General features: G+C 37.3%; 15 protein-coding genes across 32 annotated transcripts; 8 read left to right on the top strand and 7 right to left on the bottom strand.

The window, feature by feature from the left end:
- Nucleotides 1-21,383: 21,383 nt before the first annotated feature.
- Nucleotides 21,384-24,085, bottom strand: LOC132200771 (arylsulfatase B-like). The gene is made up of 8 exons (XM_059626474.1): nucleotides 23,865-24,085; nucleotides 23,271-23,430; nucleotides 22,991-23,217; nucleotides 22,579-22,837; nucleotides 22,356-22,525; nucleotides 22,022-22,295; nucleotides 21,783-21,964; nucleotides 21,384-21,728 (listed from the first exon to the last, which is right to left on the bottom strand). The coding sequence occupies exons 1-8, from the start codon at nucleotides 24,060-24,062 to the stop codon at nucleotides 21,429-21,431; spliced, it is 1,770 nt and encodes a 589-aa protein (XP_059482457.1). The 5' UTR covers nucleotides 24,063-24,085; the 3' UTR covers nucleotides 21,384-21,428.
- A 1,425-nt stretch (nucleotides 24,086-25,510) lies between these two features.
- LOC132200772 (V-set and immunoglobulin domain-containing protein 1-like) lies at nucleotides 25,511-27,026 on the top strand. 2 transcript variants are annotated; one of them, XM_059626477.1, is made up of 6 exons: nucleotides 25,511-25,650; nucleotides 25,705-25,910; nucleotides 25,988-26,123; nucleotides 26,176-26,309; nucleotides 26,594-26,831; nucleotides 26,890-27,026. In XM_059626477.1, the coding sequence occupies exons 1-6, from the start codon at nucleotides 25,605-25,607 to the stop codon at nucleotides 26,967-26,969; spliced, it is 840 nt and encodes a 279-aa protein (XP_059482460.1). In that variant the 5' UTR covers nucleotides 25,511-25,604; the 3' UTR covers nucleotides 26,970-27,026. The 2 variants fall into 2 exon arrangements, with proteins under 2 accessions (XP_059482460.1, XP_059482459.1); XM_059626476.1 differs by having other exon boundaries at nucleotides 26,176-26,339.
- Nucleotides 27,027-27,376: 350 nt separating this feature from the next.
- On the bottom strand, nucleotides 27,377-32,544 carry LOC132200770 (uncharacterized). Its single transcript, XM_059626473.1, has 4 exons — nucleotides 32,412-32,544; nucleotides 31,448-31,834; nucleotides 30,381-30,702; nucleotides 27,377-29,119 (listed from the first exon to the last, which is right to left on the bottom strand). The coding sequence occupies exons 2-4, from the start codon at nucleotides 31,831-31,833 to the stop codon at nucleotides 28,898-28,900; spliced, it is 930 nt and encodes a 309-aa protein (XP_059482456.1). The 5' UTR covers nucleotide 31,834; nucleotides 32,412-32,544; the 3' UTR covers nucleotides 27,377-28,897.
- A 12,805-nt stretch (nucleotides 32,545-45,349) lies between these two features.
- Nucleotides 45,350-46,813, top strand: LOC132201192 (splicing factor, proline- and glutamine-rich-like). Of its 2 annotated transcripts, XM_059627163.1 has the most exons (4): nucleotides 45,350-45,595; nucleotides 45,650-45,853; nucleotides 45,951-46,167; nucleotides 46,229-46,813. In XM_059627163.1, exons 3-4 carry the CDS (start codon nucleotides 45,987-45,989, stop codon nucleotides 46,480-46,482), a joined length of 435 nt encoding a protein of 144 aa, XP_059483146.1. In that variant the 5' UTR covers nucleotides 45,350-45,595; nucleotides 45,650-45,853; nucleotides 45,951-45,986; the 3' UTR covers nucleotides 46,483-46,813. The 2 variants fall into 2 exon arrangements, with proteins under 2 accessions (XP_059483146.1, XP_059483147.1); XM_059627164.1 differs by having other exon boundaries at nucleotides 45,350-45,853.
- A 514-nt stretch (nucleotides 46,814-47,327) lies between these two features.
- On the top strand, nucleotides 47,328-61,374 carry LOC132201243 (transcription factor HIVEP3). The gene is made up of 8 exons (XM_059627245.1): nucleotides 47,328-47,536; nucleotides 53,200-53,412; nucleotides 53,981-54,084; nucleotides 54,150-54,341; nucleotides 56,024-56,211; nucleotides 56,279-56,420; nucleotides 57,056-57,928; nucleotides 58,226-61,374. The coding sequence occupies exons 2-8, from the start codon at nucleotides 53,217-53,219 to the stop codon at nucleotides 59,900-59,902; spliced, it is 3,372 nt and encodes a 1,123-aa protein (XP_059483228.1). The 5' UTR covers nucleotides 47,328-47,536; nucleotides 53,200-53,216; the 3' UTR covers nucleotides 59,903-61,374.
- Nucleotides 61,375-61,406: 32 nt separating this feature from the next.
- LOC132201242 (phosphatidylinositol 4-phosphate 3-kinase C2 domain-containing subunit beta) lies at nucleotides 61,407-74,356 on the bottom strand. 2 transcript variants are annotated; one of them, XM_059627244.1, is made up of 22 exons: nucleotides 74,057-74,356; nucleotides 73,812-73,995; nucleotides 72,405-73,162; nucleotides 72,242-72,347; nucleotides 72,049-72,192; nucleotides 71,762-71,991; nucleotides 71,608-71,707; nucleotides 70,768-71,282; nucleotides 70,181-70,713; nucleotides 69,932-70,120; nucleotides 69,653-69,878; nucleotides 69,453-69,599; nucleotides 69,149-69,400; nucleotides 68,965-69,094; nucleotides 68,754-68,909; nucleotides 68,555-68,705; nucleotides 68,347-68,503; nucleotides 68,060-68,295; nucleotides 67,800-68,000; nucleotides 62,674-62,870; nucleotides 62,384-62,622; nucleotides 61,494-62,319 (listed from the first exon to the last, which is right to left on the bottom strand). In XM_059627244.1, the coding sequence occupies exons 2-22, from the start codon at nucleotides 73,990-73,992 to the stop codon at nucleotides 62,134-62,136; spliced, it is 5,034 nt and encodes a 1,677-aa protein (XP_059483227.1). In that variant the 5' UTR covers nucleotides 73,993-73,995; nucleotides 74,057-74,356; the 3' UTR covers nucleotides 61,494-62,133. The 2 variants fall into 2 exon arrangements, with proteins under 2 accessions (XP_059483226.1, XP_059483227.1); XM_059627243.1 differs by having other exon boundaries at nucleotides 61,407-62,319; nucleotides 62,384-62,870.
- LOC132201251 (uncharacterized) lies at nucleotides 63,298-64,989 on the top strand. Of its 4 annotated transcripts, none has more exons than XR_009442254.1 (3): nucleotides 63,298-63,413; nucleotides 63,475-64,034; nucleotides 64,422-64,989. XR_009442254.1 is itself a non-coding variant. In XM_059627263.1 (2 exons), the coding sequence occupies exons 1-2, from the start codon at nucleotides 64,019-64,021 to the stop codon at nucleotides 64,751-64,753; spliced, it is 357 nt and encodes a 118-aa protein (XP_059483246.1). In that variant the 5' UTR covers nucleotides 63,416-64,018; the 3' UTR covers nucleotides 64,754-64,989. The 4 variants fall into 4 exon arrangements, 2 of the variants coding, with proteins under 2 accessions (XP_059483246.1, XP_059483247.1); XR_009442255.1 differs by having other exon boundaries at nucleotides 63,475-64,043; XM_059627263.1 differs by lacking the exon at nucleotides 63,298-63,413 and having other exon boundaries at nucleotides 63,416-64,043.
- On the top strand, nucleotides 65,244-67,751 carry LOC132201245 (hepatoma-derived growth factor-related protein 2-like). Its single transcript, XM_059627255.1, has 2 exons — nucleotides 65,244-65,301; nucleotides 65,840-67,751. The coding sequence occupies exons 1-2, from the start codon at nucleotides 65,256-65,258 to the stop codon at nucleotides 67,375-67,377; spliced, it is 1,584 nt and encodes a 527-aa protein (XP_059483238.1). The 5' UTR covers nucleotides 65,244-65,255; the 3' UTR covers nucleotides 67,378-67,751.
- Nucleotides 74,357-74,422: 66 nt separating the features above from the next.
- Nucleotides 74,423-75,596, top strand: LOC132201250 (EKC/KEOPS complex subunit TP53RK). The gene is made up of 5 exons (XM_059627261.1): nucleotides 74,423-74,582; nucleotides 74,649-74,911; nucleotides 74,979-75,146; nucleotides 75,202-75,422; nucleotides 75,478-75,596. Exons 2-5 carry the CDS (start codon nucleotides 74,653-74,655, stop codon nucleotides 75,556-75,558), a joined length of 729 nt encoding a protein of 242 aa, XP_059483244.1. The 5' UTR covers nucleotides 74,423-74,582; nucleotides 74,649-74,652; the 3' UTR covers nucleotides 75,559-75,596.
- Nucleotides 75,572-77,334, bottom strand: LOC132201246 (FMR1-interacting protein NUFIP1). The gene is made up of 6 exons (XM_059627256.1): nucleotides 76,924-77,334; nucleotides 76,597-76,835; nucleotides 76,393-76,543; nucleotides 76,099-76,331; nucleotides 75,953-76,047; nucleotides 75,572-75,886 (listed from the first exon to the last, which is right to left on the bottom strand). Exons 1-6 carry the CDS (start codon nucleotides 77,042-77,044, stop codon nucleotides 75,643-75,645), a joined length of 1,083 nt encoding a protein of 360 aa, XP_059483239.1. The 5' UTR covers nucleotides 77,045-77,334; the 3' UTR covers nucleotides 75,572-75,642.
- A 58-nt stretch (nucleotides 77,335-77,392) lies between these two features.
- LOC132201244 (pinin-like) lies at nucleotides 77,393-81,621 on the top strand. Of its 8 annotated transcripts, XM_059627254.1 has the most exons (16): nucleotides 77,393-77,611; nucleotides 77,942-78,226; nucleotides 78,624-78,827; nucleotides 78,891-79,036; nucleotides 79,087-79,154; nucleotides 79,218-79,521; nucleotides 79,576-79,713; nucleotides 79,767-79,896; nucleotides 79,966-79,998; nucleotides 80,061-80,198; nucleotides 80,262-80,398; nucleotides 80,468-80,673; nucleotides 80,734-81,013; nucleotides 81,074-81,184; nucleotides 81,260-81,364; nucleotides 81,422-81,621. In XM_059627254.1, exons 2-16 carry the CDS (start codon nucleotides 77,953-77,955, stop codon nucleotides 81,473-81,475), a joined length of 2,328 nt encoding a protein of 775 aa, XP_059483237.1. In that variant the 5' UTR covers nucleotides 77,393-77,611; nucleotides 77,942-77,952; the 3' UTR covers nucleotides 81,476-81,621. The 8 variants fall into 8 exon arrangements, with proteins under 8 accessions (XP_059483237.1, XP_059483232.1, XP_059483230.1 ...); XM_059627249.1 differs by having other exon boundaries at nucleotides 77,393-77,569; nucleotides 81,074-81,364; XM_059627247.1 differs by having other exon boundaries at nucleotides 77,393-77,597; nucleotides 81,074-81,364.
- On the bottom strand, nucleotides 80,063-84,189 carry LOC132201247 (zinc finger protein 330 homolog). 3 transcript variants are annotated; one of them, XM_059627259.1, is made up of 7 exons: nucleotides 83,903-84,189; nucleotides 83,645-83,795; nucleotides 83,386-83,592; nucleotides 83,138-83,327; nucleotides 82,946-83,074; nucleotides 82,813-82,892; nucleotides 80,063-81,001 (listed from the first exon to the last, which is right to left on the bottom strand). In XM_059627259.1, exons 1-6 carry the CDS (start codon nucleotides 84,040-84,042, stop codon nucleotides 82,822-82,824), a joined length of 888 nt encoding a protein of 295 aa, XP_059483242.1. In that variant the 5' UTR covers nucleotides 84,043-84,189; the 3' UTR covers nucleotides 80,063-81,001; nucleotides 82,813-82,821. The 3 variants fall into 3 exon arrangements, with proteins under 3 accessions (XP_059483242.1, XP_059483241.1, XP_059483240.1); XM_059627258.1 differs by lacking the exon at nucleotides 80,063-81,001 and adding an exon at nucleotides 82,153-82,706; XM_059627257.1 differs by lacking the exon at nucleotides 80,063-81,001 and having other exon boundaries at nucleotides 82,743-82,892.
- LOC132201249 (uncharacterized) lies at nucleotides 81,720-82,800 on the top strand. Its single transcript, XM_059627260.1, has 5 exons — nucleotides 81,720-81,872; nucleotides 81,956-82,044; nucleotides 82,099-82,227; nucleotides 82,278-82,473; nucleotides 82,526-82,800. The coding sequence occupies exons 1-5, from the start codon at nucleotides 81,726-81,728 to the stop codon at nucleotides 82,766-82,768; spliced, it is 804 nt and encodes a 267-aa protein (XP_059483243.1). The 5' UTR covers nucleotides 81,720-81,725; the 3' UTR covers nucleotides 82,769-82,800.
- A 1,099-nt stretch (nucleotides 84,190-85,288) lies between the features above and the next one.
- Nucleotides 85,289-94,158, bottom strand: LOC132201204 (protein SCAR-like). Its single transcript, XM_059627185.1, has 5 exons — nucleotides 94,016-94,158; nucleotides 89,144-89,516; nucleotides 88,559-88,712; nucleotides 88,272-88,496; nucleotides 85,289-86,055 (listed from the first exon to the last, which is right to left on the bottom strand). Exons 2-5 carry the CDS (start codon nucleotides 89,426-89,428, stop codon nucleotides 86,012-86,014), a joined length of 708 nt encoding a protein of 235 aa, XP_059483168.1. The 5' UTR covers nucleotides 89,429-89,516; nucleotides 94,016-94,158; the 3' UTR covers nucleotides 85,289-86,011.
- A 920-nt stretch (nucleotides 94,159-95,078) lies between these two features.
- LOC132201205 (protein SCAR-like) lies at nucleotides 95,079-114,081 on the bottom strand. 3 transcript variants are annotated; one of them, XM_059627187.1, is made up of 8 exons: nucleotides 114,025-114,081; nucleotides 110,601-110,973; nucleotides 110,012-110,169; nucleotides 109,729-109,953; nucleotides 105,463-105,835; nucleotides 104,878-105,031; nucleotides 104,591-104,815; nucleotides 100,269-100,450 (listed from the first exon to the last, which is right to left on the bottom strand). In XM_059627187.1, the coding sequence occupies exons 5-8, from the start codon at nucleotides 105,745-105,747 to the stop codon at nucleotides 100,416-100,418; spliced, it is 699 nt and encodes a 232-aa protein (XP_059483170.1). In that variant the 5' UTR covers nucleotides 105,748-105,835; nucleotides 109,729-109,953; nucleotides 110,012-110,169; nucleotides 110,601-110,973; nucleotides 114,025-114,081; the 3' UTR covers nucleotides 100,269-100,415. The 3 variants fall into 3 exon arrangements, with proteins under 3 accessions (XP_059483169.1, XP_059483170.1, XP_059483171.1); XM_059627188.1 differs by having other exon boundaries at nucleotides 110,069-110,169; XM_059627186.1 differs by lacking the exons at nucleotides 104,878-105,031; nucleotides 105,463-105,835; nucleotides 109,729-109,953; ... (1 more) ...; nucleotides 110,601-110,973; nucleotides 114,025-114,081 and adding exons at nucleotides 95,079-95,260; nucleotides 99,206-99,430; nucleotides 99,493-99,646 and having other exon boundaries at nucleotides 100,078-100,450; nucleotides 104,591-104,733.
- Nucleotides 114,082-136,289: the final 22,208 nt, after the last annotated feature.

Raw genomic sequence — 136,289 nt, 5'->3', positions numbered from 1 at the left:
ACTTGTTCTTTTTTCTTTCGATACTTGTTAAAATTAAAACAAAAAATAAATTTGAAGGTAAATCATAGAAGTGGGGGGAAACAGACGCTGTTGCAAATTTTACTATTTTTACACAAAAATTAAAAAAATGATACTTTTTCTTATTATTATTTTTATACTTCTCAAAATAAAATTTTGGCTTTTTTAATTTTCTTGCTCATGAAATGTGATTGTGACCAGAACTAGCAGAGATGATAAGTTCTTTTTCAGTTAAAAGCAGTTTTATCCTGAGTAAAATAAATCTTCTCTGACACGAAATTTCATTAAAAAAAATCAAAATTAATTAGAGATTTTTTTTGTAATATTAAAAAAATTTCAGGAAACCCTTTAAAGAAATTATTGGAAAGAAAAATTTGAAGACAAAAACAAAATAACGTTTTATTATTGTTACAAACTTTTTAATTTTCATTTATTTTGAGAGTCCATTACTGAAAATGTGACCGAAATTTTCGCTAAAAAATATAATAAACAACGTTGCCAAAATTTCAACAGTCTAGACTCTCTTTTTCAACTCTCGATTTCTGCGGGCCGGCTTCAGAAATCGCTTGTGGCCGGGCAGGTATGTATAAAGCACCTGCCGAACGCGTAATCTCTCGCCGCGTCATTGAATTTAGGTCAAATATTTGGCCGCGGCCGGCTGCGGAGCTAAAGCAGGAAACAACTCTTTCTTTTGTGTGCCTCGGAAGGACGCAAAGGTTATAAATACAAGATTCGCCGAATTAATTTTCGCACACACGCCTCATACTCCGCCCCACGCATTGGCAATGAGGGGGCCAGCGATGGACCCTCGCGGGCGTCCGCTAGATTATTATACAATAACGTCCGCGTTACACGAGAGACCTTGTTGCGTCCATCAGTGACATAACTATTAATCAACCGGTCCAAACCCTTTCCTCATATCATAGAAGCGAACATCACTTTTGGCGCGTAAAGGTTTTTTTTTGTATAGATGCAATAAAAAAGCAAGGACAAAACATTGCTTATTTGTGCAAGGAAAAGGGTTAAAATTTTACGTGTAAGGGAAGCAATTCTGAAAGTTAAAATTTTTCTAGGAATTAAATTTTGAAAAGATAAATTTATAATTAGATAAAAAAATTCATTTTTTTCTGTAAATAAAGAAGAGATTATCACCAAATGAAGGTAGATAAAATTTTTTGATGAAAGCATCCATTACACATAAAATTGTGAATTAATTCCACATACATTTATTTATTTCCCTCTTTCAAGCATCACAAACTCTTTTAGACTTTTCTTTAAAATTTAGTCAATGCCACTTCACGTTTCTCAGCTTAGCGTGAAAAAAAAACAATAAGTCACCTGTGCTTCTTCTTCTCGCCAAATTTATCACTCTCCTGTTACTGACGATAGTTTTCATTTCTTGCATAATTATTCACCGACACTCAATTACCAAACGAAGAAGTTATTTTTTACGCACATTGTGAAGCCGGACTTGTTGGCCCCGAGTTGACAAATTTGGCCTCCCTTTGCGGATAATTTCAATTGACAGCAACCGCATAAATCGTGTTATGGTCCTTCCTGAAAGTACACACAATTACGTGAGCTCGTTAGACCGAGAGGTGTAAATTCGCCCCTCGCCATAGGAAGTAGTGCCAGCCGTCAAAATAGCATCAGCGTTTTTAGGTCAGGGATCAAAAACCCGCGTTCGACCTCTAGAAAATTAGCCGGTTCTGTCAAACTCACGTTGAAGACGAATTAGGAAAAGACGCTGAGAAGCTGCTCTTTTGGTTCCGACGTCACCGACCAAAGCTGTAAAATCGCGCAAAAAATACCCACGTCACATCTGCATTTTAACCTCCAAAAAATCGGAGTAAAAAGTTTACCGAAAACCAAAGAATCAAAACGGTGGTGGACGAGCGTGGGATAAAAAAGCCGAAATTTATTTATCCTCGGGCGAAACGAACGCGGACGCGCTAGGTGAATGTTGCGTAATTAGCTGCGAGGAAGAAAATAACACGCGGCCGCGAAAGTAAAAGTGAGTGCTTTTTTTAATTAATCGCCTTCACGGCGCGGTGATTCCGCGTGATAACGAGCGGGCCTCATTCGAGAGATGACCAAATTGGCAGAGGGAAAGATAACAGCTTCATGATAATCGCCACGACCTCCCCCCACCCTCCTAAAAACGCTCTTTTGTTATTCAAATCGGTCATGTGTGCACGCGCGCGGCGCAATAATTGGACGCAAAAGGTGCGAATTAATATCTAATGGCATTGTGACGAAAATTGAAAGGAGCTGCAGAAATTAGCGGAGACGCGTTTGCGATTTCGTGCGTGCGCTGCAATTAGGCGTCGACGTTCCTACTGGCCTACACTCGTAATTATACACATTTTGAGTGATGCCATTATTTCAACCATATCACTTTGAGGGACCTTTCATTCCGATTGCCAAATCTAATTCCTTTTTATCTACACGCACAATTTCTCTACTTGATTGTGGTGCCCGCCAAAGTAAAATTTTATGGTTATTTTTGGCATTGAAAATTGAACAAAGATTTAAGGTTGTTCTTGTTTTGAATGATGGTAATTAATTTTAATAGAGAGGAACCAGCATGTTTTGCGAATCAGGAAATGAAGTGATTTTTTAATCATTTTCAGGCAAACCATTTTTTGTTGACTATCTTGTTCAAAATGAAATTCACTCTTCCAAATTGTTTTCTTTTTAAATTGTTTCTCGGACTCTCTTTATATAATTTTTATATTTTGAAATGAAAGTAAAATTGGGGGAAAAAAATGCACCATTTCATTGTTAAATTTAAGAAGTTTTTTGAGCATGCATTGCGTCAGATTATGCTTCAATTAAAATTTTCAATTTAGGAAATTGGCACTCGAGGAGACAATCATGGAAGGGCAGAAAATAAGCTTTGCCATTGCTTTTTTTTTTTCAAATTCCAATTCTTTGCTTATTATAATTAAAATTTTATCTCTTATAAAAAATATCTTATTATCATATTTATTGAGGGTTAACTCATGGCGTGATACTGCGATACATCACTATGATCAGGCAATTAATGTAGTTTGGAAGAAAAAACAAGCAAAATCCCCCAAATGCGCAAAAAAAAACAATTATCCAACTCTTCATGGAAAAAAAGCAGGAAAAATAGATAAAAAGCACGCAGTGTAAAAAATCAAAGCACAAATTTTTCAAAATTAAATGCAATATAATCAAGATTACATGAGACAAACAAACTTTAAAACAGAATGATGCCCAACCTTAAGCATATAAAACATTGCAAAAACAATTTAAGCCACTAAAATAATGTGACACTTGTAAAGCAAATTAGCATCATCATGTCATATTTCTTACTTGCTTTTCCCAATTTCAGCGAATTTCGTTTTTAACATGAAAATTAGGAAACAAGGTTTACACGAATCGTAAATCAAATTGACGCATTGCTCATATTGCTCATATTTGACGCGCATCACAATATTTCGTCCTTGCGCGTGCCGTAACCTTTTTGCCGATAATTCTAATGGACGTGCCAATCCGGCTAAACTTGACTCGTGTCAAAACTGCCTACCGCGCGCTGCTTTGCATTTTCGAAAATTGCAAAGTCACAGGCGAGCAGAGACAATATGCGGTGTGTCGCCAGCCGGTCGAGTTACTCTATAGTTTTGCGCAAACCTTGACATTTGAATTAGCTGCAATTACGTGCTCATCGCATGCCTCAAGACGAGAGCCGCAAATTTCACTTTTTACCCGCAGAGGGAGCAGAGCACTTAACCATTGTTCTTGTTGTTTCGACAAGAAACGCCGCGATTGTGTGTTTTTTTTTAGTCGCAATTACCCTTGCATTGTGCCGAGCCCACCGAAAACCACGCGTTTTACGTCATTTTCAGCACGAAAAACTGCGGCAATTTGTCCTCACCGCGCCGACGAGACATCGTCAGCAGATTGATGGATATTCCAGATTGGGCTGCGGACGTGATTTGGATATGCATATAATCTTGCAATTAGCCTCGGATAAATAGTATGCCGCAAAATAATTTTTTTCTGACGATTCTGGTAATGAAACATGAAACATTGTTTAAAAATGTGTGAACATTGGAAACTTCATAATATTATATGAAAATTACGTGGAATAAATTAAATGTTTTTTTTCCAAATTGAGACAAAAAAATTTTTAGACACTCATGAAAAGTAAATTGAATTCTTTTTAATATAAAGATTGTTATTTTCATTTTAAGTGTCAATTTTAAATTAATTTATAACTTTGTAAATATTTAATTTTAAGAATTTATTATCAAAAGTATTTTGTAATTATATTTTAATTATTACAATCAAATATATTAAGTTTTTTAAATAAATATTTAAATCATTATTTTAAAAATTATATATTTTTGTGCATTCAACTCATTGAAAGACAATTAATTATCCAACATAAATATTAAAATATCCTAGTTGCAAGCCTCCTAAGCTAAACGAAAAACGAAAAGGACCAAATGGTAAATAAATATCCAGGATTAATCCGAATTTGTTTTTAAATTCAAAATAGCAGTTTAAATGGAATATAATATTTCTTAATATTAAAAATGACATTCAACTGGAAGTTGAAATTTTTGAATCAGCAAAATTAGCAGAAATTTAAGGCCATTGAAAATTGTCGATATCACATTTTAGTATCAACAACAAGACTTTTTGGCAGAATTGTGATTTTGAGAACTTCTACATAAAGCAAAGGAAGCAAAAATATCTGGGGTTGAGATTTGAGATTCATTTAATATTGTATATTTGTGGGAAATTTGCATCTCCCTCACATTTAAAAATATAAAAAAAAAATTGGAAAAAAATCTACCCCATAACCCAAGCAGATGTTAATGAATGGTTTGAGCGCGTTGTTGTTATGACCCAGTTCCAGGTCAAAGTTATCTGTTTTCTAGCATAAACACAAAATCCATGTGAGTCTAGAAAAATTTAGTTAATCCTTGATTTGTTTTAAGTAGAATTAAGTAAACAACTTTAATAATGACGAATAGGGTATTATTCTTAGCATTACAGTTATTTCATGTTTTTTCTGTTGATGTATTTTTTAAATTTTTATTACTTAATTGATTTTTCTCTCGTGGCTGCAGTTCCATAGCAACAACAAACCAGAGCAGTTTTGTTATTGCCCTTGTGTCAAAAACAAAATTAAATTTTATTGAGTACTCATTTCATCATTTTCTCGATAATTAAAAAATTTAACTATTTGCACTGCTTGCAACATTATTAAGAAAAATGGCAATTCATTACTTTGAATCAGCAAGCAAACTGATTAATTCATCGCATTTGCACCGATAATTAAAATTAAAAAAAAAAGAACTGCTGTTCCAAAGAAATTCATTTCAAAGCCGGTGATGAAAGGCGCTGTGAGATTTTTCTCCATTTTTTATTCCGAGCAGAAAACACAAAAGGATTCGCAAGTCACCGTGTTGGTTCTCGGCTGCGGCGGGACTTTATCGAGTGTTGATTAAACACGGCTCCATTTGTTACAAAGTCGGATCGAGACGCACCGCGGGCCAATCTGCGTCTCCGATTAAGTTTCCTCACCTCCATTATATATTTTGAGCGGCTCTCATGGGAAAACGATCCGGTCTTTTTATTCAAAAATAATCGGCATAATATGAAAAGAGATCGAGAATTACAAAACGAATGCGCGCAGAGCGCCGTGGGCGTCCGCTCGATTTTTATTAACGCGCTTAATTCGGCGGATTTTGTTTGCTGGTCCGCGCTGGCCAAGGTGCAGTGAAAGTTGGACCTTGAATGCGCGGCGAAGAAAGTTTTCGGCAGACGCTTTGCATGCAGATTGCAGCCGCGCTGGTCCAGCCGTGTCTTATTTCCTGCCTACATTATTTGCGTTGATGTCTTTTTAATTTGCAATCTGCTCGCAAACTGAGAGAACAATAATTTGAACCTGCGGTTGTACCGCTGCCGGGGATTGTGGAATTAGCAAAATTAAAATACGAGGAAGCAATTAAATGTTTGACTTGCATGCACCGTGTTATTAGTTATTATTTCAGTACCACATTATTTTTAAATAAAATAACTTGCAAAACTGATCTGAAAAAATTTGTAGATATAAATTTAAAGGTTAATTTTAATTATTTTTGTAACAATATAAAAGAATACAATATGAAGTAATAAAATTAATTTAATAAAATTTTATTTTTATATTTTTAAACCATTTATTTTGTTCTAATTTTAAGCTTCATTTATGTAATTATATGATAAAATAAAATATTATACCAACGCTTTTTTTAAATAGAAAAAAAAGTTAAATAACAATGACAATTTAATTTTTTTTTAATATTGAAATTTATATCGAAATTCATATAATATTTTATGAAATATGTATATATTATTTTAATTAAATCTATATCACATAAAAGCTTTTCCGAACATGTCAGTGATTCTTTTCTCCAATTGTTGTAGTTTTCTTTTCATTTAATGTAACTTTTAGAATATTTCTGTAATTCATCTCTATTTGGGCAGAGACAAATAAACTTCATTTGCAACTATTAAAACGTAATAATGTTTTTTATTTCATATTCCTACTCTTCAACATATTTGTACAAAAATCATTTACATCTTTGCATGGATTTTTTTCTTTTTAATAATTTACTTTCCAAGTTCGTCATCCTCCAAATAATGTATTTCTATATGTAAGTGAAGAGACACAATGAATTTAAAACTGTTAGGGCCAATAAACAGGAGCGTTTTACGATCTAACTCAAGACCAAAATCTAACAGCATCAAGCCAAGGTGAAAAGTTCGGCGCGTGTCATAAAAATAACCTTTTTAAAAGCAGCAAAGAGTAATTTTTTCCATGTAAATTCCAGACTCCTGCAGTTTGTAAATATTTATCTCTTGAAGTTCCCGTCCTAAATAAAAGCCCTAGGAAGGCCCGATTTTGACAGTCCAAGGTTCCAAAATCATAAAATAGAAACGACAATTCAATCGAAACCGCACTTTTTTTAGATTTGCGGTAATAATTTGTTAATTGTGGAACTTCATGTTGTTTGGTTAGACGCGACCTTTTCTGCTGCACAATTGGGCAATCGTTTTATTGGAGCGGTTTTCATGTGCAAATAAAATTACCGCGCTTGTCCTTCCAAATAGATCCGTGTGCAAGAATTAAATGCGGAATAGACGAAAGCGTTCGGATATAAAGAAAAACTGCCATAAACGTATAAAATCCAGGGTCTTAGATTATATTAATTAATTATTTTGTAATTCATTGAGAAGGGGAGAATGAAAGGCCTTGGGTTCCTCTTAAGAGCAGGTTTTCGGCACTTGTTTTTTTTTTCTTTATTTGACTGATGCATTTTTCTTCACAAATGCAAATTTACATGCACACGATAAGGATCTCCATTATGAGGCGCTAATGTGCCATACCATTGTTGTTAAAGAATGCTCATCACGCTCGATTAAGCACGGCCGATTGATAAAAATCAATTAGTTTCTCAATTTTCTCAAAATTGCCGCCGAAAGTGAAAGATTTTCTCCGAATGGCGCTCAATGAACTCGAAAATCAGGTGATTTATTTCACTGCGCGTGTTTTTTTTCGGCCAGATTTTTTATTGTTTTTGCGGTAAAAGGGAAACTCGGAGTAAACGAGCTTGCGGAATTTCGGGATAGAAAATCTCGAACGCTCTTGAGCGAAGGTCCCACCTCGAATAGATTTGTTTTGCTGACGCGCGCGGCGGGCCAATAATCGATCGCTAAGGTCACGGCGAATTATTATGTAAACCAAACGCACCTGATCCCTTCTTCCGACTCGGTCATCTAGAGATTGTCCATTATCGCCAGAGATCACGGCCCACGTCAAAACACACTCAAGCTCGAAGGCTGTGCCAATGTCTGAATTAATTGATACTCATGTTGCAGAAAAGTTTAATTTATTGCTTTCATCGATGGGTGAACCTTCCATTTCTAAATTTTTGCTTGCATTCTTTTCATTTCAAATTATTTGAATTAACGCGTAGTTCTTAAAATCCAATAAAAAATATAAACTTGCTCATTCGTGTCTCTGACGACCTTTTTATCTCAAATGCTTCTTTTCAAGCACCCTTGAGTCTGAAAATATATACACGCCTCATTTTTTTTTTCACAGATCACACACGTGCAAAGAAGCATATATTTCTCTATCTCTTCACCTAAGCCATAAATTATGCAAATAACCGCACATTGCCGTTTTCAAGGTGCTCTAATTTTTTTATTAGTTCGGATTTGAATTGAATGTCAGACAATTAATGTACTTGGTTCATTCTTTTATTATATTTTACTAAAATTCTCTAAAATATTACTAATTTTAATTAGCATTAGTCAAATTTTTGCTGATTTCTAAAGGTGGCAATTGATTAATTGCAGCTCCTGTTACTCATTCGCCTTCAAAACAACTTAATAAAGCGATAGGAAAGTGCGATGCTCTTTGTCGTACTGCGCCCTTTTTATATGCATCATGCTGGAGACGTTGTTGCAACACCACAATTGCATTACTCATATCTGATTGAGCAGCGAACCATGCGTGAAAATCAACAAGAGTTGCAAATTAGACGCGAATGAATATCTCTTTCAATAAATAATGATCTTCTCAAACTGACGTGCTCATCTGCAAAGCGCTCTTTGTTCGGCTCCTAAAATTTTTTATGAAATCCGAAAGTGAAGAAGAAGGTTTTGACCGCAGAGGCAAGGATTTCCAGCAGTGATCCCTGCACAATTAATTTCCTTTTAATGACGCATCTCCTGCGTTTTCATGAATAGGGATGGGAATAAAATTTCCGTTTATTCACTTCTTTTTACCCGGGAATTACATGTGTTTCAAAAAATAAATAAATAACACGAAATTCTTCCGTTTTATTTTTTATTACAGGGCTACAAATCATGACGCAGTTCAGGACCATTAGCATCTGCCGCGATTTATTATGGGAAGATGTGCGGGTGTGGCCTTGGAGCACCCAAAAGCGTCTTGGCCGACCGTTGTGAAGGGAAATAATCTGAATTTCAGAAGAAAAAAAAATCTGTAAAAACAGCTTTAATCACTCATATTCCATCAATAAAGAGAGAAACAAAAAAATTTTTTTTACTTATAATTTAATAAAATTTATTTTTAAATAATTTAATTTTACAATATATAATTTTATTTTATTTATTAATTTATTTTTTCTTTAATTTTGTTCATATTATGAATTTTGGTCTTTTGCCATTGTAAAAACTTGTCTGTCTTACAATCTAGCAATTCAATTTTGTTCAGTTTCATCAATATTTAAATATTTTATATTATATTTTCGTCAAGAGCCCCATTATATAAAAATTAATTCCCACCACAAGTGGTTTCTTCATCGGGGTCAGTCATTTTATTTTATGTTTGTTCCTCTCAAAAGTTTTAAAATGTTATAAATTATATAAACCTCAAAGCGCTTTGTTAATTAAAATGATTTTGAACACACACACAAAATGCGCACTACACATTTTCATCATGATTACGGCTACTTTTTGTTTCTCTTTGAAATTATATTCATGTAGGAAGCGAAGCAGCTCTGCAGTAATTCAATTGGGCAGAGGTGCGTCGGTTGATTGATTGCGATGCCGGCGAGAATGAAAAAAACTCGCAGAAGACCGCCTTGAGATCGAAAATCCTTCCTCGCTTGCAGGAAACGCGCGTTTCGGGCTTGATCGCTCGCTCGCGCACCCATTTCAATGTTGGACCGCGACCGCTAAGGCCATTCGCATTCTGCTCATTTTTAGCTCCGGTTATGCAACCACGTGCGGCCGGCCGTTTGCATAATTACTCAAAATATTGGAACACGCATGGCCCATTAGGCAAATAGTAGAAGTTGACATGATTTCTTTGCATCGCCGGTGCGTTTTATGTTTGCCAACTGAGAGCTCAGCACTTCTTGACACAAGGTCAGTGCGCTGACTCACTCGCCGCGTGCAACGCGCACAACTTTCTTTGCATTTTCCTGAAATAATATAATCTGCACCCACGGCGAGCGCGCCCTGCCGCCAAGGTCGCCCCTGGATTTTCCCCTGAACGGAGGAGGTCATTCATTTGCTCACCGCCGTGACCCCGGGGAAATTTCTTCGGGGTGCGGTGATGTGTTAATTTGGTTTCTGTGAGTATAGCGGATTTACTCTAGCAATTTCCCACATTAATTTCTTTTTATGCCCCGAGATTTCAAAGATTGATCGCTCTGAAAGACCATCGACGGTGGAAAACATGCAATAGACTGTATTAATAAATTATTTGAATTTTACTGTTATAATATAGCTCCAGATTCGGATTCTATTATTATTATTATTATAAATTAAGTGAAATTAAGAAAATTAATCTTTTTTTTACTAACCGAAGTACACACCTTGGATAATGAGACGGATTTAGGAATCTTTACTTAATTTACAGCAATAGGCGCAAATTACTCTTACTGACACATTCAATTTACAACCACCATAAAAGAACTATATTTATAATAGTTATATTAATTTTTTTCTCATTTCCTATTCTCAAAATCAAAATAATTTGAAATTGATACGACAAAATTTGTGCAAAAATAGAATTTATTTTAATATAGGCCTTTCAATGGATAAATAGGCGAATGTGCATGACCTAATTTTAAGAATAAAATTAAATTATAATTGGGCGAAATATTGGGCTGATCATGACTAAAGGGTCTTCAAAATAGAATAAATTTGCGAAAATTTCATATATTATTGTTATATTTCTTTGCCGACGCGAATTATTTAGAATTTAAATCAATATAGGCCTTTCAATGGCTATATAGGCAAATGTGCATGACCAAATTTTAAGATTGAAATTAAATTATTATTGGGCAAAATATTGGGCTGATCATGATTAAACGGTCTTCAAAATAGAATAAATTTGGGAAAATTTCATATATTATTGTTATATTTCTTTGCCGACGCGAATATTTAGAATTTAAATGAATATAGGCCTTACCATGGCAAAATAGGCGAATGTGCATGACCCATTTTTAAGATCGAAATTAAATTATTATTGGTCAAAATATTGGGCTGATCATGACTAAACGGTCTTCAAAATTGAATAAATTTGCGAAAATTTCATATATTATTGTTATATTTCTTTGCCGACGCGAAATATTTAGAATTTAAATGAATAAAGGCCTTTCAATGGCTATATAGGCGAATCTGCATGACGTAATTTTAAGTTTGAAATTAAATTATTATTGGGCGAAATATTGGGCTGATCATGATTAAACGGTCTTCAAAATAGAATAAATTTGGGAAAATTTCATATATTATTGTTATATTTCTTTGCCGACGCGAATATTTAGAATTTAAATGAATAAAGGCCTTTCAATGGCTATATAGGCGAATGTGCATGACCTAAATTTAAGATTGAAATCAAATTATTATTGGGCGAAATATAGGGTTGATCATGAATAAAAGGGCTTCAAAGTAGAATAAATTAGCGTAAAGTTCATATATTATTGTTAAATACCTTTGCTGACGCGAATTATTTAGAATTTATATGAATATAGGCCTTTCAATGGCTATATAGGCGAATCTGCATGACCTAATTTTAAGATTGAAATTACATTATTATTAGGCGAAATATTAGGTTGATCTTGAATAATCGGGCTTCAAAATAGAATAAAATTGCGAAAATTTCATATATTATTGTTATATTCCTTTGCCGACGCGAATTATTTAGAATTTATATGAATATAGGCCTTTCAATGGCTATATAGGCGAATCTGCATGACCTAATTTTAAGATTGAAATTACATTATTATTAGGCGAAATATTAGGTTGATCTTGAATAATCGGGCTTCAAAATAGAATAAATTTGCGAAAATTTCATATATTATTGTTAAATTTCTTTGCCGACGCGAATTGTTTAGAATTTAAATGAATAAAGGCCTTTCAATGGCTATATAGGCGAATCTGCATGACGTAATTTTAAGTTTGAAATTAAATTATTATTGGGCGAAATATTGGGCTGATCATGAATAAATGGGCTTCAAAATAGAATAAATTAGCGTAAATTTCATATATTATTGTTATATTCCTTTGCCGACGTGAATTATTTAGAATTTATATGAATATAGGCCTTTCAATGGCTATATAGGCGAATCTGCATGACCTAAATTTAAGATTGAAATTACATTATTATTAGGCGAAATATTAGGTTGATCTTGAATAATCGGGCTTCAAAATAGAATAAAATTGCGAAAATTTCATATATTATTGTTATATTCCTTTGCCGACGCGAATTATTTAGAATTTATATGAATATAGGCCTTTCAATGGCTATATAGGCGAATCTGCATGACCTAATTTTAAGATTGAAATTACATTATTATTAGGCGAAATATTAGGTTGATCTTGAATAATCGGGCTTCAAAATAGAATAAATTTGCGAAAATTTCATATATTATTGTTAAATTTCTTTGCCGACGCGAATTGTTTAGAATTTAAATGAATAAAGGCCTTTCAATGGCTATATAGGCGAATCTGCATGACGTAATTTTAAGTTTGAAATTAAATTATTATTGGGCGAAATATTGGGCTGATCATGATTAAACGGTCTTCAAAATAGAATAAATTAGCGTAAATTTCATATATTATTGTTAAATACCTTTGCTGACGCGAATTATTTAGAATTTATATGAATATAGGCCTTACAATGGCTAAATAGGCGAATGTACTTGAACCATTTTTAAGATCGAAATTAAATTATTATTGGTCAAAATATTGGGCTGATCATGAATAAATGGGCTTCAAAATAGAATAAATTAGCGTAAATTTCATATATTATTGTTATATTCCTTTGCCGACGTGAATTATTTAGAATTATATGAATATAGGCCTTACAATGGTTATATAGGCGGATGTGCATGACCTAATTTTAAGATTGAAATTAGATTATTATTGGGCGAAATGTTAGGTTGATCTTGAATAATCGGGCTTCAAAATAGAATAAATTTGCGAAAATTTCATATATTATTGTTATATTCCTTTGCCGACGCGAATTATTTAGAATTTATATGAATATAGGCCTTACAATGGCTATATAGGCGAATGTGCATGATCTAATTTTAAGATTGAAATTAAATTATTATTGGGCGAAATATTGGGTTGATCTTGAATAATCGGGCTTCAAAATAGAATAAATTTGCGAAAATTTCATATATTATTGTTATATTCCTTTGCCGACGCGAATTATTTAGAATATATATGAATATAGGCCTTACAATGGCTATATAGGCGAATGTGCATGATCTAATTTTAAGATTGAAATTAAATTATTATTAGGCGAAATATTAGGTTGATCTTGAATAATCGGGCTTCAAAATAGAATAGATTTGCGAAAATTTCATATATTATTGTTATATTTCTTTGCCGACGCGAATTATTTAGAATTTAAATGAGTAAAGGCCTTTCAATGGCTATATAGGCGAATGTGCATGACCTAATTTTAAGATTGAAATCAAATTATTATTGGGCGAAATATAGGGTTGATCATGAATAAAAGGGCTTCAAAGTAGAATAAATTAGCGTAAATTTCATATAATATTGTTAAATACCTTTGCTGACGCGAATTATTTAGAATTTATATGAATATAGGCCTTACAATGGCTAAATAGGCGAATGTACTTGAACCATTTTTAAGATCGAAATTAAATTATTATTGGTCAAAATATTGGGTTGATCTTGAATAATCGGGCTTCAAAATAGAATAGATTTGCGAAAATTTCATATATTATTGTTATATTCCTTTGCCGACGCGAATTATTTAGAATTTAAATGAATATAGGCCTTACCATGGCAAAATAGGCGAATGTGCATGACCCATTTTTAAGATCGAAATTAAATTATTATTGGTCAAAATATTGGGCTGATTATGAATAAATGGGCTTCAAAATAGAATAATTGAGCGTAAATTTCATATATTATTGTTATATTCCTTTGCCGACGCGAATTATTTAGAATTTAAATGAATATAGGCCTTACCATGGCAAAATAGGCGAATGTGCATGACCCATTTTTAAGATCGAAATTAAATTATTATTGGTCAAAATATTGGGCTGATCATGACTAAACGGTCTTCAAAATTGAATAAATTTGCGAAAATTTCATATATTATTGTTATATTTCTTTGCCGACGCGAAATATTTAGAATTTAAATGAATAAAGGCCTTTCAATGGCTATATAGGCGAATCTGCATGACGTAATTTTAAGTTTGAAATTAAATTATTATTGGGCGAAATATTGGGCTGATCATGATTAAACGGTCTTCAAAATAGAATAAATTTGGGAAAATTTCATATATTATTGTTATATTTCTTTGCCGACGCGAATATTTAGAATTTAAATGAATAAAGGCCTTTCAATGGCTATATAGGCGAATGTGCATGACCTAAATTTAAGATTGAAATCAAATTATTATTGGGCGAAATATAGGGTTGATCATGAATAAAAGGGCTTCAAAGTAGAATAAATTAGCGTAAAGTTCATATATTATTGTTAAATACCTTTGCTGACGCGAATTATTTAGAATTTATATGAATATAGGCCTTACAATGGCTAAATAGGCGAATTTACTTGAACCATTTTTAAGATCGAAATTAAATTATTATTGGTCAAAATATTGGGCTGATCATGAATAAATGGGCTTCAAAATAGAATAAATTAGCGTAAATTTCATATATTATTGTTATATTCCTTTGCCGACGTGAATTATTTAGAATTTATATGAATATAGGCCTTTCAATGGCTATATAGGCGAATCTGCATGACCTAATTTTAAGATTGAAATTACATTATTATTAGGCGAAATATTAGGTTGATCTTGAATAATCGGGCTTCAAAATAGAATAAAATTGCGAAAATTTCATATATTATTGTTATATTCCTTTGCCGACGCGAATTATTTAGAATTTATATGAATATAGGCCTTTCAATGGCTATATAGGCGAATCTGCATGACCTAATTTTAAGATTGAAATTACATTATTATTAGGCGAAATATTAGGTTGATCTTGAATAATCGGGCTTCAAAATAGAATAAATTTGCGAAAATTTCATATATTATTGTTAAATTTCTTTGCCGACGCGAATTGTTTAGAATTTAAATGAATAAAGGCCTTTCAATGAATATATAGGCGAATCTGCATGACGTAATTTTAAGTTTGAAATTAAATTATTATTGGGCGAAATATTGGGCTGATCATGATTAAACGGTCTTCAAAATAGAATAAATTTGGGAAAATTTCATATATTATTGTTATATTCCTTTGCCGATGCGAATTATTTAGAATTTATATGAATATAGGCCTCACAATGGCTATATAGGCGAATGTGCATGACCTAATTTTAAGATTGAAATTAAATTTTTATTGGGCGAAATAATGAGTTCATCTTGAATAATCGGGCTTCAAAATAGAATAAATTTGCGAAAATTTCATATATTATTGTTATATTCCTTTCCCGGGGCGAATTATTTAGAATTTATATGAATATAGGCCTTACCATGGCTAAATAGGCGAATGTGCATGACCCATTTTTAAGATCGAAATTAAATTATTATTGGTCAAAATATTGGGCTGTTCATGACTAAACGGTCTTCAAAATTGAATAAATTTGCGAAAATTTCATATATTATTGTTATATTTCTTTGCCGACGCGAAATATTTAGAATTTAAATGAATAAAGGCCTTTCAATGGCTATATAGGCGAATCTGCATGACGTAATTTTAAGTTTGAAATTAAATTATTATTGGGCGAAATATTGGGCTGATCATGATTAAACGGTCTTCAAAATAGAATAAATTTGGGAAAATTTCATATATTATTGTTATATTTCTTTGCCGACGCGAATATTTAGAATTTAAATGAATAAAGGCATTTCAATGGCTATATAGGTGAATCTGCATGACGTAATTTTAAGATTGAAATTAAATTATTATTGGGTGAAATATTAGGTTGATCTTGAATAATCGGGCTTCAAAATAGAATAAATTTGCGAAAATTTCATATATTATTGTTAAATTTCTTTGCCGACGCGAATTATTTAGAATTTAAATGAATAAAGGCCTTTCAATGGCTATATAGGCGAATCTGCATGACGTAATTTTAAGATTGAAATCAAATTATTATTGGTCAAAATATTGAGCTGATCATGATTAAACGGTCTTCAAAATAGAATAAATTTGCGAAAATTTCATATATTATTGTTATATTCCTTTCCCGGGGCGAATTATTTAGAATTTATATGAATATAGGCCTTACCATGGCTAATAGGCGAATGTGCATGACCCATTTTTAAGATCGAAATTAAATTATTATTGGTCAAAATATTGGGCTGGTCATGAATAAATGGACTTCAAAATAGAATAAATTAGCGTAAATTTCATATATTATTGGTATATTTCTTTGCCGACGTGAATTATTTATAATTTAAATGAATATAGGCCTTACAATGGCAAAATAGGCGAATGTGCATGACGTAATTTTAAGTTTGAAATTAAATTATTATTGGGCGAAATATTGAGCTGATCATGATTAAACGGTCTTCAAAATAGAAAAAATTTGAGAAAATTTCATAAATTATTGTTAAATTTCTTTGCCGACGCGAATTATTTAGAATTAAAATGAGTAAAGGCCTTTCAAAGGCTATATAGGCGAATGTGCATGACCAATTTTTAAGATTGAAATTAAATTATTATTGTGCGAAATATTGGGCTGATCATGATTAAACGGTCTTCAAAATAGAATAATTTTGCAAAAATTTCACATATTATTGTTATATTTCTTTGCCGACGCGAATTATTTAGAATTTATATGAATATAGGCCTTACAATGGCTATATAGGCGAATGTGCATGACCAAATTTTAAGATTGAAATTAAATTATTATTGTGCGAAATATTGGGCTGATCATGATTAAACGGTCTTCAAAATAGAATAATTTTGCAAAAATTTCACATATTATTGTTATATTTCTTTGCCGACGCGAATTATTTAGAATTTATATGAATATAGGCCTTACAATGGCTATATAGGCGAATGTGCATGACCTAATTTTAAGATTGAAATTAAACTATTATTGGGCGAAATATTGGGTTGATCTTGAATTATCGGGCTTCAAAAAAGATTAAATTTGCCAAAATTTCATATATTATTGTTAAATACCTTTGCCGACGCGAATTATTTAGAATTAAAATGAATAAAGGCCTTTCAAAGGCTATATAGGCGAATGTGCATGACCAATTTTTAAGATTGAAATTAAATTATTATTGGGCGAAATATTGGGCTGATCATGATTAAACGGTCTTCAAAATTGAATAAATTTGGGAAAATTTCATATATTATTGTTAAATTTCTTTGCCGACGCGAATTATTTAGAATTTAAATGAGTAAAGGCCTTACAATGGCTAAATAGGCGAATATGCATGACCTAATTTTAAGATTGAAATTAAATTATTATTGGGTTAAATATTGGGTTGATCATGATTAAACGGTCTTCAAAATAGAATAATTTTGCAAAAATTTCATATATTATTGTTATATTTCTTTGCCGACGCGAATTATTTAGAATTTATATGAATATAGGCCTTACAATGGCTATATAGGCGAATGTGCATGACCTAATTTTAAGATTGAAATTAAATTATTATTGGTCAAAATATTGGGCATATCATGAATAAATGGGCTTCAAAATAGAATAATTTTGCGAAAATTTCATATATTATTGTTATATTTTTTTGCCGACTCGAATTATTTTGAATTTATATGAATAAAGGCCTTACAATGGCTAAATAGGCGAATGTGCATGACCTAATTTAAAGATTGAAATTAAATTATTATTTGGCGAAATATTGGGTTGATCTTGAATAATCGGGCTTCAAAATAGAATAAATTTGCGAAAATTTCATATATTATTGTTATATTCCTTTGCCGACGCGAATTATTTAGAATTTATATTAATAAAGGCCTTTCAATGGCTAAATAGGCGAATCTGCATGACGTAATTTTAAGATTGAAATTAAATAATTATTGGGCGAAATATTAGGTTGATCATGAATAATCGGGCTTCAAAATAGAATAAATTTGCCAAAATTTCATACATTATTGTGATATTTCTTTGCCGACGCGAATTAATTAGAATTTTAATTAATATAGGCCTTTCAATAGTTATATAGGCGAATGTGCATGACCTAATTTTAAGATTGAAATTAAATTATTATGGGGCGAAATATTTGGCTGATCATGACTAAACGGTCTTCAAAATTAAACAAATTTGCGAAAAATATATATTAAAAAATAAACAATGCCATTTTAGGAAAACAATTATTATTTTAATTTTAAAAATTAATAAATTTGAAGTAATATTTTATTATAAATTTAATACTGTTTATACGCAATTTATTTATTTATCAATTTTTTTAAAGTTTATTTTAAAAAAAGTTTATTTTAAAAAAAGTTTATTTTAATAATTTATTATTATCAAGATTATCAGACTAGATTTTAAAATAATTCTTGGTTTATTTGTGTAAATTGTTTCATCACTTTTCAAAATTTCATCAAAATTTTCAAAAATTTGCAATGAGGAATTAATTAATGATAACTTATTTATATCCGTCGATCTAACAGAAAAATTCCCTTCGTTAGCTCTGTAGTTTTGGAATTACAGGAAAAAAACTTAATCTGTGAATGCGTGAATGTAATCTGAATTTTTAATAGCGTGTAAATTAGCCGCGGTACGAAGATTTTTATCTCCAGCTTATTTGCTAAGAGTCTTGATTAGCCTCGACAGCAGACACATAAAATAAATAAATAAAATTTCTAAATGGCTTTAATAACTTTAAGTATTTTACCAAGGAACTTCCCACCGGTCACGTCAAACCGCAATTATTTTTCGATATTAAACGATGAATTTATACTTGACAGCTGCAAAGAACTGTCGCGCTCGAATTTTGCACGCAATAGCAAAAATAAAAAAGAAATCCAAGGTCGCCCGTGCTTGTCGTTTGATCTTGAAACGGTGCTGCTCCCAAAATTGCATCAAGGATCGTCCGAATTGAGCAAAAGGAAAAGTTCATGCACCTGTGAAAACAAAAGAGGCGTTCCGAGAAAAATTTGTCTCGCTGGTCGCCTGGAATGCGCAGGATGTTTTTTCTGTGGCGGCAAATTCGTGTGATAATTTGGTCCGCGAATCTTCTGATGATTTAATCTCATTTCGAATGGGCGTTAACTTTTTAAGGGAAGGAACGGATCAGACAGCATAAGTGTGTGTTTTTTTTTAGTTGACTAGACAAGTTCTTTTTTAAAGAAGCCGCGACGCCAGCGTGAAACTCGTTTAGGTCCAATTAATGTCAATTTCAAATCATTGCTATCGAAACTTGTCCGGACAACAAGTGAGACACCACATTTACTACTAGAAATTTTTGCGGTTTCAATTAATCTTCCGGGTTCATTAAAAAATTATTTTTTAACCAATTGTGGTTCTAAAAATAGATCAAAATTAACTTTTATAAAAATAGTCAGCTTTTTGATTGACAGGGAAGGCGATAAATTAGGCAATTTAAAGGTTTCTTGCATTTTTAATGTTAAAAACAACACACAATTTTGATTTATTTCAAATTTATGTATGAGATTCACGTGGCCTAATCCTTCTGCTTTTGAAATATTGCCCACTTGCCGGAGGGGTTTCCTGCAACTTCGCGGCGGCAGACAGATTGGTGCGACTTGGACCTTTGACCTCTGCGACCAGTTGCTTACAATATTTTCACAAATCACACTGAACCAGGAAGACACGAAGAGACTTTTTGTATTTTTTTTGCGGTTCTCGTTCTAAAAGCAACTCAATAAAAACTGCCTGGCACTTAGGCAAACCTGTTCGACGAGCAAACAACGCGGGTTGCCAAATTCACAAAATAAATCCTGTCCTTTGTAGTTTATAGTTTAATTTGATACTTCTTTAATTAATACCGTGCAGTATTTTCTTGGAAATAAGAACCATTTCGTTATGAACTATGAACTACAATTATTAAACAGTTACAGCTAATTTTTGATAAAGATGTAATGAAAATTGCTCGATAAAAAAATATTTCAAAAGGATAAATTTTGCAAAGTTTTCCCATTTTTTTTAAACTTTGAGTAGCCGCAGTTTTTTTAAAGGAAACTGATTTTAAATAGCATATTTTTTTTCAGAAATTTATTTTAATTTTTAATTTTTATGAGCTGAAATGATCACAAAGATTAAAATACATGGAAGGAAAAATTATTCAATGAATAATCTTGAAAGTGATTCAATCATTGAAATGCTGCAGCTGATTCTCGCCGGTTTTTCCGTCAAATGCCGACAATGTGGGTCACGGCACTCAAGGCTCAACTGACGCACCGAGCCTGTGTGTCTTATTTGCACAGATCCCTTTTATTGTTGTGGATGAGCCGCGATCACTTTAACGAGCGCAGCCTCTGCAAAGTATTTCGCGAGTCTCGCACGTTCGACCCGACCTTGACCCTCGATGACAAAACGCAACGTTTGATCTGATTAACGTGCTCTTTTGAAAAACACACAATGCAAATTTTAAGCGGCCCACCGTCGATCAAGGTGAGTTATTGCTCTTTGTTTTCGCCGCGGCGAAATGCACGGTCGGGCGTGAAAATGAGGCTCCGTTATTTTATTGCCGCTTTGAAAGAGCCAATTGCTCGTAAAAGTACTTAAGTCAGGAATCGACGCGCAAGTCGCAAGGTCAAGCCGTGATGTTTTGACGTAATAAAATTATACAGTTATACCAAATTTCGATTGTGCAAAACTTACTTTTTATTGGCGCAGAAAAAGTTGGTAAATGTAAATATTCATTAATTTGGCTAGATAAAAAATTTTAATTTCTCATGGTCGGTATTTTTATTGCTGTTTTATATGACATATTCTTGGGCGAATATCAGACTTCAAATTTATTGATTTTTGTTTGATCTACGCATCCAGATCTTAATTAGAATATACAGAAAAATATTTTCGTTTGAACAATATTGCGATATTATTTGTTTATAAATTATATCCAAATTCATTTTTTTAATAATTTTTATTTATGGAATTCTATTTTTAATGACGTCCTAGGCTGTATAAAGAGAATGTGCATAGCTTGAATTTAAATTATAATTCATGGCACAGCTGGTTGCATAAGCAGTGATTTTAAAGAAGTAATTTTGTTTTGTTCTCCGTCAAACTGACTATTGGTGCTATCTGTCAGTTTCTATTCGAATTAATGGAAAGATTTTTGCTAAATTTTAGATTTAAAAAAGCATACTTGAAATTTTTGTACAAAATTTGATTAATTATGCTAGATCTATCAATAAAAATATGTGCAATACATTTCAGTATTTTTTTGTTTATTTCAAATTCATAAAATGTCCATGTCTCGAGTATCTGGGAACACAAGTTGGGAGTCGAGGTGTGGTGGTGCAGGGTAGTCCAACCAATTTGTCCACACATAATCCCAAAATTTGGGATTGCTCAAAGGATCTCTGGGAGCGTTTCGAGGCTCGACTGCGGATTCGTTGTGCAATTGAAGCAAATATTTCAGTCTTGTCACGATGCGAGGATTGCTTGGAGCCAAATTGATTGATTCGCACGGGTCGACGGACAAATCGAACAAGCATTCTTCGCCTTTTGACGGTTTGCAGATCAATTCGTCGTCGTCCTGAAAAAAATTCACTTTATTTGTATGAACTAATAAATAATGCCAGATTTCAACCTTTTCACAATTTACGGTTGCTTTTCCCCTCAAATTTTCTATTGCACTCGTCGATGGAAGAGGCCATCGGGTTTCTTTTATCACTTTTGCAGCTCTACTATTTTGTACTGCTTGCAGATCGTACTCTCCCTTTCTTCCTTCGGCACCTAAGGACACGTCATATATTCCACCCCACGTTGTGCCTGGTTTTTTAATCACAAATAAAATATTGATACAGCTTACAATTAGTAAATTAGTACCTGAAAGATATTTGTAGTTTTTGTACCGAATGGCAGAAATATTTCTGGCGTCATCGATTTGAATAAGAATCTCGTCGTAGGTCTTTTGTTTCGAATTGTGTAGCGCGGGCCAAATATTTTTCCCGTCGATTCCCGGCACCTTCGGACCACCCACTGCTTCGACCAAAGTGGGCAGCCAGTCCTGAATGCTGCAAATTTCAGTGAAGACCCTTCGGGCTTCATTCAAAAGTGGGCTCCAAATAAAGGCAGCTGCTTTCACGCCACCCTCCCAAATCTTAATTTTTTTTATTTAAATAATTTAAAATATTTCTAAAAAAACATTTCATCTCCTCACCGTGTCCTTTCCTCCGCGCAAAGGCCAATTACTCGCCACATTACGGTTGTAATTAGCCGCCGCGCCACCATTGTCGGAGCTAAATATGACAATCGAGTTTTCCAACATGTTTCTATTCTTGAGCGCTCGCATTACTTCACCAACCGATTGGTCCAGTAGCCAAACCATCGCTTAAATAAATCATGCGTAATATGAAATTTTTCCATTTTTATTTTTTTAATACCAGCGTATTTTTGTCTCCTCGCATCAGGAATATTTTCCACGTCAAACATGGCCACGACGTCATCAGGCGCCTGCAGAGGAATGCTCGGATTTCCAGCATGGGGCGCCGCGTGCGCGAACATCAAGAACATTGGGTTGGAGGTGTCGTGATTTTCTATCAACTTGACCGCCTCCTCAGTCAAAACTGTTGTTGTGTATTGTCCGACCGTGTCCCGCGACACGTTCATGTCACGTCTCATATCGAAACCCCAAAAACCAGGCTGGAAATTATGATTTTTAGAAGGAAAAACGCAGTGAAAAAAAATTGTGCGGAATTATGAATAAAGTTTAATATTTTAAAAATAAAAAATTGAAAGATTTTATTTTCAATTTCTTATTTGTATGAACAAGAAAAAAATAAATCAAATAATTACATTTTCTTCGGCGTAGTGGTCGTAATAGTCTTGGTGCCCGGTCCAAAATCCAAAGTGCGAGTCAAATCCTCTGTATGTTGGCGTGTATTCCTCTTTAAAGTGACCCAAGTGCCATTTGCCCACCAAATGCGTCGAGTATTGCAACTCCTTCAAATACTCAGGCAGAAGTTTTTCTTCCAGTCCCAAGCCCCACGGCTCAAAACCGTAAATCACTTCATGCTGCATCCCTTCAATTCAAAAGCGAATTAAAATAATTCAGAACGAAACAAAAAATGAGAACCTGTGTGAATTGGATGCTTTCCTGTCATCAGGGCTGACCTGGAAGGTGTGCATAAGGGCGACACGTAATAGTCGTTCAGGATGGTCCCTGAATACGCCAGAGCGTCAATATTAGGGGTCGAGAGTTGATTGCTGCCATGAAATCCGACGTCGTTCCATCCCTATTATAATTAATTTAATATAAATATTATAAATAATTATAATAGTGTTTTAATTCTACTCTCATTAATACAAAAAATTAATGAAAATAATTGAGAAAACTAAAAAATGAAGGAAACACGATTTAATAATTTACAATAAATTATTATTTAAAAAAAGAGTTGTATTCTGTAATTTTTCTAACCAAGTCATCAACCAATTAATATAAAAATAATGCCAAAATTAAAGGTTAAAAATTTATTGCTGCCATGGAATCCAACGTCGTTTCATCCTTATTATAATCATTTTAAAATAATTATATCAATTTTATTATAAGAAGCCTCGGACCTATAAACAAAAAAATTAAAAAATTGAGCAGAAAATTTATTACAAAATAAATAATATAATTAATGGATTAATTTCAAATTGTTTGGATTGCTTTCTGAAATTTTCTCACCAAATCATCAGCTAATATGAAAATAATGTTAGGTCGTTGCGGTTTGTTTTCTTCCGAGGCACTGTCGGGCACAAAAAAGGAAAGAACAACCAGCAAGACGAGCATCGCGACCGCCGTCGAGATGAGCAGCGTGACGAGTCTGCTGCGGAGTTTGCTCGCTTTCGGAGCTAGAGGAGTGTGGTCATCAGTAGAGATCATCTCGGAGTTCAACCAAACTAAACTAAAACTGGTCGCGTATATGTAAAAATCACTCTTATCAAGAGCGATGCTCCGAGATAAGTTGCTACGGTAGAGATAAAAACCAAATCGAAAGTTGTGAAACTATGTTTTTTTTTTATTAATTGCTTTTTTATTTGAAGTTGACAACGACAGGTGTTACTGATAACATTTTGATGATTGAAGATATTGAAAGCGCGCATTTTTTTTTCTATTCTGTCATTTTCCAACACTATCTGTTCAAAATTTGTATTAATACCACAAATAAGAGCAACACTGCTTCATCTCCAGCACCTGTAGCAAGGAATCTCATATAGTGAGTTAATTAATCGTCGCGTGCAAAACGCCAAATAAAAAACGCAATCCATATAAATAATTAACAAATCGTCTTTTATTTAATGACAGAAACGAAACGCGCGTGATATCTGAAGCCGCGCAAATTGGTACATTATTAAAATTTGTTTTATGCTTGATAATAAATGGATGCACAAGATTTAAATATTAATGATAAAAATAATAATAATTTATTATACTAATAAAAAAATTATAATATAATAATAATAATAAAAATAATTTATTAAGGTTTGCAAATATTCTATTTTACTACCATTAATACATTAATATTTGTTTATTATTTTTCTCTTTACTTAAAATTTAATTTTATAACAAACAGGAACAATTGGATCGGCATGTAAGTATTGAGCCGCTTTGTCCTGCAAGGACGCTTTTCTCTCGATTTGAAATTCTTCCAGTATTTTTAATTTTTGTGTTCGAGTCATGCAAAATTAAGAGGACAAGTGAAGTTCACGATCACCATTCAAGGGCTTGAGTGATTCGAATGTTTGGGCCCGGGCTTTGTTAATTTGCAAACATAACTCTTTGACTTGCTTGTCTGCTTTGAATAAAAAGTTGTCTGTTTCGATTTGTTAAGAGCCTTGTTGTTGGATGTTTGAAGCAATTTTGAGGTGTTTTGTCTGTGTGCATAAGTTTTAAGACGCGGAAGAGTCAAGGATACATCTGTAATATTTGTGTTTTGTTTCTTAAAATTTTTTTGCACTATGTTGCAAATAGCGCACGTCGTAGGGAGTCAATAAAGATTATTTAATTAATATATTTAAATTAAGAAATTATAATAATATAAATTGCATAATAATTTTCAAATTTTAAATAAAACGTAGCATTTATGTTTATTTTTGTTTTTCTATTGTTAAAATCAACAAAGTCAAATTAATCGTGTGCATTATTTCACAATAAAGAGCGAGCCACATTTGAAGCTTAACTGGTCACTTTAGCCAAATCCGCACTTGAGCACAACTCTGTGACACAACGTCAATTTTCCACCTCCCTTATTGTCTTAGCCGCGCGGTGCTTGGCACTTGAAAGGCCTCTCGCCTCCACCTCGCAGGTAATCAATCGTAGTCGGCCGAGCACGGTGGGACTGCTTGCCCTAGTTTGGAAGAACATTTGGAAAGAGTGCACAGAAAAAATGAAACCGAAAAACGACGAGCTTTGAACTTCCGAAATATGACGGCGGTGGAACTTCTTTTGGCCCTGCTCGCCCTTTTGGACTGTGAGTATATAAGTGGTGCTTTTTTTTAAGGTCTAAATTGCGATTCGTTATTAGTCGCGAGTGGCCTGAAACTGACCATGCTGCGTGTCCCGTCGCAGAAGCTCAGATCCAGCGACGTCACCCTCAAGTGCTTTTACGACCTGCAAAACGGCACCCTTTACTCTGTACAGTGGTACAAGGACAATTCCGTTTTCTACAGATTCGTGCCAGCAGATACGCCCTCGGGACAAATGTTCCCGCTTCCTGGAGTTACTGTTGATGTAAGTCGCTAATATTAAAAAAAAAATTCATTTTGTTTGTGTTTCAAAATTTGCAAAATTTGTTTGGGTGAGATTAGCTGAAGGGCAGCAACGACAACCAGGTTATTCTGCGCCTTCTCGATTTGGATAGCAGCGGAACTTACCGGTGCGAAGTTTCCTCAGAAGCGCCCGAATTTCTGACAGAAGTTGCCGAAGCTCACATGAACGTCATGGGTAAATAGAGTGCTTTTTAAAATTATTGGAAATTTATATGAAAAATTTCCAGCGCTGCCGAAAGACCCGCCGAAAATCACAGGTTTGAGGCAAAAGTACAATGAGGGAGACCCGATAAACTTGAACTGTACCTCAGCCCCCTCAAAACCTCTAGCAGTTCTGTATTGGTTTATAAACGGAAATCAGGTGGATAATTTCGACATATCACAACGTAGGGTTAGCAACTTGATGCTCATTTTTTATACACGTGACACTTTTTAGTCATACACCCTCTTTTTCGTCTAGTTTTTAACTCGATTGAGAAACCCCTGAAAAGTGCAAGTATGCAATTCGCTCGGCAAAAGTGCTCGGCCGGTTGCATATTTTCAGACATGTTTTGACTTCTTGCCTCGTTCCGCGCTTGCATTATACACAAAACACACAACGAACACTACGCCTGCTTAAATTGATTTGGAACATGCAAATTTTAGATCATCCCGACAGGGAAAGATAGCAAGGATGGACCGTTTTTGACGCAGTACAGGTCGGTCACTGACGAAGAGGGCCTCGAATATGTCACGCTGGGCCTCAGGTTGGCTGCCAAGAAAAAATTCTTCAACAACCTTCTGCACACCATGAAAATCAGGTGCACCTCCAGCATGGGCGTCCTGATGTGGCACGTGGACCTCTCAACTCACATTCACGCCGTGTCCGCAGCTTCACTCACAAGTATCACATAATTTTCTAATTATTTTTCTTTTCTCAATGTGAAATTCATTTATTTCAGGTTGCTTTTTGCAAACCGTCTGGCTGCTTTCAGCTTTCTCCTACCTGTTTGCTCACAAGTTTTGCGCCAATTTACTGTAGCCAAATATATATGCCCAATTAAAAAATATTTACCTGAAAAGGATCGTTTAATAAAATCTTAAAATTGATCGAAATAATTTTATTTGATAATTTACCACTTAGATAATGAAGAATCATATTTTTATTTTGAGACAAGACTATCACAATGAAAAATTAACTCCAAATTTCTTTTTTCACACACAAATATTGCTATTTCACATAAATTAGTTGATCACTGACACAATGACGGACTCCGCTTTCCAGAGGCTGATTAAATTGCACTTAATAATTCGCATTCGGAGGAGCAAGAAAAGCGATTATTTGACTCGCCTGCAGTCGTTGCGGCCAAAGTGATTCTCGTCAGAAATTTTTCGTTGCCTGCAGAAGCATAACAATAAATTCCAATCAAAAAGCTATCGAAAGTTAAATTTGAAAAAAAAAAATTGGCATGTTGTTAGATCCTTCAGTAGGCTGTTGGTAAACAAATAAAAACATTTTAATAAAGTTCATCCTATAAAAAATAATATTAAAAAAATTGGATGGTGCTTTCAGCACCATAAATAAAGAGTGCACAGGCCGACAAGACTTTGTCTTGCCCTGACAGCAAAAAAAAAAGCTATTGAAATATTTAAAAGATAATTTAATTGGCTTCAATTCATATAATTCACCATTTTTTAAATTAGATGTTCAATTTAAATAATTTATTGGAATTGGACAAATAAATAATAAGATTAAAAAAGATAAGTAACAAAAAATTAACTATATTAACTAGAGCTGAAAATTGGATTTGTGAATTCTTATTCATGAATTAAATTTGCTCAACCCTTTAGCTCTCTCTAATAAATAAATTACCGCCCAAATTTCATCCACTTTCAAGCCCTAAAAAATGGGGAATTTTATCAAATCATCACCCTCTGCAAAAATTTCAAAAGACAAAGAGCAGGTTCAACTTGGAGAGAGCATAAAATTTATAACTGAAAAGCCTATTTAGCTGCTATTTTTACATTATTTGTGATTATTATTTTCGAATTGCAGAGCTGTGATTTATTTTCAATAAATTAAATTCACTAAATAAACACATTTTTTCTAACAAAATTGAAGTCCCATTGTTTGCTTCCGTTTCCCACCGCCAGGTGGCACCGCTGGTGCTGCAAGGAATACTTTTTTTTGTTTATTTATCCAGAAAATTCCCCAGCAGATTCATGCAAATTCGCGTTGATTGGCAACTTCGTCGCTATTTCTCGTGTTTGCACTGAAAAAACCTATCCAGCTCGCCAAATTTGGATTTCAGCAATGGCTGATAATGTAAATAGTGCATCAAGTGTTCCTGCGGATCGAAATTCGGTCCGAAAGCGGCCACATGTCGACCGACAGCAGCCGGCGGAAGTGGCTTCAACGGCAGTAAAGGAATTTGACACAATCTTTTCGGCCTCCACGACAACTAATTCAACGCAGGTGAGTCAAATACAATATAATTGATAATTGCTTTCATTCTTCTTCTTCTCCGAGTGTGGCTTAATCGGAAAACGGAAATCTTACAGGGCGAATTTTGAGTGTGCGTCAGTGAAATTTTTCTAGAAAACATTCACTTGTGATTTTAGTACACATTTATGGTATATTATTTACTGACATAATAATATTTAGCATGACTAGATATATAATTATGTAAATTTTTCACATTGCGAGTTCCATTGGCCAATATATTGCTCCAAAATTACCCTGGATAACTTCAAGCAAAAAGCCTTAAAATTAACAAAGACTAATTATTATTAATTTTGTTTCGCGTGTTAAATTATTTATAATTAAAACACGCTTTCTCTATTTTGATCACCACAAGATCGTTACAAGCTTCAGTCAGAATAAAAAAACGTGCGTAGTTTTACGCCCGAAGTAAAATAAATGCATCGGAAAGGCTTGTAATGAAAATGTAAATGAAAAAAATTATGTAATTAAATGTGCAAAGGGTTTCGTTGCCTCATTTGGTTCAGCGGGGGAAGATTGGGGGCGTCGATCCGTGTCGGGGGCGAAACCATGGGTCTGGCGGTGCCGAAGCGGCTCAGGGTGCTCTGCCGGGAAAAGGAAACTTCGGCCAGAGGAAAGGACTCGGATGGCATGTCCTCGTAGGCGTAGTCTTCAAAAGCGGTGTTGTCGAAGCTTGACAGTTTGCCCAGCTGTGGAAAAAGTAACCAAATTTATTCACAGAATTATTCAGGTTAAAAGGACAAAAAGATGATGTGAAAATGAATCCATTTAAAATAATTTTATTTGTATTTATTAATATATTTCTTTAATATCCGAGACTCTAAAAATTTTCTCATAGCAATATTGCCCCCAAATTTTAAATTATTATTTGCTTTTTACGTTCAATTATTACATAAAAATAAATTTGTTTGAAAAACTAAAATTCGGACAAAAATTAACCAGGGCTTGGAAATATTCGATTTTTTTTTTTAGGAAAATGCGGTGCACTGAACTTTTCTGTTTTATTATTATTATTTTTATTTTTCATGTTTTTTTTTTGCAAAATGTCCATTATTTTCATAAAAAACAGATAAATATCATGATCATGAGAAGGTAATTCATGCAATATGGTGCCTTCAAAACTGTTAAATTCCTGAAAAAAATCAATATACTCAATTTTTAAACAATTGCCATGTATCTAGGCATAGTTTTATTGCTTGCAGCATGAAATATTTCTCAAAAATAACCAGAAAATTGCAAAATGCAGAGTTTTTATTGGTGCCAACAAAAAACCTGACATATTGGCAGCAAGAATGTTGCTAAATCTTTCAAGATCAAAATGACGCATAATTTATAAAAAAAAAAAATCATTTTATTTTAAAATTGAAACAATCTGTTGATTTTTAAATTAATATATTTTATGCTAATCAAAACGTCATATAGCTAATTAATATTAAATAATTAATTTTGTTATAATTTGTAAATCTAATTTATGATAAAACTGAATAGTACTTTAAGCAATAATAAAAATTTGAACTACTTGCTTAAAAAATTACGGACAAAATTATTGTCAATTCTGTATCACATGTTTATGTTCCTTATGCAATTTTAATAAACAATTTGGCGAATGCGATTTCAACACTGATACTTAAAAGGGAAACGGGTGGAGGTTGAGGTGGGTAGAAATGTGTTGTTTGTTAAATTTTTAGCCAATTATATCTAATAAGACCTATTTTTCTTAAATTGGGAAAACACAACATTTCCCATGAAAAAAGCAAAACCCTTGAACACAATTATTTTACATGGAATTCATCCATGAATAAATTTCGGACCGAAATTGATTAAAAAGGAGGATTTTAATTGTTAATTTAATCTTTAAAAAAAGACATTATCCAAGATTTGCATTAACTCAACCAATCACTTCAAATAGAAACCAAATTTTTGAATTCTCCTAAATCTTTTAAATCGCACCTTAATGTCGGGAATCTCTGCGTAGATTTGTGATTCGGGCGTTCCGGGCTCGCTCTTGTTGGTGCTGGTCGGAGGGAAGCGCGGGTCGAGGGCGCCGTAGTAGCCGAAGGCGGGCGCCGACGGCCTGCAGAAGTCGACGCCGTGGTGCAGCCGGTGGTCTGGGGGCACCGCGTAGTGGGCCGTGGTGCCCTTGGTGGTGAGCGCGGCCCACAGGGCGTGCGGGTCGTTCGGCTGGCCGCAGCAGTGGCCGCTCTTCATCGGACGCAGTTTGGCCGCCGCGGCCGCACGCGAAGCCTCCATCTGGTTTTTCCTACTGCGCTGACTGAAAATACACGTTTTTTTTTTCAATTAAAATTTTGTAACAGAAAAAAATTTTCTCTTCGAAATTCAATTGAAACTTGAAATACGAGTCAAAGCAAGTCTTTGTCCCAGTCAGTCCCAGTGATTGAAAGTTATGGGCAAATGGCAAAAGAAACGTCTTTTTTAGTTTATTCAATAACATTGAAGACTCTGATAAGAATAGTTTTAAATCAAATAAATTGTTTCTGGATATACAGGAGGTTTGGCTCTAATTTTATTTATTTTTAAAATTTTAAACTGTATCATTACTTAAATTTTTGATCAAAAACATTAAATCAATTTTCATAATTTTACTGAAAATATTGCTTATTTCATAAGAAAGATAATTTTTCAATCAGAAGTTCAAATTTAAATAATCACGTTTCATTACCTCAAACGGCCAAGAAATACAAGATAAATAATTTCTAATCAAATCGAAAATCGAATCAATCATTATGATACAAAAAGTGACCGAATTCATTAAATTAGAAGTGTAGGGTTTGGGAATTAATGAATACACTATTTATCTGAGGATTCTTAATTTTAAGTTAGGGCAAATCTGTTAGCAGCCGGTATCAAATTTGGTTTAATTCGTTTCTTAGGGTTCTTTGATTTGGGTATAATATTTAGGGACACTAATTACAATTCCGTTTTTCCTTCCATTTCGGTGACTTGTGTGTTTTTTTTTTAATTAATTTATGGAGTAATTGCATATTTTAGAAACTTACTGTTTGCACTTGAGCAGTGCAAAGGCGAGCAGGGCGCCGAGCAGCAGGACGGCGACACTGGAGCCGACGACGATGAGGAACCAGGTGTCGTCGAGGCTGACGGTGCCCTTGCGCGAGAGTTCGACGTACTCGACCCCAGGGGTGTTTGACCAGTCGCAGTGCGGGTTGCAGGGCGGCACGAAGTGGTCCTCCTGCTCCTCCAGGTAGAGGCTGTTGCTCAGATTTCCGCCTTGCTCGAGCAGCAACGGCGCCAGCTGCAGGAAACTGGGCAGTGGCGGCGGCGGGATTTGCAGGATTGTGTCAGGGGGTGGCGCGTCCACCACACACCCCGTGCACCCCGTCCAGTTGAAGGGCAACTCGGCAGTCGCCTCCAAGATGGACATCATGCTGAGAAAGAATCAATCTAAAATTAATTTCAGACTCCCAGAAATTAATAAACACAATTTATTTCAAGAATGGGTTAATTTGAGATAATGAGTTAAATGAATTAAATAATAACTAAGTTGAATGGTAACACTCGTAATGCTGGATTTCATTAAAAATGAAAAACCACATTGAAAAGAAAAATATAACAAAAAATAACTTGATCACTTTTATATTATCTATGAACTGTGGCCGAATTACACAAAGAATTCTGACAAATTCTTAATCTGGACAAATAGGTTTGGGCAATTTATTTAAAATTTATTACTTTATTGTTTTTACGAAATTTGAGCATCATCGAAAATCAAGCTTTAATCATTGATGAATTATAAGTGAAAGTTGTTTGTGGTTACTATGAAATATGCTCCTCACAAAACGACAATATTTTTGCACTGGCTGTTTTCTTAAATCTCAAAGGGGCTTAAAATTTCATCCGCACGTTATTAAACCAATTTCGCCCCTTTCGACTGTTTGAAACCAATTTCGCATAGAAATAAAGTGATCAACAACCCTATTGTTAGACGTTGACAAGAAAACTCACTGTTTATATTTTTGTTTTCACGCGATTTGGAAAGTTTTCTTCTGCTGCTTCTTGGCTAATCCTTGCACAGTCTATGGAGGGTAGACATCGCTATTGATTTTCGCAAACACCCCGAGCACTGCTGTGACGAAATCGGCACGCACGCGCAGAGTGTTGCTCGCTCCCTCTTCTCTTCATCCACCCTCTTTCACCCCTGCACTATACAAAATGCGCCGCTCACAAGAGAGCGCTACCTTGGATGGTGGCGCCCTTTGTTGTCAAACTTTGGGGATGGCCTCGTCACCACGTCATGCACTTTTCAATATTTGTAGATTGGTAGGTGAGCCGGAGGGTACCAAAATGCTCCTCTAAATATTTTCTTTCAAATCATGTGTCACACATTGAGAAAAGTTTCCAAAAAGGTCACGGGTCATGGAGATCAATGACTTTAAGTTACCCAACGTGCAATACATGATCTGATAGAACAACTAGAGAAAATTCTTTTTGTCCTCAGGTGTTGTGAGGTATTTAAAACAGAAAAAAGTTATTTGGGTTCCAAATTAATTTTCAAGATCGAGAGCTTGAAAAAGTGCTAAAAACCAGATTTTTTGGTCATTTATTATTTATTAAAAAAAAAAACAGAAGCTCACGAATCTCTCTTATTGACTTATATTATGTACAATTCACGCTCACGATGACCTTGACCCGTCAACTACAATTTTACGTCAAAAAGCAAAGTTATTAAAGGAAGACTTGACTAATTACCATACCCAAATTTTAGTTCTACGAACCCGAAATAACGCCGTTTGAAAATTTCAAAAACCCAAATTTGAGCGTCCCGAAAACCACGTAAATTTTGAGATATCGGAATAAACCTATATATGTTTGGAAACCTCAAATCGCGGAATATCACATCAATTATGGTTTTGCTCAGCTGGTTAATACACTGCTGCTTTGGGAAACTTTTGCTCCCCTGATGATATTGGTGATACTTAAAAATATGACAAAGTTGATATACGTGATACTTTATAAATTGACATCTCATATCGACTCTGGGGGGCGGCTATCATAATTATAAGCATCACCTCTTTCAATAGGGACTAATAAACTGGTCAGTTTTTCATCTCGACTAAAGAAAAATTTTTAAAATTCAGGTTCAGTTCTCTATCGTCTATTCTAGTATTTTCTTACTCTCAGGACTAGCATAGTGGTCTGATTTTCAGCTCGTCTAGGTGATTTTTTAAAAATTGACGACTTATATCGTCTCTGAGAGAGGGCTATTATAATTATAAGCATCACCACTTTCTAAAGGGACTAATTAACTCGTCTGTATTTCATCTCGACTAAACAAAAATTTTTAAATCTTAGGTTCAGTTCTTTATCGTCTATTCTGGTATTTTCTTACTCTCAGGACTAGCATAGTGGTCTGATTTTCAGCTCGTCTAAGGGATATTTTAAAAATTGACGACTTATATCGTCTCTGTGAAAGGGCTATTATAATTATAAGCATCACCACTTTCAAAAGGGACTAATTAACTGGTCTGTATTGCATCTCGACTAAATTAAAATTTTTAAAACTTAGGTTCAGTTCTTTATCGTCTATTCTGGTATTTTCTTTCTCTCAGGACTAGCATAGTGGTCTGGTTTTCAGCTCGTCTAGGTGATTTTTTAAAAATTGACGACTTATATCGTCTCTCAGAGAGGGCTATTATAATTATAAGCATCACCACTTTCTAAAGGGACTAATTAACTGGTCTGTATTTCATCTCGACTAAACAAAAATTTTTAAATCTTAGGTTCAGTTCTTTATCGTCTATTCTGGTATTTTCTTACTCTCAGGACTAGCATAGTGGTCTGATTTTCAGCTCGTCTAGTGGATGTTTTCAAAATTGACGACTTATATCGTCTCTGGGGGAGGGCTATTATAATTATAAGCATCACCACTTTCAAAAGGGTCTAATCAACTGGTCTGTATTTCATCTCGACTAAAGAAAAATTTGTAAAATTTAGGTTCAGTTCTTCATCGTCTATTCTGGTATTTTCTTTCTCTCAGGACTAGCATGGTGGTCTGATTTTCAGCTCGTCTAGTGGATATTTTCAAAATTGACGACTTTTATCGTCTCTGGGGGAGGGCTATTATAATTATAAGCATCACCACTTTCAAAAGGGTCTAATTAACTGGTCTGTATTTCATCTCGACTAAAGAAAAATTTATAAAACTAAGGTTTAGTTCTTCATCGTCTATTCTGGTATTTTCTTTTTCTCAGGACTAGCATAGTGGTCTGATTTTCAGCTCGTCTAGGTGATTTTTTAAAAATTGACGACTTATGTCGTCTTTGAAGGAAACTATTATAATTATAAGCATCACCACTTTCAAAAGGGTCTAATTAACTGGTCTGTATTTCATCTCGACTAAAGAAAATTTTTTAAAATTTAGGTTCAGTTCTATATCGTCTATTCTCGTATTTTCTTTCTCTCAGGACTAGCATAGTGGTCTGATTTTCAGTTCGTCTAGTGGATATTTTCAAAATTGTCGACTTATATCGTTCCTGAGGGAGGGCTATTATAATTATAAGCATCACAATTTTCTAAAGGGACTAATTAACTGGTCTGTATTTCATCTCGACTAAAGAAAAATTTTTAAAACTAAGGTTCAGTTCTGTATCGTCTATTCTGGTATTTTCTTTCTCTAAGGACTTGCATCTTGGTCTGATTTTCAGCTCGTCTAGTGGATATTTTCAAAATTGACGACTTATATCGTTTCTGAGGGAGGGCTTTTATAATGACAAGCATCACCACTTTCTAAAGGGACTAATTAACTGGTCTGTATTGCATCTCGACTAAAGAAAAATTCTTAAAACTAAGGTTCAAATCTTTATCGTCTATTCTGGTATTTTCTTTTTCTCAGGACTAGCATAGTGGTCTGATTTTTAGCTCGTCTAGGTGATTTTTTAAAAATTGACGACTTATATCGTCTTTTAAGGCAACTATTATAATTATAAGCATCACCACTTTCAAAAGGGACTAATTAACTGGTCTGTATTTCATCTCGACTAAAGAAAAATTTTTAAAACTTAGGTTCAGTTCTGTATCGTCTATTCTGGTATTTTCTTTTTCTCAGGACTAGCATAGTGGTCTGATTTTCAGCTCGTCTAGGTGATTTTTTAAAAATTGACGACTTATGTCGTCTTTGAAGGAAACTATTATAGTTATAAGCATCACCACTTTCTAAAGGGTCTAATTAACTGGTCTGTATTTCATCTCGACTAAAGAAAATTTTTTAAAACTAAGGTTCAAATCTTTATCGTCTATTCTGGTATTTTCTTTCTCTCAGGACTAGCATAGTGGTCTGATTTTCAGCTTGTCTAGTGGATGATTTCAAAATTGACGACTTATATCGTTTCTGAGGGAGGGCTATTATAATTATAAGCATCACCACTTTCTAAAGGGACTAATTAACTGGTCTGTATTTCATCTCGACTAAAGAAATAGTTTTAAAACTTAGGTTCAGTTCTGTATCGTCTATTCTGGTATTTTCTTTCTCTCAGGACTAGCATCTTGGTCTGATTTTCAGCTCGTCTAGTGGAAATTTTCAAAATTGACGACTTATATCGTCTCTGGGGGAGGGCTATTATAATTATAAGCATCACCACTTTCAAAAGGGTCTAAATAACTGGTCTGTATTTCATCTCGACTAAAGAAAAATTTGTAAAATTTAGGTTCAGTTCTTTATCGTCTATTCTGGTATTTTCTTTTTCTCAGGACTAGCATTGTGGTCTGATTTTCAGCTCGTCTAGTGGATTTTTTAAAAATTGACGACTTATATCGTCATTGAAGGAAACTATTATAATTATAAGCATCACCACTTTCAAAAGGGTCTAAATAACTGGTCTGTATTTCATCTCGACTTAAGAAAAATTTTTAAAACTAAGGTTCAGTTCTTTATCGTCTATTCTGGTATTTTCTTTTTCTCAGGACTAGCATAGTGGTCTGATTTTCTGCTCGTCTAGTGGATTTTTTAAAAATTGACGACTTATATCGTCATTGAAGGAAACTATTATAATTATAAGCATCACCACTTTCAAAAGGGTCTAAATAACTGGTCTGTATTTCATCTCGACTTAAGAAAAATTTTTAAAACTAAGGTTCAGTTCTTTATCGTCTATTCTGGTATTTTCTTTTTCTCAGGACTAGCATTGTGGTCTGATTTTCAGCTCGTCTAGTGGATTTTTTAAAAATTGACGACTTATATCGTCATTGAAGGAAACTATTATAATTATAAGCATCACCACTTTCAAAAGGGTCTAAATAACTGGTCTGTATTTCATCTCGACTTAAGAAAAATTTTTAAAACTAAGGTTCAGTTCTTTATCGTCTATTCTGGTATTTTCTTTTTCTCAGGACTAGCATTGTGGTCTGATTTTCAGCTCGTCTAGTGGATTTTTTAAAAATTGACGACTTATATCGTCATTGAAGGAAACTATTATAATTATAAGCATCACCACTTTCAAAAGGGTCTAAATAACTGGTCTGTATTTCATCTCGACTAAAGAAAAATTTTTAAAACTAAGGTTCAGTTCTTTATCGTCTATTCTGGTATTTTCTTTTTCTCAGGACTAGCATAGTGGTCTGATTTTCAGCTCGTCTAGGTGATTTTTTAAAAATTGACGACTTATGTCGTCTTTGAAGGAAACTATTATAATTATAAGCATCACCACTTTCAAAAGGGTCTAATTAACTGGTCTGTATTTCATCTCGACTAAAGAAAATTTTTTAAAATTTAGGTTCAGTTCTATATCGTCTATTCTCGTATTTTCTTTCTCTCAGGACTAGCATAGTGGTCTGATTTTCAGCTCGTCTAGTGGATATTTTCAAAATTGACGACTTTTATCGTCTCTGAGGAAACTATTATAATGACAAGCATCACCACTTTCTAAAAGGACTAATTAACTGGTCTGTATTGCATCTCGACTAAAGAAAAATTTTTAAAACTAAGGTTCAAATCTTTATCGTCTATTCTGGTATTTTCTTTTTCTCAGGAATAGCATAGTGGTCTGATTTTTAGCTCGTCTAGGTGATTTTTTAAAAATTGACGACTTATATCGTCTTTGAAGGCAACTATTATAATTATAAGCATCACCACTTTCAAAAGGGTCTAATTAACTGGTCTGTATTTCATCTCGACTAAAGAAAAATTTATAAAACTAAGGTTTAGTTCTTTATCGTCTATTCTGGTATTTTCTTTTTCTCAGGACAAGCATAGTGGTCTGATTTTCAGCTCGTCTAAGTGATATTTTCAAAATTGACGACTTATATTGTCTTTGAGGGAAACCATTATAATTATAAGCATCACCACTTTCTAAAGGGACTAATTAACTGGTCTGTATTTCATCTCGACTAAAGAAAAATTTTTAAAACTTAGGTTCAGTTCTGTATCGTCTATTCTGGTATTTTCTTTTTCTCAGGACTAGCATAGTGGTCTGATTTTCAGCTCGTCTAAGGGATATTTTCAAAATTGACGACTTATTTAGTCTTTGAGGGAAACCATTATAATTATAAGCATCACCACTTTCAAAAGGGACTAATTAACTGGTCTGTATTTCATCTCGACTAAAGAAAAATTTTTAAAATTTAGGTTCAGTTCTGTATCGTCTATTCTCGTATTTTCTTTCTCTCAGGACTAGCATAGTGGTCTGATTTTCAGTTCGTCTAGTGGATATTTTCAAAATTGTCGACTTATATCGTTTCTGAGGGAGGGCTATTATAATTATAAGCATCACAATTTTCTAAAGGGACTAATTAACTGGTCTGTATTTCATCTCGACTAAAGAAAAATTTTTAAAACTAAGGTTCAGTTCTGTATCGTCTATTCTGGTATTTTCTTTCTCTCAGGACTTGCATCTTGGTCTGATTTTCAGCTCGTCTAGTGGATATTTTCAAAATTGACGACTTTTATCGTCTCTGAGGAAACTATTATAATGACAAGCATCACCACTTTCTAAAAGGACTAATTAACTGGTCTGTATTGCATCTCGACTAAAGAAAAATTTTTAAAACTAAGGTTCAAATCTTTATCGTCTATTCTGGTATTTTCTTTTTCTCAGGAATAGAATAGTGGTCTGATTTTTAGCTCGTCTAGGTGATTTTTTAAAAATTGACGACTTATATCGTCTTTGAAGGCAACTATTATAATTATAAGCATCACCACTTTCAAAAGGGTCTAATAAACTGGTCTGTATTTCATCTCGACTAAAGAAAAATTTATAAAACTAAGGTTTAGTTCTTCATCGTCTATTCTGGTATTTTCTTTTTCTCAGGACTAGCATAGTGGTCTGATTTTCAGCTCGTCTAGGTGATTTTTTAAAAATTGACGACTTATGTCGTCTTTGAAGGAAACTATTATAATTATAAGCATCACCACTTTCAAAAGGGTCTAATTAACTGGTCTGTATTTCATCTCGACTAAAGAAAATTTTTTAAAATTTAGGTTCAGTTCTATATCGTCTATTCTCGTATTTTCTTTCTCTCAGGACTAGCATAGTGGTCTGATTTTCAGCTCGTCTAGTGGATATTTTCAAAATTGACGACTTTTATCGTCTCTGAGGAAACTATTATAATGACAAGCATCACCACTTTCTAAAAGGACTAATTAACTGGTCTGTATTGCATCTCGACTAAAGAAAAATTTTTAAAACTAAGGTTCAAATCTTTATCGTCTATTCTGGTATTTTCTTTTTCTCAGGAATAGCATAGTGGTCTGATTTTTAGCTCGTCTAGGTGATTTTTTAAAAATTGACGACTTATATCGTCTTTGAAGGCAACTATTATAATTATAAGCATCACCACTTTCAAAAGGGTCTAATTAACTGGTCTGTATTTCATCTCGACTAAAGAAAAATTTATAAAACTAAGGTTTAGTTCTTTATCGTCTATTCTGGTATTTTCTTTTTCTCAGGACAAGCATAGTGGTCTGATTTTCAGCTCGTCTAAGTGATATTTTCAAAATTGACGACTTATATTGTCTTTGAGGGAAACCATTATAATTATAAGCATCACCACTTTCTAAAGGGACTAATTAACTGGTCTGTATTTCATCTCGACTAAAGAAAAATTTTTAAAACTTAGGTTCAGTTCTGTATCGTCTATTCTGGTATTTTCTTTTTCTCAGGACTAGCATAGTGGTCTGATTTTCAGCTCGTCTAAGGGATATTTTCAAAATTGACGACTTATTTAGTCTTTGAGGGAAACCATTATAATTATAAGCATCACCACTTTCAAAAGGGACTAATTAACTGGTCTGTATTTCATCTCGACTAAAGAAAAATTTTTAAAATTTAGGTTCAGTTCTGTATCGTCTATTCTCGTATTTTCTTTCTCTCAGGACTAGCATAGTGGTCTGATTTTCAGTTCGTCTAGTGGATATTTTCAAAATTGTCGACTTATATCGTTTCTGAGGGAGGGCTATTATAATTATAAGCATCACAATTTTCTAAAGGGACTAATTAACTGGTCTGTATTTCATCTCGACTAAAGAAAAATTTTTAAAACTAAGGTTCAGTTCTGTATCGTCTATTCTGGTATTTTCTTTCTCTCAGGACTTGCATCTTGGTCTGATTTTCAGCTCGTCTAGTGGATATTTTCAAAATTGACGACTTTTATCGTCTCTGAGGAAACTATTATAATGACAAGCATCACCACTTTCTAAAAGGACTAATTAACTGGTCTGTATTGCATCTCGACTAAAGAAAAATTTTTAAAACTAAGGTTCAAATCTTTATCGTCTATTCTGGTATTTTCTTTTTCTCAGGAATAGAATAGTGGTCTGATTTTTAGCTCGTCTAGGTGATTTTTTAAAAATTGACGACTTATATCGTCTTTGAAGGCAACTATTATAATTATAAGCATCACCACTTTCAAAAGGGTCTAATAAACTGGTCTGTATTTCATCTCGACTAAAGAAAAATTTATAAAACTAAGGTTTAGTTCTTCATCGTCTATTCTGGTATTTTCTTTTTCTCAGGACTAGCATAGTGGTCTGATTTTCAGCTCGTCTAGGTGATTTTTTAAAAATTGACGACTTATGTCGTCTTTGAAGGAAACTATTATAATTATAAGCATCACCACTTTCAAAAGGGTCTAATTAACTGGTCTGTATTTCATCTCGACTAAAGAAAATTTTTTAAAATTTAGGTTCAGTTCTATATCGTCTATTCTCGTATTTTCTTTCTCTCAGGACTAGCATAGTGGTCTGATTTTCAGTTCGTCTAGTGGATATTTTCAAAATTGTCGACTTATATCGTTCCTGAGGGAGGGCTATTATAATTATAAGCATCACAATTTTCTAAAGGGACTAATTAACTGGTCTGTATTTCATCTCGACTAAAGAAAAATTTTTAAAACTAAGGTTCAGTTCTGTATCGTCTATTCTGGTATTTTCTTTCTCTAAGGACTTGCATCTTGGTCTGATTTTCAGCTCGTCTAGTGGATATTTTCAAAATTGACGACTTATATCGTTTCTGAGGGAGGGCTTTTATAATGACAAGCATCACCACTTTCTAAAGGGACTAATTAACTGGTCTGTATTGCATCTCGACTAAAGAAAAATTCTTAAAACTAAGGTTCAAATCTTTATCGTCTATTCTGGTATTTTCTTTTTCTCAGGACTAGCATAGTGGTCTGATTTTTAGCTCGTCTAGGTGATTTTTTAAAAATTGACGACTTATATTGTCTTTGAAGGAAACTATTATAATTATAAGCATCACCACTTTCAAAAGGGACTAATTAACTGGTCTGTATTGCATCTCGACTAAAGAAAAATTTTTAAAACTAAGGTTCAGTTCTGTATCGTCTATTCTGGTATTTTCTTTCTCTAAGGACTTGCATCTTGGTCTGATTTTCAGCTCGTCTAGTGGATATTTTCAAAATTGACGACTTATATCGTTTCTGAGGGAGGGCTTTTATAATGACAAGCATCACCACTTTCTAAAGGGACTAATTAACTGGTCTGTATTGCATCTCGACTAAAGAAAAATTCTTAAAACTAAGGTTCAAATCTTTATCGTCTATTCTGGTATTTTCTTTTTCTCAGGACTAGCATAGTGGTCTGATTTTTAGCTCGTCTAGGTGATTTTTTAAAAATTGACGACTTATATTGTCTTTGAAGGAAACTATTATAATTATAAGCATCACCACTTTCAAAAGGGACTAATTAACTGGTCTGTATTGCATCTCGACTAAAGAAAAATTTTTAAAACCAAGGTTCAGTTCTTTATCGTCTATTCTGGTATTTTCTTTTTCTCAGGACTAGCATAGTGGTCTGATTTTTAGCTCGTCTAGGTGATTTTTTAAAAATTGACGACTTATATCGTCTTTGAAGGAAACTATTATAATTATAAGCATCACCACTTTCAAAAGGGTCTAATTAACTGGTCTGTATTTCATCTCGACTAAAGAAAATTTTTTAAAATTTAGGTTCAGTTCTTCATCGTCTATTCTGGTATTTTCTTTCTCTCAGGACTAGCATGGTGGTCTGATTTTCAGCTCGTCTAGTGGATATTTTCAAAATTGACGACTTTTATCGTCTCTGAGGAAACTATTATAATGACAAGCATCACCACTTTCTAAAAGGACTAATTAACTGGTCTGTATTGCATCTCGACTAAAGAAAAATTTTTAAAACTAAGGTTCAAATCTTTATCGTCTATTCTGGTATTTTCTTTTTCTCAGGAATAGCATAGTGGTCTGATTTTTAGCTCGTCTAGGTGATTTTTTAAAAATTGACGACTTATATCGTCTTTGAAGGCAACTATTATAATTATAAGCATCACCACTTTCAAAAGGGTCTAAATAACTGGTCTGTATTTCATCTCGACTAAAGAAAAATTTGTAAAATTTAGGTTCAGTTCTTTATCGTCTATTCTGGTATTTTCTTTTTCTCAGGACTAGCATTGTGGTCTGATTTTCAGCTCGTCTAGTGGATTTTTTAAAAATTGACGACTTATATCGTCATTGAAGGAAACTATTATAATTATAAGCATCACCACTTTCAAAAGGGTCTAAATAACTGGTCTGTATTTCATCTCGACTTAAGAAAAATTTTTAAAACTAAGTTTCAGTTCTTTATCGTCTATTCTGGTATTTTCTTTTTCTCAGGACTAGCATAGTGGTCTGATTTTCTGCTCGTCTAGTGGATTTTTTAAAAATTGACGACTTTTTTCGTCTTTGAAGGAAACTATTATAATTATAAGCATCACCACTTTCAAAAGGGTCTAATTAACTGGTCTGTATTTCATCTCGACTAAAGAAAAATTTTTAAAACTAAGGTTCAGTTCTTTATCGTCTATTCTGGTATTTTCTTTTTCTCAGGACTAGCATAGTGGTCTGATTTTCAGCTCGTCTAGGTGATTTTTTAAAAATTGACGACTTATGTCGTCTTTGAAGGAAACTATTATAATTATAAGCATCACCACTTTCAAAAGGGTCTAATTAACTGGTCTGTATTTCATCTCGACTAAAGAAAATTTTTTAAAATTTAGGTTCAGTTCTATATCGTCTATTCTCGTATTTTCTTTCTCTCAGGACTAGCATAGTGGTCTGATTTTCAGCTCGTCTAGTGGATATTTTCAAAATTGACGACTTTTATCGTCTCTGAGGAAACTATTATAATGACAAGCATCACCACTTTCTAAAAGGACTAATTAACTGGTCTGTATTGCATCTCGACTAAAGAAAAATTTTTAAAACTAAGGTTCAAATCTTTATCGTCTATTCTGGTATTTTCTTTTTCTCAGGAATAGCATAGTGGTCTGATTTTTAGCTCGTCTAGGTGATTTTTTAAAAATTGACGACTTATATCGTCTTTGAAGGCAACTATTATAATTATAAGCATCACCACTTTCAAAAGGGTCTAATTAACTGGTCTGTATTTCATCTCGACTAAAGAAAAATTTATAAAACTAAGGTTTAGTTCTTTATCGTCTATTCTGGTATTTTCTTTTTCTCAGGACAAGCATAGTGGTCTGATTTTCAGCTCGTCTAAGTGATATTTTCAAAATTGACGACTTATATTGTCTTTGAGGGAAACCATTATAATTATAAGCATCACCACTTTCTAAAGGGACTAATTAACTGGTCTGTATTTCATCTCGACTAAAGAAAAATTTTTAAAACTTAGGTTCAGTTCTGTATCGTCTATTCTGGTATTTTCTTTTTCTCAGGACTAGCATAGTGGTCTGATTTTCAGCTCGTCTAAGGGATATTTTCAAAATTGACGACTTATTTAGTCTTTGAGGGAAACCATTATAATTATAAGCATCACCACTTTCAAAAGGGACTAATTAACTGGTCTGTATTTCATCTCGACTAAAGAAAAATTTTTAAAATTTAGGTTCAGTTCTGTATCGTCTATTCTCGTATTTTCTTTCTCTCAGGACTAGCATAGTGGTCTGATTTTCAGTTCGTCTAGTGGATATTTTCAAAATTGTCGACTTATATCGTTTCTGAGGGAGGGCTATTATAATTATAAGCATCACAATTTTCTAAAGGGACTAATTAACAGGTCTGTATTTCATCTCGACAAAAGAAAAATTTGTAAAATTTAGGTTCAGTTCTTCATCGTCTATTCTGGTATTTTCTTTCTCTGAGGACTAGCATCTTGGTCTGATTTTCAGCTCGTCTAGTGGATATTTTCAAAATTGACGACTTATATCGTCTCTAGGAAACTATTATAATGACAAGCATAACCACTTTCTAATGGGACTAATTAACTGGTCTGTATTGCAACTCGACTAAAAAATTTTAAAAACTAAGGTTCAGTTCTTCATCGTCTATTCTAGTATTTTCTTACTCTCAGGACTAGCATAGTGGTCTGATTTTCATGCATTTCAATGTTTTGATTCGAGCAGAAGATGAAAAGAAAATAATAATCATAATATTTCCATTAAATTTATATCTTTTGGTTGAGCAAAGGTGCAACAAACCACACACCTTTTCGTCCACAAACTTGTTGTTGGGAAATGTGCTCTGAGCGCTCCTCAGGACTTGCAAAGTTCCTGTTTCAAGTTTGTTTTTTTCACTTCTCACACCTGCGGAAAGCACAACCAGCGAATATAATTTCCATCCTCGAGGATGGAAATGACTTTATGTTATCCGAGGATCCTCAGATTCTTCAGTCTCCTCTCAATGCTGTATCCGCTAGGCTATATTTTCCATCCGGGTTGTAATCAGAATCTGAAGCATATTCGATAGTAAAATTTTTCTAATCCTCACGACGTATCCTCTTCGTCATCATCATCATTGTATTTAGGAGCAGAATAGATCCACCACCTTCGAAATAATCATCGTCGTCATCATCCCTTGCACCACCTTGTCTGCTAAACTTGTGCGACCGGGCTAGCAGAAAAAGAAAAATTATCGATTGGATTTTAAAAATTTATTTAATTTTCTAGTTTTTTTTTCACATTATTTTCGGTTCTAAATTATTTTACCTCTCTTTATTTACAGCTCGGCGTGAAATAGGTTTTTTTTGTTTTTAATCAACAAAAAATTGGTTTATTGAAATCTCATGCCTAAAAATAGTAAAAAAGAAAAGCGGACGAGGAACATTTGTTTATGATAATTACACGTTGATCCTTGTCTTAGACATTCCACATTCGGCCCATTCCGCAAGGCGCAACTGGCGCAAAGGTTTTTGTTTTTTTTTCGTTCAAGGAGAAAAGTGGGGTGGAGGGGAAGGGAAGGCGAAGGCGCCTTCAGAAATTCAGATTCTGTTTTTTTTTTAATAATCTAAAAAATCTTGGATCTGGATGAAGATTTAACCAATTTTCTTTAAAATTGATGCAATTCTCAATGAGAATTATTTATGACTTTTAGTTTTTACGCATGCAGTTTTTTTTAAATGTTTGGGAAAATACCTTGGAGAAATTAGTAAAACCTTTTGCCACCAGGCGATGTGCTGTCACTATCCACAAATCTCATTGGCTCCCGCGCTCCCGCCTTAACGACACAGCAAAAGACAAAAGATTCAAAAGCTCCTCGTCGTCGCCGACCTCCTTGCGGCTATGCGGTACGCGGCTTTGGTAGTAGTTGGACTCGAGACTGGACGTCTGGACGCTTCGTTTTTCGTGACTTTTTTGGGTTTGAAATCCGTCGACGACCTCGACGCCGACCTTCTTGACGCCCAGCGCCCACCACCGGAAGACGGTTTGGTCTGCAAATTTTTCATTGTACATATCGCCCGCTAACAACCAAAAATCGGGCAGCAATTTTTACAGTTGAACTTGTTGATTCGCAAGACATTGCGGACCAGGCGGCACTCCGATTCATGGTGCGCAATGTCGACGCGCTCGGACCACAACTCGCGTCGGAGATCCTCCTGCTCAAGCTGAGTGGAAACCGAAACGGCCCTGACTTGGTTGCTTTGCTGAACAAGTAGAATCGCAAGCCACCCACTTTTCGTGGTGGAAGTATGTTTCCGTCTATTACGTCAATTAGTCTTTATTTTTTATTTTGTGTATGGCTGTTTAATGAATGGAGTTTCATAATGTGTTCAATATTTTCTAGGAGGGCTGTCGAGAGCCGCCTACAAAAATCGGCCTCATGGACAGCATTATGAACGCAACATCGTTGCTTTTCGTGACACGTCCAGTCGGTGACCCCAATGATGACATGGGCTCCCTGCAGATTGACATCATGCGTGCGGCATGCAGAGGCAACATCAGCAGCCGCATGCTATTCATTCTCCTGGATGCGATGCATGAGCCGTTCAACGTCCAAGAGGGTATTTTAGTAAATATTTTTTTTTCGCACATTAATAATTAGATGGCTTTGTTTTGTTACAGAGAAGGCAGTGCTGCGAGAGCGCGCCTATGCTGCCATGCAGACGAGATTTCAACACTACATCGCTCAGTTTGGGCCTCTTGCTGGACCTGTTGCTGGTGGTCAACCACCCCCACCATTGCCTGCAGGACCACCTCCAGTGGCGGTGCCCTTCGTGGCACCAGGACCACCTCCAGTGGCCGATGCCTTGATGGCACCAGGACCAGTTGGTCCTGCTGGAGACGCTCCTGCAGTGGCTGCGCCAGCTTCCCCTTAGTAACTATTTTGAGTTATGGTTCAAATTTGATAATAGGTTACAAAGGTTAATCTCAAGTGAACCTCTTCTTATAATTGTACGCTGCTGATAACTAAGTTTATTTTTAAATTAGTATGACAGATTCAAATATTACTAATGTTATTGCTTAAAAAAATGTTTTTTCCTCTTGTACCGCAGCTTCCTATAAAGGAAATATTTAAAGTGTAGCAACTAATCTTCTGGGTATTTTATTATTTTAAAATGATTTGCCTTTCAATTACATATATACCATATGATAAATGATAATAGTATTAAATCAGTAAGAAACGTGGATCAATCATAAACAATTATTCCTGCCTACGAAGACTGTATTAGAGCATGTTCATATTTTGCTATTAAAAGTACAAATATCAAAACTAATTTTTTTTTTTTTTGTGTTAGACCTGCATTTAATTCTGCTTTGATCTGATGGCAATAAAATCATTGTTCCTTGTTTTAGCTAAAAATGATCACACCACCTAAAGAAATGTATTCATTTACAGTGCCAAAAAAGAGGATAAAGCCATTAAAAATGTATAACTTCCAGTCTAGGTGTCAATGAATTAATATATTTGATTTCAATAAGCAGTAGGGAGGCCACCAATGATTTTATTTCGATCATTTCATAAAGCATTGAAAATCTGGTGAGCGAGAGGAACCGATTCTTCATCGGTGTCAACATCTAGGCGATAAGCAGCCGCTAATTTCAGCAGTCGCGAGAGAGCGCATCAGCAGGTGGGCCGCGATAGGGGTGGCTGGCGCTAGTGGCGGGGGTGCTGACGTCACTCTCGGGGGAGGCCGCCCTCGGACTGGAGACTGGAAGCGAACGCCTCGGACACGGAGCCAGTTCGGCGGCGCTGCTGGAGGCTGTGCGTCTTTTCGGCCTACACGCGTGTCCAGCAGCAGGCCGACCGCCTCCACCGCCGAGCAGCCGCCTCCGGGCCGCCTCCGCACGGCCTCGCACGTCCTCCAACAGTTTGAGCGCGGACATGACGACCTCGGACCGCCAGCCTGCCGAGTGGTGATCGTCGGCAAGGTGAGTTGGCCGCCGCCGACCGCCCCCCGCGGGCCGCCCCCGGCCCTCGCCGACGGCGCTAACGGCCCCCGCGCGTTCTTTCTGCCCCTTGATCGCAAAACATACACACGCCGCGATCAATAATCGCCGTCCTGTGTGCATGGCGCGTGTGCTCTCACGGTGCTGCAGTCCGCAGTCGGCCGCCCCTGGAGAGGCCTCCGACCCAACCCCCGGAGGCCACGTGTCCGCCCCAACGTGTTTTTTTTTCTTTTTTACAAAAGAAGTTCTTTCTATCTGTAGTTCAATTCTAATTTATAAAAAAAGAAACTGTACTAGAAAATGTTTTGATAATCATTACATAATTATGGTACATTATTTCGTGAATTTATTATTATCTTAATGAAAGCAGAGATAAAACGAAAAAATCAAAATGGTTCTTTTATCAACGGTTTTCAAATTAAGTAATATGAATGTGTTTAAAATGAATAATTGGAATATAATGTAAAAAAATTAATATGTTCACATGTGAAATTTTTTTGGTTCTATACAGATTAATTTGGATAATTTTTTTCCAAAAAATTAGATTTTCTATACATCTAAAATTTTCAACACTAATTAAAATGAATTATTAACCATCGGTTGTTACAAAAAATCAATTTCAGCCACACTTCATCTAGAATTTTAGAGGATGTGGAATTATATTGAAATATAATTGGAACTTGTAATAAATTAATTTCAAATTTAATTCATCCTTTTTTCTGCTTTTTTTATGTTTATAAGGAAGGTAAAGGAATTTAAGAATCCCTGGTCAGATGATGACATTTTGATACAAAATTGTGAGCAGGTCGTTTTTGCGCTCGGCGAGTGTTATTGATTGAAACACATGCCGCTGTCTATTGCGCTCGCACTGACCTACTTGTTGACATGCTTTTGAGTCGCGAGCGCTGGGATCTCTCACTCGCGTGTGCGTCTTTCGAGATGTACACACTGCGAATTTTCTTTCGCCCTGTGCCAAAGGAAGCGCGTCGCTTTTTAATCATGCGCGCCGGCAGCTCTTGGAAATCAAAAAGAGCTTTTAAGCCACTTTCGCCGCTCTCTGAGCTGTGTTTGCGTTCCGCCCGCGCCGAACTGTTCAAGGAAAGAATGAAAAGCGATTTAGGAAATGCGTGGGTTCTGGGTTGAGTCGGAAAGAGTTAAATATCTTCAAAAGTTTTTGATAAAAAAAAATCATTGGGCTTCAAGTAACTGTCAAGTTTATTGAAGATTTTTATTTTATATTAAAAAAATTTTTAAGTGTAAAATGTGATTCAGATGATTTTTATTATTATTTTTTTTTATAACTAGTTTTTATTTTTTATCGAATATTCTAATTGAAAAGTAAAACAACATTAAATCTGTAAACAGTGTAGAATTTGAATTTCCGATGATTTATGTGAACACGAAGCCCCAGTTTATATCAGTCTTCAAATACTCTGACTACTTATTTTCTCGTAAGAATTTCTGTAAATAAGCTAATAATATAAGATTTTTAATAGGCTTAATTAAAGAATTATAAAAATAAATTTTGGCAGGAACTCTAATAATTTTTTTTTAAATCACAATAAAGTAGAGTGAATAATAATTATTATTACAATATTTGTGAATTCTAGAGTTGAAAACTGTAAAAAAGCAAAGTTCTGATTCAGCATTTTGCAACGGCGTCACGTTAATAATGATTTGCGTCGCACCAAGTGAAAATTTTCTCATTCTTCTCCGCCCCATCGTGATCTAAATAAGCGTATTAATCATCGCGGAAAATGCCCCAACTTTCGCCTTCGGAACGAAACTCTGATGTAACGTGCGCGAGCAGATCGTTATTTATGGTTCAATGCTTAAAATTCATTCGAGCAACCCGAGCGCGCGCCTCACTCTCGGATAATGCAAAAAAAAATACTGTCGGCATCGTAAAAAACGACGAGCTCTCTTGTTTTTCGCGTCGGCCTCAAAAGTTCCAGCGGAGTAATATCGAGAGGGATGACGCGCGTTGGGTCCAATACCGGCCATAAAGTAAATGTATCTGTATGTCGCCTCTGAATTGGCCACAATGCGAAAAAATATCCCCGCAAACTCCGATGTTTACTCGGATCTGACAGGTCGGATTTCTCCAACATGAAAAAAGATCCAATATCTTTTATACGACTTTTGCTTCTGTCAATTTATTCAAACTGATTTCAATAATGAATGAGTTTCTTTTTTGCAAACTTTTTAGGCCAAGATAAATGTTCTTTTAAGGCTTTTTTGGAAAGAAAATTCTCCTCTATTTTCCCATTAGATATGAAAATGTTGTACAAAAAACAAAGATAAACGGAACAACTAAACATGCTGCGGCACGTGAGGGTCTCTAAATTTGAATTGTGTCCGCAACGTGATAACATGCGGCCGTGTTTGCCGGTCCATGCGAGCAAGTCGATAAACGCGAGCGGCTCTTTCGTAATTTTAACAAAAACGCACGACGTATACGTGATTCTGCAAAATGGCTTTATAGATTGTTTAAATTGACCTCAAAGTATTTCACTTCAAACTAAATTCATATAAAAAAACGCAATTGAATTTATTTAAATTTAGGTAAATTATTCAGAAAAAAGTATTTTTATTAACTAAAAAACATTTATTTACTAAAATCACCATCCACTAAAGCAGGAAAATTGATGTTTATTTGTCTCAGATTAATCATAAGTTAAATAATGCAAAAATCAATCATGTTTGTTTATAAAAAATTGTAATTTGGACATTAATCTGAATTGTTGAAAATTAGAAAGTGGAAAGAATTGTCACCAAAAGTGCGGTCTATTTTAAAACAGGATGTTTTTTGTCCATGTATTTAAAACTCACAAGACTTGCAAGTGGAAATAAAGAGATCGTGTTTTCCTCGCTGCAGAAATTTTTTTTTATTAAAAAGCAATTAAATGGCTTTAACAGTTTCGGTCACGGTCTGCGACCCTATTTCATGAGCAAAAAGTACAAAAATTTAGCAAATTGAAAAAACACCACATTTTAACATAAAAATTCAAATCTTAAAACTTAACAGCAGCGAGGAAAAGCCTGATCTCTTCTCCTCGAGTGTCAATTTCTTTAAAAAAAAAACCAAAAAAACTTGTAAGCTTCAATTTAAAGTATCATTTTTCTGGGCAAGATCCTTCGACTTTTAAGTCCGGCGTGTTTTTATAGAACATATATATTTTTTTTAATGTGCAATCTTAAATTTATCTTTGCAAATAGCCGATTGTTAATTTTCAGATTCAAGTCTCTTTACTGGTCCGCTATGTCTAGCGTATGTTTGGCCAAAATCCCAATTGCACACACTGCAATGTGAAGGAAAAGAGGTCATTGCTCGGCGGGCCGCTGTGTCGGAAAGGCGAGCGCGAGGTCGTGCAAAGCGTCCCTTTCCCCAGCTCGGCTGCATTACAATGAATTTCCGCTGGACCGTTGCCACGAGAAGTTGAAAGTTATCGCAGGGTGAGGCTCACAATGGAGCGTCGAGATTGCTTTTCCTCCTCGCGGGCGCACCCCAGAATGAAAAAAAGCAGCTTCTTTTAATTGTTGCCTCGCTATTAATTGCAAAGGCTCGAGAAAAGACGCTCCTAAATAACGAGCCGGCCAATTTCCAAGACGTCATTCGAGCTCGTAACGTGCACATGGCGGCGGCGCTCGTTACTCCGCCCGCGACACTTCTTTCATTTATGGCCTCAACTTAATGGGTGGAGAAATTAATTTGTTAATTAATTGTCAAGTGCCGCGGTCATTGAAAGCATGTCTGCTGGTTTTCTCAGCAATTGAATTTGATGAGACCCAATTTTTAATTAGGGGAGAAACTTTTTATCACAGACAGTGTCGCTGAACGTTTGTAATAATTATCAAATTTTTTTAAGCGCGTTATTATGAATACCAATAAAAGAGACTAAATTTCTATAACTATTTAGTTTTTTTGCATTAAGTAATTATTGAAATATTGCGGAATTCAATCCTGGAAAAAATGATTAATTAAGAAAAAGACATTATAATCTATATTATTAACTCTCTTGTGCAAAGAGGTTTGCTTTCGTTGTATTAATAATTGTGAAATTTATTATTAATATTTAATACTATTTAACAAATTTTTATTTTTATGATATAAATTATATTTAATATCCACACATCTGATTATAGTCTTGATTATAAATAATCTCGCTATTTAAAAAAATTTTAATAATTTTTAAGCCAGTATTTTTATGCATTTTTAATTTGAAAATTGAATTCGTTATACTTGGCATTGCTAACTTTTGTATTTTTATTGAAGTTGTGTTTTCCACTTGGTCGCTCTGAGCACAACGCCCATGATATGCGTTTGCAATTTCATATTCAAATTGGCCCGCTGTGAATTTCCATTTTGTTTGATTTAATTTAGAATAATTGCAAGCCGGGGTGGCTCGATTTGCATGAGAAAATCCTCGCTGCTTCTCTCTCGCTTTATCTCGTTGGTGACGTAAAAGGGATTTTTGCGGCGCGCCTATGTATGAATTCGTCGCGATCCCAGCATGGCTTCGGGGCCACATAAAGCGCGGCCGAAAATGCGCATGATCATTAAAAATTTAACCCTCGAAACGGTGTTTCGTACCAGTGCACGAAAATTTTATCAAAACCACGGCTCATCACGGAAAGTAAACGCTTTGGAAAATTGATTCAATGCCACAAAAAAGTCGTGCCGATGAATTTTTTATTTGAGAATGGGGTTTCCCGAGTTGCGTTTACGAGCCAGAAGATGGAAAACGAAGCACCTCGTCGCTCTTTTATATGAGCTGGAAAAAAAACGCAAAAAGAAAATTGCTTTCGCTCCTCTTTTTTGCAAATGACGCTGCACGTGAGCGAAGAAGAATATCTTTTATATTCCACGAAACAACCATGTGTGTTCTCGTTTAGTGCGAATCGACCCATCCTTGTGGGGAAATTTGAGAAATAAGCTCTAGATCAGGTTGATCTCACATTTTTTTAATGTAAATTCCAATTTTGAAAAAACTTGGTTGAATTAACGATCAGGATCAAACCAACATGGTGTTCAAATAATTGTGGTTTTTAGAGAACATATAATATGATAATATTGAATCCATTCATATTTTCGTATTTCTATGCATTGCATAACGAGGAATTTTTCTTACTCGGTCGTGGAATGATTTAATTAACGTCAAGCCATTGGAATCTCATAAGTGTTTTTCGCTCTGGCATATAAGAGAGGCAAAAAATGTGTCGGATCAAATAATCACCCAATATCCAATCCAGAATTCTCGTGGAAAATTTTCTTGTAAAATATTGAAATTTCACCCACCTTGGAACCAGGAAGGCTTTATAAAGAAAACGATTAGCAATTTTTTAATCAAAACACAACATGAACTTTGCGAGCGACCCAATGTTTTCTTCAGAAGATATCAATTGAAAAATTGTTGCCATTTTACAATTAATTAAGTGAGAGCTGATAAATGAACTTGTTTTCAGAGATTTACAGTTTTTGTGTGTGTCAATTTCATTCAAAAACCCCATTTTTACATAAATGTATTATTTTTCCTTTTATTGTTTACCGCGTTTAGAGGCGCCGAATTGAAGAAACAATTTCTTGATTTGATGGAATTTCGAATAAAATTGTGCAACGCTTCATTTTGTGTGTTGGTGTTTAGGTGGCGGGTGTCGGGGCATGGCCGCCGTGGAGCGCGAGGGCCGCTCAGTGGCACTCGAAACGGCCTACGTGCACGAAGTCTACGACCAAATCTCGACGCACTGTCCCTCCTACTCCGCCGAGGGTTCCGAGGGTTCGAATGGCGCAAGGATCTGGCCACGGGTCCGCCAGTTCTTACAGGATCTCGAGCCTGGCTCGCTTGTCTGTGATGTTGGTAAGTAAATATTAAATGCAATTCTATTAAATTGCATAATCTTATTAATTAAATCGTCTTCTTGTATTAAGATGAGACAGTTTTCCAATTCGAAATTGATAAAATGATGAAAAACCGTGAACCTGAAAGTATAGGAATTAAAAAAAAAATATTTAAAACCAAAAACATAACAAAGTGTGGCTAGAAAATTAAAAATCATGAAAAATTAATTGTTTAAATTGCAAAAATTGGTTTCAGAAACCATTATAAAATTTAAATTTGAAATTGAGTGAAATCAGTGAATATTTTCAAATATAGCAATTTGATTATTTTAAAAATTGCCTGTATTAATTAAACAAACTTAAATGTCAGCAAAGTATTCATTTATTAATTTTTTTTTTAAGAATTCTATATTATTTTATAAAGGCTCACAAATTAATTTTCATCCACTTATTCTTCGTGTTTTTATTGTATATTTGATTAAATTTTTCATTCGGTGCGCCTTCCACTCGCTCTCTCTTTTGTCCGTTTCCACCGAAACGAACGTAATTGAATGAGCTGAATGGAGCTGCTGAATTTCTGTTCACAGGCTGTGGGAGCGGCAAGTACTTGCACATTAACCCAGACGTGTTCAAAATCGGGGTTGATCGATGTGCTCGGCTCACCGAGTTAGCCAGAGAAAAGGACCACGAGGCAAGTGCAAATTGAATTTGCCCGTAATAAGTTTAAAGTTGAAACTCTCGTTTGAAACTCGGCAGGTGATGGTGTGTGACAATCTGGCGCTGCCCTTCAAGGACGACTGTTTCGACGCGATCCTCTCGGTGGCTGTGGTTCATCACTTTGCAACCACGGAGCGGCGCGTCAACGCCCTCAGGGAGCTGGCCAGGGTGCTCCGCATCGGGGGCAGGATGCTCATCTCCGTGTGGGCCATGGAGCAGCGACACCGCAAGGTGAGACGCTTCAATCTAAAAATATGAAGAAAAAAAACCTCACCTGAATCCCTAAAAATCACTATCTTCAAACATTGCGATTTTTATCACAAAAGAGTTTTTGGGGGTATTTTTTTTTTCATTTGGCTCCTTTTTTGGCTTTTTCAAATACATCCTTAATTATGTTTGGCGAGGCGCATTGAAAAGCTCATTTCGCCACTGAAAAGCAGCTCTGAAAGACGAGACGCCCGAGGAGATAGAGCACGGGAACGGCGTTGATTAAGAAAGAAATTGCGCCGCCGAAAGCGGTCGGCCTCCGTCGCTTCCTCCCTCGTCATTGTTCGCGCGCGGGTTTAGAATGGCAGAGGCAGAGACGCAGGACGGAAAGGGTCGGGTCAGGCATAAAATCCATTGTTTTATTATCTCAACAAATGGTGCCGCCGTAAAAAAAAGCAGCAGCGAAACAGAAAAGTTTTGAGCCTAAAACCAGCAGCAATGCATTGATTGCAAACAGAGAGAGACGCGCGCGCGTTAAAATTTATTGCAAAAGTTGGCCGGCGCGGAAAATAAGTTTTTTCCTTATCGCGACGTTGGGGGTTATTTAAAAAAAAGGGTGAGGCGTTATTTTGCACAAAATATTGTCTTCTGATCACGCAAGGCTGACAGTTTTTATGTTCTATTTATTTTCGGAAAATAATGAGAAAATAAAATTACCTTGATGTTTCTCTTTTATTATACAACGCCTCCGCTATAAAGTTTCCACAAAAGATCTTAATATGAATCTAAAATATAGATCAATCATTGATTATATGAATAGGGGAATTTTTTTAAATTAAAAATAATTCTAGAATACATAATTTCTGGTTAAAAACATCCGTACAAACGTCAGCTTATTAATATTTGATGAACGTATTAATTTTTAGGGTGATTGTAGGAAAAAAAATGTAAATTTGGTTGAATGGGTTATTTTGTATTAATTTTCTGTACTCTTTTTTTATTAATTGAAATTTATTAAAATGATTAGGTGCAAATAGTTAATATATGTAAATTATTATTTCAAAATTTTCTTTTTTTGATTTTAAATAAAATATTTAAATTTAGTAAAATTTAAGTTGAAACTATAGTTGCGCGTAGTAATATCAATGTTTATAAAAGATTAAAATAATAAAAATAATAGAAATATTTGTTTAATAAATTTCATTGCAGTAAATTGTACTATTGTGCTATTGTCATATTTTTTAGATCATTCATTTAAAAATTATAAAGTTTTCATAACTCCAAGTTCATTTTATAATATAATAATTAATTTTTTCAATTTTGTTTATGTGAAGTGATTTTGTAGGCATTCTATTAATAATTTTAATATTTTAATCCTTGGTTTTTTCTTGAAATGCGTGACTTTTGGTCAGTTTTTGTGAAATGTAAATTTAAAACCTACAGAAAATACGAAAATTTTTGGTTTTTTCACCTTTTTCTTTACCTAGTAATTAAAACCTTCATTATTTGACTGAATTTACATCAAGGAACAAAATAATTGAAATTTTTCTTTTAATGTTTATTTTTCATTCATCGAGGTATCATTAATAAGAACACAGTCAAAAAGCTCCATGCCGCGGCATGGATTTTGGCTTAGGTCAAGCTTTAATGCTTGTCTATTTTACTTCTAATTACTCAATTGTTGTTTATTTTGATTTCAATTGCAGTTTGAGTCGCAGGACGTGCTCGTTCCGTGGCACAGACCGCAGCAGCAGCACCTGAGCACGCCGTCGCTCGAATTGGCCTCCACAGCGACCACGTGCACGACCACAAGCGAGGAAGGCGAGGCCGCCGGCCCTCCGCCGTACCACGCGTACACCCAGACTTCCGACAGCGACTCGGCTAGATCAGTCAGGTACCGCGGTCGAAAGCCCTTCTCTGTTATTTGTCTCTGAGTGGATATGTGTTTTTTTCCAAAATAGGGCAATGTCTGCCAACCAACCCCGCAAGAGGGGCCGTTCGAGGAAGGGCCGTTCCATAGACCCGGGTAGACCCACCAGCTCAAGCTCCGACCTCTCCAGTCCCAATGAAACCTGCTACAGTTTTGTTAGAAGAGCCCTCCAGGTATATGTTTTTTTCTCGTTCGCCTGCATGATTTCTGTTTCAAATCAAGATCATTTGTTTCCGGAAAATATTGTTGAGATATTTTTAAGTTTCGGCATGCAACGTGTAATTTACCAAGAATAAATTTCTCCATTTTTATTTTACGGAAGGAAACGTAAGAAATTCACCACGTCAATATCATTTCCAATTGCGTGCTACTAAAAAAAATATGTATTAAAAGTTCTCAGCTTTCTTTTTTTTTGCACACAAATTTACTTTCATTTACAAGTTTGGTGCTTCTTTCAACTTTTAAAACATTACCCAATAATATAAAATTTTAGTTAACACTAAGTAAATTATACAATATACTTATTACCTCATAATAAATATAACTACACGTTATTATTTAATTAACTAACAAATTAATTTTAAATTAAACCCACAATAAAACTTATTAACTAAAATTAGATATTATTGAAAATAATAAAAATAAGCCAACAACACAAATATGCCATTTAAATATAAATAAAATTAAATAACAAACATATATTGGATTAAGAAATTTGTGTGGATTTAAAATGACTATTATTTATAATAATTTTTTTCCAATCTTGTTATAATCGAGTCTCTAATAATTTATATTGCCTTTTATTCAGAAATTGGCTGGAGGCAGAAGGGGTGGTTCTCGGAATCGAGCGTGGTTCCTCGACTCGTGGACGTGTTCGAAAGATCACGAAAACGCAGAGGCCTTTTTGGCAGACCGGCGGACGGCCCGCGAGGATTCGCTGCAGGACGCGCTCGACCTGCCCATCGAACTCCGCCGATTGGAAGACGTGGAACCGTCTTTGCCGACCAGCATTGACAAGAGCAGCCCCGATCCACCGAGACGGCGTCGGACGTTGGCGTGCGGGGCGCCGACGCCGCCGAAAAGACTCGAGCCGACGTCCAAGTCGCAAAGTTTGGGCGACATTCTCAACACGGCGCGTCCCGAAAGTCTGGTGCGGTCGCGCTCCAGCGTGGCCCGACTGCCGCTTGCCCCTGCGTCTTCCGCCGACTCGGAATCTTCCACCCCTCCACCCCCTCCACCTCCTGCGGCAGCGAGTGCCCCCGGCCACCATCACCACCACCACCATCCACCCCTGGTGCGGCAGAAAAGGTCTCTTTGTGAGGACGACGAGGACGAAGCGCGCGAGGCCGAAGACTGCCCCGGACCGGACCCGGTGCGTCGCGCCGACCTGAAGGACATGGTGAAGCAGTTGCCGGAAATCAAACATCCGCGCCGAGGTGTGCCGAAGCAGCGGTCGTTGAACGACGAGCTCATGGCCACCCATCGGCAGAGGGAGAAGGCGCGGGTCAGGCAGAACATCACGAAGCAGGCGTCGCTCAACGAACAGCTGTTGGGAGAGAGCCGAGGACGCTTCGGCACGTTGAAGGACACCCTGCTGGCCTCGCCCAGGTTTCAGCAGCTCAAGTCGGGTATCACGAAACTGACGACGAGCATGAGCACTTCACCTTCAGATGCAACAAAAGTTAGTGTTTTTTTTCTCTCAATGAAATAGGCATTTCGCTTAACATGATTGTTGTGCCAGTTGCATAGATTCGTTTCACATACATACCATTAAATTTAAAACTACATAATGCATCAAATTTGATAATTTTTTTTGCATAATTTCAAACATGGAATCTAAAAAATAAATAATAATAAAAGTAACATAATTATGTTGTATATTAATAATGTTAATAGTAATATATTTATTATTAATATTATTTTATTATTTTTAATATGATGTTTTTAATGTTCTAAACTATAAATATTTTTGTTACAGGTTGCAAGCCAAAGTTTCAAAAACGGTTTTGTGCGCATCCTGCAAGGGTGGAAAGGTGACTCAGCGGAGAACGGCTCTCATCCTTCAGGCCCGACCATCACGATTCCAACCACCCCTCAGCCTCCTCCGACTCCTCCTCCCGTGTCACCGTTGCGCCGCGTGGCCGACGAGGACAATCCCCCTGACGGCGGTCGTCGCCACTCGCGAGAGGACAACTCTGACTCGAGCAAGGACTCGAGCCTGCAGAGCGACACCAGTGTTGACTCGGAGGACAGTTTCGCCTCTGTCATTTTCATCCCCAAGCCCGAGCCTAAGACTGACTTCAGCAGCCCTCCCGACAGCAAATCCCCACCCTGCCAGACCACCTCCCCGCCCATAATTCTCGAGCCCGTCCCGGAAATCGTCCCCGCCGAGGTCAAACCTGAGGTGCCGGAACCGCCTGTGCTGAAACAGACCGGCACCATCAAAACGGAAACTCTGCGGCGCATCCAGCTGCTTCTGCAACAACGCACCCCCCAGCCGGTCAAACCACCCTCGTTTCCCCTGGTGCGCAGAAGCTCGGCACACCCTGTCGGCCAACCGACCAGACCGATCCCTCGGCTGCTCAGCCTTGAACTTTTCAACCCCGAAACCGACGACCTGGACAGCGACTCGAGCGGCGTCTCCTCGCCCGACTCGGTCATCAGCGTGATGGAGCCCAACGGACGCGTGTCCACGGGACGCAACTCGCCCATCGAACTGGTCATCGGCGAGGAAATGGCTTTGGCCGAAGCTCCGAAAACCGCGTCTTCCCTGCTCGAAGCGGCCGCCAGTGTGGCGAGCACCCTCGAAGGCGCCGTCGACGCCGTCATCCAATCCAGTCCGAGGGCCAGAAAAAAACTGGCCGCCCTGGGTCTGGTTTCTCCACCACCGGTGCCCCCGCGACCCCCGGACGACGACTGTCGCCGACACCTGACCGAATTCGCCGACAAACTAAGCGAGAAGCTTTTGGAGGAGATCGACAAGTACTCGGAGAGTCTGCAAAAGGAGAAGCTGGACAAGGAGCAGCAGTTGGACGCAGAGCGATACCTGCAGGGCTTGCAGGAGATCAACTCGGACATTGGTCACCAGCTGGCCAAGCTGAACGAGGACATCGAGTGTCTGCAGCTGGAGAGCAGCAAGGAGCAGAGCAAACTGCAGCCGGGGGCGCTGAAACAGGTCAAGCAGTGCAGCCCGAGCAATTCGCTGACCGGGCCGGACCCGCCGACCAGACAGGTCAGCTGGGAGGAGAGCATCATCAGCAGTCCCGAGTTGCGCCGGGAGGCGTCCAAGGACAGTAGCGGCAACGAGGACAGCCTGCGGCGGAAGCGCAAGTTCCTCACGCGGCAGCAGGCGTCCTCAGGGTGGCCCGAGCTGGAGAGTTTGCCGCCCAAGGTGACCAAGACGGAGAGTTACGAGACGTCGCTGAGCGGCAGCACTTCGCAGGACTCGCTGCAGTCGTCGTCGGCCGGCAGCTGCGCGGGGCCGCTGGGCTCGGGCGGGGCCCTCACCTTCCACAGGTACTACCACGTCTTCAAGGAGGGCGAGCTGGACGCGCTGATCGATCGCTACGTGGAGAATCTGCACATCATCTCGTCGTACTACGACCACGCCAACTGGTGCATCGTGGCCGAGAAAGTGCAGGTTTGGACGATCTAAAATCTTGGAAATTTATTATAACCAAACCGCCGATCAAGAGAGGCTCCTCTGCCAATGCGAATTCTGCGGTTCGCCTTGCATTTAATAATAAAAAATAAATATATTGTTGGTCAAACGAATCAAAACTCGCCACGGGCCTAAACAATTTTTGCCAAATTTTCATGTTTATATAAACCTCGGTGTCATCGGTGTCTCCATTCGGGCTTTAACAAGAAAAAAGGAAAATCTTTTTAAATGTGAATTATCCTTTTCAATTCCCGCAGTTGAGCTGTTTCGGTAAGGAAAAGTGAAACTTTTGTGAATGCTGATTTGAGAGAACGTGGCAGAGGAACCTTCTTTTTATATAATATAGCATTTAAGAGAAAAATTTCACAGTTGCATTTGTTAATGTGTAAAAGCACAATCATTTTGTAATTCAGCTTTCTCGTTATTGTGATGTAAATACGTCTCTTGTCGTCTGTTAAAAACATGATTTTAATAAAATGCAAACTGACGGTTAACCTGTAAAGAGTAGGAGAAAAACGACCCAGCACTTCCTATTCGACACCACGTACGCAGCATTTGAGCGACAATTAGCGGTGCAGTGGAAGCAGATCTATTTTTATATATGTCGTCGTCATTGACGTCTCGGGATCTCATCTCATGACTCGATATTAAACCTAGTCTATCTCCTATAAGGCCAAATTTTTGAAAGTCTATCATCCTTCGCTTTACACTCACTTATTTGCGCGCAATTTGTTTTTAATAAAATTGTACATGCGAAAAGAGACTGCAACTTATTTGTCTTGATTGTGATCTGGAGCTTTCTCTTGCTATTAAAATTGTAACGCAAATTTCTTGGTTCCACTTTTCTCTACAACGAAAAACTTTTTAAAAATATTTCCCACACACGTTGCACAACTCTTAACATGCATTTGCTGCGGATTGTTTCTGCATAATTTGCGAATTATTATTATACTTATTATGTATCACACCAAATTATACATATTAATTAATTTGTGATAGACAGGCGTATTTTTAGCAAATTATTGATCTCAACTTTTAGCGCTTCCAAATTATTTGCAGGATTTTTTATTAGAAAAACTTTTGCATTGATAAAAATTTATTGTGGTGATAAAAAGTGTTACTGCCACAAATTACGATTAATATGCGCTTTTAAAGTTGAAGAACAAACACACATTTTCTCTCGCCAGTTCTTACCAAAAAGCTATTATCGTTATTTAAAAAGTTTTTGAGCATAAAACTAATCAATGCTATATTTGAGTGTACTGAGCAGTGAAAAATCATTGTGTTTTCTATATTTAAAATTTATCGTATTGTTACATGGACTATGTAAATTAAATACCAAAAATACAAACTGATAACTTGCAAGACGTGTCATTTCTATAAACCTTTTCTTGTCAAAAATTGTAAGTTGTGAATCAATATCAATATAATAAAAAATTTATTATTTATCAGTAATGAAGACAATAAAAAAAATTCCACCTGCTTTCAAAAGTTTTTTGGTGATAAGAAATTAGGTCGCAGGCCTCAAAGCAATAAATGTAATCCATTTTAAATTCAAGAAGACTGTGTCAATCGTCAATGTCAAAATTGAGGAAGAAAAAACTAAAATATATATTGCAATTGCTTGGTGCAAAATGTCAAGTCTATTTATTTTTATTGTTTGCTCTCTGCACATGAACGTTTTTTTTTAACATTGTATTGGATTTAACAGCATACAACAGCGGCACAATCTATTTAATCGGTAGCCCAAAAATATTTTATTCAGTCAAGAGAGCGTCATGTTGAAAAGCTCGCTTGGAATGCACTTAACAGACAAAACATGATACTTGGTGCAAATAAATATGATACAAGATTTATGAACAGAGTTAAAATGACAAGGAAAAGAACCACATTGTAAACAACGCAATAAATATATTAAAAAATAAGAGCTAAAACCGGTAGGATGAGTAAATTTAAAAAATAGAAAATAGTTTTTTACAGCACTTGATGGCCAGCAGGCACGCAAAACGAATTACAAAGTTCAATCGCTCAGAAGAAAGGACTCGCGGTCCACAGTTCAGGTTTGTGTGCGTACAAAAGCGCGTTGGCAACACACCAGATTGCAATTCTCAGATTTAGACAGGATTATCACATCGATACTTATTAATATATAATTGAATTAATATATATGTATGTTGAATGACTTATTCAGCTTAATGAACAAATGCAAGAGTAGCTGCCACTCACTAGTGACTTCGAGGCACAATGCCAAGAGTGTACCACTCGGGTGTTGGCTCGCCGGAAACGGCCAGATTCCTCAGGGGGATGCAGACGCCTCCGAGAAACTCGTTCTCTTGCAACGAGTCCCGGTTCCAAATGGTCGCCTCCAAAGTCCTGCTGTGAACCACATTCAGATCTAGTCTGTACTCCAGCTGAAAACGCAAACAAGTTGCAGTCTTGAAATAAACATTGATTTTTTTTTTTTCGCAAACTGACCATTTCCATGAACGATGGGTGACAGCTCTTTTTTACCACCTTGGTCTTTCTCTTGGTGACCTTGGGCTTGTCGGGGGTCAGGTAGACCTTGACGTAGGTGGACGGCTCCTGATTGCCAACCAGAGGCAGCGCCCGCGCATGGTGCACCATCACAAGCAAAACGTCTCGCCTGTATTGCACGGAGAGTTTCAACTGGCCGGTTATGCAACCCGCTGGGCCTGCGTTGTCATGCTTGGGTTCTGCAACAAATAAATGAAGAAGTTTCCTTTTTGTTTTTACGTGTTGCACACCTTTCACTTTCTTCGCGTGGATGTTGGACTCCTGCTGGTCACGCAGAATGGGGTGGAAAAAGGTGTAGACGAGGTCCGAGTGGGCGATCTCGTCAGCCATCACGAAAAGGCTCTGCAGGAAACGCTCAATTTCCATCCGCCGCTTTTCAGCCACCTGCTTGATGTTCGTTCGCCCAACGTGAAGGCCCGTTGGTAAACTGGAAAATTAAGCAAATATTTTAAAAATTCACAATTGTCTCAAATTTTAAATCAAAATTGCAAATTTAGGTTCCAAATCACTAAAAAAATCTGTTTATTAAGCAATCGGACAGGGAAGTTGTAAACTGGCACAAATTTGTGAAAAAAAAAATTATTTTTGTATTTAATTTTTTACCAAAGAACAGATAATTTTCAAAGTGAATTGAAGTGTTTGAAGAAATTGACACTCAAGGAGATGATCATGGAAATGAAGAACTCAGGCTTTTTTCTCGTTGTAAAAAAAGAGCCGTCTTGCTTTTCAATAAAAACAATTTTTTACAATGAGGAAAAAGCCTGATTTCACTTTTCATTACCATGAATCATACCGAAATAAGTTTTTTGCGTTGCCCTAACATCATACAGATCAAATCAGTCTGGTTGAAAAAATATGTCGTCACGAGAGATAATATAAAATAAGGCAGACTGATAAAAACTAATTCTGCGGTTCACAGTAGCGCACTAGAGCCAATCACCTGCTGCAACGACTATGGAAGACCAAACAGGTTTAGTTGCATTTTCACCATCACACGAGCATTGCTGATTAATCTTTATTCAAAATTCCAGTCATGTTTTTGACCCTCTGCATCGTCTTTTTAATGTTCTTCTTGGTGGCAATGCTGATTATAAAGTGCCATGCCCTCCTTCCCGAAAACTACATGTTCATGAGCACTGCGCAGAAGTGGCGGTTCTTGAAACAGAGCGTCCAGCGATGGTGGTCACGTCGCTTCGGCGACAGCTCGCCGATGGACAACTCGGACAGCGCCGACATCACCGTCGCCAGCAGTCCGGCGTCCCTCCGGTCGGAAATCACGGCCGACGTCGCCCCGCCGCCGCGCTACGACGACGTCGTCGACAGCAGCCAGCCGCCGCCCTACTCTCCACCCTTCATCATCAGCCCACCGAGCTACTCGGAGGTGGCCGCCCACCAAAGCTAACCAACGACGAAAACAAGGACAATAAAATTCACTTATCTCCCTGGATTAGGCCTAATAATCCGACACGAATTGGCAAGTGCAATAAAAAAGCCGAGAGATAATGAGAGAAGAGTCGTGTCAAAAGAACCGCTTTGTTTTCCGTCAGACTGCAGCTACGTTTCAAGACTAACACCATGGACAATACTGAAGGTGAACTTGGTCAGTTTTTATACCCTTGTCCGATGCACTGTTTTAAAACGACTGCCCAAAGTGAATCTTATCGGTCTTATCATGTGCTTCGACTGAGCTGGGCAAAGTTGATTTGTATTTTTTCTAACTCTCAAAACGCCAAAGAAAATTAAAAAAAAAAAAAAAAATGATAATAATTCACTTTAAAATTTAAAGCTCAAATTATATTAAAAAATTGTGAACCTTCATTAATCAACTACAAATAATTATTTATTTTGGTATTATGTAACATTATTTAAATACAAGCAAATCATTCCAATTTTAACTGCAAATAAGTCATAACAAGATTATTTTTAATACTGAATTCCTTTTGGATTATTTAACTGATCAATTAAAAACATTTTTCAGCGTTGACCGCCGTGCTAGTAGTCGTCGTCGCCGCCATTCTGATATTCCTTTTCCTCGTCACGATGTTCCTACTGTGCCGATTGAAACTGGCGACGCCACCGGCGCCGTCGACGCGAGCAACCCGCAACTCGATGATCACGGCCATGGCCGCCGCCCTGGCCGAGCGGGCGCGCCGCTCCTTCCGACGCCAGCGGCCACCGACCTACGACGAGGCCGTGGCCGCGAGCCCGTCGACCAGCGACCTGCCGCAAGAACCGCCTCCGTACAGCGAGGCCATCAAGCAGCAGCAAGTGGCGCCGCCGGCTTACGATTCGCAGGAGCAGCACATCTGATTTCGTCACGCAACAATTTTATTTTATCGACGTGTGAATGTGAAAACTGCGAGGACTCTGTGATAAGAAGGAAGACTGATTGTGAGCCATGCGTTTTCAAATCGAGTGAAGACTGAGAATGGGCCAATTTTGTGGTGACTGTCTGTGCGGAGAGCCTGTTTTTGTGCGTCATTTAAATTTTCAACAAATTTATCATTTATCACGGTCTCAATAAATTTTCCAATTATTTTCTTAAACGAATTGATTATTTAAAAAAACCCTTTACAAATAATTAATTGGAATATGTATGATTAATTTAAAATGTTGATGAGCTCTATTTGATTTTTTTTCCATGAATTAAATTTACGTCTGTGGGTTCTAATCTGGCCAATCTGTACTTGAAATACCTAACGTGTTCAGGGTGACGTCGCATTAGAATAGAACTTGGCTGCGCGGAGATAAGCAAAGTGGCAGAGAGATAGATCCCGAGATAAGGCGCCAGTCTTGTCCCGAAAGTGTTGCGATGCGGTTGCCCGACGGGGTAGACGGAGTTGCGGCACAAATCTCAGGTTCGTTTTAATTAAACGACCATTTCAAACATATTGAGCGGAGAATAGGCATTACTGTTTCATAGTACCGATTTATCCTTTGTCGATTTTACAATTTAAAAACACGAATTCAATTTGGAAAATTAAGAGATTATCAGCAACTGCAATTGAAAACCACTTTTGATTAGAATTTGAGGTCGATCGTGTGCGCGCATTGCAATAATTACATGCATTATCTGAGATTAAAAAAAAATCATTGAATAATATTGTCATACTTTGATTTTAAAATCTCAATTCAATGTTATTTTAATCACAAGTTAAATAAAGTTTTTAGAATCCTTAACCATTTACATGAATTCGACCGAGTTTGTTTTAACCAAACGCTTTTTCTTTTATATTTTGAGTGGAGCTAAAACTTTTTTTATAATTTTGTTGGTTAAAAATAGTAAATGCAATTAGTCATTTAAAAACAAGCGGAATCCATATCTCTCAAATCCATCAATATAATTAGCTTAACCGACTTGTGCTCCTTATCAAGTATGATTGTTCTGTCTCTCAGGTGTGTCGACGTTCCTCATCTCAATCGCTTGCTCGTGCTGCTTCGTGGTGCTGACACTGGCTATGGGCATCAAGTTCCCCTGGTTCCGGCGGCAATTGCGCCTCGGCACCGTGGCCCAGATGACGGCCACGTTGGAGGCCAACGTTAAAAAAGAATCGGCTGCCAGGGCAACGAACGTGCCTTCCCAGGGCGTTTTCAAGCGCTGGGACCAGGAAGAAGCGGGGCCGCCGCCTGAACCTCAACGGGTCGTTCTTCGCAAGGACAGACCGGCACCGCCACCGCCCCAGGTTCCCAGAAGCAGGTCGTTGCCCCCGGCGAGCAGAAAGAGCGAACGGCCGGAAGTGCCGGCTCCAGTGGCCCCAAGGACGGGAAGCATCAAAGAGACCTCGCAAGGTCGCAGGGAGCGCAAGGTCGAGGACGAGAGGCTGAAGGAGTTGCAGAGGCAAGCGAATTTGGCGGTTCCGGCGCAAAGGTCGGCCAGCGCTAAAGAAACCTCCCAGAGTCGCAAGGAGCGCAAGCTTGAGGAGGAGAGGATCAAGGAGTTGAAGAGACAGGAAATGCTGAGGCGCAAAGCGGAGGAGAAGGCGATGCGCAAGAGTGACAAGAGCAAAAAACGAGCCACGGTTGGCACCACGGTGGAGCCGGTCAGGGTGCAGGAGCCGCAGGTCAGCAGCAGGGTCAGCGAACCGCCTCCACTTCCAGCTTCTTCGCCTCCAAGCACGAGTCAGGCGCCGGCTTTGCCACCAAAAGAGAAGAAACAGCCCAAAAAAGAGGAGAAGATTCCAGCAAGGGTCGTGTCTGAGCCGCCAAGGGTGGAAGAACCTCTGGAGAGGGCAGTGGAGCCAGAACAACCAAGAGTGGTTGAAGCTGCCAGGAGGACACCGGAGCCTCCAGTTGCGGCCCCCGAAATTATTGTCAACTTCGAGAAAAGGTTCCCACGAATTCGACCAATGGAGCCTCCGCCCAGATTCGTCGAACCCCCTCCGCCGGATGCTTTTGTCGTCTCAGGTACTGAGGTCAAGGGCAAAAAGAAGGAGAAGAAAAAGGACAAAAAGAAGAGCAAAGAAAAAGTGAAAAGCGCGCCACCAACGAGACGCAACCCTCGAGCTTTGGAGCCAGAGTTGGCACCGCCTTCAGTCGAAGAGGCGGTTCTTTTTGAAAAGGTCAACGGCGCCACCTTCCAGAGGAGTCTGAGCCAGGAGGGTGGTCCCAGCCATATGAGCCTGCAACTTCCGCAAGAAACGGTGATGGTGCCTCGCAGTCCTCGACCGACTGTCAAGAGTCTAACAAATCGGCCGCGGCTTCCAGCTAAGAAAAAGGCGGCGCCGCGGGCGATTCCTGTGGCACCGCCACGGATATACACCCCTCCAGCGACCCCGCCACCCAAGTACGAGTCTCCAGAACCCGACATGACCAACTTTGAGCGGGACGGGGTGTTCAGCTTCCGGTTGCCGGACTCCCCAGAGCCGATGGAGGTGCACCCCAGTTTTCTGGCGCTGGTGCGTCCGGCGGAAGAATCCGACGAGTGCGACGCGTGATTCGCGTTAATTTTTATTTCAAATATTGCCACTTGGGCGATTAAATTGTTCGTCTCACGAGCGTTATCGCTGTAAATAAATACACTGACATAATCTCGAGATAACGCCGCGGGCGGCAAACGCTGTTGTCTGTCAGTCAATAGCGCAGCGCTTTGTTTTTCCTGTGCTTGTTCCATTTTGCTTAGCACAGGATTTGGTTGGAAATCGTCAGACGCCCAATTAAAAAAAAATTATTTGACAAGTGCCTGATTCATTATGTAGCTCAAAGATTATCCGTGCAAGAATATTATTTGCTCACATGAACTTCATATCATGTTCTGGTATTTAGGCAAAATAAATAAGATGAACCAACAAGGAATGCTAGTTGTTATCATTAAAGAAATAAACAAAAATTGTGTCAGATGACAAGTAAATAAACTCACCTGTGGAGCTTTGCCAGAGGGAAGTGCAGACAGAGCTTCTCGTGCAGCTCGCAGTATTCCCGATAGGAGCGGAATAGAAATGATGGGTCAGTCTGGTTGACTCTTTTCACCCTCGTGATGTAAAGGTAGCATTTCTCAGGATTGTACCTTTTTTGAACGCCGTGAACTGACGCCTCAGTTATTTTCCCTTCTTGTTGCAATCTGAGAAGCACAATTATTTTTAGAAATCAGTAAAAACAATATATAAATAAATCTCATACGTATAAACATTTGGAATGAAACTGAGCAGCTCTCCTTCAGTGCTGCTGCCAGAAAACTGCAACTGGGCGAGGTTGTGCAGGAAAAAGTTGAACTGGGTGAACCACGACTTCAGAGAGCTCTCAATCATGCGGGCAAACATGGCAGCAGCTTCTACGTTGGAATGGTCAGGGAGGAGGGCTCGCTGGACGTACTTGACAGCATCCATTGTCACGCCGGGAATGCCAGATGAAACCATCTTCAGAAAATTGATATTTAGAAATGTTTAAAAAAAGGTACTAATACTTACCAAGCCGAACATGTTGAGTAGCAGATTCCTGTGATTTCTGACTATATTAAATGCTTGGCAGCACAAATCGACGAAATGATGGAACTTGGCTGATGGTTTGTCACCTCCGTTTATAACGTAAGCCATGTCAGATGTCAACACAAAAGGAGTCCGGTCCCTAATGTTATGGATTAGTTTAGGATTTATGTTTTGAATTCCATTAATATACCTCTTGAAGTTTCCAAACATTTGCGCATCTCCCAAGAACTTGCCAAAGTCTATGTGGAACATGTGGCCAGATGTTTTCAGCATGATGTTGTCATTGTGTCGGTCACATATTCCCAGCACATAAGTTGCCACGCAATAGCCAGCACAGGATGCTGATGAAAAAATATTAATATCAGATATTGGCAAATCTTAAAATTTACCTGTGAAGTTTTTGACAGCAATCTCATACTCCAAGGCAGATGGATTGTGCTTTGCAAGCCATTCTGCTATAGGTCTGTCTTTAAATGAGCCAGTCAGACCAAGTTCTACTTGAATTTTCCTCAGAGTCTCAGAATTAGTAACCATTTCAATTATGCCTGAAAAAATGCTTTGTAAATAAAAAGAAATCCAAAAATTAGATTAAATAACTACCTCTTTTATGACCTGTTGGAACACAGCCAAAAGTAACCATTTTCAAATCGAGACCCTCTCGAAGCCACAATTTGTCCATGATCTGGATCATCTGGATTGTCAACATATCCTGTTGCAAGTCATCTCCAACCTGAATTTTAATAGTTTTACTCATCATCAATTTTCAAACTAGGAAATAAATCACCTTGAAAATGGCAGGGATTAAGGCACCACTCTCCTCAGTGCTGAGGAAGTTGAGTTTGAGAGGGAGGGTGTTTGAGTGATAATATGAACAGGAGCGGATGTGGATTCCAGCCACTTCCAGGCTTGGCTTGAGAGGAAGACATGTTGGCGTTTCTTTGATGATTTGGTGCGCCACTTCTAAACCTTGGTTCAGAACGCCAATTCGCAGCGAGTCCTTACAGCCTTTAACATTTTCAGCAACGGACGCCAATTCCTATTCAAAAAAGTATTACTGCAAAAGGCTCGATAGAAAATTTCTAATCTACCTTGACTAAAAGCTGCTGAGAGAAAAATCTCTGCCGCATGGCATCTCCAGATATGGCCAAAAGGGACCTTAGCATCAACTGCAGTCTTCGGTGATATCTGTACTGGCAAACGGCAGCATTGTCGCAAGGCAAAGGCTCCATTGAATTCTGCATGAGATTAGGTATAATAAAATTTCTTTGATACGACAATGCATTTGTACCTGAGGACTGTCACCAGGCAAAATCTGAGTCAATAACCAGTACAAATGGTGGGCGATGCGCGGAGAAGTGAGAGACCGCTCCAAAAGAAAATGAGCCAAAGGGGAAGCTTCCCAGGTTTCATGCTTCAAGGCTTGCACTAGTTGCGGCAGGTAATCAACAAGCTGGTCACACTCAATGTAACGCACCCAGCTGAGAGCAACTCTACGCAACTCTGTGTCAGGGAAACTGAAAATACTCCTCAATTAGTCTCTTTGCTGCAATGTGGGGGTTTCTTTTACCAAGGCAGGAGAAGGGTCAAGGCACTTATGGGGTCCATTCGAGTCCACTTGTGCAGCATCGAATGCAACGCGGGCAGACTGTTGCAGTCCCAGCTCCGGGCAGCCAAGAGGACTTTAGGCAGGGCTTCGGGGTGATTGTGAAGGTAATGGCGTTTTTCCCACAGGATTTCTCTTTCCTGTGCTGGGGGACTGAAAAGTTTAATGATTAATTATTTTTTCTTATTAGTAAAAAATGTAAAGTAAAATTACTTAGTAAATGTATCCTGTTCGGCAATAACAAGGAGCTGCTCCTGTGTTCCCTCGTCTAAACTGTTAAAGTCCAAAATTGGGGTATCTTCGTCTGTGATGTTAATGGGGAATTGCACTTGGCTGCCCCAATCAGGAAGTTCTACTCCAAACACAGGATGGGTGTCACCCTGTGGATGTGTTCCAGCAGCCGGCGCCGGTCCCAGTCTCTTTCCTGCCTCCACAGGCCACAAGGAAAGAAGGAAACTTCCTTGTGCCAGTTGGCCTTCGCAACTAAACAACTGCAATGCCGTCCACCCAAGTTCGGACAGCTCAATCTTTGGCTCCTCGTCGTCCTTTTCTTGCGGCATCAGAGTTCTGCCGTAAAGACAGAGAACAACGCGGCTCTCTCGTGGTAGCATGTTGATGGGCAGGGAGGCTGCAATGAGGGGCACATCAAATATCACTCTGGGGTAGAGACCATTGGTCATGGCCACGGGATCAGAAAAATGTTCATGGCAGATGGGTCGAGGTCCGTGAAAGACTTGCATTGATACCTGAAATTAAAATAGTTAATTAAATGATAAAAAAGCACTATTGATTTTTTTCACTTGATAATCAAGATGCTGCCAGTTAAGGCCAAGACGGTGAAGGGCGCTGATATGAATGCAAAACTCATTGCTGAATTCAGTAATGGAGCGAACCGAGTTAGGCGCCTCCGATTTAGGTCTGAGTAGAAAAGCAACTCTGAAGGCGCCGCAGTAAGACTCAATCAAACTCTGCACGGCGTCCCTCAATCTCTCGGTGCTGGCGAGTACTCTGTCCTTGGCCTGACTCAAATCCACTTTCCTTCGCATCGACACAATGGAGTAGTCACTGTCGTCTTGCTCGATCTGAGGCTTCAACACTGATTTGTAGCCATTCAGATCGACGCTGGGTGAAAAAAGGAGGCAGGCTGAACTGAGAGAGTCAAGGGCCTCAGTCAACTTTAAAGTCTCGACTCTGCCCATCAGAGCGCAAATTGCCTTGATGGACTGCCAGACGCCTTTGAACTGCAGGGATGGCGTGTTGGTTGATGAAAGGTTCAAGGCTTTCTCCAACTTTTCCAGCTCGTTCTCTAGCGTTTCTATAGATTAAATTTTGATTTAGTTAGAATCACAAATAAGTTGAAAAATTTCAATATCAACAAATTAACTTGAGTAAAAATTTGTGATATAAATTTGTTTTATAAAACTACAACTAGAAATAAAAAATAAAAAATAAATCTCACGGTGGAAGTATTTAATTTAAAAGTTGCGTTAATCAAATTTGCCCAACTAAGAATTTATATATTGGCCCATCCCTTGTCTTGCAGCCGTAAACAAAATTGCAGCCTGTAGCATTAGAGCCAACAAATGCTCAAATCTATTTTATATTTGCAAAACATTAAGTTTTGCATGCAAAGTGCTTACCCAGCAATATAACAAGGGCATCATAGGTTATTGGCCTGACAGGCTCTGTAGGAAGGAGCTCCTCCAAAGTCAAGGTCATGTCGTTATTGTCGTCTTGCAGCTACAAGCAAAAACCATGTCAAAACCAAAACATTTCAAAACACAAAATACAAACAGTTCTGGCTAAAGGCCTGTTGACGTCATCCAGCCTGATCAAGGTCAACCTGACGTCCTGCTCTAGCTTGAAGCAATGATGGATGTGTTCGTAATCAGCCAGGGTGGAGTTTGACGTAAAATACTCAGCAAGACCGTTGACCTTGAGCACATACTCGTTGACGCTGCCCTTCAGATCACCGTCCAACTCACATACAATGTGCAAAATCACATGCTCGATTGTTGAGTTCACTGTAAAAATTTCATTTGTCATGGATCCTTTCCGAAATGATTTTAATAAAATTATACCATCGCATGTAAAGTTCATTGGCTCTCGATCCTTGTTACTGCTGACAATTAGTTTGATGCTTGTTCCAGGAGCGTACGAGTTATCGATTGTCGGGCTTATCACAAGTCCCACATTGGTGCATGGGTCATCATACTTGAATTCACCTTGAATTCATCATTAGAGTCATACAAAAGTGTGCATCTTTCAAGTTACCTCTGAGCTTTTTGACCATTGCATGATATGATCGTAAATTCTGGTCGTACAGTGCATCCTTTTTCTTCACCATCACTATAAGCTCGTTCAGTTTTGACTTGTGGTTCTGAAACATATAAAAGCAAATAATATAAACATGATTTCACAGTGATTGAAAAATTACCCTTAGTCTTATTACAGGTTTTCTTGTGGGCGACTCTCTCGGAGGCAGTGGAGGCGGCTCTGCTTTTGGACTTGATTCATTTGTATCCTCCTTTACTGGGGAACTTTTCTTCACAACTGTTGCGTAGACAGGCTCAACGTGGGATGCATTCATGAAGTCGAAAGGGTCGTAGACATCGTAAATGCTGGAGCATTGGCTGGCAACGTCGTCAGCCGCATCCGCAATGTCCTTCAGCAAAGGGTCAAAGGCCTCAAGAACGCTGATTCTGCTCGGAACAGCCAAGGCCAGCATGGAAGTGCCGGTGCTGAGGTCGATCAGGTTGTTGTTGTTCTGCTTTGTCAGCAGTTTCAACACGTCAAAGTTGAAGTTGGTTGGTGTGTCTGAAATTGCCAGCGGTCTTGAAAACCGCTCCTCAGAAGTGCGACGCAGGTGAACGCCCCTCGGAGGCACCGTTGGAGGCGGCAGTTGCGGAAAACTGACCGACTGCTCCAGGCTGACTCGGCTGGTTATGGTTTGCGAGTGGGACACAATGGTGAACTCGTCGACCAGGGCGTATTTTCTGTCGATTGGTGACGGACTGTTGAAGTTGATGAGATCACTGGAGGCGGATGATGCGCTGCTGTTTCGTCGAGAGGCGGCCGGGGGTGGTGCAATGATGGGCTCTCGGGGTGCCTTCGTGTTGAAGGAGCCCGGACGCGGCCTTGATTTGAACTCGAAGCGTTTTTCCCGGTCATTCTGAGGCTCTATTGTGCGAGCCACTAAAACATAAGAAGTAAAACAATATCAATTAAAATGTAATTAAATAAATAAGTTCTGAGTGATCAAAAAATTTGAAAATATGTATGAAATATTGGGTTAAAAAATATATAAATAAAAGTTATTTTGAAAAAAAAAATACTAAGTAAGATTATGCTATTTATATGCAAATTGGTTTTGATAAACTATCCTCAAACCGCCTCAAACATATATAGTACAATGAAAACAAATTAATTTGCCGACAATAAAATAAATTCATATTAATTCAAGATAAAGTTCAGCAAGGAAGAGGAAATTGGAACTTCCTGCTTACTTTAATAAATTACCTAGAAAAAAATTAATCAGGAGTGGCTTTTTTCAAGATAAACATAATAACACACAAAAAACTTTTAACAAGGCGCATATCAAAACAGGAAAAACTTTTTTTATATAATTAATTATTGAAAATATCCTTTTTCAGGCAAAAATTTCAACGGTCACCAATTTTATTTTATTTAAAATTTGAATAAATTGCATGAAAAAATCTTGATGTTAATTATATTTCAAATACTTTGCAGGAATTACAGGACAAGTCCTTTAATAAATTCATTTGATTGATTTATTATTTGTGGTGGAATTTCCAATCTCATAAAAAAAGAAAGAAATTTATACCATCCGTCCTGGTAGTTCTCTGGTCGAGCAGTTTTTTCTTTCTCTCGGCCTCAAGTTTCTCTTGTCTGAACTTCTCGAGAGCAAGACTCTCGAGGCTGAGAGCTCTGGCCCTCTCGAGATCCTCTTCGAATTGGCGCTCGGTCGACTGGGCCATGGCCTTGGGCGCTGCGAAATGTGCCATTGTCTGCCAGCAAAATGACATTGGTTATTTATTGGACTAAATGGAGGTTCGGTGCGACCCTCACCTGGGGTTTATTCAAACGCAGACGACGGTCCCCTGCTGCTCATCGCGGAAACGTCAAAAATGGTGTCAGCAGTGATCTCTTTTGGCCCCGCACCTGCTGACCATGGCTCGGTGGGCCGTGCGGCCTTGTCGACGACTCAAGGACGAAACCGGAAATGCGTTCCAACGGCACCCGCGCCGATCGATGGTCATCAGCGTTCAGACAATCAGAATAATTATCGGCCTCACCCCACACGAACAATAACGGAGACGGCCAAGTTGCTGCAACAGATGAGTCGCGATGTCATTGTCAGTTATTTGTCTGTCCGTCAGGGGGCAGCTCGGTCACGACCCTTTCCTGAAAGGGTGCTCTACGGCGCATGCGTACCAACAGCACACGTGGGATGGGACTTGGGATGGGATCCGAAATCCGAATTACAGAAACAAAACAAACATTGCATGAAGCCAGCAGTGAAAATTTAAGTTGATTAACAAACTTTGATCACCATATATGATATGGAAATATAAATTATAAATAGTGGCCTTTTGTATGACTGCATTAATTTCTAGCCATGTATTAAATAATATGTAATTTCATTGATTTTTTTTCATAGAAAAATGACAGAAGGAACGGAGAAAGCAACTTTGCGGGCCCTGAAGAAGATGGGCGTTAAAACAGGGCCGGTTGACCTGAAAGACTGGGAGCTTTATCGTCAGGGTGCAGAGGCCCGCGTTTACAAGGGTTCCTACGATGGAAGGCCGTCCATCGCAAAGCTAAGATTTCCCAAGGGCTACAGGCACCCCGTCCTCAATTCTATGCTGTCCTCACAAAGACTGCGGAGCGAAGTGAAAAGAAACCTCAAATGTCGAACAGAAGGTACTTCCTCTATTAAGTTAATTTTCATCTATTTATTTAATAATCAATTAATGTAAACCTTTTTTAGGGATTCTTGCTCCAGAAATCTTGCTTGTTGATGTGGTCCAGTGCACAATAGTCATGGAAGAAATCGGCAATGGTCGTACATTGAAGCAAAAAATCAAAGAGCTTGAAGACGACAGCAATCCTGAGGACGACCTCAAGCAAATTTCCAGCAATCTTGGCTACTTAATAGGTACATATTGTTTCATAGAAATCATGAACGTATGATTTTAAAATTAATATTTAAGGACGGCTGCATGGAGCTGGAATGGTTCATGGTGACCTGACTACGTCCAATGTCCTGCTGAACCAAAATGGGGAGATGGTCTTGATTGATTTTGGGCTTGGAGGCGGTGAAGCCAGCGCGGAGGACAAGGCTGTTGACATTTACGTGCTGGAAAGAGCACTCTCAGCTACACACCCTAACATGGAGAATTATATTTCCCTGATCGTTGAATCCTACATCAAAGTAATTTTTTTGAATCACTTACAATAACCAATTATGAACCTGGTGCAATTCTTAGAATACTACAAAAGCGGAGGAAGTGGTTAAAAAACTAGAGGACGTACGACTTCGAGGGAGAAAGAGGAGTATGGTTGGTTGATACTGCGAATAAATTTAAAATCAATTGTCATCTCAAAAAGCTTGTTTGATTCTGTGAGATTCTGAACAGCCATTTTAAATTGTATCATTTCTTGAAGAAATTGTTTTGCACGACGTAATGCACACACTGCAGCAAAATGTTCCTCTCGCGTCTGATTTCGGGCTCCAAGAGTTTTTGAAGCAAAGTTGGTGGTCTGTTTCTTTTCATAAACTGTTCCCTGGGATCAACTGGTGGCCGCAAAGGTTTTGACTCGGCCTTAACTTGCTTCACAGTCCTTTCAGTCTCGGTAACAAGTGGAGTCGGCACGGCAGGGCCAATTAATTCTCGGCTAAAAAAAGTAAATTCACCAAGATAAACAATGTGGAAAAGGTAAATTTTATGATTTTTATTGTACCTTACTGGAACCTCCTCTGGAGGTGAATCGGAATCACTGTCGTCAGATTTGTATTGGCCTACGAGGCTTGTAAGTGGGTTTATCACAGTCTGGACCTAATGTTTTTAATAATTGTATTTGAATATTTAAAATTAATTATCTTCTACCGTGGGGGCAAGCTGGACTGAACTTATCTCCGGAAGATTCTTATTGTTTGAGCAAGGAGCAAGTTCCGGTTCCGGTACATTCGGCTTTAGCGTCTCATTCACGACAGGGTCATGAGATATTGTGTTTGGGCTGTGCTTTTGGTAAGGTTGTTGACGTCCATTCTTGCGCCAGCCACCACCACGGCCTCTGGATCCAAATCTCGACTTAGGTTCAAAGAGTTTTTCTCCTCGAGCTGTAAAAAAAATTGAATATTAATTGAATCAAATTATATTAAAATAAGATTAAATACAAACCAATTTTTTCCTCTTGTTCTTGCACCTTTTTAATTATATTGTCTTTAGTTGGGTACCGATTTTTCCTCGCCTCTATCCACTGGTCGGCCTCTTTTTTCATGCGAGCGTAGAGACCAGTTGTGTGCTGCATTTCGATGTGTTTGGCAACAACCTGAAGAATTAAAGAATATTTAATAATTTTTTTCGATTAAAATTATCGTTTACCTTTGGGTGAGCAGTAAAGGTGCAACCTTCTTGTCCACAAACTTGATGTTGGGAAATGTGCTCCGAGAGCTCCTCAGGGCTGGCAAAGTCCCTGTCGCAGGTATCACAGGTTAGCTTTTTTACTTTCGGCGCCTGGCGACTGCCAACTGGATGGGTGTAATTACTGTAATTATTGTTGAAATTTGGCAGTTTCCTGCTCCAACCTCGACCTCTTTGACTTCCTCTTCCTCTGCCCCTGCCTGTTTAAAAATTCAAAAATTAAAACATCAAAAGCGGCCATAACTCGAGAGTATATAAAAATATGATCCATTATTTTCATAATCATACCTGGATTGGCGGGGACATAAAACTGTCCAGGCGGAAGGAGGAACGGCTGGACATTTCGCTCGTGATGAATATTTTGCGGAGGCGGAGGTGGAGGAACCGTTCGCAAGAACGGAAAGGACATTGTGCTTCCAGAAATCGACGGATCGAGCACGTGGTGCTATTCGATTCAAAATAAAACTTGACAGATACACTGTTGGTGGGAATTAAGTTCTCTTCCCTCTAAAAATTGATTCTTTTTGGTGAATATAATGTCAAAACTTAAGACGATCCGACAGATGATACATTCGCCGAGCTATCGGTCAAATTCTAAATCGCAGGAGCCCTCTTTGGGACGATCAAAAATCAAAACAACAGAGAAGATTAAAGATGTGCGATTTATCTCTGATGGGGGATGGGGGCGATGGTGAGCGGCGGCCAAGTGAATGCGCCTGCGCAGCCTTCAATTTGTGGCCAGAAGCGCGCCAAAGACAAAAGCGGAATTCCAGGACCCCTCTGGCTTGCGCTCTTTATTGATTAGGCCAAATTTTCTTATAAACAAAAGAGTTTGTTAACCGCAGTGTAGGAAGAGTAGGAAGACATTGGAAGTTGCTGTGCAGCGAATTACTTACAGCAACATTTCGCCTTCGGTGATCAGAACTCAGCACTTGTCAGTTTACAAGCTAATTTATTAAAAGGTTTATTATAATATGTAAGTTTTTGCTTGAGCATAATTATGTATAAATTTGTACAAATTATTATATTTTTCAGTTTCAAAACTTTTTCTGTGCTTCTAAAAGCTGTTTTAAATATTAATTTTCATAGAGTTAATAAATTTATTTGGTTTCTAAATTTTACATTTTTTTTTTCATGGTTTTTTGCAAACAATTAATATTTTGTGGTTAAAAAAATGGAACATTGATTTTAATTTACCTCAAATTTCACATATACCTATCTTTAATTTAAATAATAATTTCATCAAATAATTTAATTAATCAACAAATTTGTATTTTTTTAAGGTTGAATAAATCGCATTTTTTAGGATAAGATAAAATGTCGATAAGTGGAAGATGCAGATTTGTGGTTGGCACGTTGGACGGCAAACGGGTGTCGTACATCATCGACGAGCCCGTTCAACAAAATCGCCCTCTGTCTTCGAGCAAAGCGCAATCCAAGCCGTCTAGCGAATTCTTCTCAAGTAACAGGCCTGCTTCTACTTCAGCCTCGTCTGTCCATCACGAGGAAGAGGACGACGAGGCAAAAATAAACGCCTCTGTGGTGCTCAGCAACCAGCAACTGGACGATCTGATGGACATCCTACACCACGGTAATAAATTTTCCAACTCAAAATGCATGCGTTTCATAGAAGTTATTTTTTTACTAAAGCGGCGGGTGCGCGGTATTTTTTGATATGATAAAAAATGGCTCTTTATCTGTGATGTGTAACATGAAAGTGGGCGCGATATAGTTATAGAAAAATACTGTAGGCATATACAAACCTAGGCGGATCGTAATGAGATGGTAAACGGCGATACGGTGCCTTTATATCGATTGCATTGCATGTTTTGCGGTCACTAAGGCAACTGAGCTTGGTGGAAAAAACAAAAATTTGAATTATCGATCAATCGCAGGCTCAGTTGTCCAAGCGCACATTTCCATATTTATATCGAGTCACTCGAGACCAGCTGAATTAATTTACATTTATTTGCAAAAAACCCTTGCAGTCAACGATCAGCAGCAGAACAAACAAGCGTGGTCCGAGGACGAACAGTATGTGAAAGAATGTCAGTCGGCGGTGCACGAGGAGCCCACAAAGGACTCGAGTGATCATGAGTCGAGCAGAGATTCCGGATACTTTGGCACAGGTGTAATGAGCGGCAGGCCAAGCTTGATTGAGCTCAAAAAACAACAATGGGCGAAAGAGAAAGGTAAAAATTAATTAACCCGAAAAATTAGTTCGTCAAATTTTTTAACATTTTTTTTTGCAAAAGTTGAAATGCAGGGCCTTTTATCACCATGGGGCCAAGCCGAGTCTCCGAAAACTAGCAGTTACCAAGATGCTTATTCACTGCAACTGCAGCCAGAAAATGGAGTAGACAAAACCATTCCTATCATCACTTATAACAATAAAGAGAAGGTATTTAAAATTTATTTTAAATAAATATTAAGCTAAATTTAACTTGACAGGAGTACTTTGATAGTAACTACCCCAGTGACATGTCATACTCTCACACACCGGCCAGCAGAATGAGCAGGTTTGTTTCTAAAAAAAAAAAAATTGTAAAAAAATTTAAACCTATTATTTCCTTTTCTGGAAGGAGTCCTGCTAATCACGATGGCCGTTCAATTAGAGTCAACGGTGGAGGTGACGAGGGCCGTTTGAAGTGGGGCGACAGGGGTGTTGCCGTCGGCCACTTGTGGGAACCGTCGACGTCACCCTCGCGACTACCCGAGCCTCAGCGATCCAGCCCAGCGTGGCTCGAGAAAAGTCTGGGCCACAATGCAGGGGACGTGGAAAACGTAATCCACAGCCGCAAGGTTTACATCGACGCGAGTGAAATGGAGGAGAGAGAGTTAAAAAGGAAAAAAGCTCTTGAGAACCAACAATGCATCAGACAACAGGTGCAATAATTTACCATATTTAGATGATTTGCAAAATTTTTATAAATGATTTAGCTCGAAGAACGCGATCGGCAAAGGAAAGAAGAGCGAGAGAAGAGAATTCTTGAAGAAAAAGTAGAAGAAGAAAGGATTAGAAAGGAAAATGCAATAATTGAGGAGAGGTACCGACAAGAGAGGAACAGAGAGAAAAAGGTTGGGAAGGTCATCATTACAAAAAATATGTTAATTTAAATAATTTTTTAAAGAAGGGCGAGGAGGAAAATAAAGAGCACGAAAAGCAGCAGCATCCTGGAAGAAGCACTAAACAAAGCAAGGGCTGGAATAAGAAGGAAGCATCTCCACGGTCAAGGAACAGGCAGCGCCGAGAGACTGAAAGTAATTAATTTTTTTTAAATTTATCTTTCCAAACAAATTTAAATTTTACCAATTCCTTTCACAAAAAAGCTTACGCGCAGTTGCAAAGGAGAAGCCAAATATGTCAGTCTTTTATTAATATAGAAATTAAATCATTCCATATTTTTCTAATAAAAATTTAACAGTTCCTAGTCACGAGCCGGAAATCTTGACCTTGCACCACCCAGCTGAGGAAAGCAACACTGCAGTTCAGAATTTTTCCATCAACGAAGAATACAAAAGAGTGCACCAAGATTATGGAGCCAAACCTATCAATATTCCAAGTAAGCCTGAAAATAATCCAATGTGTTTTTTATTCTTTAATAAAAAAAATAAATAAATAACAGTAAAAATAGAAGGAGGCGACGATGAGATGATTTTGCTTGGCAAGGAAGTTGCCGTTTTGCTTGCTCCAGAATTAGAGCGGCGCATTCTAATGAGCCGATCAGGTCGTGATGTTGCGACCCAGACTGACATCTCGCAAGTACGTACACGCATTTTCCATCATCAGCTTCAATAATTTAACTTTTGTTTGGTCAACTCGCTATCAAAGCAGGTATTTACCCGCCATAACAAAAAGCAACCCCAGCAGCAGTTAATGCTTTCAAATCAACCGCGTCCAATTTGGGGCGCAAATAGAACAGATAAAAAGTACATGAAGCAGAGTGACAAGGACATCTACAGGATAAGGTGCAGCAGTTTAAATTCAAGGTCAAAGGTGACCACAGACAGCACTGATGAATCCGATAAGTATCCAAGGTGAGGAAAATTTAAATATTCCTGCTGAACGCGCATTGAAAATAAATTATTATGAAAAAGGTCATCGTCACCACCCCAGCTGGATAGAAGAAAAAGAGCTCAGTCCTTGGGCAAAAATAAAAACAGCAATAATCTTCAGAGGTCAAGCGAGGATGACTCGGCGTACTACGAAGGTCGCAGGCCCAGAAGGGAAATGTGGCAAGAGAGAAATAATGTCAAAGTCCCTGCCCCTCTCTCTTGGCATGTCGACATCAACGATGCACCCCCTCATCAGCCAAAACGCGCACCAGCAAGAAGAATCACTGCAAACTCACCTCCTGTGCCTACTCTGCAAACAAAGGTAAATAAAAATGAGCCAAGAATAAAATACAAATAAAAAAACTGACGAAAATTTTTTAAGACTAAACCGGCGCCAGAAGAGAGACAAAAATCACCAAGTCCCCGGCCAACTCCTGTCGCCTGTCCGCCTTCACCACCAGTGCCTGCTGTGCTCAGACAACTCCAAGAACAGGTTCTACCACCTTTGAATCACGAAATCAAAGTCCTCAGGTCTGCACCGCCAGTGCTCAAGTCACTTCCTTTACAGAGGGACGAAGATGACAAAGTGGCCCTTCCAGAAATAAAACAAAACTTGATCAACTTGCCTAGCGATTCTTCAGATTTGCTCTCACAACTCTCCACAATTAGAAGGGTAATACTGGAAAAGAGCAATATTTTTAACATTAAAATTGACTTAATTCTTTTCTAGAACTTGCAGAATAAGCATAGCGAGTGGCAAGCGCTAACCGATGAAGCCGAATGAACGAAATTTAAATACTGAACAAATCTTCTAAACTCACGACCAATATTTTGCAATGTTTAAAAAAATTTAAAAGTTTTAATAATAAATGACGATTCCCTTTGGAAATTTTACTTTTTGGCATGTCTTTTAAAATGCACAAAAATGGCTCTTTATCTTACATACACATCACAACCATCTTCCATCATTGGCTAATTGATACCATTGGAGCTGCAGACACAATTAAATTTTTTTAATTTTATAGGGATGAAAGATGGCAGCTTTAGCGTTAGATGACTTGATAGACAAGAAGAAGGAACCACCACCAATTTTAGATTTGAGTCAGAGCGTAGTTTCTTCAAGGGAAGAGCTGGAACAGTTGCTTGCTCGGGTTCCAGAATACAAAATTCGACCCGAAAAGGTTGGATTGTTTGCAATTTAAAATAATTATAGATTTTTTACATAAAATCTTAATGCCATTTTATAAAAACTAAAAATTTGCAGGTAAAACCTGAGGAGTTAAGGATAAGAGACAAAGACTTTACTTTCAAAGCTCCAAAATCAAAAAGTGCGAAGCCGTCACAAGAATTTAAGTAACTTGTCATAAAATTTTAAAATCAACCTGTATATAAGAATATCCACTGCAGCTATTGCAACCCTGTGCCTCCATGCATGCAGGGCGTTAGACTGGACGATCTTTGCCAGGTGGAAATAAACTGGAAAATGTTGACGACTATCCGGCCCAAGTCAAAAATGGACGAGGAACTTTTCTCAAGGTTTTTTTTTGTAATAATGAAAGTTTCACTTTGAAAAAATGTTACCTTAGACTAGTCGAGTTGGGAAAATTAGATATTCTAAGAGCCCAACAGGACACAAAAGCTGGCCCAAGCAGCAGTGGGGTAAAGAAGTCCAAGAACCGAGCTGGAATTCTTGAAACAAGAGCTCAAACTTGCACCGAGTGCTGCGTTGAATTCTGTAGCGGAGCAAGTTGTAAAGAATTTACCTACGATAGCTTTGCTAGGGTAAAAGATTTATAATTAATTGTCTTGCAAAATCAATAAAAAAATCTATCAGGTTGAAGTTGACCTTTACGAAGGTAAAAGAGAAGGGTCAGCTCCAAATGAGAGGCGGCCTAAAAAGAAGAAAGGCAAGAAAAAAGGGAAAGGGGGTCGAAAGCGCTCCAGGTCCAAATCGAAGAAAAAGAAAGGAGGTAATAAGACCGATGATGACGAGAAAGCACCTGCTGACGGAGAAGCTGAAAATAATTTAACCGTCGATAATCTTACGATTCAAACAAAAGTGCCTTTGAATTTGTAACAATTTGATTATTAACCAGAACTTGTACAACAGGAAAGCACTACCTGCGAGTTTTAATTTCCACCCTCCTCAGATTCTTCAGTCTCCTCATCACTGTCACTTCCATCGGGGTTGTAATCAGAATCTGCAGCAAATTCGATAGTAAGATTTTTTTAATGAAAAAGGGCTGATCCTTACCACCCTCTTCGTCATCATCATCATCGTATTTGGGAGCAGAATAGCCTGAGTAATAGGCGCCACCACCTTCGTAATCATCGTCATCATCATCCCTGGCACCACCTTGTCTGCCAAACTTGTGCGACCGGGCTAGTTGAAAAAGAAAATTATAGACTGGATTTTGCAAACTTATCTTAAGATTAGACAACTCACTGCTCATGCTGAGGTCCTTTGTCTCTTGGGTGTCGTAGTTGCACTTCGGACAAGGAACTGCTTTGCCTCTTTCGTACTTAAATCCTTTGCGTTTGACATGGTCATCGCAGAAACAAACCTTGCAACGCAAACAAGAGTATTGCCCGAGTCGATTGCACGACTGGCACTTGTAGCTCTCAGCTTCCAAGACCTTAAGTAAATATTTTTTTTACTATTTTGCTTATTTAATTCTGAAGGCTCTGTTGTACCTGGCAAGAGGCTTGGTGCTCAAATTGGTCATCCTCGCAGAGAAAGTTGTCGCAGAAAGAGCATCGGTAAACCCTGCCTCCGTGGGCCCACACGCCTCGCTCGCACTCGTTGCAAACGGCGTCGATCAAAGGACACTCGCAGCCATGCACTTGCAGGCATTTCCGTCCATGGCAAATCCAAGCCTCGCAGTGGTCGCAAATTGCACCCTTTAAAACAATTATTAATCTTTGTGCGCAATTTTTATTACTAAATACTAACCACCATGCCCAGACCTGTGGTAAACACTCCAGCGTGTTTGACGACACAATCTCCAGTTTTCAACATGCACTTCACTTTTCCGCAGTGGCCGCAAACTGGAAGACGCTGCAGACTTTGGCAGAAATAGCAGAAGGCGCGATTCTTTTGTTTTCTGAAATTATTTCGGATTTATGTAAATTATGGATTTTACCTCTGCTTTATTGGTGCAAGAGATAGCTCGAGAATCAGTAATAATAATTTGTCTTAATTTTTATTTACCTTCCACAGTGGTCGCATTCCATAGCCTGATTGCAGGCAAACTCGGCCACAGACCTCGAATCTTTGGAAGAGCGAATTTCTTTTTGCCTTAATTTCTGCTTCTCCGCCTTCTTGCGCTGTCCAGTCTTCTTTTTCGGCATCTCAGTTAACAATCAGACGCCTTCGGGTTTATCTCAAAAGATATTCTAATTTTACGCGTACGGAATGATTTGGACAAAGAAATGTAAAAAATAATAAACACACAACAAGACGGCGTGGCGAGAATTGAATTGACGGCCAACAGCTGATTCAAAGGGCGGCCATTGGCGGCCATCGCGCTGCGCTGAATTTTGAGCCAAAAAAGCGCCAAAGTCGCGACGAACTTTGTCGCTTCAAATGAATGAAATGCCTTGAAGGGCGCACTGACAAAATTGGGTAGGGCCGACAGACGGCCACGCACATAAGCGAAATAAGCATGCAACGGCTCAATATTGGAAATATTGGGCCTACTATTATAAAATGGAGGCTCAATATTGGGCCTACTATTCAAATTGCAGGATTAATTTTGGGCCTGCTATTTGAAATTTTAATAGGCTCAATATTGGAAGAAAAAAAAATGTTCTCCGGAGAAAGGTTCCCAGCTGGAAAAGCTTGTCCAGAAAAAAATTGTAGAAAAAGCATATTGATCCAGTGTGAAAAACATCTATGGAAAAAATCCCAGTTAGTAAAATTTTGTTTGTAAAATTCTCATCTTTTCTCTCAATTGCATTGAATTTGTATAATTTTGATTGTATAAATGATGAATCCCGTTATGGGCGCAGCAATTGCCTTTGTGGTATATCAATAAACACAATTTGCAACTAGTAAATCGTCCCCGTTGAATCTCGGTAGGAAAAAGCTTCTCCAGCTGGAAAAACTTAACCGGAAAAAGATACTTCTAGGAAAAGCTTCTCCGTGAGGAAAAGCTTCTTCAGTGGGAAACGCTTCTCCGGAAAAAGATTCCCCAGTCGGAAAAAAGCTCCTTAGAAAGCTTCTCAAGTACGGAAAACTTATCCAGGAAAAAGCTTCCCAGCTGGAAAAGCAAAAAAGCATCTCTGTAATGAAGATGCTTCCAGGAAAAGCTTTTCCGGAAAAAGGCTACCCCAGCCGGACAAGCATCCACGGAAAAAATCTCGTAGGAAAAGCTTCTCCAGCTGGAAAAAAAATCTGGAGAAAGATGCTCTGCCAAGCTGGTATTACAAATTTGGTTTATTGTAAACCAAACATTAGAAGATTACAAGTCAGGGGTCATAAGATTATACTGACTGATTTTTTAATTGTTTAATGATTTAGATTGTTTAAATTATTTCTATTGATATTTGTTTAATAATTTATATTGTTTGGGGTATTTTGTTTACACAAATTGGGTCAGCTTACACACGGGCGTTATTTTATTTTAAACAATTCTGGCAGAATGGTTGGAAATTCAATGACTCGAAATTGTTCGTTTAAAGTCACTTAAAAATCAACAAATGGGAGCGGTGTTCTCTGGGTAGGCCTGCTGGCTGCCCTGGAAATGTCCTTGCTGGGAACATGAGGGATTTGGATTTTGCTGGTGGTGCGAGGTGTGGTGGGGGAGCGGCAGGGTGTGGGTGAGCAGCTGGCTGGTGGGCTGCATGGGCAGGGTGCTGTAGCCAGGGCCGAGGCCGACAACGCCCCTGTTTTGCTCGATGCTCCGTCTCGGGTGGCCCATGGGGAAGTTTGGGGCGTAGTGGCTGGGCACCTGGGGCGGCGCCACCGCCGGGGGCGTCCTGTACTCGCGCGAACCCTTGCTCAGGGTGCCCATGTTGCGGATGGCCTGAGGAGGCGTCAGCGGCTAGGTGGTGGGCGGTGGGCCGACGGTCTGGCCCTGGATGGCCGAGGTGACGATGGCGCCCTGGCTGGAGCCGCATTTCGAGCGAGGGGTGCCACCCTGAGCGATCGCCGTCGCCTGTTGACTGTGCGACATTGCGGGCGAGTGAACCCCGTGGCCCAGGTTGTCCAGGACGTTGTAGTCGATGGGCCGACAGACATACTTGATCGGCTTCTCAGGATTGGCCGGGGCGATTATCTTGAACTGGCGGTTTGTTGTCTTGCTGGCCGTGAGCACTCCTATTTCTCATCGTGTGCCATTTTTCTTTGTGAATCATCTCCGTCTACAAAAATGAGGGATAAATTAGCAATTTTCACAGTTTCTTTATCGCATTTAAAATAATTTATTTGCAAGCTCTGCTCCAAATAATTGGGAAGTATTGCTGAGCAATACTTAAGTGAAGATAAAATTAGTGTTGAAAAAATAAAAAATAAAAATTAGTTCTGGAAGTTTAAAACTGTATAAGTTAAATTAAAATATTTTTAATTTAATCTACCTCCTTACCAAAATTATTATAAAATTAAATTTGTAAAAATATTTTTAAACCCAATTGTCAATATTAAAATAAAAAAATATGCATTATGTAAAGAGAAAGAAATTGAACCTTTAGGAATGTTTTAGAAAAATATGAATATTTGATGAAAACACTTAGTTAAAAAATTAAAGTAACGACTTATATTTTATAAAAATATTGCCAATAATCTTCTTGTTAAAAAAATATTTGGTAAAAGGATTTTACTTCAAATAATTTTGGAGATAAAATTATCGAAATGAAGAGATCGGGCTTTTCCTCGTTGCAGAAAAATTGTTTTTATTCAAAAACAAATGGCTCTAACCAGTTTCGCTGACTAATTAGTCAGCGAGCAGCGCGTTTGCTCATGAAATAGGGTCGCAGACCGTGACCGAAACTGGTAGAGCCATTTGTTTTTGAATAAAAACAATTTTTCTGCAACGAGGAAAAGCCCGATCTCTTCATTTCCATGATCATCTCCTCGAGTGTCAACTTCTTCAAACAAAGATAAAATTATCATTTGATGAAATCATAAAATAAATATATGTCAAACTTTTTATAAAAATATTTCCAACATTAATCGTCTTTTTTTTAAAAAAAAATTTTTGTTAGTTTAATTTTAATAATTATTATAACTGTCAAAAATCTTATTGAAATGCAAAAAAATAAAAAAATTGGATGGCTTCCATCTTAACGAAGAAAAATTGATAAACACTCGATCAACTGATTTCATTTCTTGCAGGGACGGCTTTTCCTGTCGCTCTATGGGAAAGATCCATCGCTCTCTTATTTCGCTTACGTTGCTAAACTAGCAAAATTAGCAAATTTAGCAATCGCTTATTTTGCTTACGTTGCTAATTTAGCAAAATTAGACAATTTAGCAATTGCTTATTTTGCTTACGTTGCTAATTTAGCAAAATTAGCAAACTTAGCGAAATTAGCAAACTTAGCAATTGCTTATTGCCATGGCTCCTGGGGAAAGAGCCGTGGCTCCTGGGGAAAGAGCCGTGGCTCCTCGGGAGCCGGCGCTCCTGAGGAGCCGGCGCTCCTGGGGAATGAGCCGTGGCTCCTGGGGAAAGAGCCGTGGCTCCTGGGGAAAGAGCCGTGGCTCCTGGGGAAAGAGCCGTGGCTCCTCGGGAGCCGGCGCTCCTGAGGAGCCGGGGCTCCTGAGGAGCCGGCGCTCCTGGGGAAAGAGCCGTGGCTCTTACGGAAAGAGCCGTGGCTCCTGGGGAAAGAGCCGTGGCTCCTGGGGAAAGAGCCGTGGCTCCTGGGGAGCCGGCGCTCCTGAGGAGCCGGCGCTCCTGAGGAGCCGGGGCTCCTGAGGAGCCGGCGCTCCTGAGGTGCCGGCGCTCCTGAGGAGCCGGCGCTCCTGAGGAGCCGGGGCTCCTGAAGAGCCGGCGCTCCTGAGGAGCCGGCGCTCCTGAGGAGCCGGCGCTCCTGAGGAGCCGGCGCTCCTGAGGAGCCGGGGCTCCTGAGGAGCCGGCGCTCCTGGGGAATGAGCCGTGGCTCCTGGGGAAAGAGCCGTGGCTCCTGGGGAAAGAGCCGTGGCTCTTACGGAAAGAGCCGTGGCTCCTGGGGAAAGAGCCGTGGCTCCTACGGAAAGAGCCATCGCTCTATGGGAAAGAGCCATCGCTCCTTGTTCGGCACATCTCAAATAAATAAATCTAACAAGTTCTAAATATATACTACTACTAATTTGCATATTACTTTTTCTGTTAATAAATTGTGGAATATTTATCATTTTGATGCTTATGTTCTTACGATTTTATTATAAATATTGCTTGCAAACGTGCAGAGAAAATATAAATTTAAGAAACAGGAGAGGGAAATGTTGACGGTCTTTCATACAAATGCACCATTCAAATTAAAATTAATAGCATAGCATGAGAGGAAATTCGCTACATTTATACTTTTGAATATAAATAATGATTTGATAATAATCGGGGTTTGGGCTAAAATTGTGTTCGGCCTTTTCATACATTTATTACCTTTCATCCTTGTAATTCTTTGGCACCCATCCGGGCAGTCCCGCGTCTTCGCAGGCACAAATCCCATCGAGCTGCATCCGTAGCCGTACGAAGGGGGCAGCTGCTGCGAATCAGGCATTGGAGGCGGCGGCAGTGGCGGCGAGCCCTGGCCACCCCTCACCATATGCAGATGGTGAGTCAGGTCATCCGCACCACCTCCCTGGTGCACCAAAGGAGATGTCGGAGCTGCGCAATCAAATGATAAAATTAGTCTTCCAGCTGCAGGAAATTTAGTAAAAAAAACTGACGAGGCATGCTCATGTGAGAGTGTCGAGCGGGAATAATGTGCTGGGCAGCGGACCTCCTGATGTTGGGAGCGGAGGTGGAGGCGGGAGGCGGCGTTTGCGGGTGGTTTTGGTTGTGAGACTGGTTCCCGTAGTTGATTGGATGCACCATACCGATCTGGATAAAAAAAAAATAGTAACAAGATTAATAATGGTTTGATGATGTTGGTTCAAAATATTAAAATATAAATAAATAAATATAAAAAAATTACAGACACTTCATTGAACACCAACTCGAGTGACTTATGATGTGTTGGTCAATTCATATGAAATAACATTAAACTAAAGATCATTTGTTTTCAACATCAGAAATTAAAATAAATAATGTTGATTATAACTTTATTTAAAAATCTTATTTGTTGCAATTATCTTGACATAATTTTAAAGTCAAAGTATTTTTTATGAAATTTTAGAATTTAATCAAGTCAGGAAAATTTTAATTGCTATTGAGAAAAAACCTTACTAAGGTTAGAAAAGGACTTTCTCACCAACTTTTTTTGACGAAAATTTTATATAGTAGAGATTAAAGATTAAAAACCAATTCCTCACCTGAGGGGGTCCTGGGGCCGACATACATGAGGGCCGGATTTGGATTTTGCTGGTGGTGCGAGGTGTGGTGGGGGTGCGGCAGGCCGTGTGGGTGAGCAGCTGGCTGGTGGGCTGCATGGGCCGGGTGCTGTAGCCAGGGCCGAGGCCGACAACGCCCCTGTTTTGCTCGATGCTGCGTCTCGGGTGGCCCATGGGGAAGTTTGGGGCGTAGTGGCTGGGCACCTGGGGCGGCGCCACCGCCGGGGGCGTCCTGTTCTCGCGCGAACCCTTGCTCAGGGTGCCCATGTTGCGGATTATCTTGAACTGGCGGTTTGTTGTCTTGCTGGCCGTGAGCACTCCTATTTCTCGTCGTGTGCCACTTTTTCATCACCGTCTACAAAAATAAGGGAAAAATTAGCAATTTTCACAGTTTCTTTAGCACATTTAAAAAAATTTATTTGCAAGCTCTGCTCCGAAAAATTGGGAAGTATTGCTGTATAGTGATCGAAGATAAAATTAGTGTTGAAAAAATAAATAATAAAAATTAGTTCTGGAAGTTTAAAACTGTATAAGTTAAATTAAAATATTTTTAATTTAATCTACCTCCTTACCAAAATTATTATAAAATTAAATTCGTAAAAATATTTTTTAAACCCAATTGTCAATATTAAAATAAAAAAAATATGCATATGTAAAGAGAAAGAAATTGAACCATTAGGAATTTTTGAGAAAAATATGATTATTTGATGAAAACACTAAAAAATTAAAGTAACGACTTATATTCTATAAAAATATTGTTTGCCATGGTCTCGAACGACCTCATATTTTTACATTGCAATTATTTAGGAGCAACGGTTGCCCCTCAGTCTCAGACTACCTCGGACGGTCTTGAACGACCTCGGACTGTCTCAAGTATATTTATGTTTATGATCGAAAAACGGAAAAAATAATTAAATTATACGAAAAATGTATATTATTCATTTGTGAATGCATAATCTATATTTTTAACCCAAATTGAATTCCACCTTTATTTTTAATTTGTTTTAAATATAATAATCTTCTAAAAAACACTTGCTGACCCCGAATAATTTTTTGTGGCCTTATTTATAGTGATTTAAGTTGCTCTGCTTATTTAACATTAATTTTCTAATCAAATTGAAAATTTTTTAATGTAGGAAATTACGTTACATAAATACCTGCATGCATTGAAAATGAAATTTATTATTATTTTCTCACAAAAAATTAAACTTTAATCACTCAATAAGTAAGGCCACAAAAAATTATTCAGGGTCATCAAGTTTTTTTTTTAGAACAGATTATTTTATTTAACAAGAATTAAAAAGAAAGGTGGAATTCAATTTGAATTAAAAATATAGTTAATGCATTCGCAAATACAAATAGTTTTCGTCTAATTAAATTATTTATTCCGTTTTCTTATCACAACCATTAATAATACTTGGGACAGTCCGAGGTCGCTCGAGACCGTCCGAGGTCGTTCCGAGACCGCTTGAGACCATTCGAGGCCGTTGGATATCCCAAGACCGTTCGAGACCGTCCGAGGTCGCCTTCGAGGTCGTTTGAGACCATGGTCGCTTGGGTTGCTAAACTAGCAAAACAAGCAAATTTAGCAATCGCTTATTTTGCTTACGTTGCTAATTTAGCAAAATTAGCAAATTTAGCAATTGCTTATTTCTCTTAGGTTGCTAAACTAGCGAAATTAGCAAATTTAGCAATTGTTTATTTTAAAAAGTAAATTATGGCAAAACAATATTAAAGTAATATTGAGTCTAATTTTAAAATGAAAATAATATTAATTATAATTACTTGCATGGGACCATGGGACGGGGATTGCCATAACACGGTGTCCTTAATATGATTTATATAATTAAATTTTAACGAGTAAAAGTCAACAATATTCATATAAAAATGTTTTTATCGTACCAAAAATGTTGAATTAGATTTTAATTCAATTCAAATGATGTCTCATTTACTGTTCGTCACATTTTCCCCCCTCACTTCTCTTCAAAGCGTGGAGCGAGAGTGCTGAAGCTACGTTACGTTTATAATTTAAAAATATAATAGTTTAAGCTTTATAGAAACCATTTTATTAGAAAAAAGTCAACATATGAGCCTTTGAAATTAAAATAAAGCTTTTCTTTTATAATAAATACTCTGTTGTTGCAGTTACTGGCCAAGATATGCTAGTTTATTTGAGAGTTGTGTTGTTAAAAGAATTATTAAAATTATTTTAATATACAACTGAACTGCGCCTCTTTAATTAATTCTCTAATAATCGGATTATTCGATGGAATTAGTTAATTAATTTTCCTTTGGGATTTATTTTACTCACAATTAAGGGCCATAAGTATGCCCAATAGAATACTTCATTTTAATCCTATTGTGCATAGTTACTTTGAATTTTGTCTTCTTATTTAACGCAACGAATTAACCTTTTATTATTTCGCGGCGCTCCGCGCCTGCTCGACAAAGTTAGCTGTTATTTATTTTTCACTGATGGCTATAGCTGCAAGCTTAAAAAAGTTTGTCTTAAAAATAATGAAAATCAATTTGCCCTTGTTCATAAATATATTGACCTCTTTGAGGGCTATTGAAAGAACATACAAAATGATATTTCCCTTGATCAAAAACGAGACCGTCGGAGGATGTACTTGAGTTCGCTGGAGACCATGGTCTCGAACGACCTCGGACGATCTCGAACGACCTCATATTTTTACATGGCAATTATTTAGGAGCAACGGTTGCCCCTCAGTCTCGAACTACCTCGGACGGTCTTGAACGACCTCGGATTGTCTCAAGTATTATTTATGTTTATGATCAAAAAACGGAAAAAATAATTTAAATAATTTAATTATACGAAAAATATATATTATTCATTTGTGAATGCATAATCTATATTTTTAACTCAAATTGAATTCCACCTTTATTATTAATTTTTGATAAATATAATAATCCTCTAAAAAACACTTGCTGACCCCGAATAATTTTTTGTGGCCTTATTTATAGTGATTTAAGTTGCTCCGCTTATTTAACATAAATTTTCCAATCAAATTGAAAATTTTTTAATGTAACGTTACATAAATAACTGCATGCATTGAAAATGAAATTTATTATAATTTTCTGACAAAAAATTAAACTTTAATCACTCTTTAAATAAGGCCACAAAAATTATTCAGGGTCATCAAGTTTTTTTTTAGAACAGATTATTATATTTAACAAGAATTTAAAAGGAAGGTGGAATTCAATTTGAATTAAAAATATAGTTAATGCATTCGCAAATACAAATAGTTTTCGTCTAATTAAATTATTTATTCCGTTTTCTTATCATAACCATTAATAATACTTGGGACAGTCCGAGGTCGCTCGAGACCGTTCGAGGCTGTTGGACATCCTGAGACCGTTCGAAACCGTCCGAGGTCGCCATCAAGGTCGTTTAAGACCATGGTCGCTTAGTTGCTAAACTAGAAAAAATTAGCAAATTTAGCAATCGCTTATTTTGCTTATGTTGCTAATTTAGCCAAATTAGCAAATTTAGCAATTGCTTATTTCGCTTACGTTGCTAAACTAGCAATATTAGCAAATTTAGCAATCGCTTATTTTGCTTACGTTGCTAATTTAGCGAAATTAGCAAACTTAGCAATTGCTTATTGCCGTGGCTCCTGGGGAAAGAGCCGTGGCTCCTACGGAAAGAGCAGAGGCTCCTGGAGAAAGAGCCGTGGCTCCTCGGGAGCCGGGGCTCCTGAGGAGCCGGGGCTCCTGAGGAGCCGGCGCTCCTGAGGAGCCGGCGCTCCTGAGGAGCCGGCGCTCCTGGGGAGCCGGCGCTCCTGAGGAGCCGGCGCTCCTGAGGAGCCGGCGCTCCTGAGGAGCCGGGGCTCCTGAGGAGCCGGCGCTCCTGAGGAGCCGGCGCTCCTGAGGAGCCGGCGCTCCTGGGGAGCCGGCGCTCCTGAGGAGCCGGCGCTCCTGAGGAGCCGGCGCTCCTGAGGAGCCGGCGCTCCTGAGGAGCCGGCGCTCCTGAGGAGCCGGCGCTCCTGAGGAGCCGGGGCTCCTGAGGAGCCGGCGCTCCTGAGGAGCCGGCGCTCCTGAGGAGCCAGCGCTCCTGAGGAGCCGGCGCTCCTGAGGAGCCGGGGCTCCTGAGGAGCCGGCGCTCCTGAGGAGCCAGCGCTCCTGAGGAGCCGGCGCTCCTGAGGAGCCGGGGCTCCTGAGGAGCCGGCGCTCCTGGGGAATGAGCCGTGGCTCTTACGGAAAGAGCCGTGGCTCCTGGGGAAAGAGCCGTGGCTCCTGGGGAAAGAGCCGTGGCTCCTGGGGAAAGAGCCGTGGCTCTTACGGAAAGAGCCGTGGCTCCTGGGGAAAGAGCCGTGGCTCCTCGGGAGCCGGCGCTCCTGAGGAGCCGGGGCTCCTGGGGTATGAGCCGTGGCTCCTGGGGAAAGAGCCGTGGCTCTTACGGAAAGAGCCGTGGCTCCTGGGGAAAGAGCCGTGGCTCCTACGGAAAGAGCCATCGCTCTATGGGAAAGAGCCATCGCTCCTTGTTCGGCACATCTCAAATAAATAAATCTAACAAGTTCTAAATATATACTACTACTAATTTGCATATTACTTTTTCTGTTAATAAATTGTGGAATATTTATCATTTTGATGCTTATGTTCTTACGATTTTATTATAAATATTGCTTGCAAACGTGCAGAGAAAATATAAATTTAAGAAACAGGAGAGGGAAATGTTGACGGTCTTTCATACAAATGCACCATTCAAATTAAAATTAATAGCATAGCATGAGAGGAAATTCGCTACATTTATACTTTTGAATATAAATAATGATTTGATAATAATCGGGGTTTGGGCTAAAATTGTGTTCGGCCTTTTCATACATTTATTACCTTTCATCCTTGTAATTCTTTGGCACCCATCCGGGCAGTCCCGCGTCTTCGCAGGCACAAATCCCATCGAGCTGCATCCGTAGCCGTACGAAGGGGGCAGCTGCTGCGAATCAGGCATTGGAGGCGGCGGCAGTGGCGGCGAGCCCTGGCCACCCCTAACCATATGCAGATGGTGAGTCAGGTCATCCGCACCACCTCCCTGGTGCACCAAAGGAGATGTCGGAGCTGCGCAATCAAATGATAAAATTAGTCTTCCAGCTGCAGGAAATTTAGTGAAAAAAACTGACGAGGCATGCTCATGTGAGAGTGTCGAGCGGGAATAATGTGCTGGGCAGCGGACCTCCTGATGTTGGGAGCGGAGGTGGAGGCGGGAGGCGGCGTTTGCGGGTGGTTTTGGTTGTGAGACTGGTTCCCGTAGTTGATTGGATGCACCATACCGATCTGGATAAAAAAAAAATAGTAACAAGATTAATAATGGTTTGATGATGTTGGTTCAAAATATTAAAATATAAATAAATAAATATAAAAAAATTACAGACACTTCATTGAACACCAACTCGAGTGACTTATGATGTGTTGGTCAATTCATATGAAATAACATTAAACTAAAGATCATTTGTTTTCAACATCAGAAATTAAAATAAATAATGTTGATTATAACTTTATTTAAAAATCTTATTTGTTGCAATTATCTTGACATAATTTTAAAGTCAAAGTATTTTTTATGAAATTTTAGAATTTAATCAAGTCAGGAAAATTTTAATTGCTATTGAGAAAAAACCTTACTAAGGTTAGAAAAGGACTTTCTCACCAACTTTTTTTGACGAAAATTTTATATAGTAGAGATTAAAGATTAAAAACCAATTCCTCACCTGAGGGGGTCCTGGGGCCGACATACATGAGGGCCGGATTTGGATTTTGCTGGTGGTGCGAGGTGTGGTGGGGGTGCGGCAGGCCGTGTGGGTGAGCAGCTGGCTGGTGGGCTGCATGGGCCGGGTGCTGTAGCCAGGGCCGAGGCCGACAACGCCCCTGTTTTGCTCGATGCTGCGTCTCGGGTGGCCCATGGGGAAGTTTGGGGCGTAGTGGCTGGGCACCTGGGGCGGCGCCACCGCCGGGGGCGTCCTGTTCTCGCGCGAACCCTTGCTCAGGGTGCCCATGTTGCGGATTATCTTGAACTGGCGGTTTGTTGTCTTGCTGGCCGTGAGCACTCCTATTTCTCGTCGTGTGCCACTTTTTCATCACCGTCTACAAAAATAAGGGAAAAATTAGCAATTTTCACAGTTTCTTTAGCACATTTAAAAAAATTTATTTGCAAGCTCTGCTCCGAAAAATTGGGAAGTATTGCTGTATAGTGATCGAAGATAAAATTAGTGTTGAAAAAATAAATAATAAAAATTAGTTCTGGAAGTTTAAAACTGTATAAGTTAAATTAAAATATTTTTAATTTAATCTACCTCCTTACCAAAATTATTATAAAATTAAATTCGTAAAAATATTTTTTAAACCCAATTGTCAATATTAAAATAAAAAAAATATGCATATGTAAAGAGAAAGAAATTGAACCATTAGGAATTTTTGAGAAAAATATGATTATTTGATGAAAACACTAAAAAATTAAAGTAACGACTTATATTCTATAAAAATATTGTTTGCCATGGTCTCGAACGACCTCATATTTTTACATTGCAATTATTTAGGAGCAACGGTTGCCCCTCAGTCTCAGACTACCTCGGACGGTCTTGAACGACCTCGGACTGTCTCAAGTATATTTATGTTTATGATCGAAAAACGGAAAAAATAATTAAATTATACGAAAAATGTATATTATTCATTTGTGAATGCATAATCTATATTTTTAACCCAAATTGAATTCCACCTTTATTTTTAATTTGTTTTAAATATAATAATCTTCTAAAAAACACTTGCTGACCCCGAATAATTTTTTGTGGCCTTATTTATAGTGATTTAAGTTGCTCTGCTTATTTAACATTAATTTTCTAATCAAATTGAAAATTTTTTAATGTAGGAAATTACGTTACATAAATACCTGCATGCATTGAAAATGAAATTTATTATTATTTTCTCACAAAAAATTAAACTTTAATCACTCAATAAGTAAGGCCACAAAAAATTATTCAGGGTCATCAAGTTTTTTTTTTAGAACAGATTATTTTATTTAACAAGAATTAAAAAGAAAGGTGGAATTCAATTTGAATTAAAAATATAGTTAATGCATTCGCAAATACAAATAGTTTTCGTCTAATTAAATTATTTATTCCGTTTTCTTATCACAACCATTAATAATACTTGGGACAGTCCGAGGTCGCTCGAGACCGTCCGAGGTCGTTCCGAGACCGCTTGAGACCATTCGAGGCCGTTGGATATCCCAAGACCGTTCGAGACCGTCCGAGGTCGCCTTCGAGGTCGTTTGAGACCATGGTCGCTTGGGTTGCTAAACTAGCAAAACAAGCAAATTTAGCAATCGCTTATTTTGCTTACGTTGCTAATTTAGCAAAATTAGCAAATTTAGCAATTGCTTATTTCTCTTAGGTTGCTAAACTAGCGAAATTAGCAAATTTAGCAATTGTTTATTTTAAAAAGTAAATTATGGCAAAACAATATTAAAGTAATATTGAGTCTAATTTTAAAATGAAAATAATATTAATTATAATTACTTGCATGGGACCATGGGACGGGGATTGCCATAACACGGTGTCCTTAATATGATTTATATAATTAAATTTTAACGAGTAAAAGTCAACAATATTCATATAAAAATGTTTTTATCGTACCAAAAATGTTGAATTAGATTTTAATTCAATTCAAATGATGTCTCATTTACTGTTCGTCACATTTTCCCCCCTCACTTCTCTTCAAAGCGTGGAGCGAGAGTGCTGAAGCTACGTTACGTTTATAATTTAAAAATATAATAGTTTAAGCTTTATAGAAACCATTTTATTAGAAAAAAGTCAACATATGAGCCTTTGAAATTAAAATAAAGCTTTTCTTTTATAATAAATACTCTGTTGTTGCAGTTACTGGCCAAGATATGCTAGTTTATTTGAGAGTTGTGTTGTTAAAAGAATTATTAAAATTATTTTAATATACAACTGAACTGCGCCTCTTTAATTAATTCTCTAATAATCGGATTATTCGATGGAATTAGTTAATTAATTTTCCTTTGGGATTTATTTTACTCACAATTAAGGGCCATAAGTATGCCCAATAGAATACTTCATTTTAATCCTATTGTGCATAGTTACTTTGAATTTTGTCTTCTTATTTAACGCAACGAATTAACCTTTTATTATTTCGCGGCGCTCCGCGCCTGCTCGACAAAGTGAGCTGTTATTTATTTTTCACTGATGGCTATAGCTGCAAGCTTAAAAAAGTTTGTCTTAAAAATAATGAAAATCAATTTGCCCTTGTTCATAAATATATTGACCTCTTTGAGGGCTATTGAAAGAACATACAAAATGATATTTCCCTTGATCAAAAACGAGACCGTCGGAGGTTGTACTTGAGTTCGCTGGAGACCATGGTCTCGAACGACCTCGGACGATCTCGAACGACCTCATATTTTTACATGGCAATTATTTAGGAGCAACGGTTGCCCCTCAGTCTCGAACTACCTCGGACGGTCTTGAACGACCTCGGATTGTCTCAAGTATTATTTATGTTTATGATCAAAAAACGGAAAAAATAATTTAAATAATTTAATTATACGAAAAATATATATTATTCATTTGTGAATGCATAATCTATATTTTTAACTCAAATTGAATTCCACCTTTATTATTAATTTTTGATAAATATAATAATCCTCTAAAAAACACTTGCTGACCCCGAATAATTTTTTGTGGCCTTATTTATAGTGATTTAAGTTGCTCCGCTTATTTAACATAAATTTTCCAATCAAATTGAAAATTTTTTAATGTAACGTTACATAAATAACTGCATGCATTGAAAATGAAATTTATTATAATTTTCTGACAAAAAATTAAACTTTAATCACTCTTTAAATAAGGCCACAAAAAATTATTCAGGGTCATCAAGTTTTTTTTTAGAACAGATTATTATATTTAACAAGAATTAAAAAGGAAGGTGGAATTCAATTTGAATTAAAAATATAGTTAATGCATTCGCAAATACAAATAGTTTTCGTCTAATTAAATTATTTATTCCGTTTTCTTATCATAACCATTAATAATACTTGGGACAGTCCGAGGTCGCTCGAGACCGTTCGAGGCTGTTGGACATCCTGAGACCGTTCGAAACCGTCCGAGGTCGCCATCAAGGTCGTTTAAGACCATGGTCGCTTAGTTGCTAAACTAGAAAAAATTAGCAAATTTAGCAATCGCTTATTTTGCTTATGTTGCTAATTTAGCCAAATTAGCAAATTTAGCAATTGCTTATTTCGCTTACGTTGCTAAACTAGCAATATTAGCAAATTTAGCAATCGCTTATTTTGCTTACGTTGCTAATTTAGCGAAATTAGCAAACTTAGCAATTGCTTATTGCCGTGGCTCCTGGGGAAAGAGCCGTGGCTCCTACGGAAAGAGCCGAGGCTCCTGGAGAAAGAGCCGTGGCTCCTCGGGAGCCGGCGCTCCTGAGGAGCCGGCGCTCCTGAGGAGCCGGGGCTCCTGAGGAGCCGGCGCTCCTGGGGAGCCGGCGCTCCTGAGGAGCCGGGGCTCCTGAGGAGCCGGCGCTCCTGGGGAATGAGCCGTGGCTCCTGGGGAAAGAGCCGTGGCTCCTGGGGAAAGAGCCGTGGCTCCTGGGGAAAGAGCCGTGGCTCCTACGGAAAGAGCCATCGCTCTATGGGAAAGAGCCATCGCTCCTTGTTCGGCACATCTCAAATAAATAAATCTAACAAGTTCTAAATATATACTACTACTAATTTGCATATTACTTTTTCTGTTAATAAATTGTGGAATATTTATCATTTTGATGCTTATGTTCTTACGATTTTATTATAAATATTGCTTGCAAACGTGCAGAGAAAATATAAATTTAAGAAACAGGAGAGGGAAATGTTGACGGTCTTTCATACAAATGCACCATTCAAATTAAAATTAATAGCATAGCATGAGAGGAAATTCGCTACATTTATACTTTTGAATATAAATAATGATTTGATAATAATCGGGGTTTGGGCTAAAATTGTGTTCGGCCTTTTCATACATTTATTACCTTTCATCCTTGTAATTCTTTGGCACCCATCCGGGCAGTCCCGCGTCTTCGCAGGCACAAATCCCATCGAGCTGCATCCGTAGCCGTACGAAGGGGGCAGCTGCTGCGAATCAGGCATTGGAGGCGGCGGCAGTGGCGGCGAGCCCTGGCCACCCCTCACCATATGCAGATGGTGAGTCAGGTCATCCGCACCACCTCCCTGGTGCACCAAAGGAGATGTCGGAGCTGCGCAATCAAATGATAAAATTAGTCTTCCAGCTGCAGGAAATTTAGTAAAAAAAACTGACGAGGCATGCTCATGTGAGAGTGTCGAGCGGGAATAATGTGCTGGGCAGCGGACCTCCTGATGTTGGGAGCGGAGGTGGAGGCGGGAGGCGGCGTTTGCGGGTGGTTTTGGTTGTGAGACTGGTTCCCGTAGTTGATTGGATGCACCATACCGATCTGGATAAAAAAAAAATAGTAACAAGATTAATAATGGTTTGATGATGTTGGTTCAAAATATTAAAATATAAATAAATAAATAAAAAAAAATTACAGACACTTCATTGAACACCAACTCGAGTGACTTATGATGTGTTGGTCAATTCATATGAAATAACATTAAACTAAAGATCATTTGTTTTCAACATCAGAAATTAAAATAAATAATGTTGATTATAACTTTATTTAAAAATCTTATTTGTTGCAATTATCTTGACATAATTTTAAAGTCAAAGTATTTTTTATGAAATTTTAGAATTTAATCAAGTCAGGAAAATTTTAATTGCTATTGAGAAAAAACCTTACTAAGGTTAGAAAAGGACTTTCTCACCAACTTTTTTTGACGAAAATTTTATATAGTAGAGATTAAAGATTAAAAACCAATTCCTCACCTGAGGGGGTCCTGGGGCCGACATACATGAGGGCCGGATTTGGATTTTGCTGGTGGTGCGAGGTGTGGTGGGGGTGCGGCAGGCCGTGTGGGTGAGCAGCTGGCTGGTGGGCTGCATGGGCCGGGTGCTGTAGCCAGGGCCGAGGCCGACAACGCCCCTGTTTTGCTCGATGCTCCGTCTCGGGTGGCCCATGGGGAAGTTTGGGGCGTAGTGGCTGGGCACCTGGGGCGGCGCCACCGCCGGGGGCGTCCTGTTCTCGCGCGAACCCTTGCTCAGGGTGCCCATGTTGCGGATTATCTTGAACTGGCGGTTTGTTGTCTTGCTGGCCGTGAGCACTCCTATTTCTCGTCGTGTGCCACTTTTTCATCACCGTCTACAAAAATAAGGGAAAAATTAGCAATTTTCACAGTTTCTTTAGCACATTTAAAAAAATTTATTTGCAAGCTCTGCTCCGAAAAATTGGGAAGTATTGCTGTATAGTGATCGAAGATAAAATTAGTGTTGAAAAAATAAATAATAAAAATTAGTTCTGGAAGTTTAAAACTGTATAAGTTAAATTAAAATATTTTTAATTTAATCTACCTCCTTACCAAAATTATTATAAAATTAAATTCGTAAAAATATTTTTTAAACCCAATTGTCAATATTAAAATAAAAAAAATATGCATATGTAAAGAGAAAGAAATTGAACCATTAGGAATTTTTGAGAAAAATATGATTATTTGATGAAAACACTAAAAAATTAAAGTAACGACTTATATTCTATAAAAATATTGTTTGCCATGGTCTCGAACGACCTCATATTTTTACATTGCAATTATTTAGGAGCAACGGTTGCCCCTCAGTCTCAGACTACCTCGGACGGTCTTGAACGACCTCGGACTGTCTCAAGTATATTTATGTTTATGATCGAAAAACGGAAAAAATAATTAAATTATACGAAAAATGTATATTATTCATTTGTGAATGCATAATCTATATTTTTAACCCAAATTGAATTCCACCTTTATTTTTAATTTGTTTTAAATATAATAATCTTCTAAAAAACACTTGCTGACCCCGAATAATTTTTTGTGGCCTTATTTATAGTGATTTAAGTTGCTCTGCTTATTTAACATTAATTTTCTAATCAAATTGAAAATTTTTTAATGTAGGAAATTACGTTACATAAATACCTGCATGCATTGAAAATGAAATTTATTATTATTTTCTCACAAAAAATTAAACTTTAATCACTCAATAAGTAAGGCCACAAAAAATTATTCAGGGTCATCAAGTTTTTTTTTTAGAACAGATTATTTTATTTAACAAGAATTAAAAAGAAAGGTGGAATTCAATTTGAATTAAAAATATAGTTAATGCATTCGCAAATACAAATAGTTTTCGTCTAATTAAATTATTTATTCCGTTTTCTTATCACAACCATTAATAATACTTGGGACAGTCCGAGGTCGCTCGAGACCGTCCGAGGTCGTTCCGAGACCGCTTGAGACCATTCGAGGCCGTTGGATATCCCAAGACCGTTCGAGACCGTCCGAGGTCGCCTTCGAGGTCGTTTGAGACCATGGTCGCTTGGGTTGCTAAACTAGCAAAACAAGCAAATTTAGCAATCGCTTATTTTGCTTACGTTGCTAATTTAGCAAAATTAGCAAATTTAGCAATTGCTTATTTCTCTTAGGTTGCTAAACTAGCGAAATTAGCAAATTTAGCAATTGTTTATTTTAAAAAGTAAATTATGGCAAAACAATATTAAAGTAATATTGAGTCTAATTTTAAAATGAAAATAATATTAATTATAATTACTTGCATGGGACCATGGGACGGGGATTGCCATAACACGGTGTCCTTAATATGATTTATATAATTAAATTTTAACGAGTAAAAGTCAACAATATTCATATAAAAATGTTTTTATCGTACCAAAAATGTTGAATTAGATTTTAATTCAATTCAAATGATGTCTCATTTACTGTTCGTCACATTTTCCCCCCTCACTTCTCTTCAAAGCGTGGAGCGAGAGTGCTGAAGCTACGTTACGTTTATAATTTAAAAATATAATAGTTTAAGCTTTATAGAAACCATTTTATTAGAAAAAAGTCAACATATGAGCCTTTGAAATTAAAATAAAGCTTTTCTTTTATAATAAATACTCTGTTGTTGCAGTTACTGGCCAAGATATGCTAGTTTATTTGAGAGTTGTGTTGTTAAAAGAATTATTAAAATTATTTTAATATACAACTGAACTGCGCCTCTTTAATTAATTCTCTAATAATCGGATTATTCGATGGAATTAGTTAATTAATTTTCCTTTGGGATTTATTTTACTCACAATTAAGGGCCATAAGTATGCCCAATAGAATACTTCATTTTAATCCTATTGTGCATAGTTACTTTGAATTTTGTCTTCTTATTTAACGCAACGAATTAACCTTTTATTATTTCGCGGCGCTCCGCGCCTGCTCGACAAAGTGAGCTGTTATTTATTTTTCACTGATGGCTATAGCTGCAAGCTTAAAAAAGTTTGTCTTAAAAATAATGAAAATCAATTTGCCCTTGTTCATAAATATATTGACCTCTTTGAGGGCTATTGAAAGAACATACAAAATGATATTTCCCTTGATCAAAAACGAGACCGTCGGAGGTTATACTTGAGTTCGCTGGAGACCATGGTCTCGAACGACCTCGGACGATCTCGAACGACCTCATATTTTTACATGGCAATTATTTAGGAGCAACGGTTGCCCCTCAGTCTCGAACTACCTCGGACGGTCTTGAACGACCTCGGATTGTCTCAAGTATTATTTATGTTTATGATCAAAAAACGGAAAAAATAATTTAAATAATTTAATTATACGAAAAATATATATTATTCATTTGTGAATGCATAATCTATATTTTTAACTCAAATTGAATTCCACCTTTATTATTAATTTTTGATAAATATAATAATCCTCTAAAAAACACTTGCTGACCCCGAATAATTTTTTGTGGCCTTATTTATAGTGATTTAAGTTGCTCCGCTTATTTAACATAAATTTTCCAATCAAATTGAAAATTTTTTAATGTAACGTTACATAAATAACTGCATGCATTGAAAATGAAATTTATTATAATTTTCTGACAAAAAATTAAACTTTAATCACTCTTTAAATAAGGCCACAAAAAATTATTCAGGGTCATCAAGTTTTTTTTTAGAACAGATTATTATATTTAACAAGAATTAAAAAGGAAGGTGGAATTCAATTTGAATTAAAAATATAGTTAATGCATTCGCAAATACAAATAGTTTTCGTCTAATTAAATTATTTATTCCGTTTTCTTATCATAACCATTAATAATACTTGGGACAGTCCGAGGTCGCTCGAGACCGTTCGAGGCTGTTGGACATCCTGAGACCGTTCGAAACCGTCCGAGGTCGCCATCAAGGTCGTTTAAGACCATGGTCGCTTAGTTGCTAAACTAGAAAAAATTAGCAAATTAAGCAATCGCTTATTTTGCTTATGTTGCTAATTTAGCCAAATTAGCAAATTTAGCAATTGCTTATTTCGCTTACGTTGCTAAACTAGCAATATTAGCAAATTTAGCAATCGCTTATTTTGCTTACGTTGCTAATTTAGCGAAATTAGCAAACTTAGCAATTGCTTATTGCCGTGGCTCCTGGGGAAAGAGCCGTGGCTCCTACGGAAAGAGCCGAGGCTCCTGGAGAAAGAGCCGTGGCTCCTCGGGAGCCGGCGCTCCTGAGGAGCCGGGGCTCCTGAGGAGCCGGCGCTCCTGGGGAGCCGGCGCTCCTGAGGAGCCGGGGCTCCTGAGGAGCCGGCGCTCCTGGGGAGCCGGCGCTCCTGAGGAGCCGGCGCTCCTGAGGAGCCGGCGCTCCTGAGGAGCCGGGGCTCCTGAGGAGCCGGCGCTCCTGGGGAGCCGGCGCTCCTGAGGAGCCGGCGCTCCTGAGGAGCCGGGGCTCCTGAAGAGCCGGCGCTCCTGAGGAGCCGGCGCTCCTGGGGAATGAGCCGTGGCTCCTGGGGAAAGAGCCGTGGCTCCTGGGGAAAGAGCCGTGGCTCCTGGGGAAAGAGCCGTGGCTCTTACGGAAAGAGCCGTGGCTCCTGGGGAAAGAGCCGTGGCTCCTACGGAAAGAGCCATCGCTCTATGGGAAAGAGCCATCGCTCCTTGTTCGGCACATCTCAAATAAATAAATCTAACAAGTTCTAAATATATACTACTACTAATTTGCATATTACTTTTTCTGTTAATAAATTGTGGAATATTTATCATTTTGATGCTTATGTTCTTACGATTTTATTATAAATATTGCTTGCAAACGTGCAGAGAAAATATAAATTTAAGAAACAGGAGAGGGAAATGTTGACGGTCTTTCATACAAATGCACCATTCAAATTAAAATTAATAGCATAGCATGAGAGGAAATTCGCTACATTTATACTTTTGAATGTAAATAATGATTTGATAATAATCGGGGTTTGGGCTAAAATTGTGTTCGGCCTTTTCATACATTTATTACCTTTCATCCTTGTAATTCTTTGGCACCCATCCGGGCAGTCCCGCGTCTTCGCAGGCACAAATCCCATCGAGCTGCATCCGTAGCCGTACGAAGGGGGCAGCTGCTGCGAATCAGGCATTGGAGGCGGCGGCAGTGGCGGCGAGCCCTGGCCACCCCTAACCATATGCAGATGGTGAGTCAGGTCATCCGCACCACCTCCCTGGTGCACCAAAGGAGATGTCGGAGCTGCGCAATCAAATGATAAAATTAGTCTTCCAGCTGCAGGAAATTTAGTGAAAAAAACTGACGAGGCATGCTCATGTGAGAGTGTCGAGCGGGAATAATGTGCTGGGCAGCGGACCTCCTGATGTTGGGAGCGGAGGTGGAGGCGGGAGGCGGCGTTTGCGGGTGGTTTTGGTTGTGAGACTGGTTCCCGTAGTTGATTGGATGCACCATACCGATCTGGATAAAAAAAAAATAGTAACAAGATTAATAATGGTTTGATGATGTTGGTTCAAAATATTAAAATATAAATAAATAAATATAAAAAAATTACAGACACTTCATTGAACACCAACTCGAGTGACTTATGATGTGTTGGTCAATTCATATGAAATAACATTAAACTAAAGATCATTTGTTTTCAACATCAGAAATTAAAATAAATAATGTTGATTATAACTTTATTTAAAAATCTTATTTGTTGCAATTATCTTGACATAATTTTAAAGTCAAAGTATTTTTTATGAAATTTTAGAATTTAATCAAGTCAGGAAAATTTTAATTGCTATTGAGAAAAAACCTTACTAAGGTTAGAAAAGGACTTTCTCACCAACTTTTTTTGACGAAAATTTTATATAGTAGAGATTAAAGATTAAAAACCAATTCCTCACCTGAGGGGGTCCTGGGGCCGACATACATGAGGGCCGGATTTGGATTTTGCTGGTGGTGCGAGGTGTGGTGGGGGTGCGGCAGGCCGTGTGGGTGAGCAGCTGGCTGGTGGGCTGCATGGGCCGGGTGCTGTAGCCAGGGCCGAGGCCGACAACGCCCCTGTTTTGCTCGATGCTGCGTCTCGGGTGGCCCATGGGGAAGTTTGGGGCGTAGTGGCTGGGCACCTGGGGCGGCGCCACCGCCGGGGGCGTCCTGTTCTCGCGCGAACCCTTGCTCAGGGTGCCCATGTTGCGGATTATCTTGAACTGGCGGTTTGTTGTCTTGCTGGCCGTGAGCACTCCTATTTCTCGTCGTGTGCCACTTTTTCATCACCGTCTACAAAAATAAGGGAAAAATTAGCAATTTTCACAGTTTCTTTAGCACATTTAAAAAAATTTATTTGCAAGCTCTGCTCCGAAAAATTGGGAAGTATTGCTGTATAGTGATCGAAGATAAAATTAGTGTTGAAAAAATAAATAATAAAAATTAGTTCTGGAAGTTTAAAACTGTATAAGTTAAATTAAAATATTTTTAATTTAATCTACCTCCTTACCAAAATTATTATAAAATTAAATTCGTAAAAATATTTTTTAAACCCAATTGTCAATATTAAAATAAAAAAAATATGCATATGTAAAGAGAAAGAAATTGAACCATTAGGAATTTTTGAGAAAAATATGATTATTTGATGAAAACACTAAAAAATTAAAGTAACGACTTATATTCTATAAAAATATTGTTTGCCATGGTCTCGAACGACCTCATATTTTTACATTGCAATTATTTAGGAGCAACGGTTGCCCCTCAGTCTCAGACTACCTCGGACGGTCTTGAACGACCTCGGACTGTCTCAAGTATATTTATGTTTATGATCGAAAAACGGAAAAAATAATTAAATTATACGAAAAATGTATATTATTCATTTGTGAATGCATAATCTATATTTTTAACCCAAATTGAATTCCACCTTTATTTTTAATTTGTTTTAAATATAATAATCTTCTAAAAAACACTTGCTGACCCCGAATAATTTTTTGTGGCCTTATTTATAGTGATTTAAGTTGCTCTGCTTATTTAACATTAATTTTCTAATCAAATTGAAAATTTTTTAATGTAGGAAATTACGTTACATAAATACCTGCATGCATTGAAAATGAAATTTATTATTATTTTCTCACAAAAAATTAAACTTTAATCACTCAATAAGTAAGGCCACAAAAAATTATTCAGGGTCATCAAGTTTTTTTTTTAGAACAGATTATTTTATTTAACAAGAATTAAAAAGAAAGGTGGAATTCAATTTGAATTAAAAATATAGTTAATGCATTCGCAAATACAAATAGTTTTCGTCTAATTAAATTATTTATTCCGTTTTCTTATCACAACCATTAATAATACTTGGGACAGTCCGAGGTCGCTCGAGACCGTCCGAGGTCGTTCCGAGACCGCTTGAGACCATTCGAGGCCGTTGGATATCCCAAGACCGTTCGAGACCGTCCGAGGTCGCCTTCGAGGTCGTTTGAGACCATGGTCGCTTGGGTTGCTAAACTAGCAAAACAAGCAAATTTAGCAATCGCTTATTTTGCTTACGTTGCTAATTTAGCAAAATTAGCAAATTTAGCAATTGCTTATTTCTCTTAGGTTGCTAAACTAGCGAAATTAGCAAATTTAGCAATTGTTTATTTTAAAAAGTAAATTATGGCAAAACAATATTAAAGTAATATTGAGTCTAATTTTAAAATGAAAATAATATTAATTATAATTACTTGCATGGGACCATGGGACGGGGATTGCCATAACACGGTGTCCTTAATATGATTTATATAATTAAATTTTAACGAGTAAAAGTCAACAATATTCATATAAAAATGTTTTTATCGTACCAAAAATGTTGAATTAGATTTTAATTCAATTCAAATGATGTCTCATTTACTGTTCGTCACATTTTCCCCCCTCACTTCTCTTCAAAGCGTGGAGCGAGAGTGCTGAAGCTACGTTACGTTTATAATTTAAAAATATAATAGTTTAAGCTTTATAGAAACCATTTTATTAGAAAAAAGTCAACATATGAGCCTTTGAAATTAAAATAAAGCTTTTCTTTTATAATAAATACTCTGTTGTTGCAGTTACTGGCCAAGATATGCTAGTTTATTTGAGAGTTGTGTTGTTAAAAGAATTATTAAAATTATTTTAATATACAACTGAACTGCGCCTCTTTAATTAATTCTCTAATAATCGGATTATTCGATGGAATTAGTTAATTAATTTTCCTTTGGGATTTATTTTACTCACAATTAAGGGCCATAAGTATGCCCAATAGAATACTTCATTTTAATCCTATTGTGCATAGTTACTTTGAATTTTGTCTTCTTATTTAACGCAACGAATTAACCTTTTATTATTTCGCGGCGCTCCGCGCCTGCTCGACAAAGTGAGCTGTTATTTATTTTTCACTGATGGCTATAGCTGCAAGCTTAAAAAAGTTTGTCTTAAAAATAATGAAAATCAATTTGCCCTTGTTCATAAATATATTGACCTCTTTGAGGGCTATTGAAAGAACATACAAAATGATATTTCCCTTGATCAAAAACGAGACCGTCGGAGGTTGTACTTGAGTTCGCTGGAGACCATGGTCTCGAACGACCTCGGACGATCTCGAACGACCTCATATTTTTACATGGCAATTATTTAGGAGCAACGGTTGCCCCTCAGTCTCGAACTACCTCGGACGGTCTTGAACGACCTCGGATTGTCTCAAGTATTATTTATGTTTATGATCAAAAAACGGAAAAAACAATTTAAATAATTTAATTATACGAAAAATATATATTATTCATTTGTGAATGCATAATCTATATTTTTAACTCAAATTGAATTCCACCTTTATTATTAATTTTTGATAAATATAATAATCCTCTAAAAAACACTTGCTGACCCCGAATAATTTTTTGTGGCCTTATTTATAGTGATTTAAGTTGCTCCGCTAATTTAACAAAAATTTTCCAATCAAATTGAAAATTTTTTAATGTAACGTTACATAAATAACTGCATGCATTGAAAATGAAATTTATTATAATTTTCTGACAAAAAATTAAACTTTAATCACTCTTTAAATAAGGCCACAAAAAATTATTCAGGGTCATCAAGTTTTTTTTTAGAACAGATTATTATATTTAACAAGAATTAAAAAGGAAGGCGGAATTCAATTTGAATTAAAAATATAGTTAATGCATTCGCAAATACAAATAGTTTTCGTCTAATTAAATTATTTATTCCGTTTTCTTATCATAACCATTAATAATACTTGGGACAGTCCGAGGTCGCTCGAGACCGTTCGAGGCTGTTGGACATCCTGAGACCGTTCGAAACCGTCCGAGGTCGCCATCAAGGTCGTTTAAGACCATGGTCGCTTAGTTGCTAAACTAGAAAAAATTAGCAAATTTAGCAATCGCTTATTTTGCTTACGTTGCTAATTTAGCCAAATTAGCAAACTTAGCAATTGCTTATTGCCGTGGCTCCTGGGGAAAGAGCCGTGGCTCCTACGGAAAGAGCCGAGGCTCCTGGACAAAGAGCCGTGGCTCCTCGGGAGCCGGCGCTCCTCGGGAGCCGGCGCTCCTGAGGAGCCGGCGCTACTGCGGAGCCGGCGCTCCTGAGGAGCCGGCGCTCCTGGGGAATGAGCCGTGGCTCCTGGGGAAAGAGCCGTGGCTCTTACGGAAAGAGCCGTGGCTCCTGGGGAAAGAGCCGTGGCTCCTGGGGAAAGAGCCGTGGCTCCTGGGGAAAGAGCCGTGGCTCTTACGGAAAGAGCCGTGGCTCCTGGGGAAAGAGCCGTGGCTCCTACGGAAAGAGCCATCGCTCTATGGGAAAGAGCCATCGCTCCTTGTTCGGCACATCTCAAATAAATAAATCTAACAAGTTCTAAATATACACTACTACTAATTTGCATATTACTTTTTCTGTTAATAAATTGTGGAATATTTATCATTTTGATGCTTATGTTCTTACGATTTTATTATAAATATTGCTTGCAAACGTGCAGAGAAAATATAAATTTAAGAAACAGGAGAGGGAAATGTTGACGGTCTTTCATACAAATGCACCATTCAAATTAAAATTAATAGCATAGCATGAGAGGAAATTCGCTACATTTATACTTTTGAATATAAATAATGATTTGATAATAATCGGGGTTTGGGCTAAAATTGTGATCGGCCTTTTCATACATTTATTACCTTTCATCCTTGTAATTCTTTGGCACCCATCCGGGCAGTCCCGCGTCTTCGCAGGCACAAATCCCATCGAGCTGCATCCGTAGCCGTACGAAGGGGGCAGCTGCTGCGAATCAGGCATTGGAGGCGGCGGCAGTGGCGGCGAGCCCTGGCCACCCCTCACCATATGCAGATGGTGAGTCAGGTCATCCGCACCACCTCCCTGGTGCACCAAAGGAGATGTCGGAGCTGCGCAATCAAATGATAAAATTAGTCTTCCAGCTGCAGGAAATTTAGTAAAAAAAACTGATGAGGCATGCTCATGTGAGAGTGTCGAGCGGGAATAATGTGCTGGGCAGCGGACCTCCTGATGTTGGGAGCGGAGGTGGAGGCGGGAGGCGGCGTTTGCGGGTGGTTTTGGTTGTGAGACTGGTTCCCGTAGTTGATTGGATGCACCATACCGATCTGGATAAAAAAAAAATAGTAACAAGATTCATAATGGTTTGATGATGTTGGTTCAAAATATTAAAATATAAATAAATAAATATAAAAAAATTACAGACACTTCATTGAACACCAACTCGAGTGACTTATGATGTGTTGGTCAATTCATATGAAATAACATTAAACTAAAGATCATTTGTTTTCAACATCAGAAATTAAAATAAATAATGTTGATTATAACTTTATTTAAAAATCTTATTTGTTGCAATTATCTTGACATAATTTTAAAGTCAAAGTATTTTTTATGAAATTTTAGAATTTAATCAAGTCAGGAAAATTTTAATTGCTATTGAGAAAAAACCTTACTAAGGTTAGAAAAGGACTTTCTCACCAACTTTTTTTGACGAAAATTTTATATAGTAGAGATTAAAGATTAAAAACCAATTCCTCACCTGAGGGGGTCCTGGGGCCGACATACATGAGGGCCGGATTTGGATTTTGCTGGTGGTGCGAGGTGTGGTGGGGGTGCGGCAGGCCGTGTGGGTGAGCAGCTGGCTGGTGGGCTGCATGGGCCGGGTGCTGTAGCCAGGGCCGAGGCCGACAACGCCCCTGTTTTGCTCGATGCTGCGTCTCGGGTGGCCCATGGGGAAGTTTGGGGCGTAGTGGCTGGGCACCTGGGGCGGCGCCACCGCCGGGGGCGTCCTGTTCTCGCGCGAACCCTTGCTCAGGGTGCCCATGTTGCGGATTATCTTGAACTGGCGGTTTGTTGTCTTGCTGGCCGTGAGCACTCCTATTTCTCGTCGTGTGCCACTTTTTCATCACCGTCTACAAAAATAAGGGAAAAATTAGCAATTTTCACAGTTTCTTTAGCACATTTAAAAAAATTTATTTGCAAGCTCTGCTCCGAAAAATTGGGAAGTATTGCTGTATAGTGATCGAAGATAAAATTAGTGTTGAAAAAATAAATAATAAAAATTAGTTCTGGAAGTTTAAAACTGTATAAGTTAAATTAAAATATTTTTAATTTAATCTACCTCCTTACCAAAATTATTATAAAATTAAATTTGTAACAATATTTTTAAACCCAATTGTCAATATTAAAATAAAAAAAATATGCGTATGTAAAGAGAAAGAAATTGAACCATTAGGAATTTTTGAGAAAAATGTGATTATTTGATGAAAACACTTTGTTAAAAAATTAAAGTAACGACTTATATTCTATAAAAATATTGCCAACATTATAATATATAATAATAATATATAATTATAATTAAAAAAATATTTGTTAAAAGGATTTTATTTAAAAGAATTTTGGAGATAAAATTATCTTTTGATGAAAAATCTTCATCATAAAATAAATTTATGTCCAATTTTTTGTAAAAATAATTCCAACATTAATCGTCTTATTTTTGAAAAATAATTTTGTTAGCTTAATTAAAATAATTATTATAACTGTCAAAAATCTAATTGAAATGCAAATTTATCATAAAAAAATTGGATGGCTTCCATCTTAATGAAGAAAACTTAATAAACACTCGATCAACTGATTTCATTTCTTGCAGGGACGGCTCTTCTAGGTAGCCACGGCTGTTTTGGGGAGCAACCGCTCTCCCGAGGAGCAACCGCTCTTTTGAAGAAGAGCAACCGCAAAGCAACCGCTCTTCTGAGGAGCCACGCCTCTCTACTGCTGGCAATGCCGGCAGTGCTGATCTGGCCAGGCCCTTGGGCCAGGCTGTGTGGTAACCCACCAAAGCCAAAAAAACAACAACACACCTGTAAAATTCCATTTATGAAACCTCCCGACTTTCCTTAATTGATTTGATAAAAAAAAATTATTCATTATTTGCGACCTTAAATTCATGTGTCGTTTAAACTATTTACCCGACAACTATTTTTTCCAGGTATGGCCACTATGGCCTCTTGTCTTTGGGCTTGTCCGCCTCACTCTTTGTGTTGATTTTATTTCTGCATGAGAATAAATAATTATTTTTAGACTTATGTGGCTGACAAAAGATTATTCTATTTATTTTCATAAAAATATAACCAGTTTTAAGATTCATCCCAAATATTTTTGACACGACAAACAGATTTAATTTTATAAACCACCACTGAACGACACTTTTTCAACTCTGAAGCAAGCGAAATTGGGTTTTTTTTTATTTGGAATTTTTTGGAAGAGAACTTTGGCCTTTTTTTATTTTAAATCCATTATTTTGGTTGTTATTTTAGAGTTAATATGAAACATTAATTTGAAATATTGAAAAATAATCAATTGTTGGGAGGAAAAAAATTGAATTTTGTTCAATTGCAGGATAATAAGGCACCACCAACCCTAAAAAGAATTATGCTAAAACTTTTAACATTAAAAAAAATCCATTCACCACACCGAGTCCAGTTAGAAGTAAGAAAATTAATTATTCGTCAAATTTAAAAAAATAATTTTCCTCAACAAAACAGAAATTTTAATGATCTGATTTTGATACAGATTGCAAATTTGAAAACAGTGTGATACGCAGATTTATGTATAAATATAAGCTTTTCAATTAAATTTCTTAAAAATATTTCAAGGTTTTATAGAATTAACTTAATTTTTAAAGCGAATCAATCTAATTAAAACAAAAATTTATGTGAATATTGAACAATATTGAAAACAAAATTTTTGTTTTTAGAACATTTCAGAAATTTTCTTTAAAATTTGGTAAAGTTGAAGTTGTAAGGGAAAAAAATCCTAAAATATTGAAATGCAATTGCTAAAAAAAATTATTTAACTTTCATATTTAAGTTATTCCTGTAAAGTTAAAATATTTATTTAAGAGCTGACTGAAAAAATTAAATCTGCTTATAATTAAAAAAAAGAATCTTCATCAGCTTTTATTTTCTTCATCCTTCTATAAAAAGCACCGGCCGCTGGTCTTGCCAAAGTAGAACTGGAATTAACTCCAGCAAACTTGTTTGCACGAGTCGGCCACGGGCACGCATGCTAACAAGTTTGTTCGTTCGCGCGAGCCACGACACAAATGTGGACTACAAAATGTAGAAGCGATAAAAGGAGGCAAAATTAAAGTGCGTAGGATGACAATGCAGCGCCAGAATGCATTGACGAATCTCACTCTTGCCTCCTTGCTTCAGTTTTGCTTCCAAGGTCAAAGACAAGTGCAACGAAAAGTGTATTAGCTTGTTTGGAATGCAAGCACAAATGAACGGAATCTGGGGCCTGATGTTGCAAGAGGAATGCGCGTGCGCTTTGCCAAATATGAATGGCACGCGCGACAAAGCGGCCCACTCTGCTCTCACCGATTGAAAAAGTGCATTTTTCGCATTTTTTCTCCAACTCCTGAGCCGAAATAAATCGGCGTTTGGACGTTTCTAGGGAAAATTTGGCAAATTCCTCGCTTACATAATATCCGCGGTATCAGAGGAAGAAAAAGTGAAAACTCCAGTAAAAAAAATAATAAAATGTGGCTTTAAGCGTGTTGAAATATTTCCATTATGACGTGGTAAATACAAAATTTCCTTCCTTATGCATACCTAACGCTCCGCATTTAGTAAGATAGTAATAATTTCAAACAAAAAATCAATGACATGATTAGATGATTTTGATTGTTTCATTTGCCAAATATTTGAGCATAAATTTTTTTTTCTTTTTAAAAAATCTCAGATTTTCGCTTACTTAATATATTAATTAATGTATTGCTCACCAAAGTGCTGAATGCGGAGGTTTTATTTTTAAGTTCTCAAATTATCTATTTGGAAATTGCGAAATACATTGCATGGGTTCGTATTTTTTTTGGGTATTGGAGCAAAATATGTAATAAGATTCACTATCGCTTGACTTTCAATCGAATGTAATTAATTTGATATAAGATAAGGACATACCTGCGTATCTAGCACGCTTCAATCGAGACTCGAGTTGCGCGGGTCGCTCGCTTTTCTTGACTGGCTAATACCAATTGTGTGCATGCACGTTTATAAACCTAACCCCCACTCCTTTTCACATCAACAAGGGCACGGCAAAAAAGTTCCCTAGTTCTCAAATTTAAATATAGATATATAATATTTTTTTCAATAAGAACGGCTTAAAATATAAATTTGAAAATTTAAGAGAAGTTCACATTTATATAATCAACTATTTTTAGATATTGTTGTGAAAAAATTCGATTGCATACTTTAATTTTCATTTTAAATATTTGCTAAATAGCGAAAAGAAATTGCAAAATTTTCAAAAATTTTGTTTTTGATAAGTTTACTTCATTAGCTTTCATTTCCTCCCAAGTTTTTAATTTTAGGACCGCAATAGAAATATTACCAAGCCAATGTAGCAAACTTCTTAATTCCGTCCGAACTGGCCTGTCGAGACCCACGTGACCTCGTAAATTGTCTCTTTCATTATTTGTGAAAACATCATGTTGATATATCAATTAGAAATATATTGATTTGCCAGGGAAAAACCAGGAAACCCCAAAAGCCAAGATAGTAGCCTTATTCTCTCGGGCCTGCCGAAAATTCGTTTTGCAATTTAGACGGTGCGACATAAAAGTGATAACTAGAGTATCATTTTGAAGGGCGCACATGCAAATCGGATTAAACCTCCACAATACGAAACTTTTCAAAGCTTTGAAATTAATTAAATTTTCAAAATAACCTCACATACCTGGGAGCCACGATTTCTTGTGATTCTTGGGGCTATGCAACCCTCCGTGCCATCTGTGCGAGGGAGACGGAGGAGTGAGGTTGTCACCCAGGGGTGTTCGAGGGTTGCCGGTTAGGTGGCAGGGGTGCAGGCGCTTGCACGGACGGGACCTCTGCTGAGCAGTTGAAAAATTCAAAGGCGTTGCGCGCGGAAAGCCGGGGCCGCAGCGGGCGAGCGCGGCACATCCGCAGCATCCGTAGCAGTGGCTGGTGCCGGCGACCGAGAGCTCCCTCCGCCCAGACAAGCTTCTGGATTTTTCATTCTCGTTAAAAATTCATCCAGTGTTGTCCTTCGGTGTGTCTCGTTTTCCACAGTGCGTGTACATTTGGCCTGCCGTTGATCAGCCGCAAAAACCATTAATTTATTTCGAAATAGTGCAGAGACTGCCATTGTAATGCTAATCAGCGGATTGGCCGGCCACAATAGCGGCGGATAGAAACTTCATTTCCGAGCTAGCTGTTGAGCCTCCAGCTCATTCATCCGAGATAAATCGTTTTTCCCTTCTTTCTTTCTTCGGCATCTCTGTTGCCGCCGGAGAAAGGCGTGAAATTTAACTCTTCTTGAAGTAAAAGAAGAAGTCGCGTGGGAGTCGTTAGGCTCGACTCTGATTGTCACGCAATTGGACAATTTTCGCACTTCGCGCCAAGGCGAACTTCAAAGGAGCAGCCACAGCAGCATTTGCGGTAAGTTGACGACTTCATTATACAGAGAAATTCGCACGTCGCGGCGTGTGCGGGGAGTGAATTTATTTTAATAAATTTTGGATTTGGATGTGAGAGATGAAAAAAATAGGAGTGAATAACAAAAAACAAAACAAATATTATAGTTACATATGAGTTACATAATAAAATTTTTAATGAAAATCTTATTAATATTCCTATAAATGTTTCTGGCACAAATTATTACAAATCTGTATTTAATAATAATAATAATATTCAATTGTTTTCATTTTATTTTATTTTGCTAAAATTAACAATGCAAATAAGTACATGCATAATAATTTTTAATTAAATTAAATAATATATTATATAATAATTTTATAAAATAAATTTAATGCTAAAAGTTATATACTTTTTGTATAAAAAAATATTTTACTAGTTTAGAAATTTTTTAAAAAAACGCTGGAGATATTTATTTTTAATATTTCAAAATATTTAACAAATTATACATTATTTTGTTTCACGCGTTTATTCATATTTAAATCTTCACATAAATTTATAGATACCTCGTTGCCCATATCACAAGTTTTCTTGAATTTCTGTTATGTATTAAATTGTTAGTTATTCTCAATTTACCAAATTTTTCTCTTGACAGTCATCACTAAATATATTTTAAATAGCAAAATTAAACATCAATATGCGACGCATTTTTGTAAATGGGCGAAGCGCAGATGCATTCTATTATTTCTGTTGCTTCACATTTATTGATGTTCCCTTTTTCTGATAAAGAAATGATCAAGCAAAATAAAACAAAATATCTTATTGGTTAAAGAAATTTTGTAAAGTGTTTATTTAGGATCATTATTCAGCAATAGAAACACATACATGATTTTTTCACCCCACTTGTCTTGCTGTCAAATCTTTGCCCATCTCTCGGAGCTTCTTGTTTTCTTGTTGATGCAGAGGAGGGATCGAGAGAATGAAATGATAAAACGCACGTTCGTTTATCTTTCTCGACATTCATTCGCGCCGGCTTTTGGCTTTTGCCGCATTACATAGCGCACAACAAAGAGAGTCCCCCTGACGCAGCATATCGTGTAATAAAATTATGGAAACAATATCAGCGTCATTACTGCCACGGCTAATGTTGTTACAAAATGAAGAGAGCAGTGCACGCCCTAGTCGGCAACTCCAAAAATATTTATATATGAAAGGCGGGTGCAGCGCCCCGACGTCTCTTTTGTGCAGGATTTTTGTTTTGTTGATTCGCTTTTGAAATTTGTTTTGATTTTCCACAGTCAAAGAAGAAGAATTCCAATGATAAAGCTAATTTTTTTAAAGAAAATGCCAAGATGAAAAATCTAATTCTTATCCATCGAAATTTTTAATAGTTTATAAATCCAATCAATACAATTTGATTACTTATTTGCAAATTCAAATTAATGAAAATAAAGATGAAGTTATTTTCATTTTTTCACTTTTAATTATTGAAAAGTGCACAAAATCTAGCCGCTGAATATCTTCCCCATCAATCAAGTTGATTAATTTCACTACAGGTCATGCATTTCCTGCTTGCTGATGTGCCTTTCGACTCTCAGCGTTCCTCCCTCATACCGCAACACCAAAACCATCCAATCATAATTTACTCTGTAATTGCGAGTGGGTTGAAATTACACATCATCAGTTTTCTTCCACACGTTGGATTGGAAACATGTCAACAAATGTACGGGGAAGCTTTTGGTTGAGTGAGTTTAACTAATTAGTATGGAAATATAAGTACCAATTAGAATGGCAAAATGCGTGACAAACAACCGTGTTCCCAGAACAGTCCAGAGAAAATTGCGTCTTTAAATAAATACATAATTAATTAAATTTCACAATTTTTTATGAAAAACTAAATTAAAATTAGAAATAATCAGGCACATTTTGAGAAAAAGAACTAAAAATTGTTCCAAAAAGAAAGCAACTAATTGCTTATATAAAAATTTCAGTTTTCTGAATTTATTATATGTATTTTTATTATTGTGATTTATTATTGGAAATAGAAAAGCCGAATGAAAGTGTTAAGAAAATAAATAAATATTATAAAATTATTTACTGATTAATTTTTGACCAACACTTTTTTCCTAATATAGGCGGATGTGAAATCATGTATAGGGTGCGTGATTTTGTGCCACGTGCGCGACGCCAAACGTAATAACCGTGATAATAAGTCACCCTCTCTCCCCATGGCCAGTCGGTTCGAGTGTATTTGGCTGGGATATTAGAGAGCGGAAAGGGCTGAAGGGCAGCAGTGCGAGGCAATCACGAGAGGGTGGAGGAGATTGCCGTCCCATCGACACCCAGTCTTGCCACTTTTTTTCTATATATATTTTTTTCTTTTTGTGGCGCTCTCTCTCCAGTACATAAAGATAATATTGGCCGGCTGCCGTGCTCTTACAATACAAACACATACGCCAGCTCAAGGATGTCTCTCTTTCGTCCAAACGCATTGTTGCCGCCGCTCTCGGCTCAACAATGGCGTGTGCAGGTCAAGAGGCTTCATTTAATATCAAAAAGTGAGCGCCGACTTGAGAACAATGCGTGCCCAAGAGCATTGTGCAATTTTCAATCGCTCCACCACGCTGAATAAAATATAATAAATGCTGACTGAGAAAAGAGCTGCGGAGACCAATTACGCATAACAATGCAAATTTAATAGACCCGAAAAACTTTTTATTATTGTGTTATGACTTCACAAGATACATATTTTCAACAATGTAGAATTCCTCACCTCCTTACAATGAGTATTAAATTTGTACGATCAATTTTTATATTTTATTAAACTTCTCTTTTATTATATTAAATGCTAAAAATAATAAATATAATATGTAAATACATATTTATTATGAAATTAAAATTTTAGGTTAAATTTAAAAATAAAATATTATTCTAAACTATGTATTTTTGTTATGATCTTTTTAAAAAAGTTTCAAACAAATTAAAGAATTTGGTGTAAAATTTTATTATCATTGAATAGACAAAAATCGAGTGTTTGAAAACTGTAGATCTTTATAAAATGTTTTTATTAATTTTTTTCTGCCTTTCATTTCCAGAAATTTCAATTTTTGCATTAATTCTCAATTATGGTGAGTGCTTTTGTGCTTTGAAAATGATCAAATGTTCCGCCGTGCACGCGCACGTCCCCAGAACAAAGCCCCATTTGACGAGCAATAGAGCTGAGCGACCACGACTTTAATTGCTCCAATTAAGATTTCATCTCCGGCGCGCAGGGGTGCGTTTTCGCCATTGTTCTCTCTCGCGGCAGAAAATGGGAAAAATAGGCTTCCCCGCCGGTCTATAAAGAAGGGCTGCGCTTGATCTATATCAAAGAACCATTAGTAAATAATAACAAGGAACAAAGTGGGAAAAAATTGCTTTCTCCCTTTCGCACACACTGCGAGGCACACTGGCAGCCGAGAGAGAAAGGATATTTTTTGTTCTCTCTTTTAATTAACTGTTGACTCCGACAATCACAGAGAGTGTGTGCGAGAAGTTATGGTGTCGGTGCAGAGAAGTAATCTAGCGTTGTGCAATTTACACTGTTCAACTCGCTTTCATCAAACAAAGGTGCAAGATAAATAAAAAAATTTGTTATTTTTTTAAATATATAAATAAATCTGCAATAAACAAAAGTTTTGTAGCTTAAAAACTGATTATTTTTTAAAGCAAAGAAATAACTTTGGACAAAAAGAGGATAAAATATAATCAGTTAAATTTTACCAATAGTTCATTCTCTTGCGTCAGTATGTTTTTCTATTTGTTCTATTTGATTATTAAAAAAAATATATTTTAAATTAATTGATATAACAACTAAGAGAAATTGTTTGAAACTGAATAAGTATTGTAATAGTTAAAGAGTTAAGTAAAAAATTAGGAGGACTAGAATTAAATCAAAATTACAGAGAGCGATCCAAAGGCCAACCTGGTCCAGGTTTTTGTATCGTTGCTTGTCGTCTACATTTTTTTAAATTCCTTCAAATTTTTACTCTTAACATGTTTATATGCAGGAGGAAATAAGAAATCTTTTTGTCAATATTTTTATGTTAAAATACAAAAAAAAATATAAATAAAATTCCAATACTACAATAAATGTTTTAATTATTGGAAATTTTCAAAAAGCAAAATCTCCTTCTTCTAATTAATAGTGATTAATATAGTAACCTTGAAAAACGTAAAGACAAAATTGTTTTGTAAAAATTTTAGTAAAAACATTTCCAATTTCATTCATTTAACGGATAACTAATATTTAACAGTTATACACTTTCTGATGAAAGATAGTCACGATTTCTGCTACTTTTTTTATTCGTCAGCTGTCCATCTGCATATAGGAAGGTGTCGCGCGTGGAGAAAGTCGATAAAATTAGGCACGAGACCCCTAATTCTGATGCGCGTCACACAAAGAGCCGCTCATTCATTCTGCGATAAAGTAGAAAGAAAGCTCCGCCGCCGTTATAATATTTCATGCCGGCAGAGCTGCTATACGTGCACATCTATAAAATTTGATACTTAGCGTTCAGTGATAAATTACCGGCAGCGAGCGGGGCGACGCCGCATGACAAGCGAGCACCTGGCATCGTCATCAAAAATTTCCTCTCCGAAAAAAGGCAAAAGAAAAAAAAAAATGAAGCGCGGCCTGACAATAAATCTGCATGAAAATGCGCCTGTCGTCCCAAACCTCCATTTTAATATTTGATCGTGTTTAGAGAGAGAACAACTAGGGCAAAAAACTCAACAGACGACTGATTTCCCTCGATGCGAAACCTGCCCCTCCACCACCACCCACCTCAGCCGAACTACCCTGCGGGGTTGCTGTGTTTCTTGCCAAAACATTCGCATGAATTGAGAGACGTACGACGAGAAAAAGAACAATCTCTATACAACTCCACCGCGGGTCTCTTTCTTGTTAAGCACGATTTCTGAGAACGTTCTTTCGTGAATATCGAGTTTCGCCGTTTTTGCTGAAATTGGAATTTGATTGTCAGTTTGATATTCTGCGAATTGGCAAATTAAACTGCTGTACCACCGTGATTTGATATACTCTCTCCGTATATTTCTTTCCATTGAGAAAAGTCTAAAAACACACTTTTCCTGGTGTATTTTTAAGGGGAAAAATTTATTATTAGTATAAATTTTGTGAGCTCCAATCAGATACTGAATCAATATAAATTTCAAAATATAATTGATGGATTTGTTTATGTTAATATCAATTATTTATGCATTCTAAGCATTCTAATTTGTATGCATTAAAATTCAATTTAATTATCACAAAACAAATACTTCATTATACAGCATACACAATCAGTCTATCGTGTTGTACATAAAATGAGAACAACAAAACTATGAAAAACTAATAAATAAATTCTCCATTTATGATAAAAAAAATTGTCATAACAAAATTTGCCAATACGAAAAGAAATGAAGCAAAAAAAAAAAAAAAAATCGCTAACTTATGTACAAAGAAAAACGTTTTTTAAACGTTGAAATACATCGTAGGCTTTCAAAATCAATATTCTCTGTCCTCAGGAATCGTTGTGACTTAAATTAAATTGACTGAATCGCTCAAATCTTTAAATATATATTCTGATTTCTGTTTTATTTGTGGCAAAATTTTTTGAATATATTTTTAGCAAGTATGTAAATTAAACATTGATTTAATTTCTAGAACTTCCAATTTCCTCAATATCGGAAAAAAGAGAATGTCAGTCGCTTTTTAGAAGTGAGTCACTGTTCAATTTTAAATAGCTCAAAATTGCATCTTAAGTTTTTTTCTTTTCTGATAACAATTAAAAAAAAAGCTATTCAGCACTAATTTCTCTCTCGTAAGAGAATTATTTTTGTCGCATTTTTCTTGACAATAAAATTAATTGGTTCATTTACAGAAGAACTTTACCCCTAAACTTTTCAACCCCAAATTTAGTATATTTCAATTATTTTTCAAATGTTTGTTTCTAATCCGAAAGGCATGTAGGTTAGCAGGTTCAGTCCCAGGGTTTTGGCGTTATCTGCCAACCTTATTACGTCTTGTCGTGATCCCTGGAGAAATCGCGCATGAGTGAGCACAGGAAATGTGCAGCAGAATTTAATGCATTTCGCATTTGCAGCGGCGGATCGTGAAATAAAAATCATTCGGACCACATGTCGTTTTTCGGGGCATGCAGGGTGCGGGGGTGAAATCATTTGTCGTCTGCAAGGAGTCATAATGAGGGGAGAGGCCTTAATTTTATGTAGGCACAGACTAAGCCGATTACGCCGAGTACATGCGTGTTCTCGCTGCTGGGGAGGGTGTGTTTAAAAAAACATGGAATTCACGGCAAAACAAACACGAACGAGGTCTGAATCGTGCCGCCGGGGACTTTGAATGTCGATCGGCGGCGTTTGTGAATCGAGAGAGCGTAATCCGCTTGCTTTTTCTCTAAAGCGGCGGCGGCGGCGCAATCAAACGGACATAAAGACGTCAATTAGAATTCGTGCCCTTTAATAAATTTATATACGCAAGCAGCTCGGCGGGAAACCGGGATCAATTCGAATAATTTAAGTGGTGCAGCTGCAAGGGAGATTGCAAAAGAGGGTGCATTGTTTTTTCTCCGAGGGCTGCGGCGAAGGCGAATAAATATTTCACTTACAGCTCTCTCCACTCTGCAATCCGCACGGAAATCTACTTACGCGGCGGGTAATTCTCTTAGAGGGTTGTTTGTAAGGGTTTCTCTCCGACATTATTTGTTCTACCGAGCTTTGGGAAAATCAAACGCGAGAACCAAAATTGAGCGAATTTGCAGTGAAAAATTTCCACCCTCTTGCATCTTAAAGAATCCTGTTGGTTCCCATTGCATCTTATTAAAATATAGATTCATCTGAAGGAAATACAAAAAATCTTCAACATTTTACTGGTGACAGAAAACTTATTTAAATTTAATGCACGTTATTTAGATTAATATTTAGACAATTCCAAAATTTGGTTTTAATCGATGATAAATTGATGGAAGGAGGCAGATTTAATCTTTAGAAATAACATATTACAATTCTTTTTAAAGCCCCATAAATTTTCCTATATCTTATCTAATATTTTTAAGTGACAATGAATTGAGTCAATTAGCTGGAATTGATTAAATTTCCAAGATAATATCAGTAAAATTTAGATCAAAAGAATATTTTTGGTATATTAAAAAATCATATTAATGTATTTTAATTAACTAAAAATTGTCTAATACCATCCAAAATTCTTTATTTATTGAAAATTATTTATAATCAGCCAATCTTTTTATTAATTAAAAATTAAAATCGGCAGTTGAAGATTTAGACTCCATTTCATGTCAAACAAAATGTCTCTATTTATAATTTATTCGGAGCAGGACAAAAATCGGGCGCCTGAATTTCGCCTCGCACACACTCTTGAGTGAATTTCAACAATGACGTATTAGGGCAGGCAGTAAAAAATTCGTCGAAACAAAACGCGGCTGGTGCAGCTCCCACACCCGCGCTGCCTTTTCTTGTTCACAAATTTTTTACCCGAGTTGAAAAATAGCCGCGCCGCCGTCTCCGTACATAATAAGTCAGCTGGAGAGAAACAAAGGAATTTCCTCTTTCACGCTTCACTTTTGTGCCGACGCAGCTCTTTTCGCTCCCATACGAGCGCGATAAATCTCGACACAACTATTTTTAAGAATGCAACTCTTCCTAAACAGAGAAAACGAGATGAGAAATCTCTATGCGCGTTTTATCACAAGTTTGCATCTTTTTCTCAGTCTGTTTTCCTTCTCGTTTTTTTGTTTTGTTTCGAGCACTTGATCGCGTCACGCTGGCTCGAAGAGCAAACGGAAATAGCACGGTTGGTTCACGTGAGCCGTGTGTTTTGGGCCGTTTTCAAGAAAAAAAGAAGAAGGGATTTCAGGTGCGTTAAAGCCCATTTGTCCCACTTTATGTTCTGTCACTAATGTCACGAGGGCTTAAGGCCTCGTGAGCTTTTGTTTTTATGTCACATGAAGAAGCTGAGTAAAAAGTAATGACTGAATTATTTTAGGAAAACCTTCTTCGCACGCTTCAATCGTAATCTTCTTGCCTTCTTTCGCCCTCCCTATCTTTGCCAAGAACGAAAACCGCCTCTTCTTGTTTGGCCGCGTCAGATAAGAGCTCCGAAGTCAATCCTAATAACCCCATGATTATACTCCAGACGGAGCAGGGGTGCAATTTGTATTTTGTGGGCTATAAAATTCGGAAAGCGTGTCCTTCGTTTGTTTGTGTCCCCCGAGTTAGTGTTTGTTTGCTTATCTGCCGCTTATTCCGAAGTGATCAGAGTTGGAAATTTATATATTAATTCAGCCCGGTTGGAAATTCCAACGACTCTAGATATAGAGGGTGGAGGAAAAAAGCAATTAAAACTTCATCTTGAGCAAGGGAATTCGCGCAGACAATTCGTACGAGACGGAGAATTTTATGCAAATAATCGTGATGAGTTTTAATTTACACATAAATTGCCTATTATTCTAAGTGCCATCAGCAATCTTTATTTTAGACCACAAAAATTATGTTTCCTCCGTGGCTTTTTAACGCTATAGACTGGTTAAAAATTATATTTTTGATATTTTTAAACTGCTCCAAAATTTATTTTACCAATGATATACCAGCTTTAAAATATCGTTTTAATTTTTTTTTTATCATTTTGAGATTTTTATTTATTAAAACAAAATCTATGTACTTGAAAATCTGCATCATCTAACTGAAGGGAGAAATAAAATTATGAGTAGGATAAATAATTTTTTATTTTTTTCTCATTTATATATAATTTGACAAAATGACTGGATGTATGAATAAATTTTTCATCTTTCTAGCTTCAAAAAAGCTTATATCAGGGACTCTTACACATTTAAAACAAATATTTAAGCCTATAAATATCGCCTTTCAGAACAGATTTTTAATACAGCAATAATTTATTTTCACCGAACTAGTTATTCATAACTTTGATCGATGAAAATTAAATATTTATTATTTGTTTTTGATCTGCATTATTGTAATTGCAAAAACACATTTGTCATTGTATGGAAAAATAAACTATTTTCACACATGACGGCGCCAGAGATGAAAGCAAACATTCTTCATCGACCTACTTGCATGTTTTCCCTCGCGAAACGAGTTCTCATTCCCGCAGGCAACTGCGGCGTAATGCGTTGCACTCGAGACTGATTGGATCGCGATGCAGAGAGAAAAGGGAAAATTGGCAATATATCGAGAGGTATTTGCCGGTTTATGGGCAGCCGCACCTCGTCGGCGGAGTGTAAAAACAACTGCAGCAGCCCCGGATCTATTTCACCCTTTGTCGGAATGACCCGGGGCCGAGCAATCAACCGCCGAGCTTTCTCTGGGAGCAGGGCAGCTTTTTGCCGGGGGCGATCTCAATCAAAGCATCAAAGAAACACGGAAATGGAGAGAGGAAGGAAAGGCGTTTTTGCAGCTCAAAAGCCGAAAAAGTATTTCTCAGGAGAAAGTATCACATTTCCAGCTAAAATTGTTTCCTGAGTCTTTGCGATTCTTTCTATACTGCAGACAATTTATTTTTTTAAGAAAATTGCAATTAATTTTTTCTAAAATAAATTTTTCGCTAGAAAATATTTATTCTCCATCTCTCGCGTTCTTAGATGGTGCAATGGCAACCAATGCTGGTAATAACTGTAATAATATTTTTATTCCTCCGTTGTCTACATGCACACGCGCGCGCACACACACACGTATAACTTTTTTTATGGTGTATTAAATTTTTTACGAGCTAGGCCGGCGGCGGTATGTCATAATCGTAATAGAAAGGGCAGCGTGTCTGTGTACGTGTGCACCTTTTGCGCTTTGGAAAATTATGAACATAGAGCGAGGGAGGAGACGCAGAGACTCTATTTCTGCTTTCATATGCAAAATTCTCCATCCAGTCCATAAAGTGGTAAAGTGATTTTAGGGCCGATTTTACTACACAACGGAAGGGCAGCCGTTCTGGATTCTGGATTGAATATGTTTATCATAAAATTATATAAAATATGTGCTAAGAATTTACATTGGGACTTGCAATACTTAAAGGTTAAAAAACAAATTAAAACTTCAAAATATTAAATGATTAAATGGTATTTTATATTTTATAAAAATTTATTTATTTTAAAAATCATAAAATCAAAAAATTAAATAATGATAAATTATGTTTAAATTTTAAATAATAACTTTTTAAAATGACTAAAAAAATAGGAGAATTAACTGTAAAATTAAATCAATTTTGCTCAGTTTAGTTGCACACAAAATAGTTTTTCATAGTTTAATAATAAAAAAAAAAAAAAAAAAAAAAAAAATTTTTTAAGGTTGCGTGCTGAAAATTTATAATCTTTATAGTAATATGTTTTTTGTTTGTTTGAAGAAATAGACAATATTTTTATTAAGTATGTAAACTGGTTATATTCGAATTCATGAAAAAGTGGCTCCTTCTTATTTAACGCTATTTTTGTTCAGGAAAATGCAGATGAAAATACAAAGGTATGTTTCAACTGGTTTCAACATGGAAGTCAAGTTTTTCAATTCATTTAATGGATTTATTGAATTTGACATATGCATACGTAGGAAATGAGATTTGTTGAGGATTTATAAATAATTAAATTCAATCAATAGAAATCCACTATCGGAATTGCATAATATTTGAATCACTCAGGAGAAAGTTTTTCTTATTTTGGTAAGCCAGGGTCGAATTCACATTCAACATTTGGCAATTTCCACCCCTCCTTTGCACCTAATGCAATTTCTCTCTGCACCACTTATTCTGAGTGAGGGCGCCAGATTGCGCGAATAGTTTAATATCACACGTGTGTGCACAAACGACGAGTGCAACTCATTCTCCTGCAAATATATACTTTTGAGCAAAGTTAGTTCTCTGCGGCAAGGGATGTTTTTACGGCTCACGTCCGCCCCCGCGCGCAATGCGGGGTACTTTTAATAATTCAAACATAAATGCGGCAGAAAGAAAGTTCTTTTTAAATTAACCTCATGAATTGCGACGCAGATGTTAAAAAATTTGAGGCTTCAGGAAAAAAAATTACTTTGACGGAAAGCAATTATTTTGCAATTTGGGCCGGAAAATTGGTGCGCGGACAAAGGCGGCTGCATCTTTGTGATGAAATTTCAGAAGAATATATGAGTAGTGCGCAGCCGGCAGCCACTCTCTCGCCTGCGTTCATCCAGATATAATGTAAAAGCAGCCTCTCCCATCCATACATAATGCAGAAACGATGTTCCATTATGAAAGCGCCCCGTTCTCTCTCTCGCAAGATAGTCCAAATTTTATTCGTCCCACGAGTCTGCCCGACATTATTATATTTATATTTTATGCAGCACCGTACGAGGTATGCATGTAACGCCCTTTACACGTGTATACGGTGCATTTACACACGTGTTCTGCGGCGTGTCCGGCCGGCTCGGAGCGAGATACACAAGCAGGACATTCGCTGCTGCGACACTTATCTCTGCCGTCGGCTATTAATCGGCACAATGCAACTATTTCTCTCTCGCTTTATCTTTGTGCACTCAATGATTTTTGCTCTATCAATATCAACGAAGACAATGACAAATTATATTGATAAACTAATTTCTTTATAAATTTTATTTATTATTAGTCAGCGAGCAGCGCGTTTGCTCATGAAATAAGGTCGCAGACCGTGACCGAAACTCGTAGAGCCGTTTGTTTTTGAATAAATTTTTCGCAACGAGGAAAAGCCAGACTCCTTCATTTCCATGATCATCTCCTTGAGTGTCAACCTTCAAACAATTAATTTTTTTTTTTTTTTGTAGTACAAGTTCACGATCGAGGGTTGATTCATGGTGGATTGAATTTAAATTTGGCTTTTCCTCGATGGGTTTTTGTGAGTTTTTATTGTTTAAGAAAAACAATATCCTGAAATATTTTATTTCTTAAATTGGTAAAATAATTAATCTCTATCAATATTAATACAGTATTGGGTATTATTAGATTTCTTACTTAAAATTTTTTAAATGGAGTAAAATGAACCTTAAAAAGTTAATAAAGATTATAGAAGTTATAAAAAATTAAAAATATTTTATTATAAATAATTATAAAAAGTATATCAAACAATATTAAATTTTAGCATTTTCTTAAAATAATAAACGTGTTTGAGTTTCGATATTATTAGAATTATTATTTCTGACAGCCAATTAAACATTTTTTAAACATCTTACAATCAATCTAAAATTCATTATGTATAAAATTTAAACATTTTCTAGCTGCTATTTAACGATCAAGGATGTTATAAAGTCAATGTTTTTCTTAACAAAAGTGAAATTAAATAATTATTTAATTGATTGTAAGTTAGAAATTTATGTTGTACATTTTGGTATTTTAAAAGTTGAAATTTTCTTGAGAAAAGTTTTTTTAAGTATTCAACTTTTCCTCCACTTACCAAAAAAATTCCCACAGCCCTAATGCGAAATTGCTCTTAACCAGAACGATGCTCAAGCATGCCCAAAAGACAAATACCGGCGGAGCTGTGTGGTGCGGGTTTCTCTCTGTGGCTAATTATTAACGCGCGTTTCATCCACTTAGCCCAGTTGTCAAGAACCGCCGCAGCTTCCCAACTTTTCCTCGGCCCTAGTTTGTTTGCGTCAATAATTAACACGCGAAACTTTGGCACGCACTCGTGGAAATGATTCGCGCAAACACAACAGCGCAACGCCGTTCCGCCGAGGACCCAAAGACAAATAATGCAATTTCCATCCTCTGGGCTCGGGGTGGCGTTTCAATTAAGCAAAAGAGACCCTGCGCGAGCTCCCAACAATGTGCAAACTGGGAAGACTGCTCGGGGTCGTAAAATTCGGTCGTCGTCGAACGAAGACCGCTAAAATCATCAGGGTTTATGAGTTTTCGGTCGGCGTTTGAGGTTTGACTCATTACGCCGCGTTTAATATGGCACTCACCCTCCCTGCGAGGGTAAAAGGGTCACGCGCGGCGCCACAAAGAGAACAATAATCAAAGGGACTGCCTAATGCCCTGCGCCGCACCGCCCGAAACGGGACGGAAATTTTCATTTGCGGCCACAAGGATGACGGACAGGTCGAGATAATTCGCCGGTTATTGTACATGTGCACACACACACGATGGCCGCTCTAATTAGAAAACACTTGTCGGATAAACGAGCCTTTGAGATGGATTTTCCGGAAATGCCACGGTTGATTATGTTGTTGAAGCCCAACCGTTACAAAAGAAAAATCATAAAAGCTCTTAATATTAAACACACACAAAAACAGTGGTAATTTGAGCAGCTCTTTTAATACGCTTTTTTTACAATTACAATTTTTGACTTATTAATGGATTGAAATCAAATCAAATAGGGAATCATATTGAAACAATTAATTAAAAAGCAATAAATTATTGATTGAACTAAATTTGATAAAATCCTGTTGATTTTATTGCCTCTTATATCGTTTCCTTCGCTTATAAAGTTATTCTTCTTAACAATAAAATAAAAACTTTTAAAAATACAATATTATTAATTATCCCTTAGAATTAAATTTTTTATTCGGAGCGAGCCAATTTTATTTTATCATTATGATTGAAAGTTATTTACTGACTCAATTAGTATTCGAAGTACATGTTAATTTAATGCACACTTACAAAACTATAAATCATATTTTTTCATTTTATCATTATTGTTCCATAGAAAAGTACATCAAAATATATATTTCTGGCATTATTTTTTTTAATGGGACCCACTTTTGGCATGGGGTCGGCGGATCTTGTTGAAAATTGGTAGTTTGGTTGCCCTTAGGTTGTAGACAAATAGTTTAGAAGGATTTTTGAAAATTCTCAAAATTGCCTATTTTACAGGGGCTCAAAGTTGGGTTAAAAAAGGTGTTTTCGAAAATCAAAAATATCTCAGCTCCTGCTGCAGATAGCGCATGTGTGTATATAAACAAAGTTGTAGGAAATTAGACGCCCTACAACTTTGCCATAGTAACCAAGGTCATAGGTCAAAGTTCAGGGTCAACTTTTTAAGCTTGAATTTTTTGATGCGCCACCAAAGTACCTAGTACATAAAAATTTTTGATTCCATTATAGCCAAAAGTTGCTCTAGTTGGTAGTCAACAACATATTGAAAATTGGCGAGACTGTTTTTTTCCGTTTTCGAGATATTTTAGGTCAAAAGCAGAAAAACGTGGTTTTCCGAGCATTTTCCTACACAAATCAACATTTAACTGCCCGTAACTTTTTTCCTGCTAAAGTTACGCAAAAATGTATAATGACAAAAAATGATTGCCTTGACCTGTTCTTTCAAACCATGTATCGCACATAGTGACCAGGTCACAAAAGGTCATTGACCTCGGTGACCTGTGACCTTGCAAGTGCAAACCTGAATTTCAGATACTCTAATGTTTCTTTTCATTGAGGTGAAACATTTCCAGCAAATATTTTTGGAAAGGTCACAGGTCACCGAGGTCAATGACCTTTTGTGACCTGGTCACTATGTGCGATACATGGTTTGAAAGAACAGGTCAAGGCAATCATTTTTTGTCATTATACATTTTTGCGTAACTTTAGCAGGAAAAAAGTTACGGGCGGTTAAATGTTGATTTGTGTAGGAAAATGCTCGGAAAACCACGTTTTTCTGCTTTTGACCTAAAATATCTCGAAAACGGAAAAAAACAGTCTCGCCAATTTTTAATATGTTGTTGACTACCAACTAGAGCAACTTTTGGCTATAATGGAATCAAAAATTTTTATGTACTAGGTACTTTGGTGGCGCATCAAAAAATTCAAGCTTAAAAAGTTGACCCTGAACTTTGACCTATGACCTTGGTTACTATGGCAAAGTTGTAGGGCGTCTAATTTCCTACAACTTTGTTTATATACACACATGCGCTATCTGCAGCAGGAGCTGAGATATTTTTGATTTTCGAAAACACCTTTTTTAAAAATCCCCAACTTTGAGCCCCTGTAAAATAGGCAATTTTGAGAATTTTCAAAAATCCTTCTAAACTATTTGTCTACACCCTAAGGGCAACCAAACTACCAATTTTCAACAAGATCCGCCGACCCCATGCCAAAAGTGGGTCCCATTAAAAAAAATAATGCCTTCTATAATAAATCTACCTCACCTCATTTAAAAACAATGTTGTTTTTTACATCATTATTAAGTTTATTTTGGGATATGCGTTATGCTCTATATATCATTAAAATTGTTTGTAAAAAAATATGTTTTTTTTTTGTCTAAAAGTGTAAATAATATTACTTATTATTTATTATTTGATTTAATTTTAAATAAAAATACTTAATCATTTGGTAAAATGTAGTAAATAATTCCAATTATAATAAAATATAAGTATTTAAATAAAATTAAAAGTTTACAGCAAACCACTAAATTTATATATTTTACTTTTTAGTGTTGCCTCATCCTGATGGTTTCATTCACTTTTATCCTTGATATTAAATACCTTTTACTTTTAACATTCATATGTCACTTGCTAACTGGAATCAACCTAAAACTCAAATGAAAAAAAAAGAACAATCAGCAAAACACGTTGTACAAATATTGTACAATAGCAAAATGAGCTTCACGGAACAAAACAAAACCAAATTATTCCACCATGTTTTAATTCTCATTCCGGACTCTGGTCGCGTCGGCTTTGCTTCTCTCATCAACCCAGGCATCACACACCGGACTTGAAACTTGATTAATTTAATTTCTACTCGCGGACAACGCCCGAGACAGCTGCTTTGCCCGTTTTCAGTGCGGTAATAATCAGAAGTCGGGCGAGTGGCCACCCCTTTGTGGCGTCACAAACGGCATGTCAGGCTGAAAAAGGTAAAGCACGCATGCATTTATACGGGCGGAGAACAAAGTTTGTGGCAAACGAGTGGGACGAAAGCTCGCTTTGTTATCCGCGAGGTTGCTCGACCAATAAACCTGGGCCCTTTTTTGCGTGGTGAGAGCGAAAAAGTCTGGAATAAATAAAGTCAGGACTTTATGTTTCATTTTCTACTTTTTGTAGCGAAATCAACCTTTCTTCTTTTTGTGATGAAAATAAGTATTTCCCATTTTAATATCGGAAGAAGAGGAATGCGAGGTTTTTTTATTTAGATTTGAGAACATATTGGATTTATTCAACAGATTCATCTCGATATTACTTTTGCGAGGCTTTTACTTCCCCCCCACCTTTTCTTCTTCTGCCACACACAAAATATCTTTACAACTGCACTTTCTTCCTAGCTTTTATATCTCTCATGCCGAGCGTTTGTCGTTGGTTTTACGGCACCTCCGATGCTTTTATCGCTCGAGCGAGCGTAAAAAACCGCATCCTGCTTATATGCACTTGCTTTCTCTCCTCCTTAATCCCCAACCGATGATGCACTTCTCACACGCCCTTGCAAACGGAAATTACTCCCTGCTCGAAAGTAATTCACGCTTTTAAGAAAAGTACTTTTATTTTTTGCAAGAAGTGAAATTTAAGGTAAAACTCTTATATTTAGTTAGTAAATGCAAAGCTTTCAAAACAAATATTTAATTATTATTATTGTTTATTTGTCCAACTTGTTCTAAAATTTTATTAAGTTTCCCAATTCTTTAAAACGTCTACAAAAATTTAATAATTTAAAATAAAATACTGTATAACTTTCCTACATGAAATACATATAATCAACGGACGTGCAAGAGGAGGGTTGCCGATTTTAATTAAAAATGAGGTGCTCGCGATAAAATCTGGGCGTGAATTTATTATCGCACATTGTTGCGCCTTAATAAAAGAGTTGGTATGCAACCGGGCGAATATTTCTGCCCGGCAAATTGCCTACCTGTTAAACGAGCCGCGACTACTTGCGCCCATCTCCACCAGCACGTCGTCGCCTCCGAGAGAAATCACCTGCAAGAGAAGAAGAAGAAGAATAACTTCGGGCATGTTAATTCGTTCCGCAAGTTCATTTTAAACTCAACTCGCACTCTCTTTGAGTAAATTCATTTATAAGCCCAAAAATTTGAATAACTTTCAGAGTAAACCCTGAAAATTGCTCAAAACCTTCTGTTCCGTCAAATTCAGTGACATTAAAAATATTGCAAAGAAAATTAAAATAGCAAAAAATATGCAATTGATTCTGATTACACGAATCTAATGACGATTTAGATTGATATATTATGTCAATTGTTTCTATCCAAAATCAAAATCTCTTTTAACACTGGATATTTAAAATTGCTTTCATATATGATTAAAAAAATGTACAACTTAAAAGCATTAAATTACTTTATCTATATTAACTAATATTTTACTATTTTGAGAAGATAATTAAGAATTATTGAAAATTACTAGATCTTTTTATGAACATCTTCTGCAGTTTTTAAAATATTCAATAGAAAATAAAGTAATTGGCCAAATAAGGAACTCCAGAAAACTCTAATTTTGCAATGAAATTTTATTTTTAAGAAATATTTGAAAATAAAAGTCTAGAAAAAATATGCTGGAGAATTTTTTTTGAAAAAGTTAATTCAACTGGTACTCTATTAACAAGTTGGAAATTTAGGGGTTATTTAAGACCGGTTGCTTCTCTCTTTCTCGCACATCTAATTTTTCAACTTGAGGCTGCCTGGCTACGCTACCGCCTTAAAAATTCTGAATTCTGAATGCGTAATCGCGACGTGTCACCAAAGAAGCCGGGGAAGCGAGAAACGCCGCGTCTTTTATTCTGCCGGCGATTAGCGGCGAAGACTTTCTTGCTTTCTCTGCGTGCCTCATATCGGCCGACGAGTGAGAGCTTTGTTTAAACAAAAAACGTGACCGAGATTCAGCCGAGCTAGAGAGGTAGAGAAACCCAAGTTACATAACATAGGGTAGGAACACTTGGCTGCCGAAGAGGATGTGTGTACTACTTACTCTCTCCGCTGCTCATAATCATTCTCTTTCGAGGCACGACCTCCAAACTATTGATAAAAAGCACAGGGAAGAAAAAAAACACCAACTTGCCACCTCGTGCAAATATACACGCACCAACGAGAGCAAATCTCGCGAACGCGTGCATGCTAGCCCAGCCACATACCAATTTCTCTCTTCCGGAGTCAGGGAGGTGTTGAAGGCATAGAACACCCTCGTGAAACCGAAAATCATTTGCTTGGAAAGGCTATTTTTTCACAAACTTTTTGGTTTTGCTTCAGAAAGGACTAAAGAAATTTTAATTTTATTTCTACAAGTTTATTAACAGTGGGTTCACTGCCCACACGTAAAATTTGAAAAAAGTCTTATTTTTGATATTTTTTATTCACTTTAATTCTATACTCTGTGACTTGACAATGCATCTTGAAATATAATCCTGTTATTCTTTCTGATTTAAAGACAATTAAGAGATATTTTAACAAACTTTTAAAAGTTTTTTTTACTGAATATTAATTTTTAAAATAAATTCATCTACTTTTAACGTTTAAAAACTTAAATATCCATTTAACAATTTTATTATTAGTTTTTCATTTTTATTTTATTGTTTCTTGATGATGAGTGCCGTCAGGAATGTAGGAAAGTAATTCAATATCCTAACTTTTATTTAGCTTCTATCAAAGGCCACGCATCAGCTCTATTATGTTGGCCAAAAAAAAGATGTCTTCCGCCCGAGCCATAAGGCCCCATGGCTCTGACGGCAGCCGTGTACCAACATAATTTTGGGATGCGCAGCCTTTGGCTTCTATAAATTACAAGTAAGAGAATCATCCAGCTCCATTATGTTAAATATTCTTTGAAAAGAAATCTACTGCTACTCATACCACTGCATTGTCGCATTACTTATATACTTCACTTTCAACCTAAAATGTTACAATTCTTTTGAAAAATAATGCTTATCTCCAGCCTAGCGAATATGTTACCCCCATCAATCTTGAATTTCTTGGAAAACTAATCATTTTCGCTTCGCAAATTTCACTCAACCTCAAAACATACAATAATAGATTAATTTATTATGTCAGCAAATTATTTCCGAATTTCCCAACTTCACTGCAAATTTATTTTACGCAAGTGCTGGCAGCCAAATAAATGCCAAAGCCACTCTACTTCTTGCTCTCTCGCACCCATACTCACCGTGTGTGTGTCGGCAAAACTTTTCCTCTTTTTGTTTCGCCTTAATAAAAAGTTGTACGCGGACGTGACTTGCGCGACCATTCGTAGTGTAACAAATTGAAAGGAATGTTTTCATGAGAGCAAAACACACACACACACACACAGGTCCTGCTGATAAAATCGACGCCGATATCTTTCTCTCTTTTTTCACTAGAGAGGCTTTGCCTTTCCACCGAATATATCGCGCGATCAGCACAACGCCGTTTTTTAACTGTTGCTCGTATCGCGCGCCGGATTATTTTTATTGACGTTCATTTCTCCGTTCACTCCATCTCTCTTTTTTGCTCCCCAATATCAAATCAACGTTCCGACGCCCGCAGACACGCCCGTTATTTTCATGTCCGTCCCGAAAAATAATCATTTCTGGCCAACTCACGCACTAGTTTTGCAAAACCCGCTGGATTGTTGCCTCAAAATTTGATTTGCGCGCGTTCCGCCCACCGCTGCCGGCTGTGTCAAGCTGGCTATTTAATTTAAACCACCGCTGCGTTTTCCGCTCAAAATTTCACGTTTTTCCATTTTTTTTTTCATTTATTTACTCACTTGGTGCGTGTGTCAACAAAATCATGTTCGTCCGCAACCAACAAAAACACGCGCACCGGCCGAGGTTGGAATTTAAATGCCCAGAATTAAATATTCCACAAATGTAAAATGCTATAGCAAATTTGATAAAATATAACATTTCTATAGTTGTATTCCTTCAATGTGTGCTTCAAGTCACAAATATTGGAAAAAATTATAATGAAATTTTTAAAAATTAATTCCAAATGCCTGCTTACATTCTTGACTCAGTAGTTGAAATGATATAATATAATTTTTTTTATTCTGAATCAGTCTGAATGACCTAATTCTCAATGATCCATTGTCAGACTGAGCTATGGATTAAATTTTAAAATGATCAAGAAGTTAGTCTATTCGTATTTAAACATAATTTAAGTAACCTTATTAAAAAAATATTTAATCAGTTATTCATTTTAGTATTTCAAAGGAGATCAAATTTTTAAACTAAATTTAAAAAAAATACCAAATAAATTTCCCCCGTGTATTTCAAGTTATGAATTTGTACCTTAATCAATTTAAAACCAATCGATATCAGCAATATTAAATTATGCGTTCTCTCTTATATTGGATTAAAACCGTTCAAAAGGGCCCGACTTTGCCTGAAAGCGCATGCAAGTGTGCACACATATATCCCCCTGAAAAATGAAATAACTCAATTCCAAAAGTGTTCTCCCCCTCGAAAATCCGCGCCTCGCAGTAGACGCGGGGCTTCATCAATAATAAAATTTTATCTCTTTCATGCCATGAATTTCAAAATTTATGTGATTACCGAGCTCTGCGACGGCAATTGAATTACACGCAGTGGGCGAGGAGGATGGATGAGTTTCTGCCCGGCGATGAAAATAAGCTGAAAATGATTCTCGGCAAAAGCGAATTGGGCGACAGCGCGAGTGCAAATTGAGCTGCGACTGCTGGATGGATAGGCAACCGGCGATACATCACTCCTGCAGGTAGAGAGGTGTGTAATAGCATTAGGGGGCTTCCTGGCATTATCATTGATTGGCACTCCCTGGTAGGTGTAGGTATCCCTTGGCAATAAACTTACCACGCCGCCTCGATCGCTCTTCGCGCGCTAC

Source organism: Neocloeon triangulifer, unplaced genomic scaffold, assembly GCF_031216515.1.
Source record: "Neocloeon triangulifer isolate White Clay Creek 2 clone unplaced genomic scaffold, ASM3121651v1 ptg000014l, whole genome shotgun sequence".
Taxonomy (NCBI): domain Eukaryota; kingdom Metazoa; phylum Arthropoda; class Insecta; order Ephemeroptera; family Baetidae; genus Neocloeon; species Neocloeon triangulifer.
This window is presented reverse-complemented; position numbering and strand designations above follow the sequence as displayed.

What these genes read in the sequence shown, in the direction of transcription:
- LOC132201244 (XM_059627249.1), top strand. Translation starts at nt 77,953, where the DNA reads ATGTCGATAAGTGGAAGATGCAGATTTGTGGTTGGCACGTTGGACGGC. An exon ending in ACAATGGGCGAAAGAGAAAG is followed by an intron (nt 78,828 to 78,890) that starts GTAAAAATTAAT and finishes TTTTTGCAAAAG; the next exon opens with TTGAAATGCAGGGCCTTTTA. An exon ending in CCGGCCAGCAGAATGAGCAG is followed by an intron (nt 79,155 to 79,217) that starts GTTTGTTTCTAA and finishes CTTTTCTGGAAG; the next exon opens with GAGTCCTGCTAATCACGATG.
- LOC132201250 (XM_059627261.1), top strand. Translation starts at nt 74,653, where the DNA reads ATGACAGAAGGAACGGAGAAAGCAACTTTGCGGGCCCTGAAGAAGATG. An exon ending in CCTCAAATGTCGAACAGAAG is followed by an intron (nt 74,912 to 74,978) that starts GTACTTCCTCTA and finishes AACCTTTTTTAG; the next exon opens with GGATTCTTGCTCCAGAAATC. An exon ending in TCGTTGAATCCTACATCAAA is followed by an intron (nt 75,423 to 75,477) that starts GTAATTTTTTTG and finishes TGCAATTCTTAG; the next exon opens with AATACTACAAAAGCGGAGGA.
- LOC132201249 (XM_059627260.1), top strand. Translation starts at nt 81,726, where the DNA reads ATGGCAGCTTTAGCGTTAGATGACTTGATAGACAAGAAGAAGGAACCA. An exon ending in AAGCCGTCACAAGAATTTAA is followed by an intron (nt 82,045 to 82,098) that starts GTAACTTGTCAT and finishes TATCCACTGCAG; the next exon opens with CTATTGCAACCCTGTGCCTC. An exon ending in CCTACGATAGCTTTGCTAGG is followed by an intron (nt 82,474 to 82,525) that starts GTAAAAGATTTA and finishes AAAATCTATCAG; the next exon opens with GTTGAAGTTGACCTTTACGA.
- LOC132200772 (XM_059626476.1), top strand. Translation starts at nt 25,605, where the DNA reads ATGACGGCGGTGGAACTTCTTTTGGCCCTGCTCGCCCTTTTGGACT. An exon ending in AGCTCACATGAACGTCATGG is followed by an intron (nt 26,124 to 26,175) that starts GTAAATAGAGTG and finishes AAAAATTTCCAG; the next exon opens with CGCTGCCGAAAGACCCGCCG. An exon ending in GTCCGCAGCTTCACTCACAA is followed by an intron (nt 26,832 to 26,889) that starts GTATCACATAAT and finishes CATTTATTTCAG; the next exon opens with GTTGCTTTTTGCAAACCGTC.
- LOC132200771 (XM_059626474.1), bottom strand. Translation starts at nt 24,062, where the DNA reads ATGATCTCTACTGATGACCACACTCCTCTAGCTCCGAAAGCGAGCAAA. An exon ending in GAGGAGACAAAAATACGCTG is followed by an intron (nt 22,526 to 22,578) that starts GTATTAAAAAAA and finishes GATTTATTTAAG; the next exon opens with CGATGGTTTGGCTACTGGAC. An exon ending in CAACCGTAAATTGTGAAAAG is followed by an intron (nt 21,729 to 21,782) that starts GTTGAAATCTGG and finishes AATTTTTTTCAG; the next exon opens with GACGACGACGAATTGATCTG.
- LOC132201205 (XM_059627187.1), bottom strand. Translation starts at nt 105,747, where the DNA reads ATGGGCACCCTGAGCAAGGGTTCGCGCGAGAACAGGACGCCCCCGGCG. An exon ending in CGGCCCCAGGACCCCCTCAG is followed by an intron (nt 105,032 to 105,462) that starts GTGAGGAATTGG and finishes TTTTTTATCCAG; the next exon opens with ATCGGTATGGTGCATCCAAT. An exon ending in AAGAATTACAAGGATGAAAG is followed by an intron (nt 100,451 to 104,590) that starts GTAATAAATGTA and finishes TTATTTTTGTAG; the next exon opens with ACGGTGATGAAAAAGTGGCA.
- LOC132201243 (XM_059627245.1), top strand. Translation starts at nt 53,217, where the DNA reads ATGGCCGCCGTGGAGCGCGAGGGCCGCTCAGTGGCACTCGAAACGGCC. An exon ending in GACTCGGCTAGATCAGTCAG is followed by an intron (nt 56,212 to 56,278) that starts GTACCGCGGTCG and finishes TTTCCAAAATAG; the next exon opens with GGCAATGTCTGCCAACCAAC. An exon ending in CACCTTCAGATGCAACAAAA is followed by an intron (nt 57,929 to 58,225) that starts GTTAGTGTTTTT and finishes TTTTTGTTACAG; the next exon opens with GTTGCAAGCCAAAGTTTCAA.
- LOC132201204 (XM_059627185.1), bottom strand. Translation starts at nt 89,428, where the DNA reads ATGGGCACCCTGAGCAAGGGTTCGCGCGAGAACAGGACGCCCCCGGCG. An exon ending in CGGCCCCAGGACCCCCTCAG is followed by an intron (nt 88,713 to 89,143) that starts GTGAGGAATTGG and finishes TTTTTTATCCAG; the next exon opens with ATCGGTATGGTGCATCCAAT. An exon ending in CTCTCACATGAGCATGCCTC is followed by an intron (nt 88,497 to 88,558) that starts GTCAGTTTTTTT and finishes TTGATTGCGCAG; the next exon opens with CTCCGACATCTCCTTTGGTG.
- LOC132201246 (XM_059627256.1), bottom strand. Translation starts at nt 77,044, where the DNA reads ATGTCCTTTCCGTTCTTGCGAACGGTTCCTCCACCTCCGCCTCCGCAA. An exon ending in AGAACAAGAGGAAAAAATTG is followed by an intron (nt 76,332 to 76,392) that starts GTTTGTATTTAA and finishes TTTTTTTTACAG; the next exon opens with CTCGAGGAGAAAAACTCTTT. An exon ending in CCAGAGGAGGTTCCAGTAAG is followed by an intron (nt 75,887 to 75,952) that starts GTACAATAAAAA and finishes TACTTTTTTTAG; the next exon opens with CCGAGAATTAATTGGCCCTG.
- LOC132201247 (XM_059627259.1), bottom strand. Translation starts at nt 84,042, where the DNA reads ATGCCGAAAAAGAAGACTGGACAGCGCAAGAAGGCGGAGAAGCAGAAA. An exon ending in AGCACCAAGCCTCTTGCCAG is followed by an intron (nt 83,328 to 83,385) that starts GTACAACAGAGC and finishes TATTTACTTAAG; the next exon opens with GTCTTGGAAGCTGAGAGCTA. An exon ending in AAAGGACCTCAGCATGAGCA is followed by an intron (nt 83,075 to 83,137) that starts GTGAGTTGTCTA and finishes TTTTTCAACTAG; the next exon opens with CCCGGTCGCACAAGTTTGGC.
- LOC132200770 (XM_059626473.1), bottom strand. Translation starts at nt 31,833, where the DNA reads ATGATGTCCATCTTGGAGGCGACTGCCGAGTTGCCCTTCAACTGGACG. An exon ending in GCACTGCTCAAGTGCAAACA is followed by an intron (nt 30,703 to 31,447) that starts GTAAGTTTCTAA and finishes GTGTATTTTCAG; the next exon opens with TCAGCGCAGTAGGAAAAACC. An exon ending in CAGAGATTCCCGACATTAAG is followed by an intron (nt 29,120 to 30,380) that starts GTGCGATTTAAA and finishes CTTTTTCCACAG; the next exon opens with CTGGGCAAACTGTCAAGCTT.
- LOC132201251 (XM_059627263.1), top strand. Translation starts at nt 64,019, where the DNA reads ATGGACAATACTGAAGGTGAACTTG. An exon ending in CAATACTGAAGGTGAACTTG is followed by an intron (nt 64,044 to 64,421) that starts GTCAGTTTTTAT and finishes AACATTTTTCAG; the next exon opens with CGTTGACCGCCGTGCTAGTA.
- LOC132201242 (XM_059627243.1), bottom strand. Translation starts at nt 73,992, where the DNA reads ATGGCACATTTCGCAGCGCCCAAGGCCATGGCCCAGTCGACCGAGCGC. An exon ending in TAATCCCTGCCATTTTCAAG is followed by an intron (nt 69,095 to 69,148) that starts GTGATTTATTTC and finishes ATTAAAATTCAG; the next exon opens with GTTGGAGATGACTTGCAACA. An exon ending in ATGTTTGGAAACTTCAAGAG is followed by an intron (nt 68,504 to 68,554) that starts GTATATTAATGG and finishes CCATAACATTAG; the next exon opens with GGACCGGACTCCTTTTGTGT.
- LOC132201192 (XM_059627163.1), top strand. Translation starts at nt 45,987, where the DNA reads ATGGACAGCATTATGAACGCAACATCGTTGCTTTTCGTGACACGTCCA. An exon ending in GCCGTTCAACGTCCAAGAGG is followed by an intron (nt 46,168 to 46,228) that starts GTATTTTAGTAA and finishes GTTTTGTTACAG; the next exon opens with AGAAGGCAGTGCTGCGAGAG.
- LOC132201245 (XM_059627255.1), top strand. Translation starts at nt 65,256, where the DNA reads ATGCGGTTGCCCGACGGGGTAGACGGAGTTGCGGCACAAATCTCAG. An exon ending in AGTTGCGGCACAAATCTCAG is followed by an intron (nt 65,302 to 65,839) that starts GTTCGTTTTAAT and finishes TCTGTCTCTCAG; the next exon opens with GTGTGTCGACGTTCCTCATC.